The 144179-nt window shown below is 35.8% G+C and overlaps 3 protein-coding genes across 3 annotated transcripts in view; 2 read left to right on the forward strand and 1 right to left on the reverse strand.

Moving 5' to 3' along the window:
• Positions 1-17721: 17721 nt before the first annotated feature.
• Positions 17722-113773, forward strand: LOC134853082 (uncharacterized). The gene is made up of 3 exons (XM_063869016.1): positions 17722-17955; positions 81769-82385; positions 112404-113773. The coding sequence occupies exons 2-3, from the start codon at positions 81802-81804 to the stop codon at positions 113122-113124; spliced, it is 1305 nt and encodes a 434-aa protein (XP_063725086.1). The 5' UTR covers positions 17722-17955; positions 81769-81801; the 3' UTR covers positions 113125-113773.
• An 11391-nt stretch (positions 113774-125164) lies between these two features.
• Positions 125165-131936, reverse strand: LOC134852950 (mitochondrial amidoxime-reducing component 1-like). Its single transcript, XM_063868832.1, has 7 exons — positions 131845-131936; positions 131421-131542; positions 127700-127892; positions 126979-127155; positions 126284-126447; positions 125651-125987; positions 125165-125524 (listed from the first exon to the last, which is right to left on the reverse strand). Exons 2-7 carry the CDS (start codon positions 131536-131538, stop codon positions 125395-125397), a joined length of 1119 nt encoding a protein of 372 aa, XP_063724902.1. The 5' UTR covers positions 131539-131542; positions 131845-131936; the 3' UTR covers positions 125165-125394.
• A 3266-nt stretch (positions 131937-135202) lies between these two features.
• The window catches only part of LOC134853489 (uncharacterized), a 60407-nt gene continuing 51430 nt past the window's right edge, over positions 135203-144179 (forward strand). The window contains exons 1-2 of the mRNA XM_063869490.1: positions 135203-135243; positions 135742-135968. Of these exons, the coding sequence (XP_063725560.1) occupies positions 135203-135243; positions 135742-135968 (268 nt within the window). The remainder of the gene's footprint in view (positions 135244-135741; positions 135969-144179) is intronic.

Here is a 144179-nt window from a genome sequence, read left to right on the forward strand (position 1 = left end):
GCCGTTATCGCTATGGCACATGTACGTTCCGTAAGTATGAAATCGCTGTCCGTTATAACGAGGTTGCTTGAATAATGGTTTGGTAAGTCAAAATAAGATTCAAAAATTCGTCCGAATGGTGGTTTTTTTTTTAGCTTTTTCGCCTTCCGTTTCCAGTTCTCCGGTTTCTCTTGCCGATTTCAATTTTTTTATTATGAGATTTTTGGTGTGGGTGAGTCCTACCCCCACTCCCCGGACAATAATATCCATCGACGTCCCCGTCGATCGCCCAAAGTCTAGGAGATCGAGGTTGGATTGTGGAACACGTAGAGGACCATCTGGGGCGACCCAGTTGGACTCGGTATTGTCATGACTGATGTATTTGACGCCGTCTCTATCGACGTCCTGAATCGTCAGGATCGTCTCTTTTGGATCTGTCGGCAGATCATGGAGCCATTCGAGCACGCGCAAGTTTGTTAGTTCTTGCTCATGAGTCTGTTCCGCTTCTGGTTCGAACTCCACTTCCGGTTCTGATCGATCGTCGATCCAATCTTGATCCATATCGTTCACGAGGTCGATTTCTTCTAGCATCGCTACTTCGTCCAGTCCCACCAGCGAGTCTATGACATCACTCACTACTATCCTGTCTACAACGAAGTCCTCGCCGTACGGATTGTATTTCTTCTGGTTTTTTCCTCTCTTGCTTTGGCGTGTTTCCATAGTGAGAGGAAAGTCAGGCTGTATTCCTTTGTCAATTTCGGTTTGTTCCGGGCAGTCCCAGTCTTCTTCGGCATAGGGTAGAGTTTCATCGTCCACCTCTACTCGCTCGGTCAACTCGAGATCCAGTGGTAGATCGCAATCGTCCACCACCTCATTCCCGTCGTTCTTGTCGCGAGTACCCCCATTCACTTCACAAGCAGGATCCACTATCAAATAGTCTCCCTATTGCATGTCCGCTGGGATGCACCAATCCTCTGACGAGGCATTGCGTGGTTTGATATTCTCGTAATGAGCTGCTCTTCCAGTGCTCAATCGATAAAAACGACCTCCCTGGTGCACCTCTGTTATCTGAAATGGACCACGCCATTTCTTTAATAATTTCTTGGTTCCTTTTGGTGGAACCACTTCCTGGAACACCCAGACGTACTCGCCAACTGAGTAGGCCTTCGCATCAGCTGCCCTTTTATCAAACCTCCTTTTTTGTCTAATTTGCGCCTGTTGCGTATTCCTCCTGCATAAGTCATTGAGGTCCTGCTGTCTTCTAATGACATCCCGCACGTACGTTTGCGGTGCTGTCCTCTTCCCCTCATATTCAGGGTAGAAAAACGTCAACGGGAGCGCTTTTTCATGACCCGTTAACATCATGTGTGGACTTATTCCCGTGGAGGAATGCTCCCTGCTGTTGTAAGCACCCATCACTTGCGGCAGGTGCTTGTCCCAGTCATCCATGTAACGCGAGCAATAGACTCTCAGCATGGATACCAGTGTGCGATTTTGCCTCTCGACTAGGCCATTCGTTTGCGGGTGATAAGTGGTCGAGTGGGCCTGCGCTACCTGCGACCTTTTCATCAACTCCTTCGTGAGATCGCCCACGAATGCTTTGCCATTGTCCGATTGGAACGTGATGGGGCAGCCATGCCTTGCTATCCACACATTTATCAAATGGTCGCAAGTTTCTTCCGCCGATGCTGTCATGCAGGGTGCTGCCTCCGCATACTTCGTAAAATGGTCAATCATTACCAGCACCTGATTATAGCCCGTTGCTGTCATGCAGATTTTCTGATGATCAATTTGCACCACTTCGTTGAAACCCGACGACTCTATTGACTGTAGGGGGAACCTTAGTTTCCTGGGATCCTTTGCCTGTTGACAAGACAGGCATGCGGCTATCCATTTCTCACAAGCCTTCTTCAATCCCGGCCATTCGAATCGTTTCTGTATCCTGTTGTATATTTTGTCCACGCCTTGATGACCCATCTGATCATGTGAACGAAAGAGCAATTCGGTCTGGTACAACTGTGGTAACACTATTGAATTGTATTTATAAAGGACCTTGTCCTCCTCCTTGCGCTTACAGGCTACGATTCCGTCCTTGTTCACGTACAACAAGTCTTTCCTCTTCAGGTAAAATTGCTTTAAGATCTTATAGCTGTCTTCTTCCAAGTCCCCTTTGTCAGGTGCTCCATTCTCGATCCATCTCTTCAGACTGCTCGTTGAGTACCTGGCTTTCAAATACGTCTTTACCACGTTCATTTGTCCGCTCATTATCTCCGGAGCATGAGCATCGTCCATCACCTTGACACACCATATCTTTTTCAAAGGCGTCGCTTCCTGCACAGATGGTCCCAGATTGGTACGGACGACCGTACAATGTGGCAGCAATCTGGTTGGGCGTTTCGAAACTGCTATCAGCTCGAGCTCGTCCGCGGCATTATCTACCACAGTGCCCTCTTCATCTGAGGTGTATCTGTCCCTGTCTGGATCCTGATGTGTTTCTCGGTCCAGCCCACGCTGCTTCTAGTCTACCAATAAGGAGTGGATTGCGATTTCTGACATATCGGAATTGGAAGTTGTTTCAGACGTGTTGTCCCAGGACTGGGGTCCCGAGTCAACACTTGAGTCGACTGATTCTCCAACATCATATTCCAAGTTGTTTGAGATGTTTCTCGACTCCCCGGACAAAACTCTGTCCATCGGTCGCTTTGAACCCGACTCCCCGGACAAAATTCTGCCCCTAGGTGGTCTAGTCAACCTCTCCCCGGACAAGTCGTCCTGCACGGGCTCAAAGGTGTCTGACTCCTCAGACGAGTCGTCCTTGACTGGCTCGAAGGTATCAGACTCCCCGGACATTGTCTCGTCCACGGACGAACAATCCGGGTTCGGCTCGTATTCCTCTCTTGCATCCGTGAAGTGCACTCTCCTCGTGAAGCTAGATTTCGACCTGATCCTGACTTCCTCAGTAGTTTGGTTCTGAGTCAGTGTTCCATATTCAGTGAACGAAGTTCTCAACAAGACTTCCTTCGGCATCGAGCTCACCAGCTGGTTGACAATCGACCTGCAATCCCGTTCAACGCCTCGGCTGCGAATGGACACTGGCCTCTTCTCTGTTCTCTCGGTGACAGTCAACCGCTGCATGGTCTCCATCCATTCACGATCATGCCTATCCACTTCCCTGTCCAACAAGTCACGGAGTTTTCCCATGACGTCCGGCGCCACGTTCACCGTCTTGTTCAATAGAGCCATGCTGTTTATACCCAGCCTGGTTAGTTCTTGCTGTACCAAGTTGGATCGGACTAGCAGATCCATCGGAACGGGCTCGCCTCTGGCTAAAAGCTTTATCTCAGCGGCCGTCTCCACTGGAAGGTCAGGGTGTCCAGGTATAGGATGTCCTGACTTGTCTAACCACCTAGTAAGTGGCAGCTTGTCGTAGGTTTCTTTGTCCAGAAAGGAAAACCCATTTTTGATCTCTGATTGGTTAGCCTGTTTCTCCTCGAGGCGCTCATAAAATTCTGTCTTTTTACTGAGGCTATCTGCGTTCTGGTGCTTGTCACGAGTACGGTGCTCTATGATCATGTGGTATCCATCCAGGCGCACGATCCAACGACCAATATAGCTTTGGTCCATCGAATAGGTTTTCAGCCAGGCAAGGGCACGGTTATCGACACAAAACTTGAAGGGAGCACTCCCCAAGTAGGCCCTGTATTTTTCCACGAAAGTGATCACCGCAAACATCTCCGCTTTTGGCGCGCCGTACTTCATTTCAGTATCACTCAGGACTTTACTCCCGTAGGCTATCGGACGAAGAACCGTTCTCCCGTTCCACTCCTGCTCCTGGTGAAGTATGCCCGATATCGCAACCACTGATGCATCCGTTTCCAGCACGAACATCCCCTTCTCTGTTGGCATGCCGAGGACCGGTGCCTCGCAAAGTTCACGCTTGATGTTTTCAAATGAAACTTGTGCCTCATCAGTCCAGGTGAACTTTTTGCCCTTGTTTCTCATCAACCTCTGCATGGGGTATATCTTGTCAGCATACCCCTTGATGAACTCTCGATAATAATTTGCGAATCCCAGAAAACTCATCAGCTGTGTATCTGTTTTAGGTGCCTTCCAGGTCAGCACCGCTTCAACCGCTTCGGGATCTGGTCTCACTCCATGTTTGTCGACCAGGCGGCCCAGATACTTTATGGAATCCCTGAGGATTTCACACTTAGAGGGTTTACATTTCAGACCCGCCTGCTTCATGCAAGAAAACACCTCCTCCAACCTCTCTAGGTGGTCTTCCAAGGTTGGTGTTGCAATCACGACATCATCGACATAACACATAATGAGATTCCCGTATTTCTTAGTGACGCTCGTGAGTGCCTGGGCCATCAGTCGCTGGAATGTGGCCGTCGCGTTGCACAATCCGAATGGCATCCTCTTCCACTGGAACAGTCCCAGCTCACACGCGAAGCCTGTTTTCTCTCGATCTTGCTTTCTGAGTGGCACCTGCCAAAATGCAGAGCCCAAATCCAACGTCGTGAAGAACTTCGCGTCTCCCAGCTTGGATAGCCTCTCATCGATGCGGGGAATCGGGTATGCGTCCTTTATAGTCACTGCGTTCAGATAACGGAAGTCACAACAAAATCTGAGTTGTCCCCCTTTCTTTTTCGCCATGACCACGCCACAAGCCCATGGGGACTTCGACGGCTCGATCATGTCGTACTCCATTAACATCTCGATTTCCTTCCTACACGCTTCTGACTTGTTTGGGGTCATTCTTCTCGCCCCTTCCCTATGAGGTACCGAGCCCTCTTCTATCTCAATCTCGTGCTCTACAAAATTACAACAACCTATGTCGGCCTTATGTTTCGAAAAAACGTCTGCGTTCCGATTTAGCACCGCCCTGAGCGAATCTAGTTCCTTGTCTGATATTTTACCCTTCAGATGTTCTATCTCAGGTAGGACAGGTTTATTCACTGCTAACTCTGCCTCCGTCGGTCTCTCAGGGAAGTTGGAACAACTAGACAACCCATCATCTGTTTCCGACTTCATTGAAAACAATTTCCTAGAAAATTTCAATTCATTCACTCTTTTCATTATACATTCTTGGTTCGCATGCAATGGACATTTAGTTACATCAAACTTTTTCAAGTTCTCCACATTCTGAAAGTCTGTGTTCAGAGGCAAAACGTAGCCAAGTTTCTTTCCCCTCTGTATTGTCACTGTTGTTGCTTCTGTGTTCAATAACACACTCACACACAGTCCGCTTTGAGTGAATGAGAAGCTTCTTCCTAAAATAGCCGAGCTTTTACTGTTTGGATTTGGTACCAGACACACCTGTCTGTCATTGCTGAGCTCATTCAAGTTCCTCATCCTAAACGTCGCTACTACGGCTTGGTTCGGTTTTAATCTAACTTTTCGATCCAGGAAAGTCGGCACCTTGGCCTGATTAATTAAGATCTTATTAAGGGGTCTTTTCTCATACTTTCTCTCAGGATCCTTGATCCTAATCAATCCGTCATTGAGATCGATCGTGACGTCAAAGTTGCGAACGAAATCCCTTCCTAGGATGAACTGGTCGGATTCGTCCAAATTCTCTACTACTAGGAAGCTCATCCAAAGATGTCTTCCTCCGAGCTGCAGTGAAATGATCGGGGTTTGTCCGGCGACATAGATCGCTCCCTGATTGGCAGCTGCCAACCTGATGTTTGTCGGTATGAGATCCGACCTTTCGAAACCCATGTCGGTCCAAGTTTTGACTGGCATGACACTAACCACTGCTCCCGTGTCTAGCAGTCCCTTTACTGAAAGTTGTCTGCCTTGCACGTCCAGAACGTGTGCGGCCAGATCGGCCTCGCAACCAATATGCACTGCGTCTTGTTCGAGCATCGCGTTGTGTCCGATTCGTCTGACCTTCAGCTCCTCTTGACCAATGTATATCCGGCCAACCTGATCGTTCGCATCAGTTATGTGAGCTTTCGTGTAGATATTGATGCCATCTACATTCATCAGGATCGGGTAAGGGCCATGGACATCGATATAATGTCCGTCCACTTTCATCAGCCTCGGACCTCCCGTTGTGAGCAGCGCTCGCACTGCCCTGGAGTCCAGTTTGGGATCTTTCTCCTTCAAGTAGTCGGCATAGATGTCCAGGTGGACTAGTGTAATCTCGGATGGTTCACTCAAGTTCTTGACCACCTGGTGCCCTGCGACTGAGATGATGGACCTTATTTTGGTCCCCGCCTTCGTCATGCCGAAAGTCTTACCAGATATAACGTTCAGTTTTAGTCCCTGTTTCTTGGGTTCCTCTTTGTTTCCTGCTTTTGTCGTTTTACCCAGAACATTAAAACTTTCCCGAAGATCTGTGCTCTCCAGCTCCGACCTTACCCATTGCTCCACTTCTTTCGTGGCTAGGTCCTGTTTGACATTCTGCAGCGCTGTCCTTGCCGCCAGGCCGTAATCCACCTTGAGTGGGCTAGACGACTCTGCTTCGAGGTTCGAGGCTACCACCTCGTCAGGCCATGTCTTAACCTTTTTGGTCGTGAAGGTGCTCGGTGTCGTCTCCTTTCTCCGAGATTCAGCCTCGTTCATCAGACGTGCTCGACTGGCCTTGACACCCGAAAGCGCCTCTTCGTGGCGGGGATGTTTCGCGTCCGCTACTGCGTCCCAAAATTGAGTACAATCCGACTTGAAGTGTCCCTCCAAATTACAGAAGAAACACCTCGGACCATATTTCATGATGAGCCCTCTGACGTACTCTTCATGATCCTCGTCGGTCGCGTCGGCGTCCTCGAGAAAGTAGCCTATGGCCTTCATGTTCTGTTTGTATGCAGAACACGCAGAAACGTGATGGTCCATCGAACCACAATTCGCACACGACCTCCTCTTGTCCATGTCATCGCGAGGTTTGTACCAACTGGAATTCGCACCAGTGTTTGTCCCGCTATAGTTGCCATAATTGCTGTAACGGTTTTGCGCCCTCGGTTTTATGAGTAAATACTCGCGTGACTTCATACGCAAGTCGTCAGGCGTGGGTACCTGGTCAAGCGACAGGGTGAAGTGAGTGGCCAACATCGCCTTCAACTCCTCACTCCTTACTCCATCCATGAACTTCGAAGCAATCGCCAAGTTTCGCTCGGATATTCTCTCATCCGGGTTGCTTCTCCTCCTGAGCAATTCAAGGTCGTCCAAGAATTTATCTATTGATTCTTCATCTCTCTGACGCCTCTTCTTGAACTTCACCATAACCTGGTGCCCTTGTACTCCAGTGCCGAAACTATTCAGCAGGATGTCGAATATCTTGCGAGCGCTGTCTCTCTCATTGGCTCTTTTCGCCATTACACAACTTAATGCAGTACCCTCCAGGTTGCTCGTCAGCGCGCTGCACTCTTGTTTCTTGGAGAGATTCTCTTCCTCAAAGTGTAACTTCATCACCTCTACCCAAGTATCAATGCAGCCGTCTGACTCGTCTTTATATGACTTCGGCTTTTTCAGTGTTCTTCTTGACCTCTCTCCTCTCTCGGTTGACTTCGAGAGCTTGGTGATGAATGTTTCAAGAGATCTGTTCAGAGGCTCAAACATCGAGGCATACATCATTGTGTCTTGTGAGACTGTAGTCAGATCTGGTACTGAACTGACTTGTGGCACGGTTGGCAATCTTGTCTCCGGGGTGGCATCTGCCTCCGGCGGGACTGGATTCGTCCAGCCAGGCCTCTGCGGGGCTGCCCTTGGCCGCTCCTTGTTTCTATGTTCGTAGTTCGTTCTCGAGCCTTGCTGGGCTCTGGCACTGTTGCCCGTACCATCTCCAACATTCGCATGGCGTGAGCGCTCCCTTGAGTTGGAATGCTCCTGCCAACTACTCTCATTCAGGATTGCGTGAAGCTTCCGCATCATTAAGTCAGATTTGGCGTCCAACCTCTTTTCCAGGCCAGTCATCGTTTGGGCGTAGGTATTATCATGATCATTCAATAATCGCTCGATCTCTCTTGTCATCCTAGCCTCTCTTTCATCTGACTTTTTGTTTGCGTGTGCCAGGCTCTCAGCCAGGCATTGATCGGTATTACAAACCTCGCCTGCGACTTCACGTGCGTTAGCTCATCTTTCAAACTCTCTCGACCATGGTGAGCTCTCTCGTCAACTTGATCTATCCTCTTAGTCATGTCCCGCCTCAATTCATCCAGGCCATTCATCACACCAGCGAACATGTCACTTATGTCACCAGCTGCCCCCAATGGCGGGGTTAGCCCCAGAGAAGACGAGGTAAACTGCGGCTGTAGCCTAGTACTCGATGACGCACCGCCCTTTTGCTTGTGCATTGACGTCATCAGTCTGTCAAACGTTGATGATGCTCCCATCGTTATCCCATCCGACATAGGCCTGGTCGGCGAGGCAGAAGACGCCTCCCTGCTCATGTCGTTCCTTGGGCACGGTGTGAAGTTCACATCCGGATGGGTTATTTCCGGTTGGTCGTAACTAGAGGATAGACCTCCGGCTTGTAGCGACGTCATGCGCTCATCGTACAAAGACTTCCAACTTTTCTTTGCCTTCGAGAACGTCTGCTCTTCACCCGGACTCATACTCGACATCATCGCGTTGTTGCTCTGTTTGGCCAAAGATGAGTGTGTACTTGTCGGATGTGAAGGTTCCTTTCTCCATTTATAGCTCTTATACTCTGATTTGGACATTCCCCTGTACAACACTTCCTCCCGAGGTTCGACCTCGGGACGCTCCGAGGTCTCTTCTGTCCTCTCGACTTCCTCCCGTTCGAGGACCTCGTCTGGCTCAAAGTCGGGTCGAATGAGCGTTCGCTCCCCTTCGTCAAAGGGATCCACCAGCGTTTCGCTCGCAGGCCCGGCCTCGGCGCTCCGCCCTTGATTGCCATCGAGGTTTTTCTCGCTCCTTAGTTTCATTTCGCTCACTGAAAGATCAGATTGACCTTTAGTCGATTCGTCTTCAGCAAACGCGTCGGAAGCGCTGCTAAACGAGGTTTGGCTACGCCTAGTTTTAAATTTCCGCGTGCTTCCCTTGCTTAGCCTGGGAATTTTAGTAGTCGATCCTAGCGAGTCCCTGCGCTGCATAGTTTTTAACAAAATGAAAATATTCGTAATTTGATGGCAATGCAAACGTACCACAAACAAGATCTAGTTAAATCACTTAACGCTGCCTACTCGATTCCGTCAGTATCAAAATGTCTCTTAGATCTCTCACGACTAAACTAGTGACTCAGCTAAAGTTACACACAGGGTCTACCCAGTATTGATATAATACTAACTCAACCCTGTTGTATAGTATAACAGTATCACAAAGTTTCCACAAGATATAATCGACACACAAAACACAATCGATAATCAGATAAGAATATCCTACAGGTGACAGCGACCTTTCATCAGTATCAATTTACGGCCACTTTCTTATCAAGTCACTGCGTTGTTAAAATCAAACAATCTTTGGTAAAAAGCAGTGATGATTCAGAAATAGATAAATAAAACTTAGTCTTAAAGAAAAAGACTTCCCCCAATCGGAACGATCCGAAAGAACGAAGCCCAGGACACAGTCTTCTCGAGTGGATGTGTATCTGCCTAATACACCCACCGAGGTCTTCTTTTAGGTGTCCTGCGATTGCCCGAGCTGTCCTACTAAGTAGCTCAAGGCAACCTCTGATCGAAAATTCGTCAAGTCTATGAAAAAGCTCTCCCACACTCGGACTGTTCCAAGTGCACGAGTGTAGGGAACAATTTTTCTTCTCAAGTGGGTGTGTATTTGCCTAATACACCCACCGAGGTCTTCCTTTATTTGTTCCCGGATTGCCCGAACTTTTCTATTAGGTAGCTCAAGGCAACCACACGACCAAAATCACAATCAAAAAAAATTTCTTTGTTCGGGTACTTCTGATACACCCAATGTAGAATCCAAAGTTGATCACAAATTTCCGGGTCAAAATGTGTTCTTATGATCCTGATAAGCACGCCTAATATCCTAATATGATCCTAATTAAATGAATATTTTCCGTTTCCCAAATTGCCACAGAAGGTTTACTCAAGTCTCTAACAAGGAGATCGTTAGAAGGTTTAAGACACTCCGGAGGGTTACCTCGGAGGGTACCTTGATCACCCAAGTTACTTCGGAGGGTACCTTAATCACCCAAGTTACTTCGGAGGGTCCCCCTAAATTTACTAAGGAGGGTCAATAAGATGCTTAATATGCTCCGGAGGGTTACTTCGGAGGGTACCTCCAAAATTTTCAAATTTTTGATCTCGCTTAGAAGGTTCTCCCACTAGCTTCAAAAAGCGTCAAAACAAGCTAGGAGTTCTAAAGGGAGCTGTTTTAACTTCTTTGGGTGATCTCGTGGAGATTTTTCACTAAGGAGGGTTGCTAAGGGGTTTAGCTGACTCCGGAGGGTCACTTCGGAGGGTTCCCCCCAAATCAAGAAAAAGGGCTATATCACAGCAGTAAAGCCTCTGAGAGCGGTCTACCTGGCTTAAAACTAGGTTGGCTGACTCGGTCAACCTTCCCAGTAGGATAAAAGGTGATTTTATCAAAATCTTATGCCGCTCGGAGGGTTCCTCGTGATTTGGACCCTCCGAACCAACAAACTGAAAAAATTTTCTTTTCCGAAATAATCAATCCCAAAAACGGTTGCGATTCGGAAAAGTGGTCAAAAACGTCGACTTATGGTACCAAAATTATCCCAATCGGATAACTAGTCTTTGAGAAATCGCCAAAAACGCGTTCGTCAAAATGGCCTTTTTTCACCACCTATATAGGTTCTGAAAGACTTTTTCCGCAATTCCGGTCGAAAGTGCCTAAAAATACTCAAAATGAGCGTAGTAGCCCTGTACGGCACTGGAATATTGCAAAAAACCGGACCAAAAATTGGTTTAGAAACAAAAATTTGGCCAAAAACTATCAAATTTGGACCCTCCGATTCCTTCCTTTTCCAACCCTTAAGTCGTTAGCTCTATCCACGGAGCTACTCGGAGGTTTACCCAAAAATTTCTCTAGTAACCGAGCACTTTATGCTAGCACGCTCCTAACACAAAAAAGTTTATTGCTCTAACTCTAAAAACTCAAAAACTCGATCCCCAAAACAGATTGACAAAATCCGGAAAATTATCGAAAGTTTGACCGAAAAATTTTGGTTTTTTCCAACTTCTACTGAGTCTTTTTTCACGCGGTTTCTTTAGTTAGGGGGATCGAACTACGTAGCTACTCCCTATATAAAAGCTTTTTGTTGTTCGGAAAAGCTCGGATATCCGAAAATTTGGGGGTCTATAATTTGATCGAAAATCGATGATTTTCGACAAAATTGGGTGTTTTTTGGGTCTAATTTAGGAGATAAGTAATATGTAATAAGGATAATAACCTATTATTAGTCGTTAATGGATAATACTATACCCTCCTTTGCACCAAAATACCCGAATTAAGACCCTTAACTCGGAAATTTGTAATCGATGGAGGGTACAATCGGTCCGCGCCAATCGTGCCCCCCACCACTTAAGTTTTAATGAAATAGTACCCGAACGATACCAAAATTGCTTCAACGATACCCAACAGTCGTTGCAGATGTTGTCCTTGATGTCCCTGTTGAGTGTGGAACACGTTGATCAGCTTGCCACTCTACCCTCCGGCCACCGGCAAAATCACCATTAACGTGCTTAAACACTCAAATTACACTCGAGGGAGGGTATCCAACCCTTCACCAAAACACACAATCTTTCTATCAGAAACGATATAAATCAATCTGAAACAACAACAAATAGGAAGGTCAGATCACATCTCGTCCGGAAATAATATATTAACTGTCACTTTATGTTTTTTACTGTTTTTGGTCTTTTTTGGATTTTTTACTGTTTTTTGTACTTTTTTGTTTTCAAATAAATTTAATTTTGGCTTTTGCTTGGTTATACACTATTTTTGTTTGGTTTTACGCTTTCTCTTTAATTGTTTTTGGTCCCGGGACCTCGGGACAAGCGGGTTCATGACTTCCCACCTAACCCTCCGGCCCCCGGAATTTTCGGTGTTAACTAAGTTAAAAAGCTAAATTGTACTGGACGGAGGGTACGCACCTTCCCCCTAGTACCATAACGGTCATTAAGGCCTCTAACTCGGGCATATGCCCGGAGCGGAGGGTTCGTCGCTGAAACGCTTGCTGATCATGATGGTCTTATGCCTTTGACAGGCCCACCCAGGAGCGCCATAAAAACGTCTATGTAACATTCGCCCAAATACTACACAGCGACGGAGCGTAGGAAAAGTACCTATTAACGACTGGCAGGCGTCAGTTACCTTAATCCTACTCGCTTTTCACCGTCTCGACCTTGCCAGTTGATTTTCTGGTCTGTCTAGGGCAAAGTAAAAAGTTACCATTTTTAGGCCCTCAGTCAAACGACTTTTGATCAGCTTTCATTTACATGCGAACACAACCACATAGCTGAGTCTCGGATCCTCAGACTACGTGATTGTCATTAAAAACACGGCTCGAACAACCTATTTTAACATATTTTTGGGTGACAGTTTTATATTAAATCCATTGGAGATGGATTGACCCTTTCCTTTTTCTAGCTACTCATATTCTGAATTATTAAACAATAACGGTGTTAATTAAGATCTATGACATTAAGGCAGCTATACAGTCAGTCTACACAGTCCCTTCACATAGAACAGTCTCTGGGGGACCAAGCCTCCGCTCCCGTAATATTCTTGAGATAACGCTCTTATCTCTTATAATTCGTGTCCCGGGAGGGTCCCGTGGTAGATTTCTTCCCCCACTGAAGCCTCTTTCTCCACAAATATCCGTCGCTAAGGTTCTTATAGTGTGTTATTGCCACTATAAGAGGCTTCGTAATTTTCTGTCTCTTGTAGGACTGTTCTTCACAATATTTTGCGTCGTTCTCATTTCCCGTCTTTTTTAGTCAAAATGGCCGTCTTTTTCTATTTCTCAGAAATATTCACTCTTCAATCGAAATTTTAAAAATAAAAATTCTAGAATATTCTGACCCTCCTTCCCAACACTTTTTCGTTCATAAGGCCTTTAGTCGTTCTTTTTTACTTCGCCGGAAGGTTGTGCTGTGTCATCTGGCAGAATGGCACACTCAAACCCCTTTTTAAAGACGCAGAATTAACAGAAATTTTTCAAATAGCTAACCATTCTAATTAGGATAAACAGTGAAGAACTTCGGTTACTCATCCTTCACTTGATCCCCTTCCTTTTAAATGACCCAGGCTAAAACACTTTAGCCTAGTAAGTTTTAAAATAGTATCTAACGAACTACTTGCGTTCTAATTAGATCTGAACCTTGTGAATCAAATTACTATTCTCCAACCGTTGATCAAAAATCACAGCCCCTAAGTAAGATTATGTAAGTCTATCTTAACTAGAAATATACACGAGAAAATCATTCGAAATCATTCTCACGAATCGATATATGCTTTTCTCTCCAACCCGACAAATACGGCCCAAGTTAAGCTAACCACAAAAAGTCGTGTGAACTAACAGTTTAAGACAGTAGAAATCACTAACAACTATATTGCATCCATCATTCTAAACCTAATGTCAAGAGACACATTAGGAAACAAAAAAAAACATTTTACACAACTGTTTAATTAACGACGAAAGAAACGATCTCGTAACCACACCACACAGACAAACAATACGATACATAAGAACAAAAAGACAAACACTAAGAAAGAAAATTATTAACAAGTAAAAACAAATTATTAGAAAACGATTTTCAAAACGAAGAAACGCAGTCTCAGAGTCAGAAACAAGTGCAATACAAGAACTTCACAATTTAAAATACTCAATGAAAAAAACCATTAAATTGACGATCAAATATATTTTTCTGACTCAGAAACCACGTCACCAGTATCAATAAAAGGAAAAATTAGAAAAAAAAATTGTTGCACAAACAAACCAATACGTCTGTACAACTGGAATCAACCAATAGGACACATTGAAAATTACACGCTAACAGTGATACAAAACAAAAACGATTCGAAATGAAGAAAACCTAGAAGATTCGGCACTCCCATTTTTAGCTGAAGCTCGAGGACGAATACATTTAACCAAAATTTAACTGCAAGTTTACTCGAAAAAGGAGATAGTCCATGTACAAAAGAATTTCCCGATGTAAAAATGAGAAGACAACATCTTGACCCCTATCTCAAAAGCATATGTAGTCTTACATCACAATGTGGAATCTACGCAAAAGAATTCAGTTCGCCAAACGCCTTTCATGACAAAAATCTCATTCAAACTGACGAGGTAGATATTAAATTTTGAAATTTTTTTACAGGATACACAAAAAATATACAACATCAACGTTCTTTAGTTTGCAATTTATTTTCCGCGGTTTAGTTTCTGCATTGGAAATGTTTAGACTGTCTTTCAAGAAAAATAGCCTAATAGGTTTTCCACTAGAAGTTGAATGCCACTGGTATGTGGGTTCACTTTGTCGTCAAAAATGTTAGTAGCGGTTAGATTAGTACTCACACACTCAACTTTTGACCAAGCAAATGTACCACTGATTTGCAATCATAAACTTTCCAGAACACTATTGAAAATGTTTATTTCAGTGTTGTTTTGATCTCTGCCAAAAAAAAACTTTTTTCACAGGAGTTATTTTGAAACTGAAACTCTATGAGGCTTGAATTTTAAAACGGATTTCTCAATAGCCTCACGAGGTTGTTCACAAGGTTTCTTTCCGGTTGGTTTTCAATCAATAGACTTATGTCCCACATGCATAACAAGCGTTTCAATGCTTGTCCCATAAATTTCTTTGTCAACAATTTTTTAACGTCCTTCATAGCAGCCAATGAATGTGAATGTTTTGCGGTTAGTGGCCCAAATCGAGTTTGTTTTGCAAATCGAGGGATGATTTTATGCTGAAATTGGTCATTGAACTGTTGAAAGGTTGGGACTAATCTTCTTGGTTTTGTCCTAGTAAGTTATCAATTATTTTTTCAGTTTGTTTTTTGGAAAGTTTCTACATCTATTTTCAATTTTGTGATAGTTTCCCTGTTGATGTTGTAGCTTCTTTTGTTGTAAACGAGACTCTTGTAATTCTATTTGCCTTTACAGAATGGTTCCTTCTCTAGCCTCTGATATTTTTCTTCCTCTAGAAATGTCTGCAGTTCTTTAGCCTCTAGAATCAGATCTGCTTTGTTCATGTCTGCTAGGCAAGCCGTTTTTTTTTTGAATTAAAGTTTTTGTTGCTTCAAATTTTGATCAATTTGAAAATAACAGTCAGCTTTTTTTCACGTGCTTGAGCCCCATTAAAATTTAGAGCCTTACGTGGCCACTGTGTACTGGATAGGAGCACAATTTTGTGCCTGTATGTTCCTGGATTCCAGAGACAAGTCTCAAAATTTGTTCCAAGTTATAAGTGGATTCCACAAACAAATTTTCAGTAGATTCCGCATTCATATACTTTAACGTAATTTTTGTCGGCACATTTGTTTTGTTGCGGATTCCGCAACAAGCAAATATAGCTAGTTGTTCTGGATTCCGCATTTGTAAGTGAATTCCGCAAAATGTAAGCGGAATCCGCAATTGTAAGTGGTTTTCGCAAACTGTAAGTGAATTCCCAATTTTTTTTCAATACTGAAATTGCATATGAACAATCAAAAGCTGAGCTAGAATTCTTATCTCTAGCAATGCGGAAGTTAAAAGCAAAGACTTAATCATTGTCAGCGGAATCCAAGAACAATTCTTAAAACATTGGTTGCCTAAATTGGTGGATGTCATCTTTAAGTATTTTGGAAACACAACACCGAACAATTTCAATAATTGGAGTCATTAAGTTGAGAGTATGTAGAACACACAGCATATCGACAAATTAGCTCAGTATTTGGGATTGCGTCAATCCCAAATACTGGTTTTGAACGCGAAGAAATGCAGTAATTGTAGTCATTGGGTTCAGAGTGTATGGAAACACAACACACAGCATATCGCCAAAATAGGTCAGTACTTGTGATTCCATCGATCCTTAATACTTGTCAGTGTTTGGGATTGATGAACTCCCAAAAACTGGAATAATGTGGAATAAATATGGAAATTATCCATTATTTGGAGTCATTAGGTTGAGAGTGATTAGAAACCTAACGCATAGAAAATCGTCAAATTATTTCATTATTTGGGATTTCATCGATCCCAAAATTTGGTCAGTATTTGGGATTGATGGAATCCCAAAAACTGGAATAATGTGGAAAAAAACATGGAACATATCGATTATTTGGAGTCATTAGGTTGAGAGTAATTAGAAACCCAACGCATAGCAAATCGTCGAATTAGTTCAGTGTTTGGGATTTCATTGATCCCAAATACTGCTCATCAGTAATTGGGATTCCATTAATCCCCAACACTGATCTTTTCTAGTAAATTTCTATTCTAGTAAATTTCTGTTCTAGTGAAATCAAATCATGTGTTTGAAAGATATAAGTTTAAAGGCTACTACTTATATAAATATATGTAAAGGGAATCCGCAAACAAATTGCGGATTCCACTTACAATTGGCGGATTCCACTTAAAGTTGCGGATTCCGCAACAGCTCAACTTAAAGATACAAATTTTTTATCATTTGTTTGTGGATTCCGCAAACTGTTCCGGATTCCGCAAATACAGTTGCGGATTCCGCAAACTGGCCTATTTTTCGAGCCAGTTTTAGCGGTACAATGATTTAGGTTTTTGTTTTTGGAATCCAAAACAGCATAGAAGATCGAAAAAAAGTAGCAATGTTGCGGACCCACGACAAATCTGATTCTGGCCTGTTGCGGATTCAGCTACAATGCAGAGAATGTACAGTTTGGCCGCGTAATGAGGGATGATCACTCTTGTAGCCCTGCAAAAACTTTGGGGCTAGAAGATACGAGAGTAACTACGAAGGACATCTTACTACTGTTTAACGCAACATTTTCACAGTAGAAACCTTGGGTTTATTCTTTGTGAATCATTCGTGTACACTTTCTGCAGAAACGCAATTTGATGCCATGCTGAAAACGGTTGTTAGCCTTGGTCAAGTTTGATTAATCGAAATGGGGAACAAGAGATCTGCAAACAAGTAAATGAGAATGTGTTACTAGACCATGGAATTTAATTGTTTCCAAAAAGTGGTGACGATATAGCCTAAAAATTACTTCAAAATGATATTTCCGAAAATTATAATGTAAAATGCTAAATTATTCCATCTTGGTTTTGCTAAAAAATAGGCATACAAAACCAAATTAAACGAAAGTAGGAAAAGAAGACAACGAAAAACAAAAAAAGTTTACAGGTTCTTATTATTTCTGAAGGTAGACGCGATTGATCGCAACAAAATTGGGAAAAATGTTAGCAAAATAAGTTACGACAAACTTTTTTGAAAGTTCATGGGCTATTGATTAACAATTAATTGTAAGAAGCTTCACACTGGAATTTTGCTGTATTTCAATTTTTTTCCCGCTGTTTAGAGACTATTATCTTTGCATTCAGTGTAACTTCGTCTCACTGTCGTTAGTAACCGTACGAAAAACATGCGACCAACTGTTTGGAGCGTTCTGTACAGCTAGTAAAGTATTGCAAACAATTAACATCAGAAAAAAGTGACGTGGCTCGTAAAACTACCGCAGTAGATAGGTACTATTGCGCTTAGTAGATACGGTGCATATGTATATTTTAGCCAAACCAAGCAAAAAAAGAAATTTTGCATGAATAGTCGTCGATTATCAAAACGTGCTTTCAAAACGACTCTAATGAAAAAAACGTTTTTTCTTCGACGGTTTTCAAAAAGAGAAAAACAAAATTAAACACTTGCCATCAAAATAACTACAAGTCAGATGTACCTACTGTTACAGAAATAAGCTTTTTGAACGCAAATGTTTATTCATGAATTGAAAAAAATGTCGAGTTTCCGTTCATTAACATTTACACAAATTTCAATTGCCTGGAAAAATTAACTTCAGCGTTTCACTGCGGATCAGTCAACCCCTTGAGTCAGTTACATCAGTTACTTTACGGTAAGTTTGAAAAACAATAACGGCGATATGCTAACTGTTATTTCTGTTTTTGAGTTCACTCAATCTGTAACAAATGCTTGGTTACAATTGATATATCACATAAAAAACATCTTCCCGAATCGAGGTGCTCACTTTATGTTTCTACTTTCAAAGTCAAGCACTGTCAGTTTGCGACCGAAAACGAATAGACGCGACAGGGAGCTTTGGGTCAAGCAAAAAATCGAAATTTTATTCGAGCACGGTCGTAACATACCTCGAGCACGGTTAAAACATACTTGGAGCACTGTTGAAACTTATCTCGAGCAGGGTCGAGCACGGTCGAAGCATACCGATTGTATGATTTAATTCAGAGTCAGAAAGAAAATTTCCTTTCAAATATCAACATAGTTGTGAAAATAGTTTTAACCTACTCGTAACAACATAAGTAAGGGAAAGAAAAGACTCAAGAGAATCAGCTATAATTTCGTACGCTCACACTCGCTACTGGCAACACGCTCCCGCAACGCTCTCTAGTTCGTTGACATTGGTAACTTTATTTTATTGGCGTAAGTATGTCCTTTAACATAAGTTACATAATAGTCATACAGTCTCCATAACACTCCATCTTCAACTAAATCTACTGCACTAAATTTGTTCTAGTTTGAAAATTAGTTCAAAAGCTCAACAAACCAGACTAGCGACCCTTTTACCCTCTCGGGCTATCTTTTCAGTCATTCTTTTTATATCTCAGAGGTTCTCTAGTTCCTCCTGAGTTTGTCGATGATCCTGCTCCATCATATTGATCGCCGACATTTCATCCGCTATGCCTAAATCGTCTGTGGCCATTGCACAGCTAGAGTTGCCGCTGATATCTGCAATTCTCATGAGCATCTGCCCCGATCCTACTTCCTGAATTGCCGGTACAGCTTCTTCTATAGCTGACGGCAGATTTTGTTTCAACTCATCTGATGGCAGTGGTGAATTTGCTTCTTAAGTAATTCCTTTTTCTTCATCGGTTGTTATTGTATCAGATGCTTGCGACTTCTGCAACTGAATTTCGTCTCTCCGAACAGCTTCACCGGTCGTCGTTCACCAAGGGGTGTCGTGTCATGATGGGCTACTAGTCCCTGGATCTGGCCCGAAAAATCCCCTGGCGTATTGGCTGATGTCATAGCTTTCGCTTTAATTGCTCAAATAACCATTGTCAGTTCAACCTCTTTTTTGTGCGACGCTTTCCCCTCCATATCCACGGTGTCACCTCTGTCCAGTATCCACTTTCACCACGCTATTTTCCGCCGAGCCCGAGAAGGAGACAATTTGTCCAGTTTGTGGGATTCTGAGTTTCTTATCCTTCTTCACCTGAAAAAAATGTTGAGTTGCTCCACTTAGCGGCAGTTTATTTTCGTTGAAGACGCTAAAACGTGTCCTGATCTCACGTTAAGGGCGTTGCGGGGATCCCCGGGTTGCAATCAAAATGTGGTCTAGCTAAAAATGAATCCACATGTCTCTCAAACCATAAAATCTCGTTTTTAAATGATAAATTAATTTAAAGCGATAAAATTTAAGGTTTGAAACTGCTTATTTCACGTCAATGTTGTAGACCCAGATTGGGTCGGTAGCATTACTGCTGATTGAAAAAGTCACAAAGTCAACTGGCATGGTAGTAACAGCCAATTAATAATTGTTCCGATAAATTTTTAGTTCATCAGTTTCGAAAAATTTAGTGACGATTTTGCTATAAATCCCGCCCCTTGTTTTGTGCGCATTGCCAATAAAGCATATAAAGCAGTATAATTTTTCGAAAATTTTATAGTCATAGTAACATTTTTTTTAAATTTGTATCGTCGTGAATTTGGAAACTTAACAAATACTTCTTGGCGCCCCATAACAGGCGGTAATGATGCTAGAAAACCAAAATGCTATTCATTTGTTTGATCTTCCAGCATAAGACCAACTCCGAAATTAGCTTATTTTAAGTTCTTGACCAGTTTAACGCAATCATTGCTGTTCGCAGCTCTTAACTAATGTTGGTGTTTCAAATGTGGCCACCAAAGATAGAGATTCGGCACGTCAAGCATCTTGTGCATTACTCCATGTCCTTTATGTGGCCGCATCATGATTGGGGCCCTTAAGTTGTGGTGACATAACCATTCTGTCTTCAAGATTTATAATCCCGTTTGACGCGCGGAACTTATCAAAGTAATGATTGAAGTGATTGCCCAAATTTTGAATCCTCTTTTTGTCAACTAACTCCCCCACTATACAAATAAGGACCTCGTCCGCCTCAGTAATGCTGGCCTTGAACTAAGATCAAGTAATTAAGGCCAGTCGAAACGGATAGTCAGGAGCGTCTCTGTGAGAACAAATTTTGTGTGTCAGCACTTGGCTGTCAATTAGCAATTGTCCCATAAGCATTTATTGGATGTAGCTCCCGGGTCTCTTACATTTGGCCAATTTGTTTGTTTTTCTTTGTGTTTTGTCATTGCCAAAGGCTTAACATTTTACAGTTTTTGTAGTCTTCTGTATGAAAGTGGTTCCATGTTTAAACTTTGATCTAATGACAGTTTCTAAACTCGTCGATCAGTTTCTTCGCTGCACGTTCTTTCCGATGACGTAGTACCTGTTCCGATTTTGTTTTGCACATTACGTCATTTGTTCTGTCCTCATCTCCGGTTCTATTCAAGCAGACTGTTTTAATAGCCTATTCATTCTGTCAATTTGTGCCACAACAATAGTAATATCTAACTCCGATATTTGAGAGGCCATCCCCAAAGCAGTTCTAGGTTAATAAATTACCTACCCTTGTGTTTCCCTGGATTATGGTCGATTTTGCAACGGAACGACATCTGTCAACCGACCCACCACACCGCCGCGTTTGCCTTGTTCTTGTGTTTCTCCTCTGACAAGCAGGACAAGAGCCCCTTTTGATCGGTCATAATCTGGAATGGTGCCTTAACAAAAATTCTGGTAATGAGTCACCGCCCAAACTACGGTTAACTAAGTTCTAACTCAAAAACACTATACTTTAGTTCCACTGCACTCAAGAATCTAGAAACTTATGAGATGGGTGTTCAACGGTTGCTCTAGGCGGCTCCAGGCCCTATTTGGAAGCGTCTCACTTCGCCCTATTTTGTTTACCGACATTGAAATGATGTATGTTTCCTTTTGACAATTGTTAATTTGTGCGCCGCGCATTGAATGATTTTTTTTTTCCATTTTTTTTCCAATTTTTTTTCTAGTGGCTGATATGAAGAAGAGTTGGATAATTGTGTTAAGTATGGAAGCTTATCTCATAGATTAATTTCGGATAGGGTACACCGTCTGCTCGTCACGCTATCTTTTTTTCGGCCGGATAGATTCGTGCAACTTCTTAGTCTAATACCGATCCTAATCTTACTCTTATAACTACTAGTCTCTGCTAGGCTCAATAGATCTAGAGTATACTGGTATTATTGCGGCTGCTGAAGTACTCGGGAGAGGCAACTATTTTCTAAGTTAAATTCAAATCTCTCTGGTGCTGAAATAAAAAGTAATTTCAGCACCTACAAATAAGTGGGTAGTTAGTTGGATGGATTGTGATTGGTTAGTATTAAATATTTTACATTGGTAAAATATCTAATTTATAAATAATAAAACGTAGCTTAGATCAGGTTCCACCCATCCGGGGTTTACAGAGTTTTTGAGTTTTATCTCTTTTATTCTGCAACTGAAGGATGGATGATGAACGCTGGTATGTGGCGAACATCGTTTTCTTTTTCTTGTTCCCTGGAGAAGAGAGGTCCAGGAGACTAGAATTTTATACATAATTTCTCTTCAAGAGAAACGTTCCAGAACGCTGGAGTTAGAGATATCAAACTGTCTTCTTGTCGTTTGTCAACGATTTTGATCCTTAACGAAATCGTTTAGATTTCAGAATCCAAAATGCTTTGCTATGTCAGTTTTGTTTGCATTTGTGGAGAACTGTTTTGTGATCAGCCTCGTCTGGGAATGGCGTGAAACTCGTGTTTGGAAGGGATGCCTTGTTACTCGGATCTGTGCGTATACTTGAACATCGAGATGGTCATTGGTCTGATTCAATGAGGTCCTTTGCTGCGAAGTCAAGTCGTACTCTAAATTCTTTGAGTCGTGGTTGTGGGCGCATGTCGGTTGTGGTTGATAGTCATTCTTTTTGTTCAAGCTGTGATGGGATCGTCTAGTCTTTGGATATTCGTCCTTGTTGTCGTGTGTGATCTATATACTGCATATTATGAATTACATTTTATAGATTTTAGTTAATTGTTTTTTTTTGTTATGATCTTGGTTAATTGTTTTCACAAAAGCGTTTTTATTTTAATTCAGTTATTTTGAAGAGTTACTCACCCTTGAGTACCTCTTATTGAAAACAGAAGTGTGGTCACAAAGCGTGGACGTAGCGCGGTGGGTTAGGCCGGCTATAGAGCATGCTCAGGACGTCCTCTCTGGTGGGTTAGGCCAGGAGTGGGAGTTTGATTTCGTGCTGGTTCTTTGAGGGTTCATGTTTTGTGGTAACATTATATGGTGGTTTTTCTGGGTTTTCTTATGTTACTTATGGTTGTGTCCTTTTTTCATAATTGAATTGTTTTTGGTTTGGGTTTGTCTCTCGACTTTTTTGTGTTTAAATATTTCTTTCGTTGGCTTTATAATAGTCTTCAAAAGAATAAATAATCCAGTGTTAAGCTGGGTTAATCCGGTTTGGGTACCGTTGGTGCTCTTTTCTTACTCATGCTGTTATTTTATGAATTGTGGTGTTTAGTCATTTGCATTGGTTAGTTTAGTATAGAGTATAACTCCATTCCAACCGGGTTAAAGAAAAGTTGGAAACTTGTTATCGTTAGTTAGAGTTGTTGTTATTGAAAGCTTGAAACATAAAATCATTCTTTTAAACAATTATTCTTAGGCGAGCTGTGCGAGTATGGATAGAATTCTTGTGCGAATGAATAAAAAGGCTAGTACTGCTTTCTCAATTTATAAATTTACTGCTTGAATTTGAATTTTTACTACATTTTGGGGAAATTTGAAATTATAAATTTTCATTGTATGTAATTTTACTGCTGTTAGGGGGGATTTATAAATTAATTTACTACGTTTAGTATAAATTTTACGACATTATTTAGTGCAAAAAGTTTCATTATATCGAAATTGTTTTAGCAAATTAATTTTAGATTAATTGTAGTTTGATCTAACAAGTTTATATTTTTATTGTCTTTTTTCGTTTTTGCAAATGATGGTGATGAGAAGACTAGAAAAAGAAATCTAACATTATAAAGAATGGTTAGTAGATTTTGTATTTATTAGTGAAGGTAATTTAATTATACTTACTTTAATCTTCGGGGAAAAAACCGTGTGGGATAAGTTCTTGGATTAATTCAGATGATGTTAATAATTTAACTAATATACGGATGATGTTTTTAGTTTGTATCAGTGGCCAAAGCAAATCAAGTGCTTTGATGATAGTTAGTTTTTCGGTGCCTACTGCAAATTCATGAGATGTGTGTTGGATTAGATTATAAATTTTATGATTGTGTTTGGTGTTATGGATGAACTCTAGAATAGGAATTTCGATTGATTGTAGGAATTCATGCGGGATGAGGAAGGGTCTGGATTCTTAGTCCTGGAAGGTCTTCGTGATGGGGCAAAATATATACATTTGGTGAACGGGATCGTAGTTACGGAGGATGCCGTGGAGGTTAGTATTTTTTATACAATAAGTGAAATTAAGAAAAAATGGTGATGTGTACTTTGAGTTAATAAATTGAAAACGGTGGTGGGGTTGTCTTGAGGGTGGATGTAAGTCAAAGTGATTTTGTATGAAACGGTAGTATGTATAATTGTGTGTCTGTTTAGTGCCTAACATAATATCGTGGGAGCAGTGCAAATCACGTTCCTGTGATGTACGGAAGTGGAAAGTTAGTGTAAATAATTGAAATTTATCTTGAAAATTTTCGTAAGCTTGTGTGTTGATGAGGGCTTGAGAGAGTACGTGGTCGTTCTTTTTATCAAAAATGTTAAGTGTGAATAGATATGGTTTTTTGATGAAAAATTTTTCAGTTAGTTGCGGGTTAGCAAAACGGTCGTCGTCTAAAAATTGATCGTGGTTAGGGCGGATGATTTTATGATCATAATATTCGATGGTGAAATCGTTAGCTCGGGGTGCGGTAAATGATTTGAGCAATTTTTTTTAAAACCAACGTATGTTAATTGTCGTGGTGTTAGGGCTGTTGTTAGTCTGTATAACATATTTTTGCATTTTTCGTTTTCGGGTAATGTGTTATAAAGTGGTAGAAAAAGAGGGTTAGTGTAGTGGTAGTATGATTTTCAGTGTAGTGTTGGCATTAAGAAGGGCTCGTCTACAAAATTTCTAATGTCATCGTTAGTGGTGGGGGTATTTAAGGTGTATTGAGGAAATAATGGTAAATTTGGTTGGAGAAAAGCTTTGGTATTTTGATGTTGTGGGTGGTTAACATATTCATTAGCTGTGCCGGGTTTAGTTGTGAATGGGTGAATTGGGAATTTGCGTTTAAATGTGCGGTAAGCTCGGTTAGTGCTAGTGGATGTTTCTGTGGATGTTGATGATTGAGCTAATGAGGGGGTATAGTCCGATAGCGGTGTAGGTGTTGGTGGGCCAGATGACGTGGTTACGGATAATAGATGATGGATGGTAACGGTATGGGGGTGGACAATTTGTTGTTGAAGGGTAATATAACGATCTAATTCAGGGAGATTTATGGGATATTTGGGGAATTGTTGGTTGATCTGTCAGAAAGGGATGGAGTATAGGTTGGGGTGACTTGGGATGCATGAGAGGGAGTGGAAAGGGATGGTAGTGGTTGACTGGCATTGATGGGTTGAAAAGGGGGTTTTGAAAAATTGGAAGGGTTGGTTTGGGAATAGATGGAAGGAGAGGGTTCAGAGTTGGCAAATTCATCGGGGTTTCGAGGTCTGAGTTATTAAATTGTGAAATAGGAGGAAAAACTGAAATGTCTGAGTTAGTGTTTGAACTCGTGCTAGATGGTATATTAATAATTGGGAAATCAGGTTGGGGAAAAGCGAAAAGCGGGATAATTGGGATTGGGTTTTGGAGATTGGCTGGGTGGGAATTTGAGCGGTGGAGGGCTCCAATTTGTCGGCTCATCGTGGGCTAAAAAAAATGATTATGTTGAGATTGAAAAGTGGTAGTGTGGGGTTGTTCTATAATTTGTTCGTATGTATTATCATTTTGTGAATGATTTGTCGTTTAATGCTGAATAGGGCTGTGTATTGAATTTGGTCGAAATTTTGGGTCATTTGTGATGGCTTAATGTCGTGAATTTCTGGGAACTAAAGATAAGGGATGATTTTGTGGTAAGGCTGGGATTTGTGGTGCTGTAGGTGCTGTATCTACATTGTTGTGTTCTCCGTCGTACGTATTTGGTCTTGCGGCTAGTTTTGTGTTATATTCTTTGATTTGTGCGTCTAAAAGTATTTTATTTATGGATGAGGAGAATATTCCAAAAAATCCTGCAAATAATATGCGTGCTACAATGGCTTGACGGTTGACTTGTATGTGTATAGCGCATTTATTGTAGATTTCTTTTAGTAGTGAGAAAAGAAATCCAATAAAATTAAACATAGCGTATAAAATAGTCAATCTTTCTAAGATATAGTAGGATCATCCTAGAAAAGCGAGTATCTCGTTTTTTAAGGTTACAAAACTGAAAATATTAATGGGTGAAATATTCTGTGGTCTGTATTTTTCACCGTTTAAATATATATAATCTTTAATGTCTTTAAAATATCCGCTGTAGTCGTGTGTATAAATGTCTGCAAATCCTGCGGTTTCTGCAAGTTTTCTTAAATTTTGATCAATTGATTGTCGTTGTATAGTATCCATTTGTGTGAGTAATTCTTGGAATTGTTGTGTTCAAATATGGTGTTGTAAATCAGCTTTAGAATATGTTCCAATTGATTGTAAGTCTATATTTGGGTCTCGAGCAATGGCTCTTATGCTCTCTGGTGAAAACTTTTTGATTGATTGCATTAATGTGGGATATGGTGTTCGTAGGTAGTATTTATCTTCGTCAGGGTTTAATTGTACGACATTGTGGCTATTTTCTGATCCACATGGTACTGCGGTGTCCCAAAAATATGTTCGTCTTGAAAGTGTATCAACAAAAATTACTTAATTTTTGTAGAATATGGGTATTCTTTTGTAACATCTTTTATCTTCAAAAACGTATAATGGTGATACTTTTTTGGTGCAAGTATAAAAATATAAAATGTTTCCTTCGTAGTCAAGAAAATTTGATCTATTTCCTGATAATAAATATCTTGCGTAGGGTATTTTTAATACTGCTAATGCGAGTGATTGTAAGATTTGTGTTCTTTCTAATTCGCATAGTTGATGTAGTGTTTCTAATTCAGAAAGTGACATTTAATGAAAAATTCTACTAATTGTGTAGTCTAATTTCATGTCTAAATGAATGTCATAGTGTATGTTTCCAAAGTATGTGGTGTTCATAAGAGATAATTCTTGTAATCTTGTGTTTTTTCTGTCAATTGGTGTTAGTTTTCCACCAGGTTGACCAGTAGATTCACGAAAATTAACGGAGGTATAGGGTTTTCCGTCGTTTTTATAATGGGCTATTGAGTATGGATCAGTTTTGATTTTTCCAGTTGTCATGTCGAAACCTTGTTCGTATTCGACAAGTACTTCGGAGTATTGTGTTTTGTAGAGTGGGTTTGCATACTTACATGGTTTCTTGGTAGATTTGAAAACGTGTTAGTTTGTTTTCTATGTCGTGTGAATTTTTGAAATCATTGCTTCGTTTGTGAGATGGGTTCACTTGTTCATATGGGATTGATTCGATAAAGTATTTATTATGAAATTTTATCATTCGGGCTTGCATTTTTGCTACTTGAAATGTTGTGCATGTATCTTCGGGAAACCAAACGATTGTTGCTTGGGTTCTCGTTGTAGGGTCACAATATCCTTGATCATTTTGACAAGATAAACGAATTCCTTGATAGATCATTGCGTTATCTGATAAATCTGGTGTGAGTTGTATTTTTTCAAGTTGTATTTTCCAATCAAAAAACATTATTTCTTGATAGCCTTTATTTTTGGAAATTTACAATTTTTCTGTCTGAGTGTTTGTTTTTTGTCAGATTTAATCTGTATAATTCGGTTTTACAATCATCGGGATTGAGATGTAAAAGTCTTTCTATATTGCTTTGGTAAAATGATTCGTGATCATGTCTGTTTTTATTTCCGTTATAAACTTGTGAGCAATGTACTTTTTTTTCGGAAAATGTTGCTGTAAATTCATATCCTGTGACTGTCGTTGCTCGGGCTTTTGAATATAATGTTGCTATTACGTTTGTAGTTTCTATGGCTTGTGGTTCTGTTTTGCATTGTGTTTCTTGATTTATTGCATATTTGTGTAATGTTTTTTGTTCATTTTCTTCACAATCATAGTGTGTTACTAATAAATCTTGAGGTCCTGTGCGAGGAGATGGATTTGTATTTTGTTTGAAAATTATAAGAAAAAAGATGTGTTGAAACGTCGATATCTTTAAAATATACATGTGTATGATAGTCCAGAGTATGGGTTATAAAAAGTTATATATCCAATTGTATTTTTTGTATATCTATCGTATTTATATATTACTTCCGTTGTTATAAATGGTGGTGGTAATGTCTGAGCTGTTATATCTGGGGGGCTTACTGGATAAGGATATTGTACAATATTATTAAGTCTAACTGTTATTTTGAACTTTAGTTGAAGACTCTTTTGATGTAATATTTGAACGTTGTGTTCTCGGATATCCTCGTGGATATCTTGTCTATATTGTAATCAATTTAGTGCCCAACTGTGCAGTCGGTGGCTTTCGTTATGTTGTCCGAATAATGGAGGAGGTGCTACAAATGTATTCCAATCTAATCTTAGGGGTATATTTGTAGATTGTTCACTGTATCGAGTGTCAATGTCGTGTGAAATGTTTAAAGGGAAAAATGATGGTGAAATTCGACTTATCGATGGTGTCGATGGAAGTGATGGTGTTTCTGGTAAAGATGATAATGTTGTATCTGATGATCTATCTATTGGGTTGTTTACTAAGTTTGATTCTCCCTGTGGGTAGGATTGTGTTGTCCAATAGGGTAATCGTTCGTTTGGATTAGGTGGGTTAAAGGGATTTTCACGTATTTGTGCTGATGTTGGTGTTGATCCTAATTCTGAGGGAATATTAGGTGTATTTTGTTGTGGAGTTAGCGTTGGGGTATCTGGTAGTGTTATACTAGAATTGTTTCTGAATTTGATGGAGTTGGAGATTGAGGTATACTAAAAGTGATTCTAGGAGTTTGAAAATTTCTATTTCTTCTTGGATGTATTATTTGTCTATTTACTTCAATTGTATTTTGATTTTGACTGATGTGTCGAATTCGATTTAAGTCTTGTTGTAGTGTGGGGTATAAGTTATATGTTGGTTCACTTAGTGATGCTTGTCTCTGAACTGGTTCGTTCAAAAGTGTACGGTTTATCTTGAAATGAAATTCGTGTGGGTGTTTGGGGGTTTTGGGTAGTTGTAGATACTTTTGGGTTTTCTTGGGGAGATGTCGGTGAAGACCGATTTTGTGGTGGTTGGTTAGCAATTTTGGAAATGTTTTTTGGAAAAAGTAAGAATTTTAGTGAGAAGGTTTATGTTTGTTATAATATTCTTCAATGGATAAAATCAAAAGGATTGTAGCTAGGGCGAATGTGACTATTGCCTTTTTCACCCATTTGCATATTGTCATGATCAGGGATGATAAAAATGTGAGAAAAATTATGAAGATTAGAAAAATATCTGTTCTACTAAAAATTGTTCGTATCATTTAAATAGGTTGTAAATTATCGTACCTGTAGATGTGGTCAATGTTTAGGGAAAGATGGGAATATAGTGAGAATGGGGTGTAAAAAATTAAAGTTAGGTTACAAAAAAATTATTAAGCTTACTATAAAAACTTCAAAAACGTCAAGGAAAAATATTATCAAAAGTTTAGAAATTAGAAAAAGTTTTATGAGAAAGTTTAAGATTAATTTTTTTATAATTGTGACTGTAGAGAAGAGAAGCATTCAAGAAATTGATTCGTTCGTCGAATATTTTTTGAATTTCTGGGGCTAAATTCAAGTGTGGTCGGATTACTTATTGATTTTGTGACAAGTGGGTCGAGTTTCTTGAAAAATTGTTGGGGGCTTATTTTATGGTGCTCGGGAGGTCTTCTTTACTTTATTTTTTTTGGTGGGTAAACTGGGGTATTTTTGAGATATTTGTACTTTAGGCCAAATGATCATGGTTCTTTTTTACTTTAGGCTAATTTGCCATTTTTGGTTGGGGGGTTTTTGAGGGCAAATTTGGGAAAATATTGTTGATCTTTGGGTTATTAGATAGGAGAGGCTTGGAATATTATTGTGGTATTTATTTTACTTGTCAAGTTTTAGGTAGTTGCTTATTTTTGACCTGGAGGTTGTAAAGTTATAGTTATAAATATGCCTGGAAATTAATGTCTGTCGGCTAAGAGGTTGGTGTTAGAGATATGGAAGGCGGTTGAGTTTGAGCGAATCTTATTGGTTCAATTTGAACTAGAATTACTGCGTCTGTTGCAGCATGTTATTTTGAAAATATGGAAGTTCAAATTGTTTGAGATGTGTTTGAAGTATGAATTCTGTGAAGAGGAAAAATGGTTCATTTTTGAAATTCAACTTTCTTTAATATTTTAGATTGTGGGATGAATGTTTTATAAATCTTACGTGGTTGATTTCTAAGTCTTGATGATTCCCTATGTGTAGATTTTTCTTTTTGTTCTTGTGGCAAGATTTTTTCTATCACTTTTCTATTTTTTTTCTTTCTTTTCCTAAATTATCTGAATTTAGTGTTTTTGCGTCTTTGTGATTTTTGTCTTGTTTTTGAATTTGTGTATGTTGATTTTTCTTAGTTTCATTTATTTCTGGTTCTATTTGTGTATTATTTTGAGTAAATTTTAAACCGGTAAAAGAATTTAATTGGGTTAATTCGCGTAACGCGTGTTCTTTCGGATAATAGGGTAGTAAATTGTTTCTATGTTAAACAATTTCCTTTTCTGTGGTGTCTATGAGTTTATATGTTACTTCAGTGGGTCTAGCAATTTTTTGGTAGGGTCCTTTTCGGAGTGGTTGTATTATTTTGGATATTCCTTTTTGTGTTTGGAAATTTGGTATCAAAACAAATGTTCCAATTTTTAAATCGGTGGCTGGTTTAAATCGTAGATTAATTTGGTTATTGATGTTTTGCCGTTGTAACAATTTCTTTGTTACTTTTTGGTATATTTCATTATGCATTTTGTCTCTGTTTAAAATCCATTCGGTGTGTGTACCGGAGGCTAGTTTGAGAATTTGTGGTTGATGAAAATGGTCTTCATCATGTGTGTGTAATGGTATATTATAGCATATCGAATCTTTATTTGGTTTGCAGTGTCCTTGTGCATTTTTATGTGCATTTGCTGTGAACATAATTGGTTTTCGAGGCTTTTGGTTAAAAACCATTTCATAAAATGACATTCCTACAGTTGTCGTTATTTGAGAATTGTATGATAATGGGAATAACTTTACATCTGTTGACCATTCTGTGTATCGTGTGTCATTTCCATTTATGATACATCTAAGATATTCCTGTAATGAACGGTTCATACCTTCGACTAATCCGTTTGTCCAAGGTGCATGAGATGTACGTGGTTTATGTTTGATATTGTAAAGGTGACATAATGTGACGATTTCATTGTTAATGAATTCTGTACCATTATCTGTTACTAGAGTTTCTGGTAGTCCAAATTTAGCTATCCAGTGTTCGTAGAGTGTTGTGTAAGCGTAAAAGGCGTTACAATGTGGTACTGGGTTGATGGCTACATAATGCGTAATTGCATGAACAATTACCATAATGTAGGAGTTTCCTTCTGAGGATGGGGAAATTGGTCCTTCTGTGTCGAATGATATTCTGTGATTGAAATATAGATTTGTCCTTTAAAATCTTGTTTTTGTGCTAATTGTTTCTGATTTGGAAAAGATTTGTTTAATTGACATTTTATACAATCGTTGCATAATACTTTTATCCAAATTGGGGCATTCGGAAAAAAAATTTTGTGTAAATTTTGAATATGTTTTTTTCTGATCCGGAGTGTTCTTTTGTGTTTTGTGTATGAGAAATGTTAAATGCTATTCATATCATACTTAAAGGAAGACAGGGGACTTTAGAATCATCTAATTGATATTCTAAAAGATCTGTATTTTCGTTGATCGTTGTGTTGTTAAATTTTCGAAAATATCGGAGAAGTGTTTTATTTCCTAAAATTGTGGTATCAGTTTTTGTTGGTTTTGTTTTATATTTGTGCCATAATTTGAGTTGTCGTATTACTGGGTCTAAATTTTGATATTGTTTTAAAAGTTCAAGTGTGATTTTCTCTGTTGGTGGGAGAAAAACATTGTCAACTTCTAGTTTTGATAGGTGAATCGTGTCAAGTGGGTCATGAAGGTTAAAATCTTGGTTCATCTTGGTTTATCGTATATTTTGTGTCTTTTGTTTGTGGTCCTGATAAATTTATTTTATCGGTTAATTTTTTTTTTCAATGAGTGGAAAAAGGTTGTTTTTCTGTGATTGTTGTTTGACTTTCTTTTGTTGAGTGTTATTTTTTATCCATTGTGAGTGTCGAATTACTTTAAATGTTGATGTTCCTAATAAATCAACTTCATAGTGATTATTTTGACAATCTAGGTAGAGTGGGAAATGTTGTAAATTATTTATTTGTGATTGATCAATATCGGTTTTTACTGCGTATTTACATTCTTGTCGGGGTGATGTTTTGTCTTTTGCGAGGTAAAACTTAATATTTTTTGGTATTTCGACTGTAGTTTTTCGTGTAAGTAGATCTGGTGGTGTATTTCTACCTAATGTGTCCAGTAATGCAAGATTTTTTCCTGCTGTCCGAACTATGTGTAAATTTGGGAATTTCAGTAGAATTAATTGAAATCGATAAACTCTTTGATTTGGATTAGACTTTTGTGTAAAAAGAAATATAATTGGTACATGATCTGTGAATAAAATTGTTGGATGTTTTGATCCAAGTATCAGAAATTCGTATTCTGTGAGTGTGTAAATTATAGCTGTACACTCTCTCAAATAGTCGTGAATTTGCTGATATTAGATTCATTTTATTTGTTCCACTATGTGATTGTAATAATGCTGCCCAAAAATTGAAGCATCGCACATTGCGTAAAATGGTTGATTTGGGTCTGGAATTGTGTTTGATATTTGTTCTGTTAAGAGTTTTTTTTAATTTCTTCAAACTGTGTTTGATGTTCAGTGGTCCATTCACAATTATTTTGTTGTCTGAAGATGTTATAAAAGGGTCTTAAGTATAATTGCATTTTGTCAACATATTTACCTAAGAAATTTAACTTTCCGGGGAATTCTTGAATTTTCTTTTTATTTGTTGGTGCTTGAAGTTTTTGAATTGCGTCAATGAGGGATTTTAATGGAGTAATAGCGTTTCGTTCGATGTTATGTCCTAAAAATTTTACTCGTGTCAAGAAGAAAGGTGATTTGTCTCGGGCTGCTTTCAGATTTTCGTTTTGAAGAATTTTATGATATTGTTCTAAAACTGTAAACATTTCGTCTTTGGTTTGTGATTGCATAAATACATCGTCTAAATACGTGATTGCGTTTTTCTTTAGTATTAGCGGTCTAAAAAATTTACTCATGAAAGCTGAAAAAGCTGCTGGTCCTATGGATGTTCCATAGAATAATCGACTAAACTCGTATTGTTGGTTTCCAAGAACGAATTGCGTTAAACGTCGTGACTGTTCGTCTAATGGCATTTAGTTATAAGCACTGTTCATATCTGCGGTTTTGAAGTATTTTCCATAAATTTTTGTCAAGATTACTTGTATTGGTTCAATAGGCCAGTTACATTTAGATTCATTAATTAGTGAATTGAGATATCTAGCGTCTAGAACTATTTTTAGTGATTCGCCTTTTGCTAGAATGATAACAGGGTTGATAAATGTGTTGCCTTTTGGTTCTTCTTTTTTATTAACTGGTGATAAAATTTCGTATTGTTCTAAAATGTTTAGAAATTTGTTGACTTTATCATGTAAGTGAATTGGTACTTTGCTTGCTCTTTGCTTTTTGAAAACTGCGTCTGGTTTTAATGGAAGGTGTAACGATGAACTGACTTTTCCAACGTCAAATTTTGATGTTGCATAGACTGATGAATATTTTATTTGCTGTGTGGCTAACTTATCAAATTCATTTTGTGTTATTTGTGAATGTTGCAAATTAAACATGGTCAAAAATTTCTGTTGGTCTGCTGTATAACTTGTTATATTAAAAGTGGGTTTGAAATATGGAGTTTTTGTGAAATCGTCTGTATTTCTCTTTTCGTTGCTTATAATATTATTTTTAGATAATTCTTCATCAAGAATTTTGGATTGACAAATATCTAGTAATTGTATTATATTATTGACTCTGTATGCTATTTCTTTGATAGGTGGAGTTGTAGCGTTTGTTTCACAGTATCCTAATAATCCTAGGGGTAGTGTTACTTTATTTGGTGTATCATTATACACGTGTAGTGAAAAAATATCAGAATTAGTTTTTCTTTCATATTTTATTGATGAAATTGTGGTTTTGAAAAATTTGTGAATTGGTCTTAATTCGAAATCTGACATAAAGAGTTGTTGTATATTTTGACCTTTGTTGTATTGATGAACTTGCTTTATGGAGAAATTATAGATGGATCCTGATAGTGGTTTCAGGGATTTTCGTTCCTGATTGTAACTTGGGTAAAATTTGGAGAAAATGGTGGATGTTTGTTTAACCTTTAAAAAAATGTTAAAGCTGTGTTTTTCATTTTTGTATTTTTATCTTTTATGTGTAATTTACTATTTAATATATTTATTGTCGGTATATATTTAGTGATAAATGGTATGCCAATAATATTGTGTTTAATATCGGTAATGTGAAATGTTTGTTTGAATGGTTCGTTCAAAATTTTGTTTTGTTCCATTGTTCTTGTGGGAACAAGGAATGATTGAATTTTTCCATAATTTTTTAATGATGATCCTTGTGCTGTTGCTAATCTACTAGATGTCTCTAGAGGTTTTAAATTTGGGTGTAGTATTCTGATTTCATTCCATGAAGGGATATTAATGATATTCGATACTGCGCCTGAGTCGATTAAAAAATCAATTTCAAGATCTGGTGGTTGAAATTCTTTGTTTTTCGGGCTTTCTAAGAGAAAGGGAATTGTCCAAATTTTTTTTCGTGGTTGTTCTTTTTGTATATTTTGGTATATGTGATTTGTGGTTGAACTTTGTTCTTTGTTAGGTGAAATTTTCGTGTTAATTTTGTTTACTTCTTGAGTATTTTGTGTATCATTATTAATTGGTTCCATGTAGTAACTATTTAGGAGTTCTAATTGATTTTCTTAAATATGTGAACTAAAGGGTTGTTCATATGTGATGGATTCATAATCGTTTTTGACAGATATCATTTTAATTAAAATATTGTTATCTGTATCACTTTCACTGTCTGTTGATTCGCAATTTATGTGATTTACTTGTAATTCGATATTTTCTGTGTTGTCGATACCTGGGGGGTCTGAAGTTATTTCGTCATTTGTTTGTACTTGGTTTATTTGTCTTTGATGTTTTGGTGTATTACTTCTTTATCGATGTTGAGAATCGGGGTAACGATTATTATTCCTATGAGGTGATTGGGAATAATTTCTATATCTATTGTTGTAACTTGAGTGTCGATTTTGTGAATTATTTCTTGACCTGTTTTACTAATTATCATGTGATCTTTGATAATTTGATTTATTATATGATTTATTCCGTGATCTATTTGGATAATTTATATTTCGATTGTTTGAGTAACTTCTAATCCTATTGTTTGAATAGTTTCTGTTTCGATTGTACGATGAGTTTCGTGATCGGTTGTTGGAATAGTGTCTATTTCTTGAGTTTGAATGGGAACTGGATGCTGAAACAAATTGTGTTGAGTTTGAATTCGATCGTGGATAGTTGTTTTGACTATTCGATCCGCTATATCTATTTTGTGAGAAAATTCGTGAATTTCTTTGTTCGGGTGATCTACCTCTATAACTAGAGTTATATGGTGATTGATTTCTAGAATAGTTTTGATTGCCTGGAAGGGTGTTCCAGAGCTATTATTGCTGTATACATTTTTGTTTGGTAGATTTTGATCTTTTTTCACGTATTGATAAAATGACTTGCTTGGTTCTTTTTGCTTTGGAGGTTTATTTTGATTGTCTTGCTGTTTTTGTCTACATTCGGAAATACTGTGTCCGTATCGTCGGCAATAATTACACTTTTTTTTGAAAGATGGTTTGCCTTGGTAATTTGGGTTCTTTTCATAAATGTTTCATATTTCAGTGATTTTTTCAGATAGGTCTATATCTGATTCTTGTATTTTGTTAATGTGTTTAGTTTTTGTTTCAATACGATTAACATACGGTAATTTTAAATTCTCGGTTTCTTCGAGTTTCATTGTGATTTCTGCTTGTTCTCGTTTATCGACTAGTTTTCTGAAATCTAGATCTGGTTCTCGAATTGAGGAAGGATGAGATGCTCTTTTCTTTATAGCAATTTTTCTTAATTGTGGTGTTAAAGTCATCATTAAGATTTCTGTCATTTTTGTATTCTTATAGTCATGTGCATTAAGTGAATATGGTTTTTGAACTAGTGTTTCGATTCTAACTGCTAATTGTTTTATTGTTTCATTTGGTAATCTGCGAATTTCATTGCATAAAACTCTTTGATGATGTTTGTTTCTTTCAGAATCAAACATTTTTGAAAATTCTTGTGTGAATCTTTTCCAATCTGATTTTATTTCTATAGGTAATACTGAAAACCAATTTCTGTGCTGCGCCATCTAATGTTGTTTGTATCAACGCGGTGCGGCGATGTAGCCAATTTTGATGGAGCGGTGTATTTATTGGTTCAGGTCCCCAATTCAAAATTAAATTTGCTGTAACTGCGTTCAGGTAATCTTCTACTGAATATTCAGGTGTTGTTTCTGTAAATACCATGAGTGGTTTATTTGATGTTATTGATGATCTTCCCATGAGATATGGGTTCATCGTCACTTGTAATGACTCTGAAGCATTTGGTATCTGCGAAAAATTTGTCAATTGATTTTTTGTAATTTCATGTTATTGTAGATAATATGGTAATGGTATTTCATTTTGCATTTAATTTGGTTGATGAGAGTGCATAGTCATTGGGTTTTGTGGTTGCATCGGTTGAAAAGATTGTGTATTAGTTGGATTTGGCATGGGTATTGGTTGTTGATTTCGTGTATCTGTTGGGTTTGGAGAAAAAATTCTATTATATGTATGAGGTCGTCGCGATCCTTGTGTGCGATATTCCTGGGTATATGGTGCAAAAATTTCTGGTTGTAAATAATCATCATCAGATGGTAAATAATCCGTATGATGAGGTGCTTGCTTTTTATTTTTATTTTGTTGAAAGAATGGGTAATTTTCACTATGATCCTGTGGAGGATGTGAATTAGTTTGAAAATTTACTGAGTTGGTTGTTGTCATTGGGTTATCCCAATAGTGAGAACATACATGATTATGATTTTTTCGAGGGGGGTAGTTTGCTTTTGACGAATGTGCATAATTTTAATTGTGTTCTGCAAAATTATTTCTTGTGAATGTTTTTTGTGGTTTTGATGGTTTTGTCATTGGTCTAAATGTTCGATAATCCATATGTGAATATTTAGGAGCAAGAGTAGCCGAGGGTTTTACGGTTGATTGTAATGTTACTTGTGGTGATGTTGCATTTTTATTCCTTGGTGTTGTAAGGTTCGGACGTATTGGTGAGATACTTTGTTGCGTAGTTGTTACTGTTGTGTGGACTATTTCTTCATTTATGAAGTGCGATGGTGTATTGAATATCATGTTGTGTAAGATTTCTAGTTCCATTGAGATTTTCATGATGTATAACGGTTGAATTTAAACTATTTTTTTGTAAGTCGGGTAAAAATGTATTATAATTTAAGGCTGTTGCATCAATTGTTAATGGTATTATTTTTATATAGTCTGGGTGAATAGATATTGTATCTATTGCTTGAATTGAGATGTCGACTGGGATGTTGATAAATAATGGGTGAGACCAATCAGGGATCAAACATAATCTGATTGTTCTGCAATGAGAGTGTCGTCATTGTTACTTCGGAGTCTAAATTTTTTTCTTGCTTGGCTAAATAAATCTAAATTATGTGTGAAATAATCGATTGGAAACCATGTTAGTATTTTTTGTAAATCATGTTTGGTATTTTGTGAAACATCATTGCTGTAAAAATTTTCACGAATTGCGTTTAAAAATGTAGAAAATGCACTGATTTCATTTCTGACTTTTGTGTGTTTAGAAGTCTGGATTGGTGATGTACTTTGAGCTTCTGTTGTTTCTAATATAGTTAAATATGATATATTATAGCAAAAACTTCATTTGTGAATATTGAGTTTGCTCTTTGTGAATTATGGTATTGTATGTTTTTGATGTATTCAATGAATACCTTTGAAAATTCTAGATCAAGATCGTCTGTTTGAATAACATATTTATTATACCCTATTCATGGTGTACTGATTCCTATCGTGTAGATACCGTATTGTTGTGTTATTTTAGAGATATCTTTGAGATAATGATCTATTATTTGTCTTTTGACTTTTACATCTGGGAATTCTGTCTTACAGGGACTGATTCCTGGTTCAAATAAATTTATGAGTAAATTTTTGCAAAATTTTATTTGTCCTCTATCATTTTCTGAATCTATAATAAAGGGGAAAGCGTGCTTTTTATCGAGACTTTCTTCACTTTGAGTGTTGCTCATCTTTTCGTTTGATGACTGTTAATATATAATTATTAATGCGTCTAATTGGTTGACTCCAATTGTATAGATGTACTGGTTTGTGTTTGTGCTTCTTTTTTATTCTGTTTTTTTTTTTCCTTTTTTTGATGAAATTGTATTTGTTTCTGAGTCGGAAAAACATACTGGGTCCTGGATTGGATAAGTTTGATTTATCGAGTCGTCTACTTTGTATAGTGCATCGAGACTTCTGATTCGGAGAATGCATTTCTGTATTTTGAAAATCTTTTTCGTGTTATTTGTCTTTGCTTTTTTAGAATTGTTCTTTTTAGTGTTTGCCGTTTTGTGTGAATGTATTCAACTGTTTGTGTATGCGGGGTTATGACAAGATCGTATTTTTTATTTTGAATTTCACAATTTTGTATGACGACTGTTTGTTTATTTCCTAGGTTCTTTAATGACATAAGGTTTAGGATGACGGATGCAAAGTTGGTTGTGAGTGATTTTATTTTCTTACACTGTTAGTCCTTACGATTTTTTGGTTAGCTTAGCCTGGGTTTTTTTATTCAGTATTGGAGAGAAAGGTATATCGATTCCGAAGAACGATTTTTACTTTCTCGTGGCTAATATAAGCTAAGGTGTTAACTTACTTAATCTTACTTAGGGGTAGTGATTGTGTTCACAAGGGTTGGAGAATAGTAAACCGATCCACAAGGTTCAGGTATAATTAGAGCGCAAGTAGTTTGTTAGGTACTATTTTAAACTTACCAAGTCTAAGATTAGCCTGGGTCGTATAAGAGGAGGGGTCAAGTGAAGGATGAATAACCGAAGTTCTTCACTGTTTAGCCTAATTTAAATGGTTAATATTTGGAGAATTTCTATTAGTCCTGGGTTTTTTGAAAAGGTTGGGTAGTGAATCGACGTTTGAGTTCGTTAGACATTTGATAAGGGGGTGGGGGAGAAAAAAATGGTTCTGTTTGATCCAAGGATAAGCCTTGATGATCAGAATTAAAATTAAGAATAGAAAATTAAATTAGATCCAAGGATAAGCCTTGATGATCTGGTTTAAGTTTAGAAAATTTAGGTTTAGAGAATATAAAGTTTAAAATTTAAAAGAACACATTGTGAATTTTAGTTTTGATGAAGTTAGTTGATTTATGATTGCTGTTATGTTTGGTTGATGAAGCTGGAAAAACAAGATGATTTTTTATGTTTACTAACAATTATTGTCATGCTACTAATTTTTATTTTTATTTTTGATAAAACTATTTTTCAAAAATCTTTTATATAATACTGCAGAGGAAGAAACGATAAGAGATGTTTTTATCAATCGATATTGAACAATAGTAATTTATTTAGCGCCTGGTAGATGCATTGAAGATTTTACTTCAAAAACTTTATGTTTAGGAATGAAAATCTAAATTCATTGCCATTAAAATTCTAAATATGAAAGTTTGTGTAGGTTTTTGCCGTACAACCATGAAACTATTTGGTAAGTTTCTCCGTAGTCGTATGTCGTCTCTTGTCCGAGGTCTATTTCCAATGCGTGGTTGTTCTCGTATTGTACGGAATAGTGGCTTCGATCTATTGAGTCGTAGAGACCATTCAATTAAATTATTGTCGTATAACATTTTGAAAATTTTTTTGTCTATTTCTAACCTTTATTTTGTTAGTTCTAAGCTAATTTGTTTTTTAAGGTCTTGTTCGAGACTTATGGTCGCACCAGATGAGTTAAGTATGGAAGCTTATCTCATAGAGTAATTTCGGATAGGGTACACCGTCTGCTCGTCACGCTATCTTATTTTCGGCCGGATAGATTCGTGCAACTTCTTAGTCTAATACCGATACTAATCTTACTCTTATAACTACTAGTCTCAGGGTGCTTAACTAGTCTCTGCTAGGCTCAATAGATCTAGAGTATACTGGTATTATTGCGGCTGCTGAAGTACTCGGGAGAGGCAACTATTTTCTAAGTTAAATTCAAATCTCTCTGGTGCTGAAATTACAAGTAATTTCAGCACTTACAAATAAGTGCGTAGTTAGTTGGATGGATTGTGATTGGTTAGTATTAAATATTTCACATTGGTAAATATCTAATTTATAAATAATAAAACGTAGTTTAGATCAGGTTCCATAATTGACTAAAGGAATAAAATAACGAATGTATATCTGCATCGTTTTCAGGTGGTTTCATTTTGTATAGAGTCATTTCCTTTCTTTCGAACGAGACAGTTTCCTTATTATAAAAACGAAACGTAACCACCCTATTTATTTGACGAAAAAGTTAAATTTGCTCCACTTAGCGGCAGGTTATTATCGTTCAAGACCCTAAAACATGTCTTGATCTCACGTTAAGGGTTGCAACCAAAATGTCGTCTAGATACACATGAATCCACATGTCTCTCAAAATATAAAATTTTGTTTAAAAGCAATAATTTATTCTAAAGCGATCAATTTAAAGCGCTAAATAGCATATTTCAAGTCATTGTGCCAGAACCAGATCAGGTCGGTAGTATTACAGCTGATTGAAAAAGCCACAAAGTCAACTAGCTTGTTCATAAGAAGCTCTTGATAATTGTTCCGATAAATAAATTGTATATCAGTTTCGAGTTCAACGCTACTTGTACAGACCCGTCGCGTTAGGCCATCAGGAGTGTACACAAAATGAAACAAAAATCCGTAAAAGTCCCCAACTCTTTTATCCCTCTTTTAACACGTTCTCGATAATTTCCTCAGTCGTAAGTGATTGGGGACCCGCTTACCTTTTAATTGTATCAAGCGTAATGGTTGATGAAATTGAGTTGTAACCCAATAATTACTTAGTAACACTTTTTGTCACAAACAACTCTTTGAGTTTGTTCAAAATAAGTTTATTGTCTTATGCTGAATTGGCGAGTACTGTAATTGCGTTTTTTTAATCGCTCCCCCCATTTTCCCTCATTGCTTTTGCCTTTTAATAAGGCGTACTTCAGTTTCTAACCATTAAATAGGTTGTTTTTTTGATCATATCTCTCTGCCTCCCTCGGATATATCATGGGTATTATTGTTCCCTAACCTAAAGTAGATAATAGTGGTGGATATGCTTTATCATTAATTCCTTTTTCTTCCTCGGTTGTTATTCTGTCAGATGCTTGCGTCTTCTGCAACTGAATCTCGTCTTCCCGAATTTGGCCACTTGCGACGTCTTTGCTGTTTTTTTTTTGCCCTGACACTTCGCTACTGTCTCTCCAGATTCGGGTATGAACCGACTCCAGTAACTTTCTATTTTTGTTATTTGCCCGGTCCCATACTGTCCGTATCAAAATACTCCAAATTTGTTCTCATCTTCCTCTGTTTCCAAACCTTTAGTTTCACACTGGTTGAAATCGTGCGAAAAGTCATACTGATTTACTGTCGTCTTTCTGAAATAAATTGCGAAGTGATGTTTCCCGCTACAGCTATTACAAATTATGTTTTTTTTTGCGGACAATTCTCTTTGGGTACAACCAACTACCTCAGTTATGACTTTCATCTTCCTCGATTGATCTGTGTTACCGCCTAAAGAGATTGAGCCTGCGGCTTGTAACTTTGGGCTCACAAAAAAGAACTCGACAGATGACAGCTTCCATAGCTCCGCGAAGTTAATCTGAAAAATATCGTTGAATTTACTGATGAGATAGTTTTGCAAAAACTATCGTTGACTATGTTTCCCCACATTAAGTATATTTTGGATTTCATTCTTTTATTAGCTTTTCCTCTGATACTTCTTTTAAGAAACCGTTTCTCTTCGTCTGTTCGACGGTTCTCTTCTTGCCTTCATACCCGGATCGCTTTGGTATTATGAAACTCTCTCAGTCCTCTCTGCCTCATCCTCCGCAGTTCCATCGTTTCTCGCTGTGTCCTCTTCTGTAACCGCTCTGTAATCTAACGTAGAATAGATATTCACCGGTCGAAGATTCCTCGATGTGTACTTTCTCCTTAGCAGTTACCTCTAACTGAAATTTCCGTGCCCATCCTGACAGGGAACCGGCGGTTCTAGCGATGAAGCATGCCAGAATATATCTAACCAACGGTAGCTCGATTACGTTTGTGACTGCGTCATGTGGAAGTAACCTTAAGGTACTTGAAACAGCATAAGTAAAAAAACGAAAACACTCATTAGAATCAACTTCAATTCTGTACGCTCACGATCGCCTTTGGCAGCACGCTACCACAACGCTTACTATTTCAATTAGTTTGGTAACACTTACTTATAACATGGGTAACAATGACCCCTAACATAAGGTATATAACAGCAATTTGGTCTCCACTAAAATAATTTTAAACTTTTTGACTCCAATTGCGAACCAGTATTCAAAAGTAATTCAACCCCACAAAGCATTGAAAATGTCAATCACTCTAATCAATTCATTCTGATAAAAAAGCAACAAAAGATGTTACCCGAAATATAAAAATTATAACCTAAAATATAACGTATGCTATGACATTAAAACTTGGATGACTCATAAACCGAAAAAAAAACGGATTCGGTCGAGCATGGTCGAAACATTTCTTGCTTGGGCGGAGAACGGTCGAGCACACGTTTCCGGTCGAAAACGGTCGCAACACATCTTGTGTTTTTTAGTTTCGCTTTAAATGCTTAAATAGCCAATGTCAGTTCGCCCTCATTTTTGTGCGACGCATTCGCCGCCATATCTGTAGAGCCATGTGTTAGTGTCACCGCTGTCCAGTATCCATTCTCATCACGCTATTTTCCTCCTAGCCCGAGTAGGAGACGATTTGTCCAGTATGCGGGTTTTCGGAGTTTGCTGTCCTTCTTCACCATAGATTTTCCCGACGGCGACGGAGCTTCTGACTTATCCTGCAGTCTCCGGATTGCATCGCGATTCACTATCGGACTGTCTGTAGACATTTGCCCACCCGACGAACTGTCTATGATGATCGGGTTGTAAGCTGAGCCTGTTACATCAACTAAAATTCTGCGCCATCACGTAACCGTTGGGGACTCCACGCTAGCCTGTGGGCTGCCTCTTTGCGGGGGTCCACCAAAAATTATCAAAAATATCAGACATATGTACTTTTTTGCCCGAGTCCAAGTTTGAGGGTGTCCACCAAAACTTTTTGAATTATTCGACATATGCACTACTTTTCCGAGCCCAAAGTAACACTATGATTAGATTCGCCTGCCATTCTCTGCTTTAAAAACTCAGAATATAATTGTGACTTTAGCCGATTAATGTTTTTCCAAAAAAAACTAAGATAACTTTTTCGCAGTGAAACTAGAACGGCCGCTTGGTTTGTTTCTCGGCATGTATATTTTTCGTGAGCCTGGAGCATGTGAAGTTCTTGCCAATTAGTGCTCGATCCTTTCATGAATGCCCATCATTGTCTCGTCGTCTGCGCTGGTGTAGTTCTTCACGCTCCGCGCGGGAAAGATCTTCTTGTTTCGATCTAAACAACAAAAACCGTTGTCCCAAGATAAAAAATGTGATGAGGCATTTTTTGCAAGCGTGTGCTTAACACTAATCGGCCGAAAAAGGTATTAAATGGAGAGCGTCCCATCGACAGGTGTTTAATTATACTTATCGTGCAATAATTTTGTTTAGAGCTGATTTCAGAGCAGGTCTAGGCAATAAAACTGGTACACCATGAAGAATTCGCGCATTTTACGCATACTATTTTCCATTAGCCCGGTCGCTCGAGTGTTTTCCTCCGTTGCGAACAATATTTAAATCTTTTCCTTGTGCAAAAATGCAGTGACGGTTTTGCTTTAAATCCCGTCCCTTGTTTTGTGCGCATTTCCACAGTAATTGCATGTGGAGCAGTATTATTTTTAGAATATTTTGTAATCACGGTAACTGTTACTTTTTTGTATTTTGTATCGTCGTGAATTTGGAAACTTAACAAATACTTCTTCGCGACCATTACATGCGGTAATGGTACTAGAAAATCATTTTACTTTTCATTTATTGGCTCTTCCAACATAACACCAACCTCCAAAAATAGCTAGTTCAATTTAGCTATTCCTATTCAATTAAGTTCTAACACAAAAAATGCACTCCAGAATCTAGACACGTATGAGATGGATTTTCAACAATCGGTATGGTGTCGCTCTAAGTTACCACAAGCCCTTTTTGGAACGTCTCACTTCGCCCTAGTTTGTTTATCGATATTGAAATGATGTTTGTTTCGTTTTGACAAATGCTATTTCGTGCGCCGCGCCTTGAATGTTTTTTTTTTCTTCAATTTTCCCAAAAAGTTTTCTTGTCTAGCGGCTGATTTGAAGAAGAATCGGATAAACTCTGATCTCACGTTAAAGGTGTTCCTGGGATTCTCGGGTTGCAATAAATGTGTCGTCTAGATACACGTGAAGCAACATGTCTCTCGAACCAAAAAAATCTCGTTTTAAAGAGACAAATTATTTTAAAGCGATCAGTTTTAAAGCGATAAATAGCATACTTCACGTCAATGTTGGAGAACCAGATCGGGTCGGTAAAGTTACTGCTGATTGAAAAAGCCACAAAGTCGACTAGCTCGTTAATAATAGGCATTTAAAAATTGTTCCGATAATTTTTTTAATCAGTTTCAATTTTAACGCTAACTTTACAGACCAGCTTACCTTTTAATTGTACCAAGCGTAATGATTGATGAAATTGAGTTGTAACTTAAGGATGATTTAGGATAACTTTTTCCAACAAACAACTTTTTGAGTTCGTTCAAAATTAGTTTAATGTACATATGTTGAATTTGTGAATACTGTAAATGCGTTTTTTCATCGCTCCCCACATTTTTACACACCGCTTTTGCCATTTGTCAAGGGAGTAGTAGATGTTGGAGGTTAAGTGGGGGGGAGGGGGGGTTGGTTTATTTGACACCCCCCCATGTATTAAGATAGGGAAAAGAGCATCCGGTCTGCCAGCTATGTATTAACATTGACTATAGAGTCTACAATGAATTAAGATAGGGAATACAAATGATAAGGTTTCAGTGTGATGTTAAGAGAAAGAAAAAACCTAATTTTTTTTTTGGTTTTTGAGTGGAAAAACTTCGGCGCCCGTTACCTAGTTGTTAAATATCAAAGGTTAATTACGAGTAGGTTGTGTAATGAAGGACTTTTAATTAGTTTTTTGATATATGGTAGGTCGATGGTAAGAGTTTTTTGGGTAAAAACTTGGAATTTTCTTGAAAAAGTTTTCAAAAAAACTTCAAAACACGATAAGGTTGGCTATTCTTTGACCTAATTTATTAGATAATCTTACTTTCCATCTAAATGAAACAATAATCTTACTTTCTATTTAAATGAAACAATGCAGAAACCAACAGAGACTTCGAAAAAATTCAAGCTTTTTGGAAAAAATTGCAAAAATTTCAAGTTTTCAAATTGCAAAAAAATCGTATACATTGGTTAATTTTTTCCTTGCTTCTGATCTATATACGTACGAAACAATATACGTACGTCCAGAGTTTGAAATTGAGTTCATATTGTATTTTGAACGGCATCATATTGAAACAATGATACAAAAACGTGATTAAAATTTTCGATTTTTCCAAAATTTTTTAAGCAAAATATTGAAATCCGATAAAATTTAGCATTGTTTGAGCTAGAAAGTGGTTATTTAATGCTCTCATCATTAACAAGAAAGCTCATAACAGCTGAATCAATATCAAAACTTCTCGTATTTCAAATATATTTTTGGGAAAACTGAAATTATTCGTAATTTTTTAGAAAATTTTGAAAAAATTAATGAAATCTGTCCAAAATTTTCCATTTTTGACCTTTTTTTGGTAGTTAAATGATTTTTCATCCATTTCAGGGTAAATTGAAATAGGAATCTCAAATTTAAATGAACATTAAGTGCAATATTCTAGGAAATTTAATAATCCATGCTACAAAAGACTCCATGATTTAACTCCTCCTCAGTTTTTTCTCAAAGATTAACCCAATTTTGTACAAAAATTACAAATTCTGAGCATTTTTTCACGTTAAAGAAAACGCATTCCAGATCAATGATGGAAATTGAACATTTAACTGCTAAAATTGACTAAAAATGGGACAATTTTTTAAAAAGTTTGAGCTCAAACTCAAGAAAATCTTCTTCATAACTGATGATTATCTCTCTGTTGCTTTTGCAACATAATTTTCATAATTTTCCGTAGAAATGTACTATGTTTAAAGAGTATTCATTCTGCTTAATGCATGTTTCCGCTATTGAACACACTTTGCAAGAATATTAAGTCAGAACTGGAGAATTTAGGAGGAAAATAGCATCAATTGACTGAACAATTTGCTGGCAGAGATGATATTAGAACTCTTACCGTCTGGTTATTACAATAAAATTTGTAAATATCTTCCTCATGGTTCCCTTGTTTAGTTGCTACAGTAAACTATTCAAGCAAAAATACAATTTTTCAGATCAATGACTATCATTTTCCTTGAAAAATAGTTACTTTTAATGATTTTCCGAAGAAACGTATTATGTTTTTTTATGGTTATTCTTGCTCACTGCTTAATGCATGTTTTCGCTATTAAACACACTTTGCCAGAAAAATTATTCAGAACTGGAGAATTGACGAGGAAAATAGTATCAATTGAACGAACAATTTGCTTGCAGAGATGAAATTGGAACTGATACCGTCTGATTAATTTAGATAAAAATTGTAAATGTCTTCCTCAAGGTTCCCTTGTTTAGTTGCTACAAAAAACTATTTAAGCAAAAATACAACTTTTCAGATCAAGAACTATCAATTTCCTTGAAAAATAGTTACTTTTAATGATTTTCCGAACAAACGTTCTATAATTTTATGGTTATTCTTGCTTTCTGATTAAGGCATGTTTTCGTTACTGAAAACACTTTGCAAGAAAGTTTAGTCAAAACTTGAGAATTTAGGCGAAAATAGAAACAATTGAACGAACAATATGCTGGCAGAGATGAAATTAGAACTGATATTGTCTGATTATTTTTGATAAAAATTGTAAATGTCTTCCTCAAGTTTCCCTTGTTTAGTTGCTACAGTAAACTATTTAAGCAAAAATACAAATTTTCAGATCAATAACTATCATTTTCCTTGAAAAATAGTTAGATTTAATGATTTCCGAAGAAACGTTCTATGATTTTATGGTTATTCTTGCTTTCTGTTTAATGCATGTTTTCGCTATTGAACACAGTTTGCAAGAAAATTTAATCAGAACTGAAGAATTTAGGAGGAAAATAGTATCAATTGAACGAACAAGTTGCTGGCAGAGATGAAATTAGAACTGCGACCGTCTGATTATTTTCGATGAAATTTGTAAAGGTTTTCTTCAAGGTTCCCTTGTTTAGTTGCTGCAGTAAACTTTTAAAGCAAAAATACAACTTTTCAGATAAATAATTATCACTTTTCTTGCAAAATATTTTTTAACAAATGTTTTTTATTCTTAATTGATAACGGAAGTTATCTCAAAAACACCCAAGTGAGAAAAAACTGGTACTAGTTAAAAAATGTAAAAAAATGAGAATAAAAAATTGTATTTTTACGATTTGAGAACAAATTAGGAGCAGCTCCATAGTTATAATCTCCGGAAATACGCAAGGGAACCTAGTTCCTAGCATCTACAATCTAAAAACTTCTAAGAGAGCGCGTCTCAAAAAATTGATTTAGCAAAGCAAATCAAGGTGCAAACTGGAGTAATTGTGTAATTTTCCGATTTTTAAGAGGAAAAAAACTCTATATAGTAAAAATGTAGTAATATTTTGTATATAGTGTTGTAAATTGTATGTAGTATTGTGTATGTTTGTAGTATCGTGTAATGTTTATAGCCAGGAAGTGTAGATATTCAAAGAAAGTATTTGATTTATGTTCCATGTATCTACTTCCAAAAGATGTTGGATTGGATTTACTTTACAAAAACTAACCTCGAATCATCTGATTTTTCATACAGACTTACCTATTATATCAAATGATAGCAAACTTTTCAAATGAATTACACATAAATACAAATTTGTGATGCTTTTTATAACGGAATTTTTTTCTCAAGATATACTTTATAAGCTAAATTTTCGTAAAATTATCTCAAAACTCCTAAAGATTTAATTTGAGTTTCAATCTCAAATCAGCTTTTTCTCAGTTTCTGCTTCATCTACTATTTACTAAATTAATCCAATTTGAAAAAAATTTTTCTTGAAAATTGAACTTTGGATGGAACAAGGTATCGTTTCAACGAACGTTCAATAATCCGAAGCTGAATGAATACCATAAATCCTTTGCTAAAAGCCTTTAAATGATTTTCTCTAGCTGATAACTGTATATTCACGTTTAAAATCAGCATTTTCATTTTAGAGTGAATTTTTACTTAAAAATGATGTATATCCTTGTCTTGAAATTTTCAAAGTTTAGCAAAAACATACATTTTTTTAATTTTTCCAGGTCATTTATCAATTTATTTTCTGAAATCATCATAAGTCAAACACCATTATCTGCTTAAAAACGCTCTACTCTACGAACACTTTTAGAAACACTAAACAGGGAAAACTTTAAAATAATAACTAATAAAAACCTAACAATAAGTCGATGCTTTACAAATATCCAAGTTTCACAATTTTTAAGCAAATACTCAACTACTCATTAGCAAATGTTATGCACTTTTACAACAAATTCATCGCAACAAAGTCTCCGCAAGCTTGCAACCAAGGAAGTTTTTACTGTTGATTAGAGGGGTTTTTGGATCGAGTTCCATGGACAGTTTCACGACAATTTGAACTCGATTTTTGCTGTCTTTATCATCAATCAAAACCTTTGAATAAAAAAATAAATGACAGTTCAGATATTGTGATGAAAACACTGAATAATTTCTGACTAAATTTATCACAATCGTTTGGACTTTTCAGATTCAGTAAAAACTAATTTTCATGGTAATTTCTATGTTTTTAAGAAAAATTCTTACTTTAACCTTTTCTTGAAGTGTGTTTGGAGACTGCTGAGCACATAATTTAACATTGTGTTGACAATGCTTCTTCTTGAAATGATTAGTGAGTTCCTCGCTCCTATAAGTATAAAAGTTACAATTGAAACACTTCAAAGCACCACAGGTTCTACGATGTCCTGATGCGTGTAAGCGAGTGTATTATTTGCCACATTCAGGACATGCAATTTTTTCGTTTCTATTCAGTGACGGCATCTCACGAAAGAACTTGAGAATAAATGAGAGATGTAGAATGTCCCGATATTTTAGATAAGAAATGTTGAATAGCCTCAAAATTGAAAAAAAAATAAGAGAAAATTGCAAATTTTTCAACCAATTCTTTTTAACATGAAAGAAATCAGAATGGATAACATTCTAATTGGTCAAGTTGAAAAAATCATCCAATCTAACCAGGGAATTTTCAAAAGTTTTGCTATCAACCAATCAGAATCGAGCATTTCTTGAAAAAAAATTTTTATCTTTTTTGATATCAACTAATCAGAGTCGAGCATTATTTATTAGGAAATTTTTATCTTTTTTGATATCAACCAATCAGAATCGAGCATTCCTTCACAGGTAATCTTTGTAGTATTAAGCAATCAGAATGGAGTATTCACGGATTTTAAAGTATTTTATACGTCAGAACAAAGCTATGTTTATGATTCTTCCCATTCAATCATTTTTACTGAAAAATTTTCCAACATAGCTAACATATACATTTGACGCCCAAATGAGATTTTTTGTCTGATTTATACTGTTTTTTCGATACTCAATTCAAATTTTAAAATTTCTATCAAAATTTCATCGATTTGTTCTATTTCTAATCAGTGAAAAAAGAAATTACCAAAGTATACGTTTTTATTGTTTTCTTTTTGGTATATTGTAGTATATACAACCGGAAGTCTATTAAATTTGGATCAACGATCAAAAGATATTCTGACAAATCTGGATTTTGTATTTGTATCAAATTCAAAACAGTAATCGAATTGATGTTCCTCATCTCCAATTTTTGTTTTATAGGCTCTTCCGTTGTTTTGTTTTTTATCGATCGACCACTCAATCTGATTTTACTCTTCTAATTAAAAGCAGTACTCTTCTTTTTTGTAATCTCCTCTCCATCTTTTAAACAAAATTATTGAACTTTCTGAGTTTCTAGACAAAACAAAAACTAATACAATCTCCCTCAACGTCATCTGTACACCACTCTTTTATTTTTTTGTAGTAGTTCAGCCTTAAACTTTGATAAATATTCATTTCAGTTATTGAAAACGCTTTTGAAAGAAACATATTTCTTACTGAAATAAACAAAGAAACTTTGAAAACTCCAATTGTTTTATCAATTTTAACGTTGAAAACTCCAATTGTTTTATGAATTTTATCAATAACATCCAGCATAAAAACGTTTTCCATCCTTAAGAAAAATGTTGTAGCCAATCAAAAACTCAAATTATGGTGAAAAAAATTGAAACCAACCAAATAATAAAAAAAAATTTTAAAAACATTGATAAGGTTTTCAACTATATTTTTGTTTGTAAGTTTGTTCATATCAGACCAAATTTACTTAAGTTTAGATGAAACAGCAAATGCTGGAAAAAAATTCTGTAAATTCTTACGCAGTAACTTCACAATTAACTGATAATTGGTTTTTATTTTATGTCATTTTGGAGTAAATTGTATGTTTTGTCTGAATTTTTTTCGGATCTCACACCTCTAAATATACACTTCAGAGAGAAAAAATAGTTTTGAACCAATAATATTTTAATTATCAAGCATAAAAAAACATCACAAAGCTTTACTGAGGCTTACAATTATCAACAAACATAAAATCTCCCAATATTTGGGACAGTTCTTTGAGTTCATCCAAAGTATAGTTGACATATGCAATTTGCTTCAAGTCTTCATTTTCCTTTGTAGTGAAGAGTCGAATCTGAATGTAGGGGGGCTTGCATACGTTGTACTTCTTGATTGTGACACACACATTCCTCATGTGGTATGTTGCTATTTCATATACTCTATTACAGATGTCGAGCTCCTGATCCATAGTTGATTCTTTACCAGATTTGGCTTCATATATAGGTACGAGTCCAGGTTTTTCAGCCTTGTGAATAATGGTATTCCGTATTGCGGATATTGCTTCTCTTTCTTTTTCACTAAGATAGAATTGTTGAGACTTTTCAAATTGTCCCAAATCATTTATTTTATTAGATGAAAGCACGGTTCCAAGTATATTTTCCCCTTGTAGGATTTTTGGAACCAAACAAATCTCCCAACTGTTTTTTGATTTTTTGAAAATTCAATATAGTTGGAACTATCAGCTTTCTTCGAGTATATTTTGAAGAACAAATTGATCAGATGAGGAGAAATGAGAGAAATAATTTTGAGTTTAAGTGAAAATGGAAGTAAGCGGTATGAGTCATCGCGATTTCCATACATGGAAGTAGTACCAATTATGGAAGGATTTCCCTATATGGAAGCTGCTTAGGCGTTACTACTACTATATAAGTCTACAATTTTCTGCAAAAATCATTTATCCCAATGGCAGCTGCTTTGTGTCAAGCTCTTCCCAGTTTTTATTCATATTATAATAGTAAATCCTTGCTTATTTCTGTTTCCAACAAATTTTACGAAAAATACATAGTAGGCCAAGGTTATTGCAGGTCTATTCATGATTCTTTCTGTTCCTTGGGAAATTGCAAATTTCATACAATTTGAATTGGAACACATCTTAGCCAAGTTCTTCAGAGATTAGACAAATATCAATACATATATCAAGAAATTGGTTGTCTATACAGTTTTTACAAACACAGAGTCTTTTCGAGTATTGTCATATCAAGTGGGGAAGTCTCCAATCAGCTTAGTTTCGGAGTTCACCATTATTTACGATGGAAAGGAGCAGAAAAAAAACACCAAGCGTATCAAGGAAACGACTTGTTCGGAAAAAGTTCAAAAAACATTATCTAAATTCTAATCAAAACCTTGCATCTACGCAAAATCTTGGCTCAGCATTTCTAGACAGAAAATCAAAAAGTTCAAAATTCAAAAAATAAATCTGATTTGTTCAAAATAATTGATTGTTTTATTGATAGTTATGGTTCTGTAATTAGTGAGCGTGTCGATTTTTCTATTATTATTTAGAATAAAATCTAAGCAAAATTATTTAAATTTCAATTCAAATGTTTTTCAACGATTAAATTTAGGTTACTTTTTTTACAAGATGCAAAAAAACTTAATCACCTTATAACAATTTTGCGTTTTTTACAGAAAATTTGGTGCAGAACGCAACTTTTTTCATCTTTTAAAAAATATATACATTTGCAAAACCTAACTTCTTTTTTCTTATTGTTTAGAAATTATCAGTACTGATGACTTCGAGTGCTTTTCCGTATCTTAATAAACTGTTTTCTGATAATTATTGTTTAGATATGTGCAAAAACAGATTTTTTACTGATCAAATTTAAAACAAAGAATTTCTTAAATTTAAATTTTTAACATTGCAAGAAAATCTTGTTACAGTTTTCTTTAGAATGTGAAAAAAATTAATAAAAATTTTCTTCGAATGCGAAATTTTTTGGTTTTTAAAAAAGTATGCAAAAAAAATTATGAAATATTTTGCATGTTGCAAAATTTTTCAAGAAAATTTTCTGCACGATGCAAGTTTTTTCTTAATTTTTCAAAAAATATTTGCAAAAGACAAACTTCTTTTTTCTTATGCAAATGCAAAAATGCAAAATTTTATTGTAAAAAACTTGTTAAATTAATGCTAAAAGTTTTTCATAATCGATGACTTTGGGTGCCATTCCCTATCTTAATACATTGTTTTTCCGAATTTTTTGATCAATATAAATGCAAAAGAGAGATTTCTTTATGATCAAACTTAAAACAAAGATTTTCCTTTACTTTAGTTATTAACAGTGCAAGAAAATCCTCTTTCAGTTTTTTTCAAAATGCGAAAACTTTTAATGAAATTTTTATAAACTTGCGAGATTTTCTTTGATTTTTTATTAAGTATGCAAACAAATTAGGAAATTTTTTGCATGGTGCAAAAACTAAGGTAAAGTTTTTAACAGTTTGCAAAAAATGGTTTAGTTTTTTTGCCATCTTTCTAACAAAATTCTATAAAAATATTTTCCAGATGCATAATTAGTTTAATTTTAACAAAGTTTTACCTTTGAAATTTCCTAATAAATTTTTCTAAGATCTCTTCGTTCCTATCTCCTTAAAATAAAAATACTAGATGCAAAGAAAAGAAATTACAAAACACAAGACAATAACCATTTTATTTACAAATCAAAGAGTTGTTGGTCAGCTGAGTTCTCAAAAATTTCGCAAGTTCTCAATGGAGCGCAAAGCTGGTCTTGCATCCATCACTGGTGGTTCGCTGACTGGATGTCTTGGCTCAGTGAACCCCCATCCTCTTCGATGGTAATTGGGTTGTCCATAGATCACTCTTCCCAAGGAAAGAGGAAATCGTCGAATGGTTGAACCACATATCTAGAGTCAGGAGTTTCGAGGTAGTTCATTCCCACATGCTCGGCCACTTCCTCCATCATTTGCATTTCTCCAAGTTGGTTCTCTGTAGGGGTACCTGCGTTAAATGAAGTTCGTTGAAATCGCTGCGCATCACTTCCACCATGTGCCAGACTTGGATTGGGATGTCCATTCGTGCCAGAAAAACTCCAAAAACTGTTTCTCGCACTGGGATTTGTACTAAATCAGCTGAAAATTCCACCGAGAACATACGGTTGTTGTTTTTGACTGAAAATATCATTCTGAGCAACAAGTTGGATTAACGATACAGAGTAAAAACAAGATTTACAGTTGAGAGGGAGAAAATTGACGGTGGTTAAGTTGAAATTATTGTATTTAGAGCTGAGAGAGGAGGTAGTTGACGATAGTTAAGTTGAAAATAAAATGAATTTTTGTTAAGAGAGAGGGGTACCTTCAACTGGAATGTGTGGGTTTAACCAATCAGAATGGATTTTCCTTATTTGGGTTGTAGTCGTGTTCTTGTGTGAATCTTTTCCAATCTGATTTTATTTCTATAGGTAATACTGAAAACCAATTTCTGTGCTGCGCCATCTAATGTTGTTTGTATCAACGCGGTGCGGCGATGTAGCCAATTTTGATGGAGCGGTGTATTTATTGGTTCAGGTCCCCAATTCAAAATTAAATTAGCTGTAACTGCGTTCAGGTAATCTTCTACTGAATATTCAGGTGCTGTTTCTGTAAATACCATGAGTGGTTTATTTGATGTTATTGATGATCTTCCCATGAGATATGGGTTCATCGTCACTTGTAATGACTCTGAAGCATTTGGTATCTGCGAAAAATTTGTCAATTGATTTTTTGTAATTTCATGTTATTGTAGATAATATGGTAATGGTATTTCATTTTGCATTTAATTTGGTTGATGAGAGTGCATAGTCATTGGGTTTTGTGGTTGCATCGGTTGAAAAGATTGTGTATTAGTTGGATTTGGCATGGGTATTGGTTGTTGATTTCGTGTATCTGTTGGGTTTGGAGAAAAAATTCTATTATATGTATGAGGTCGTCGCGATCCTTGTGTGCGATATTCCTGGGTATATGGTGCAAAAATTTCTGGTTGTAAATAATCATCATCAGATGGTAAATAATCCGTATGATGAGGTGCTTGCTTTTTATTTTTATTTTGTTGAAAGAATGGGTAATTTTCACTATGATCCTGTGGAGGATGTGAATTAGTTTGAAAATTTACTGAGTTGGTTGTTGTCATTGGGTTATCCCAATAGTGAGAACATACATGATTATGATTTTTTCGAGGGGGGTAGTTTGCTTTTGACGAATGTGCATAATTTTAATTGTGTTCTGCAAAATTATTTCTTGTGAATGTTTTTTGTGGTTTTGATGGTTTTGTCATTGGTCTAAATGTTCGATAATCCATATGTGAATATTTAGGAGCAAGAGTAGCCGAGGGTTTTACGGTTGATTGTAATGTTACTTGTGGTGATGTTGCATTTTTATTCCTTGGTGTTGTAAGGTTCGGACGTATTGGTGAGATACTTTGTTGCGTAGTTGTTACTGTTGTGTGGACTATTTCTTCATTTATGAAGTGCGATGGTGTATTGAATATCATGTTGTGTAAGATTTCTAGTTCCATTGAGATTTTCATGATGTATAACGGTTGAATTTAAACTGTTTTTTTGTAAGTCGGGTAAAAATGTATTATAATTTAAGGCTGTTGCATCAATTGTTAATGGTATGATTTTTATATAGTCTGGGTGAATAGATATTGTATCTATTGCTTGAATTGAGATGTCGACTGGGATGTTGATAAATAATGGGTGAGACCAATCAGGGATCAAACATAATCTGATTGTTCTGCAATGAGAGTGTCGTCATTGTTACTTCGGAGTCTAAATTTTTTTCTTGCTTGGCTAAATAAATCTAAATTATGTGTGAAATAATCGATTGGAAACCATGTTAGTATTTTTTGTAAATCATGTTTGGTATTTTGTGAAACATCATTGCTGTAAAAATTTTCACGAATTGCGTTTAAAAATGTAGAAAATGCACTGATTTCATTTCTGACTTTTGTGTGTTTAGAAGTCTGGATTGGTGATGTACTTTGAGCTTCTGTTGTTTCTAATATAGTTAAATATGATATATTATAGCAAAAACTTCATTTGTGAATATTGAGTTTGCTCTTTGTGAATTATGGTATTGTATGTTTTTGATGTATTCAATGAATACCTTTGAAAATTCTAGATCAAGATCGTCTGTTTGAATAACATATTTATTATACCCTATTCATGGTGTACTGATTCCTATCGTGTAGATACCGTATTGTTGTGTTATTTTAGAGATATCTTTGAGATAATGATCTATTATTTGTCTTTTGACTTTTACATCTGGGAATTCTGTCTTACAGGGACTGATTCCTGGTTCAAATAAATTTATGAGTAAATTTTTGCAAAATTTTATTTGTCCTCTATCATTTTCTGAATCTATAATAAAGGGGAAAGCGTGCTTTTTATCGAGACTTTCTTCACTTTGAGTGTTGCTCATCTTTTCGTTTGATGACTGTTAATATATAATTATTAATGCGTCTAATTGGTTGACTCCAATTGTATAGATGTACTGGTTTGTGTTTGTGCTTCTTTTTTATTCTGTTTTTTTTTTCCTTTTTTTGATGAAATTGTATTTGTTTCTGAGTCGGAAAAACATACTGGGTCCTGGATTGGATAAGTTTGATTTATCGAGTCGTCTACTTTGTATAGTGCATCGAGACTTCTGATTCGGAGAATGCATTTCTGTATTTTGAAAATCTTTTTCGTGTTATTTGTCTTTGCTTTTTTAGAATTGTTCTTTTTAGTGTTTGCCGTTTTGTGTGAATGTATTCAACTGTTTGTGTATGCGGGGTTATGACAAGATCGTATTTTTTATTTTGAATTTCACAATTTTGTATGACGACTGTTTGTTTATTTCCTAGGTTCTTTAATGACATAAGGTTTAGGATGACGGATGCAAAGTTGGTTGTGAGTGATTTTATTTTCTTACACTGTTAGTCCTTACGATTTTTTGGTTAGCTTAGCCTGGGTTTTTTTATTCAGTATTGGAGAGAAAGGTATATCGATTCCGAAGAACGATTTTTACTTTCTCGTGGCTAATATAAGCTAAGGTGTTAACTTACTTAATCTTACTTAGGGGTAGTGATTGTGTTCACAAGGGTTGGAGAATAGTAAACCGATCCACAAGGTTGAGGTATAATTAGAGCGCAAGTTGTTTGTTAGGTACTATTTTAAACTTACCAAGTCTAAGATTAGCCTGGGTCGTATAAGAGGAGGGGTCAAGTGAAGGATGAATAACCGAAGTTCTTCACTGTTTACCCTAATTTAAATGGTTAATATTTGGAGAATTTCTATTAGTCCTGGGTTTTTTGAAAAGGTTGGGTAGTGAATCGACGTTTGAGTTCGTTAGACATTTGATAAGGGGGTGGGGGAGAAAAAAATGGTTCTGTTTGATCCAAGGATAAGCCTTGATGATCAGAATTAAAATTAAGAATAGAAAATTAAATTAGATCCAAGGATAAGCCTTGATGATCTGGTTTAAGTTTAGAAAATTTAGGTTTAGAGAATATAAAGTTTAAAATTTAAAAGAACACATTGTGAATTTTAGTTTTGATGAAGTTAGTTGATTTATGATTGCTGTTATGTTTGGTTGATGAAGCTGGAAAAACAAGATGATTTTTTATGTTTACTAACAATTATTGTCATGCTACTAATTTTTATTTTTATTTTTGATAAAACTATTTTTCAAAAATCTTTTATATAATACTGCAGAGGAAGAAACGATAAGAGATGTTTTTATCAATCGATATTGAACAATAGTAATTTATTTAGCGCCTGGTAGATGCATTGAAGATTTTACTTCAAAAACTTTATGTTTAGGAATGAAAATCTAAATTCATTGCCATTAAAATTCTAAATATGAAAGTTTGTGTAGGTTTTTGCCGTACAACCATGAAACTATTTGGTAAGTTTCTCCGTAGTCGTATGTCGTCTCTTGTCCGAGGTCTATTTCCAATGCGTGGTTGTTCTCGTATTGTACGGAATAGTGGCTTCGATCTATTGAGTCGTAGAGACCATTCAATTAAATTATTGTCGTATAACATTTTGAAAATTTTTTTGTCTATTTCTAACCTTTATTTTGTTAGTTCTAAGCTAATTTGTTTTTTAAGGTCTTGTTCGAGACTTATGGTCGCACCAGATGAGTTAAGTATGGAAGCTTATCTCATAGAGTAATTTCGGATAGGGTACACCGTCTGCTCGTCACGCTATCTTATTTTCGGCCGGATAGATTCGTGCAACTTCTTAGTCTAATACCGATACTAATCTTACTCTTATAACTACTAGTCTCAGGGTGCTTAACTAGTCTCTGCTAGGCTCAATAGATCTAGAGTATACTGGTATTATTGCGGCTGCTGAAGTACTCGGGAGAGGCAACTATTTTCTAAGTTAAATTCAAATCTCTCTGGTGCTGAAATTACAAGTAATTTCAGCACTTACAAATAAGTGCGTAGTTAGTTGGATGGATTGTGATTGGTTAGTATTAAATATTTCACATTGGTAAATATCTAATTTATAAATAATAAAACGTAGTTTAGATCAGGTTCCATAATTGACTAAAGGAATAAAATAACGAATGTATATCTGCATCGTTTTCAGGTGGTTTCATTTTGTATAGAGTCATTTCCTTTCTTTCGAACGAGACAGTTTCCTTATTATAAAAACGAAACGTAACCACCCTATTTATTTGACGAAAAAGTTAAATTTGCTCCACTTAGCGGCAGGTTATTATCGTTCAAGACCCTAAAACATGTCTTGATCTCACGTTAAGGGTTGCAACCAAAATGTCGTCTAGATACACATGAATCCACATGTCTCTCAAAATATAAAATTTTGTTTAAAAGCAATAATTTATTCTAAAGCGATCAATTTAAAGCGCTAAATAGCATATTTCAAGTCATTGTGCCAGAACCAGATCAGGTCGGTAGTATTACAGCTGATTGAAAAAGCCACAAAGTCAACTAGCTTGTTCATAAGAAGCTCTTGATAATTGTTCCGATAAATAAATTGTATATCAGTTTCGAGTTCAACGCTACTTGTACAGACCCGTCGCGTTAGGCCATCAGGAGTGTACACAAAATGAAACAAAAATCCGTAAAAGTCCCCAACTCTTTTATCCCTCTTTTAACACGTTCTCGATAATTTCCTCAGTCGTAAGTGATTGGGGACCCGCTTACCTTTTAATTGTATCAAGCGTAATGGTTGATGAAATTGAGTTGTAACCCAATAATTACTTAGTAACACTTTTTGTCACAAACAACTCTTTGAGTTTGTTCAAAATAAGTTTATTGTCTTATGCTGAATTGGCGAGTACTGTAATTGCGTTTTTTTAATCGCTCCCCCCATTTTCCCTCATTGCTTTTGCCTTTTAATAAGGCGTACTTCAGTTTCTAACCATTAAATAGGTTGTTTTTTTGATCATATCTCTCTGCCTCCCTCGGATATATCATGGGTATTATTGTTCCCTAACCTAAAGTAGATAATAGTGGTGGATATGCTTTATCATTAATTCCTTTTTCTTCCTCGGTTGTTATTCTGTCAGATGCTTGCGTCTTCTGCAACTGAATCTCGTCTTCCCGAATTTGGCCACTTGCGACGTCTTTGCTGTTTTTTTTTTGCCCTGACACTTCGCTACTGTCTCTCCAGATTCGGGTATGAACCGACTCCAGTAACTTTCTATTTTTGTTATTTGCCCGGTCCCATACTGTCCGTATCAAAATACTCCAAATTTGTTCTCATCTTCCTCTGTTTCCAAACCTTTAGTTTCACACTGGTTGAAATCGTGCGAAAAGTCATACTGATTTACTGTCGTCTTTCTGAAATAAATTGCGAAGTGATGTTTCCCGCTACAGCTATTACAAATTATGTTTTTTTTGCGGACAATTCTCTTTGGGTACAACCAACTACCTCAGTTATGACTTTCATCTTCCTCGATTGATCTGTGTTACCGCCTAAAGAGATTGAGCCTGCGGCTTGTAACTTTGGGCTCACAAAAAAGAACTCGACAGATGACAGCTTCCATAGCTCCGCGAAGTTAATCTGAAAAATATCGTTGAATTTACTGATGAGATAGTTTTGCAAAAACTATCGTTGACTATGTTTCCCCACATTAAGTATATTTTGGATTTCATTCTTTTATTAGCTTTTCCTCTGATACTTCTTTTAAGAAACCGTTTCTCTTCGTCTGTTCGACGGTTCTCTTCTTGCCTTCATACCCGGATCGCTTTGGTATTATGAAACTCTCTCAGTCCTCTCTGCCTCATCCTCCGCAGTTCCATCGTTTCTCGCTGTGTCCTCTTCTGTAACCGCTCTGTAATCTAACGTAGAATAGATATTCACCGGTCGAAGATTCCTCGATGTGTACTTTCTCCTTAGCAGTTACCTCTAACTGAAATTTCCGTGCCCATCCTGACAGGGAACCGGCGGTTCTAGCGATGAAGCATGCCAGAATATATCTAACCAACGGTAGCTCGATTACGTTTGTGACTGCGTCATGTGGAAGTAACCTTAAGGTACTTGAAACAGCATAAGTAAAAAAACGAAAACACTCATTAGAATCAACTTCAATTCTGTACGCTCACGATCGCCTTTGGCAGCACGCTACCACAACGCTTACTATTTCAATTAGTTTGGTAACACTTACTTATAACATGGGTAACAATGACCCCTAACATAAGGTATATAACAGCAATTTGGTCTCCACTAAAATAATTTTAAACTTTTTGACTCCAATTGCGAACCAGTATTCAAAAGTAATTCAACCCCACAAAGCATTGAAAATGTCAATCACTCTAATCAATTCATTCTGATAAAAAAGCAACAAAAGATGTTACCCGAAATATAAAAATTATAACCTAAAATATAACGTATGCTATGACATTAAAACTTGGATGACTCATAAACCGAAAAAAAAACGGATTCGGTCGAGCATGGTCGAAACATTTCTTGCTTGGGCGGAGAACGGTCGAGCACACGTTTCCGGTCGAAAACGGTCGCAACACATCTTGTGTTTTTTAGTTTCGCTTTAAATGCTTAAATAGCCAATGTCAGTTCGCCCTCATTTTTGTGCGACGCATTCGCCGCCATATCTGTAGAGCCATGTGTTAGTGTCACCGCTGTCCAGTATCCATTCTCATCACGCTATTTTCCTCCTAGCCCGAGTAGGAGACGATTTGTCCAGTATGCGGGTTTTCGGAGTTTGCTGTCCTTCTTCACCATAGATTTTCCCGACGGCGACGGAGCTTCTGACTTATCCTGCAGTCTCCGGATTGCATCGCGATTCACTATCGGACTGTCTGTAGACATTTGCCCACCCGACGAACTGTCTATGATGATCGGGTTGTAAGCTGAGCCTGTTACATCAACTAAAATTCTGCGCCATCACGTAACCGTTGGGGACTCCACGCTAGCCTGTGGGCTGCCTCTTTGCGGGGGTCCACCAAAAATTATCAAAAATATCAGACATATGTACTTTTTTGCCCGAGTCCAAGTTTGAGGGTGTCCACCAAAACTTTTTGAATTATTCGACATATGCACTACTTTTCCGAGCCCAAAGTAACACTATGATTAGATTCGCCTGCCATTCTCTGCTTTAAAAACTCAGAATATAATTGTGACTTTAGCCGATTAATGTTTTTCCAAAAAAAACTAAGATAACTTTTTCGCAGTGAAACTAGAACGGCCGCTTGGTTTGTTTCTCGGCATGTATATTTTTCGTGAGCCTGGAGCATGTGAAGTTCTTGCCAATTAGTGCTCGATCCTTTCATGAATGCCCATCATTGTCTCGTCGTCTGCGCTGGTGTAGTTCTTCACGCTCCGCGCGGGAAAGATCTTCTTGTTTCGATCTAAACAACAAAAACCGTTGTCCCAAGATAAAAAATGTGATGAGGCATTTTTTGCAAGCGTGTGCTTAACACTAATCGGCCGAAAAAGGTATTAAATGGAGAGCGTCCCATCGACAGGTGTTTAATTATACTTATCGTGCAATAATTTTGTTTAGAGCTGATTTCAGAGCAGGTCTAGGCAATAAAACTGGTACACCATGAAGAATTCGCGCATTTTACGCATACTATTTTCCATTAGCCCGGTCGCTCGAGTGTTTTCCTCCGTTGCGAACAATATTTAAATCTTTTCCTTGTGCAAAAATGCAGTGACGGTTTTGCTTTAAATCCCGTCCCTTGTTTTGTGCGCATTTCCACAGTAATTGCATGTGGAGCAGTATTATTTTTAGAATATTTTGTAATCACGGTAACTGTTACTTTTTTGTATTTTGTATCGTCGTGAATTTGGAAACTTAACAAATACTTCTTCGCGACCATTACATGCGGTAATGGTACTAGAAAATCATTTTACTCTTCATTTATTGGCTCTTCCAACATAACACCAACCTCCAAAAATAGCTAGTTCAATTTAGCTATTCCTATTCAATTAAGTTCTAACACAAAAAATGCACTCCAGAATCTAGACACGTATGAGATGGATTTTCAACAATCGGTATGGTGTCGCTCTAAGTTACCACAAGCCCTTTTTGGAACGTCTCACTTCGCCCTAGTTTGTTTATCGATATTGAAATGATGTTTGTTTCGTTTTGACAAATGCTATTTCGTGCGCCGCGCCTTGAATGTTTTTTTTTCTTCAATTTTCCCAAAAAGTTTTCTTTTCTAGCGGCTGATTTGAAGAAGACTCGGATAAACTCTGATCTCACGTTAAAGGTGTTCCTGGGATTCTCGGGTTGCAATAAATGTGTCGTCTAGATACACGTGAAGCAACATGTCTCTCGAACCAAAAAAATCTCGTTTTAAAGAGACAAATTATTTTAAAGCGATCAGTTTTAAAGCGATAAATAGCATACTTCACGTCAATGTTGGAGAACCAGATCGGGTCGGTAAAGTTACTGCTGATTGAAAAAGCCACAAAGTCGACTAGCTCGTTAATAATAGGCATTTAAAAATTGTTCCGATAATTTTTTTAATCAGTTTCAATTTTAACGCTAACTTTACAGACCAGCTTACCTTTTAATTGTACCAAGCGTAATGATTGATGAAATTGAGTTGTAACTTAAGGATGATTTAGGATAACTTTTTCCAACAAACAACTTTTTGAGTTCGTTCAAAATTAGTTTAATGTACATATGTTGAATTTGTGAATACTGTAAATGCGTTTTTTCATCGCTCCCCACATTTTTACACACCGCTTTTGCCATTTGTCAAGGGAGTAGTAGATGTTGGAGGTTAAGTGGGGGGGAGGGGGGGGGGGGGGTTTATTTGACACCCCCCCATGTATTAAGATAGGGAAAAGAGCATCCGGTCTGCCAGCTATGTATTAACATTGACTATAGAGTCTACAATGAATTAAGATAGGGAATACAAATGATAAGGTTTCAGTGTGATGTTAAGAGAAAGAAAAAACCTAATTTTTTTTTTGGTTTTTGAGTGGAAAAACTTCGGCGCCCGTTACCTAGTTGTTAAATATCAAAGGTTAATTACGAGTAGGTTGTGTAATGAAGGACTTTTAATTAGTTTTTTGATATATGGTAGGTCGATGGTAAGAGTTTTTTGGGTAAAAACTTGGAATTTTCTTGAAAAAGTTTTCAAAAAAACTTCAAAACACGATAAGGTTGGCTATTCTTTGACCTAATTTATTAGATAATCTTACTTTCCATCTAAATGAAACAATAATCTTACTTTCTATTTAAATGAAACAATGCAGAAACCAACAGAGACTTCGAAAAAATTCAAGCTTTTTGGAAAAAATTGCAAAAATTTCAAGTTTTCAAATTGCAAAAAAATCGTATACATTGGTTAATTTTTTCCTTGCTTCTGATCTATATACGTACGAAACAATATACGTACGTCCAGAGTTTGAAATTGAGTTCATATTGTATTTTGAACGGCATCATATTGAAACAATGATACAAAAACGTGATTAAAATTTTCGATTTTTCCAAAATTTTTTAAGCAAAATATTGAAATCCGATAAAATTTAGCATTGTTTGAGCTAGAAAGTGGTTATTTAATGCTCTCATCATTAACAAGAAAGCTCATAACAGCTGAATCAATATCAAAACTTCTCGTATTTCAAATATATTTTTGGGAAAACTGAAATTATTCGTAATTTTTTAGAAAATTTTGAAAAAATTAATGAAATCTGTCCAAAATTTTCCATTTTTGACCTTTTTTTGGTAGTTAAATGATTTTTCATCCATTTCAGGGTAAATTGAAATAGGAATCTCAAATTTAAATGAACATTAAGTGCAATATTCTAGGAAATTTAATAATCCATGCTACAAAAGACTCCATGATTTAACTCCTCCTCAGTTTTTTCTCAAAGATTAACCCAATTTTGTACAAAAATTACAAATTCTGAGCATTTTTTCACGTTAAAGAAAACGCATTCCAGATCAATGATGGAAATTGAACATTTAACTGCTAAAATTGACTAAAAATGGGACAATTTTTTAAAAAGTTTGAGCTCAAACTCAAGAAAATCTTCTTCATAACTGATGATTATCTCTCTGTTGCTTTTGCAACATAATTTTCATAATTTTCCGTAGAAATGTACTATGTTTAAAGAGTATTCATTCTGCTTAATGCATGTTTCCGCTATTGAACACACTTTGCAAGAATATTAAGTCAGAACTGGAGAATTTAGGAGGAAAATAGCATCAATTGACTGAACAATTTGCTGGCAGAGATGATATTAGAACTCTTACCGTCTGGTTATTACAATAAAATTTGTAAATATCTTCCTCATGGTTCCCTTGTTTAGTTGCTACAGTAAACTATTCAAGCAAAAATACAATTTTTCAGATCAATGACTATCATTTTCCTTGAAAAATAGTTACTTTTAATGATTTTCCGAAGAAACGTATTATGTTTTTTTATGGTTATTCTTGCTCACTGCTTAATGCATGTTTTCGCTATTAAACACACTTTGCCAGAAAAATTATTCAGAACTGGAGAATTGACGAGGAAAATAGTATCAATTGAACGAACAATTTGCTTGCAGAGATGAAATTGGAACTGATACCGTCTGATTAATTTAGATAAAAATTGTAAATGTCTTCCTCAAGGTTCCCTTGTTTAGTTGCTACAAAAAACTATTTAAGCAAAAATACAACTTTTCAGATCAAGAACTATCAATTTCCTTGAAAAATAGTTACTTTTAATGATTTTCCGAACAAACGTTCTATAATTTTATGGTTATTCTTGCTTTCTGATTAAGGCATGTTTTCGTTACTGAAAACACTTTGCAAGAAAGTTTAGTCAAAACTTGAGAATTTAGGCGAAAATAGAAACAATTGAACGAACAATATGCTGGCAGAGATGAAATTAGAACTGATATTGTCTGATTATTTTTGATAAAAATTGTAAATGTCTTCCTCAAGTTTCCCTTGTTTAGTTGCTACAGTAAACTATTTAAGCAAAAATACAAATTTTCAGATCAATAACTATCATTTTCCTTGAAAAATAGTTAGATTTAATGATTTCCGAAGAAACGTTCTATGATTTTATGGTTATTCTTGCTTTCTGTTTAATGCATGTTTTCGCTATTGAACACAGTTTGCAAGAAAATTTAATCAGAACTGAAGAATTTAGGAGGAAAATAGTATCAATTGAACGAACAAGTTGCTGGCAGAGATGAAATTAGAACTGCGACCGTCTGATTATTTTCGATGAAATTTGTAAAGGTTTTCTTCAAGGTTCCCTTGTTTAGTTGCTGCAGTAAACTTTTAAAGCAAAAATACAACTTTTCAGATAAATAATTATCAATTTTCTTGCAAAATATTTTTTAACAAATGTTTTTTATTCTTAATTGATAACGGAAGTTATCTCAAAAACACCCAAGTGAGAAAAAACTGGTACTAGTTAAAAAATGTAAAAAAATGAGAATAAAAAATTGTATTTTTACGATTTGAGAACAAATTAGGAGCAGCTCCATAGTTATAATCTCCGGAAATACGCAAGGGAACCTAGTTCCTAGCATCTACAATCTAAAAACTTCTAAGAGAGCGCGTCTCAAAAAATTGATTTAGCAAAGCAAATCAAGGTGCAAACTGGAGTAATTGTGTAATTTTCCGATTTTTAAGAGGAAAAAAACTCTATATAGTAAAAATGTAGTAATATTTTGTATATAGTGTTGTAAATTGTATGTAGTATTGTGTATGTTTGTAGTATGGTGTAATGTTTATAGCCAGGAAGTGTAGATATTCAAAGAAAGTATTTGATTTATGTTCCATGTATCTACTTCCAAAAGATGTTGGATTGGATTTACTTTACAAAAACTAACCTCGAATCATCTGATTTTTCATACAGACTTACCTATTATATCAAATGATAGCAAACTTTTCAAATGAATTACACATAAATACAAATTTGTGATGCTTTTTATAACGGAATTTTTTTCTCAAGATATACTTTATAAGCTAAATTTTCGTAAAATTATCTCAAAACTCCTAAAGATTTAATTTGAGTTTCAATCTCAAATCAGCTTTTTCTCAGTTTCTGCTTCATCTACTATTTACTAAATTAATCCAATTTGAACAAAATTTTTCTTGAAAATTGAACTTTGGATGGAACAAGGTATCGTTTCAACGAACGTTCAATAATCCGAAGCTGAATGAATACCATAAATCCTTTGCTAAAAGCCTTTAAATGATTTTCTCTAGCTGATAACTGTATATTCACGTTTAAAATCAGCATTTTCATTTTAGAGTGAATTTTTACTTAAAAATGATGTATATCCTTGTCTTGAAATTTTCAAAGTTTAGCAAAAACATACATTTTTTTAATTTTTCCAGGTCATTTATCAATTTATTTTCTGAAATCATCATAAGTCAAACACCATTATCTGCTTAAAAACGCTCTACTCTACGAACACTTTTAGAAACACTAAACAGGGAAAACTTTAAAATAATAACTAATAAAAACCTAACAATAAGTCGATGCTTTACAAATATCCAAGTTTCACAATTTTTAAGCAAATACTTAACTACTCATTAGCAAATGTTATGCACTTTTACAACAAATTCATCGCAACAAAGTCTCCGCAAGCTTGCAACCAAGGAAGTTTTTACTGTTGATTAGAGGGGTTTTTGGATCGAGTTCCATGGACAGTTTCACGACAATTTGAACTCGATTTTTGCTGTCTTTATCATCAATCAAAACCTTTGAATAAAAAAATAAATGACAGTTCAGATATTGTGATGAAAACACTGAATAATTTCTGACTAAATTTATCACAATCGTTTGGACTTTTCAGATTCAGTAAAAACTAATTTTCATGGTAATTTCTATGTTTTTAAGAAAAATTCTTACTTTAACCTTTTCTTGAAGTGTGTTTGGAGACTGCTGAGCACATAATTTAAAATTGTGTTGAGAATGCTTCTTCTTGAAATGATTAATGAGTTCCTCGCTCCTATAAGTATAAAAGTTACAATTGAAACACTTCAAAGCACCACAGGTTCTACGATGTCCTGATGCGTGTAAGCGAGTGTATTATTTGCCACATTCAGGACATGCAATTTTTTCGTTTCTATTCAGTGACGGCATCTCACGAAAGAACTTGAGAATAAATGAGAGATGTAGAATGTCCCGATATTTTAGATAAGAAATGTTGAATAGCCTCAAAATTGAAAAAAATAAGAGAAAATTGCACATTTTTCAACCAATTCTTTTTAACATGAAAGAAATCAGAATGGATAACATTCTAATTGGTCAAGTTGAAAAAATCATCCAATCTAACCAGGGAATTTTCAAAAGTTTTGCTATCAACCAATCAGAATCGAGCATTTCTTGAAAAAAAATTTTTATCTTTTTTGATATCAACTAATCAGAGTCGAGCATTATTTATTAGGAAATTTTTATCTTTTTTGATATCAACCAATCAGAATCGAGCATTCCTTCACAGGTAATCTTTGTAGTATTAAGCAATCAGAATGGAGTATTCACGGATTTTAAAGTATTTTATACGTCAGAACAAAGCTATGTTTATGATTCTTCCCATTCAATCATTTTTACTGAAAAATTTTCCAACATAGCTAACATATACATTTGACGCCCAAATGAGATTTTTTGTCTGATTTATACTGTTTTTTCGATACTCAATTCAAATTTTAAAATTTCTATCAAAATTTCATCGATTTGTTCTATTTCTAATCAGTGAAAAAAGAAATTACCAAAGTATACGTTTTTATTGTTTTCTTTTTGGTATATTGTAGTATATACAACCGGAAGTCTATTAAATTTGGATCAACGATCAAAAGATATTCTGACAAATCTGGATATTGTATTTGTATCAAATTCAAAACAGTAATCGAATTGATGTTCCTCATCTCCAATTTTTGTTTTATAGGCTCTTCCGTTGTTTTGTTTTTTATCGATCGACCACTTAATCTGATTTTACTCTTCTAATTAAAAGCAGTACTCTTCTTTTTTGTAATCTCCTCTCCATCTTTTAAACAAAATTATTGAACTTTCTGAGTTTCTAGACAAAACAAAAACTAATACAATCTCCCTCAACGTCATCTGTACACCACTCTTTTATTTTTTTGTAGTAGTTCAGCCTTAAACTTTGATAAATATTCATTTCAGTTATTGAAAACGCTTTTGAAAGAAACATATTTCTTACTGAAATAAACAAAGAAACTTTGAAAACTCCAATTGTTTTATCAATTTTAACGTTGAAAACTCCAATTGTTTTATGAATTTTATCAATAACATCCAGCATAAAAACGTTTTCCATCCTTAAGAAAAATGTTGTAGCCAATCAAAAACTCAAATTATGGTGAAAAAAATTGAAACCAACCAAATAATAAAAAAAAATTTTAAAAACATTGATAAGGTTTTCAACTATATTTTTGTTTGTAAGTTTGTTCATATCAGACCAAATTTACTTAAGTTTAGATGAAACAGCAAATGCTGGAAAAAAATTCTGTAAATTCTTACGCAGTAACTTCACAATTAACTGATAATTGGTTTTTATTTTATGTCATTTTGGAGTAAATTGTATGTTTTGTCTGAATTTTTTTCGGATCTCACACCTCTAAATATACACTTCAGAGAGAAAAAATAGTTTTGAACCAATAATATTTTAATTATCAAGCATAAAAAAACATCACAAAGCTTTACTGAGGCTTACAATTATCAACAAACATAAAATCTCCCAATATTTGGGACAGTTCTTTGAGTTCATCCAAAGTATAGTTGACATATGCAATTTGCTTCAAGTCTTCATTTTCCTTTGTAGTGAAGAGTCGAATCTGAATGTAGGGGGGCTTGCATACGTTGTACTTCTTGATTGTGACACACACATTCCTCATGTGGTATGTTGCTATTTCATATACTCTATTACAGATGTCGAGCTCCTGATCCATAGTTGATTCTTTACCAGATTTGGCTTCATATATAGGTACGAGTCCAGGTTTTTCAGCCTTGTGAATAATGGTATTCCGTATTGCGGATATTGCTTCTCTTTCTTTTTCACTAAGATAGAATTGTTGAGACTTTTCAAATTGTCCCAAATCATTTATTTTATTAGATGAAAGCACGGTTCCAAGTATATTTTCCCCTTGTAGGATTTTTGGAACCAAACAAATCTCCCAACTGTTTTTTGATTTTTTGAAAATTCAATATAGTTGGAACTATCAGCTTTCTTCGAGTATATTTTGAAGAACAAATTGATCAGATGAGGAGAAATGAGAGAAATAATTTTGAGTTTAAGTGAAAATGGAAGTAAGCGGTATGAGTCATCGCGATTTCCATATATGGAAGTAGTACCAATTATGGAAGGATTTCCCTATATGGAAGCTGCTTAGGCGTTACTACTACTATATAAGTCTACAATTTTCTGCAAAAATCATTTATCCCAATGGCAGCTGCTATGTGTCAAGCTCTTCCCAGTTTTTATTCATATTATAATAGTAAATCCTTGCTTATTTCTGTTTCCAACAAATTTTACGAAAAATACATAGTAGGCCAAGGTTATTGCAGGTCTATTCATGATTCTTTCTGTTCCTTGGGAAATTGCAAATTTCATACAATTTGAATTGGAACACATCTTAGCCAAGTTCTTCAGAGATTAGACAAATATCAATACATATATCAAGAAATTGGTTGTCTATACAGTTTTTACAAACACAGAGTCTTTTCGAGTATTGTCATATCAAGTGGGGAAGTCTCCAATCAGCTTAGTTTCGGAGTTCACCATTATTTACGATGGAAAGGAGCAGAAAAAAAACACCAAGCGTATCAAGGAAACGACTTGTTCGGAAAAAGTTCAAAAAACATTATCTAAATTCTAATCAAAACCTTGCATCTACGCAAAATCTTGGCTCAGCATTTCTAGACAGAAAATCAAAAAGTTCAAAATTCAAAAAATAAATCTGATTTGTTCAAAATAATTGATTGTTTTATTGATAGTTATGGTTCTGTAATTAGTGAGCGTGTCGATTTTTCTATTATTATTTAGAATAAAATCTAAGCAAAATTATTTAAATTTCAATTCAAATGTTTTTCAACGATTAAATTTAGGTTACTTTTTTTACAAGATGCAAAAAAACTTAATCACCTTATAACAATTTTGCGTTTTTTACAGAAAATTTGGTGCAGAACGCAACTTTTTTCATCTTTTAAAAAATATATACATTTGCAAAACCTAACTTCTTTTTTCTTATTGTTTAGAAATTATCAGTACTGATGACTTCGAGTGCTTTTCCGTATCTTAATAAACTGTTTTCTGATAATTATTGTTTAGATATGTGCAAAAACAGATTTTTTACTGATCAAATTTAAAACAAAGAATTTCTTAAATTTAAATTTTTAACATTGCAAGAAAATCTTGTTACAGTTTTCTTTAGAATGTGAAAAAAATTAATAAAAATTTTCTTCGAATGCGAAATTTTTTGGTTTTTAAAAAAGTATGCAAAAAAAATTATGAAATATTTTGCATGTTGCAAAATTTTTCAAGAAAATTTTCTGCACGATGCAAGTTTTTTCTTAATTTTTCAAAAAATATTTGCAAAAGACAAACTTCTTTTTTCTTATGCAAATGCAAAAATGCAAAATTTTATTGTAAAAAACTTGTTAAATTAATGCTAAAAGTTTTTCATAATCGATGACTTTGGGTGCCATTCCCTATCTTAATACATTGTTTTTCCGAATTTTTTGATCAATATAAATGCAAAAGAGAGATTTCTTTATGATCAAACTTAAAACAAAGATTTTCCTTTACTTTAGTTATTAACAGTGCAAGAAAATCCTCTTTCAGTTTTTTTCAAAATGCGAAAACTTTTAATGAAATTTTTATAAACTTGCGAGATTTTCTTTGATTTTTTATTAAGTATGCAAACAAATTAGGAAATTTTTTGCATGGTGCAAAAACTAAGGTAAAGTTTTTAACAGTTTGCAAAAAATGGTTTAGTTTTTTTGCCATCTTTCTAACAAAATTCTATAAAAATATTTTCCAGATGCATAATTAGTTTAATTTTAACAAAGTTTTACCTTTGAAATTTCCTAATAAATTTTTCTAAGATCTCTTCGTTCCTATCTCCTTAAAATAAAAATACTAGATGCAAAGAAAAGAAATTACAAAACACAAGACAATAACCATTTTATTTACAAATCAAAGAGTTGTTGGTCAGCTGAGTTCTCAAAAATTTCGCAAGTTCTCAATGGAGCGCAAAGCTGGTCTTGCATCCATCACTGGTGGTTCGCTGACTGGAGGTCTTGGCTCAGTGAACCCCCATCCTCTTCGATGGTAATTGGGTTGTCCATAGATCACTCTTCCCAAGGAAAGAGGAAATCGTCGAATGGTTGAACCACATATCTAGAGTCAGGAGTTTTGAGGTAGTTCATTCCCACATGCTCGGCCACTTCCTCCATCATTTGCATTTCTCCAAGTTGGTTCTCTGTAGGGGTACCTGCGTTAAATGAAGTTCGTTGAAATCGCTGCGCATCACTTCCACCATGTGCCAGACTTGGATTGGGATGTCCATTCGTGCCAGAAAAACTCCAAAAACTGTTTCTCGCACTGGGATTTGTACTAAATCAGCTGAAAATTCCACCGAGAACATACGGTTGTTGTTTTTGACTGAAAATATCATTCTGAGCAACAAGTTGGATTAACGATACAGAGTAAAAACAAGATTTACAGTTGAGAGGGAGAAAATTGACGGTGGTTAAGTTGAAATTATTGTATTTAGAGCTGAGAGAGGAGGTAGTTGACGATAGTTAAGTTGAAAATAAAATGAATTTTTGTTAAGAGAGAGGGGTACCTTCAACTGGAATGTGTGGGTTTAACCAATCAGAATGGATTTTCCTTATTTGGGTTGTAGTCGTGTTCAATCAGATTTTAGTTTCCTTTCTATGGAATTCTTATAGAAAACTCGTGTCCCATTGGAAATAGAGCTCCATTTTACACATTGTCGTTTCCAATCACAAAAATGTTCATTTTTGTTCAAGTTGTTGTATCTAATTAGACAATGATTTACATTTTAAGGACTTCAGTCTTCCAAAGAAGTATAATATACACAAAAGCAATCGCAAAAAGAAATGACCAAAAGTTGTTTGCTGTAAAAATAAAAAATTTTGCCGATATAAGTAACAAAAGAAGAAAAATTAATTAAAGTAGCATCACTACAAGTCTTCTCTTCAAGTTAATTGAATTTTCTGTAAATAATCGATGAAAATTTGCTGATTTTTCAGCAGATATTCAAGTTTTTTGATTTTGATGTAGATTTGAGAGGATAACTCAGAGTTGATGAATTTTTCAATGCAAATCTCTGGAAATCTGATACCAAACCTGATCATGCAAGATTTTGAACTTTGCAAGTCTTTGAAAAAATGGAGGAATAAAGAACTTTGCTGGGGAGTTTTGACAAATTTGGGAGTTGGTTATGGACTAAAAAGAGTCTTTGAAATATTATCGTACGACTTTTTTATTAACTTCAATTTTTCTAAAATAAATAAAAAAAATTTTCTAGTCAAGTGTAACTCAGCAGTAAATTTATAGCTTTGATACGCAATATGGGGATCAAAAACAAACTCTTTGATTGAGTAAGTTTCCCTGAAGAGACCTTTACTTAGTCGAAGAACTCTATTTTGGACAACATAAACGTCCAAAAAAATGTGAAAAAAGTAAGAGTCTACATCTATTCCACCAATATGGAAATCAGACGGAATATTTTCTTTTTTCTTTTAGAGTAATTCGAGGAAGTTCAAATGTTTTTTAATTGACATTTTTCGAAAATCAAAATTTTGGATCCAAAGTTATGTCTAGAAACTGCCTAGTTCTGATTGTTGAAAATTTTTCTGGAAAACTCTAGAATTTTCGAAGGAATGACGTAGGCGATGACGTCATTGCCGAAAAAGGAATATTGCGTGGGTAGTGACTTCACATCTAATTATAGAATGACGTCCTTACCATAAAAAGAAAATTGCGTAGGCGGTGACGTCACTTCTATTCAAAGAATGACGGCATTACCGTAAAAGGATAATTGCGTAGGCGATGACGTCATTGTTAGTATATTTTTGCTTGTTTTTATGGCACAAATCATTCATTTTGTTTGCCAATCAGAAACAGTTAATTGAACTTTACTTCAAATTGTACAGTTCGTTACTTCGCAAAAAGAAAAAGTATGTATTTTCATTCAATTGGTACTTTAAACTTTTAAATTTGGAACATTTCTAGAGTCCCAATTGTTTAGACAAGGCCTACCCGAATCGAGAAAAAAAAGTGCGGAGACTGTGGAAATATGTATAAACGTCAAAACGCAGCTCGACATCGAAAAATATCTGCTAAATGAGTTTTTTCTTGTGCTGTCTGTAAGTATTTCACTTACAATCAACAAGAAATGAACTATCATATGGCTAAAAAGCATGCACCTTCAAGTTCGAAGCAGTCAACAGTTTGTACTTCTTGTGAACAAGAAATCTCATGTTACTACTCTCTCCAACAACATCGGAGAAAAGAATATGGAGCAAAACAACGGAAACCCAGTGATACTGTAGCGGACTTGAATAAGATTGTGGAGGAAGAAGGGGGTGATGGTGAAAAGTTGAAGGAGGATCTTAGTGCTTGTCAGCATTTTTTGGTGGATACGGAGATGGAAAAAGGGAGACATAAGGTATTTAACTTTCAAATGTCCAAGTTAGATACTAAAATTATAAACGAGAAACTAGAGGAAGTCTTCAATAAGCTCTGGGTTTTGTACTTCGAAACATTGAGACTGGTGAATATCGATAATTCTACGCCCATGAAAACAATACTCTGTTCGAAAAATTCCACTTACTTTGTACGAAAGCAGATTTGATAAAAATCCAAGGAAAAGTAGAAAAATATGATATTGTGGAGCAATGTACCCAAAAACGCCAGAACACAAAGTGGCTATTCAAGCTGATTACTAACGTTACAATTTTTGCTGCGTTGCTGAAAAACATCCCCATGGGATGTCCGGACTCTGTCTTACCCGAAACTTTACTACGACATACACAAGTGAATTGTCTTTTATCTAACAAAGACAAGGAACCCTACAAAGATCATTTGTGTCTTTTCCGTGCATTGGCCATGTACATGAACGGACATATTGATCTGGACTCTCACACTTCTAGATACTTTACAGAATTTGTATCAAAGTCTGGTTATGATCCTAAAAATTTCTTTCTGTAGAAGAGTTTATGTAGAAGACTTAACTGCTGTCGAGGAAATTGTTCAAAGGAACATCTTTATATACAATTTCGATATCCAAGAAGCAGAATATGTAGGAGAACTAGCTCGACGAAGTATTGGAAGATTTGACAAAACAGTCAAATTACTGAGATTTAACAATAATATCATTCATACAAATGATATTGATTCTTTCTTCAAGTGTTTCCGGTGTCCTAGTTGTGATACTTTCCTCAAGAGATCTGAGTTTCTCAACAAACATCTTCTGAGATGCAAGGACCGAGTGAAACATATTTACCCAAACAACATCTATGAGCTTTGCGAAACCTTGTTTGAAAAGCTAGAAGAATTCAACCTTCTAGTTTCTGAAGATAACAAACTATTTAATAATCTAGCACTTTTCGATTTTCAGTCGATTTGTGTTCCTAGAGAGGAACTAAAAGAGACGCAAACTACTACCTGGATTGGAAAACATGCTCCAATTTCAGTTTTTATATCATCGAATCTGATTGATGAACCCATCTTTTTGTACAACAAGGATCCACAGAACTTGATTATTGATTTTGTAAGCAAGCTCGAGCTCTTGGCTGAGAAAAGTAAGCTGGGGATGAGAATAAAATTTCAAGATATTGAAGTACCTGTCAATGAAAGAATGAAAAAGATCTTTGATCAGCTGATCGAACGTGGTAAAAATTATTAAAGTAATAAATTTCAGTACGAAGGCGAATGCATCGAATATTCGGAAGAAGCAGATATGTCAACACAATTCTTGCGAATTCAGGATAATCAACTCATTGATTTGAAGCAACATCTGGAGATATGTAAATACTTTACCTGTTTTTGGGTTTAACAGCGGTAGATATGATTTAAATTTGATCAAGTCCTACCTAATCCCCTATTTGATTCGCGATAAAGAACAAGAAACATGCGTCATCAAAAATGCAAATGACTTCATATCTTTCAAGTTTGGAGACGTACACTTTCTCGACATAATGAAGTTAAAGCCTATAAAACTAGCGAAACAAAAGGGTTTTTTCCCTATGAGTGGTTTGATAACCCAGACAAACTTGACTTTCCTGAATTGCCACCGAATGAAGCCTTTTTCAGTAAACTTAGAAACAACAATCCTCTGAACAAAGACTTCACTGATTATGAGAAGCTTAGAAAGAGTGGAATTGAGGAGCAACAGGTACTGGAAAAGCTACAAATCAAGACTGTTCCTCCATCTGGTTTGGATAGTTACAATTACTTACAAGAGACTTGGAAGAAAAAACGGAATGACAGTGTTCAAAGACTTTTTGAAGTGGTACAACAACAGGGTTGTAGTTCCAACCCTGGAGGCAATGCAAAAAATTATTCAGTTTTATCATAACAAGTGAATAGATACGTTGAAACTTGGATGCACACTTCCAAATCTCGCAAACATATGTCTACACAAATCTACAAATTACAAGTTTTATCCATTTTGCGAAAGTGATAAAGAATTGTGTGAAAAAATTAGAGAGGACATGACTGGTGGACTTTCCATTGTTTTCACTCGAAAAGCTGTAGTTGATGAAACATACATCAGAAATTCATCAATGTGTGTAAATCAATCGTTGGAATTGATGCAAGCCAGCTTTACCCTTTCTCAATGTGTCAAGAGATGCAAACAGGACTGTACAAGAGATGGGAGTTTGTCACTGAAATGCAGAAAGCTAAGGCTAGACATAATCAAACTCGCAACTTTGAGAATATGGTCATGTCTTTTTATCAAGAAAAGAGAACAGAATGTGAAATTGAGAGCTTTTTTACATCTGGAAAACAGAAAAAAATCGACTGTTTTAATGTTGACGGTTACTGCGAGCACTGTAAAACAGTATTCGAAGCAATGGGATGTTACTGCCACTTCTGTTCCTGTCAAGAAGTTCGTCCCTCCTTAACAGAACAGGATATTGAGCGAGGAAACAAGAAGAGAGAGATGGATGATATGCGATGAGAATACATTAAAGAGAAAGGAGACAGAGTGGAAGAAATGTGGGAGTGTGACTGATGGGAAAGTTTTAAAACCAATGACAAGATCAGAAATCACGTCAGAACCCACTTTCCCTATAAAAAAACCTCTTTCTAAAGACTCCCTTCATGCAAAAATAAAAGATGGATCTCTTTTTGGCTACGTGCAGTGCGACTTAGTTGTTCCAGATGAGCTAAAATCAAAGTTTGCCAGTTTTCCTCCAAATTTCAAGAAGACTAAGGTTGGAAGAAACGATTTGGAGACTACATAAAAAACTATGCAATCGAGAAGGAAATGTTAAAACAGCCTCAGAGAATGCTGATATCTAGTTTCAAGCTAGAAAATGGAACAGTTATAACTCGACTGTTCAACTTTTATTTGGAACTTGGCTTGCAGTGCACCAAAAATTACCGATTTGTTTATTATTCTTCTCGGAAGTGTTTCAATATTTTCGTTCAATCAGTGGTTGATGCGAGAAGAGAAGGAGATGAAAACCCATTGTCAGGAGTTGTAGCAGAAACGATGAAACTTTTGGGTAATTCCTCGTATGGATATCAGATTATGGATAGATCGTCGAGACATACAATCACAAAATATCTGAACGATGAAAAAACTCATAAGGCAATCAATGAACCACTGTTTAAGAGAATTAACACAGTTGAGAAGGACTTATATGAGGTGGAGTTATTGAAATCAACCATTGAGCACCGAGAACCCATCATTGTTGGTTTCTTCATACTTCAGTATGCAAAACTGAGAATGATGGAGCACTACTATAACTTCTTCGACAAATTTTGTGATGTAAACAAATTTGAGGAGCTAGAGATGGACACAGACTCCCTTTTTTTAGCTCTTGCTGAAGAAAGTTTATACGACTGTATCAAACCAGATAAGAGAGCTGCTTGGGAAAAAATGAGGGAAACTGACTGCAGAGACTCTTTCAAGGCGGATGCAAAATCTAATTCAATCCCTCGAACGTGTTACAGTACGCATAAAAAGTATGATAAACGGGAGCCGGACTTTTTAAAGAAGAATTTAGATGTAAAGAAATGTATGTTTGTGTTGCAAGACATATTGCTGCTATGACAACAAGTCCGATAAGTTCAAATTTCGCGGTAAAGGACTAAATAAACGGGTTCTAGAAGATTCTGGAGACGGTCCCATGTCAAAATACAGGAGAGTGCTTGTTGAAGCAATATATCTTACATCTACTAACAGAGGATTCAGAACTATAAATCATATGGTGGCCACATATGAACAGACAAAGAAAGGACAAAGTACAAGATGATGGAATTCATACAAAACCATTGAACTTATAAGAATTGATCTGGTGTAGTAAAATTATTCATGATGTCGTGTTATATTGGTTTATGATAATAGAATAAAAAATGTTGCAGTAAACTTGTTATACAATGCAGTGATTTATATACTTTTGTAATTGATTTTTTTTTCTTCAAATATTTGTTTTTTTTCGAAGTCTCTGTATATTTCAGCATTGTTTCAATTAGATAGAAAGTAAGATTTTCGTTTCAATTGGATAGAAGGTAAGATTATCTAATAAATTAGGTTAAAAAAAATAGCTAATCTTATCGTTGATTTTTTTTGAAAATTTTTTCATAAAAATTTCAAGTTTTTACCCAAAAAACTCCTACCATCGACTTGCGATTTATCAAAAAACTAATTAAAATTCCTTCATTACACAAGCTACTCGTAATTAATCTTTGATAATTAACAATTAGGCAACGGGCGCCGAAATTTTTGCGAATAAAATACAATTTTCCACTCAAAAACCAAAAAAATTACTTTTTTCTATCTCTTACTTTTTCTACCTCTTACACTGAAACCTTACCATTCGTATTCCCTATCTTAATACATTGTAGACTCTATACCCAATGTTAACACACAGATGGCAGACCGGATCCTCTATTCCCTATCTTAATACGTAGGGGTCTAAAGTAGGTAATAGAGGTGGACCATACCAGAACCTATCTAACCTTCGGTAGCTCGATTCCGTTGGTGACTGCGCCATTTGGAATTAATCTTAACGTACTTGTAACAGCATAAGTAAAAAAAATAAAAAGCCTGAATATAATTGACTTCAATTATGTACAGTCACGATCGCCTTTGGCAACACGCTGACACAACGCTTTCTATTACAACTACTTTGGTAACATTAACTTATAACATGGGTAACAATGTCCCCTAACATAAGGTATATAACAGCCACTTGGTTTTCACTAAAATAATTTTAAACATTTTTGACTACAATCGCGAACCAGCATTCCAAACAAAATGCGAAAAAATTACTCAAAATAGTTAAACCCTCCAAAGCATTGAAAATGTCATTCACTCCAATCAATTCATTATGATAAAAAGGCATCAAAAGATGTTACTCCAAAAAAATAAGTTATAACCTAAATTATAACGTAAACTACGACATGAAAATTTGGATGCTCATAAGTCGAAACAAACCCGGATTTGGTCTAGCATGGTCAAGGCATATCTTGCTTGGGTGGATCACGGTTGAGCACACGTTGCTCGATCGAGCACGGTCGAAACTCATCTTCTGTTTATTTTTTGGTCGATACTTACCTCGTGCACGGTTAAACTTTTCTCGAGCACGGTGGAAACATACCTCGAACACGGTTGAACATACCGATTGTGCCGTGGTAACTCGGAGTCACATTTTTCAAGTTTTGACTGAAATCGGAAACCAAGATTCAAGAAAAGTGAAAAAAAAGTAGTTCAAAAGTAGCTCAAAAGCTCAAAAGTAGTTCATCCCTTAAAAGCGTTTATTTTGCAAATAACTCTAATCATTTCATTCTGATAAAAAAGTATCATAAGATGTTACTCGAAAAGCATAAATTATAACGTTTAAAATGGGATAGCTAAAGTTGCTTGGAGTTCATAACATAAAGGAACTTGATCGAGGCATATCTTATTTGGTCGAAACATACCAAATTTTGGTGGAGTTTGACGGACGATACTGATTTTTGATTGAGACGGTGGAAGCATGAAGTGAGATTCTCGACCCGCGTCACCTACTAAGTTTTTGTAATCATACGCCCATAATGGTCTGGTGAATGATTTAACTTTTCATCAAATTCCTGATAAAACTGGTAGCATCATCGCCAAACCGAGTGGACCAAAAACCATTCATGACGACTGACTACACGAAAACTAACTTTCTCGACAAGACAAAGCCTAACTCAACGAAATTTTTCTGAAGTAAATATTCTGAAAGAAAACCAATCGATCGTTGTGTAACCAAAAACAGTTGTTTGGCACAAAATAGATCCGATTTCGAACTAAATCAAAATAAGTTCATCCATTTAAAGACAAGGTTCGATCAAATTTGATTCCTTTTTAGCCCAAAAACAACTAAGTTTTTCCAGTAGGCAACTGAAAAATAAACATTACAATTAAAATATATTCACGGCATTTTAACATTTTTATCACGGGTTATCGTCGTGTGGCATCGTTTAGACGTTTTTGAATAAAAAAACTGATGCGTTTTGAGCTTAAGCACTGATGGGTGTTCTCCATAAATGGTGTTTGAAAATGCTCTAATCGAAAAAATCTGGACTGTTGAAATCGAATCGATTCACTTAACCAAAAACGTTGTTAATCAAGTTGCGGCATACAAGTTTTGATTTTTCAGCAAGTTTTTTGAAAAGTTGCATCTCAACTACTCATAGTCTGGCTTCAAGTAATTCGTATTTTTTTGTTTTTTTTTCGAGTGCCTCTTATAGTTGGACTCATTTTTCGTGTCTAAAATTGACGTGTAATCAAGCAGACAACTTAAATTAGAAATAACAGACAAGGAAACTTAACTTCAGAATTAGAGGAAAAAAAGTAATTTTGAAGAAACAAACTTCTTTACCCAGTTTACGAAAAAAGTGTAGAGCTAAGAGATAGGATACAGCATTTGGTCATGGCATCATAGATATATAAATAACTCGTTTATTTGTCTTTTTTCATTTGTTTGTCAAAAGTATTGAGGCTCTTCATATAGCTCGTTTGTAAATTATACCTTGAAGATTAGCTTAAAATTGATCAGCTGGCTAAAGTTTGTTTCCATAATTTAACTAGTATGAAATACAAAATTCAGGTAAATTGAGTTGAGGCAAAAAATGGTTGAGCTGGTAGGAAGGTTAGAAAAATAAACAAACATGCGCAAGATTGGTTAAATGTCTAAAAGTTTAAGTGAAAACTAACCCTTTTTTCATTATCGAGCGAGAAATGATATGGTAAGTTCGATAACGTAGATGACCCTTTTGAAAGTTTATATTCATATTGCTAAAATATAATCAAAAACAATCCAAAAACTGACTCTCGAAAGCAAAATTTTTATTTTTGCTAATTTTTTTCTCTACGTTTTCCAACGAAAAAATTACTGAGAAATTAATTGAAACATATCCTGAGCTGACAAGAAATTGTTTACGAGCTGGCAAGTTGCAAAAACCTAAAATGTTGTGCCATATTGATGGACTATTGATTTAGTTTGATACAAAATGTAGCCAAAAAAATTACTTTAAGCCCATGTTTTGGCAAATTTTTGGTTCCATTTTCATACTGATTTTAGTAACAAAAAACTATTTTAAAATCAGCGGTATCCAAATTTCTCTTTTTTTTCTGTGTTTTCAACTTGTAGAGCTTAAACTCAGTTATTCTAGACTATCAAACAGAAGACAAAAACGGAAATCAAGTGAAACGTACGCTTTTCAACTGTCTTTCGTGTCAATGTTTTGCCTGAACAAAAACCAGTAGCGCTAATAGGTAAAATTTTTTCAACAAAAATGAATTGTTCTAAATTTCCATAATATGTAAATAACTACAAAATTGCGCGTTCAAGGATAATTATGAAAATGAAATAGAGAGAAATTTTGCGTAACTTTAATTTTAATTACCGACTAAACCCTTGGACTCGCAAAACTCAAAAATGATTCCCCTAAGCTCAAAATTTGCGGCGAAAACTGTCCAACCAATTGAATCTTGCTTTCCGTAGCTCTGAGCGAGATTTTTCTTGAGTACAAAGTTTTGCTTAAGTTTCAATACAAAAGGTTCAAAACAAGAGTTAAATTGAAGCAATTTTGGTGAACTTTTGACAAATTTAACTACTTTGCGAAAATCAGTTTTTAATAGTAACGTTTTTCAAGCATCTAAATGGGCTTCTGCAACTCAACGTAGTTTTTCACCTCAAGTTTTTCACAGCGAGTTGATTTCACGCTTCAGCTGGACTGTAAAGTTACACCAAAAAAACTTTTTCAAAACTTGCATGCTATCAAAGAGCTGTTTCCCACGATATCCTTCTCTCACTTCGATACGATGCATTGATTGACTTTAAAATTTGGGCTTTTTGCTGTTTGCTCTTCATAAGAAAAAAAAAACAAAAAAAATACTTAGGAGTAAAAAAAGTGCAAAAAATGGATAATTTCGGTCGTATTTGAAACTTACCTTACAAAATAAGCGATACCTTTAATAGCTAATTATAGGCCCAAAAAATCCGCACACTAGGTGATTCTTGCTGTTTAAAAATGTTTCTCGGGTGTTCGACAACCGCTCACAGTCTTATGTTTGAAAAATGTTTACAAACTTACCAAGCAAAATAATTGATAGCTTTATTAAACAAATTGAAGGCCAAAAATTAAAAAAAAAACGCTCCTTAGGTGATGCAAAAAAGTGTTTTCTCGGATGTTTGAAAAATGTTTACACGGTGGCTTGAGAATTTTTTTGGAAATTTCAACTTTTTTTAGAATTCTAGTCTCAATTTGTGGCCACAAAATACAATGTCGGAGCTGCGACCTGTTCTTATTGGAGTGATGATAGACCCATTGGTGTCCTTCGAAGAGGCAATGGGCTGTCGGAGTGTAGATGAGATTGATCTATGGGCCGAAACGGTTTTGAAATTCCTCAAACAAGTACTCAGCAAGGATATAAATAACAGCAACATAAAGGTTGTGACCGAATTTGGTGAAAACCCCGAAACCTACTGGTTCGATCAAGTACACAATTTCCGAGAACTAAACGAATCAAGAAAACGAAGGGGACCGAGAGCGGACGGAAGGCAAGTCTATCGAATAAAAATTTGTGACGATATCATTGATTGTCTTGAAAGAACCGGTGCCCCAAGAATTCGAACTTGGGTGAATGCTGATAAAATGAGCCAAGTTTTAGAAGAAGTCGAAGCAATTCGTATTAAAGATCTGCTGCAGAATGACTATAAGCTGAGAAGAAAAACGGCTAGAGAATTCTTACCTCAAGAATGCCGTGGGCACGGTTTCTTCAAAGCTATAGTTAGCTGGTTCAAGCAAGCATCAGAAAGTGACATTATATATGTGCATGACTTGATAATTGACGAAGAAACGAAACGGTGAGTTGATCTCAACCATTGGTTTTTGTAACTTGAAAGGTGAAGATAACTAACAAGCCACAGCCACAGCCATTTGACCTTAAATGAAAAATAGGCTATTCAATTTCTGACACTTAACCAGTCTGAAACACAAAATCAGACCGAATCTTTGAAGGAACAATTAAAACTTAGCAAAAAAAACGTATTTCAAAATCCAAATGGTCAAGGAGCACCGAGTTTAAGTCAGGGGTGGCTCACTCATCGAAAATTTGCAGATAAGAAACACTGTCTGTTCGTCACGCCATCTTATTTTCAGCCGGAGAGATTCGTGCAACTTCGTAGTCTAATAACAAACTTAATCTTACTCTTAAATCTCCTAGTCTCAATAGATCTAGTGTAAACTGGTATTTGCGAAGCTAGATATCAAAAAGGGTTCTGAAGAAGAGCAACTAGTTTCAGCCATACAAGTTTCAGCCATACAAACCATTGTAAGTGCTAGTTATGGATTATGATTGGTTAGTTCTAAGTATTTTACAAAAATAACTTATCAAGAACCTAATATGATAAAATAAAAACTTGTTTTGAACTGATTCCACCCATCCGGGGATTACAGAGTTTTTAAGTTTGTAATTTAAGTTCAATTTGCTTTGGTGAAGGATAGATGGAGAAGTGTTTTGATTCTTTTGAGTAGATTCTTTTGAAGCTGTGGTTGCGTGAAGGAAGAAGAAGAAACGGCTGCTCGTGTTGTAGAGTAGTTGTCTTCATAGAGAGAAAATGATTACAGTTGCTCGTATTTCAGAAGTGGGTTTCGTGTATCAAGATTGGGTTGAGTAGTCGTGTCAAGATTGCAGTATTATGGCGCGTCGATTTCGTTAAGTAGAGCAAGACTACGTGAATTCTCAACTGTTCATCGAAAAGTGAGGTAGGGTTTTGACTTCTCTGGGTGGAAGGCCCAGTGACTAGGACTCGCAATGAGCTCAACATCGACTTGGCCATTGTGTTTGCTCACTGGGCACCTTTGCTGAAATGTTGGTTCCATAGTTTAAATACTGTGAGGGCTGTAGCTACGGCAACAAAGCAATAGATTTGTCTTTTCAGAGTCGGAATGTCATCGTTTTTCATCACCCTTTGTTGCTTGCTCGTTCTTGTTGCTCGAAGAACTTTTTAAATTTGTATATTTACATCTGCATCTTATTAGTGAGAAAAGCTTTAGATGTGATTATTATTAATTGTTTTTGCAAAAGGTTTTTTTCGTCTTCGGTAATTTAAGGAGTTGCACACCCTAGAGCTAATCTGGTTTAAAAAATGGAAGTAAAAACAGTGCGTCATAAGCGTGGATAAGCGTGGTGGATGAGGCCGGCTTTGGAGCAGGCTCTGGACGTCCTTTACTGGTGGGTAAGGCCAGTTGTTGGACTATAAATTTACCGTCTCTTTTCGTGTTCAACTTTTTGTTCTTTTTTCTCAGGTATTTTTTTCATTGTTTTTCGGCTTTTGTCAAAAACAGACTGTTGTGTTTTGTGTGTTTCTTTTGGTTTTTGTGTTTTTGTGTTTCAAATAGTTTTAATAAAACGTTTACGCAAGTTTCGAAAGAATAATTAATCCAGATTTGGTCTGGGCTTAATCTGGTTTCGGTACCATGAGACTTTCTCATTCGGTTGGTTTTGTGAACATTAGTAAGATGCATTGATTAGTTTAATTGTCTTTCTAATTCCTTCCAACCGGGTTAAAGGGAAGTTGGAAGTTAGTTTGTAAAACTGGAAATTCATTTTTGAAACAATTCTACGGCGGCGAGTTACTCAATTTGTGTGGCAAGAGTGCGTTAAATGTGGGCGAAAGAAGTGAGAAAATTAAGTTTTATAAAGAGAAGCACACATAAAAAGGTTGGAAACAATAAATTTTTTTCCATAAATTATTTACTATTTTGTAATTTGAGATTACACCATTTCTATTATTTTATTGCTGTTTACTTGATTTCAATTTATTTCACATAATTAGATTATAAATTTGAGAGCTTAAATAGAGTTTGATTTTTATTTTTGTTTTTGTTTTAATCTTTAGACGAATGTTAGGTGGTGAACTCTGAAAAAAAAGGCGAAACACAAGTGTAAACATAGTGAGTGTCCCATTTGTTTCTATTAGTGTTAATTTAAATTCATATTGCGATGGTTCGCAGTGAAACAATAATCCATGGGGAAGATAGTTTTGATAGTGTCGGAGGTTATTAAAAGCTTGGCAAGCATTCCGACTACGTTTTTACAAAGTCAAAGCAGTTCAAGCGCGCTGATGACATTGACTTTTTTGGTGACAGCTGAAAAATCGTGGTTACGAATTTGTATGAGATTGTAGAGTTTTCGTTTAAATTCAAAATTATGACTATTTTCTAAGAGGGCAATTTCTACGGGTTGTATGTTTTCACTCAGGATAATGATGAGGTGGGAGTCTTCAAACAGGAAGTCGTCAGTCAGGGGTCAAAAGATGTACAATTGTCCCACAGGGTCGTAGTTACGGAGGATGCCGTGGAAGTTGGTGAATTTTAAACAATATGTGAAATTTAGGAAGTAATGTGATATTTCTTCAGAGTTAATGAACATAAAGCGATGTTGCGGATTGCGAGATGGTGAACTGCTAAGTGTCATTGGATGAATTTTAAGAAAAAGTAAGTGTGTGTTAGGTCAATTTTCGCATATCTTCATGAGAGTACATAAAATCTCGTTCCTTTGTGCTAGAAAAAAAATATGTGTGCAAAATGGTCCAATTTACTGAAAAATTGTTCATAAGCTTTTGTGTTTAAGAGTGCGTGTTCAATGATGTGGTAGATTTTTTTTTTAGTACCTACGAGGTGAAAACGTTTTCTGACTTGATGAAACACTTTTCGTTATTTGTGCATTTACGTTAGAGTCAGTGTCATTTGGTTAATCTTCCATAAATTGGACGACATTATGATCATAGTGAATGATAGAATATCTGTTAGTTTTTTGCGCAATGAATTGATTAAGTTTCTGATTTAAGACTGAAAAGGTAAATTGATTAAGGTGAAGTGCGTCAGTTAATCGGTGAATGATTGAGTCAAAAACTTCATCTCTTGAGGTTATTTTTAGTGGGTTAGTGAAGTTCTAATTTGATATCTCTGAAACAGTTGGGAGTAGGGAAGGTTCATCAACATATTGTACTCATTGGGTCGAGTTTTCTCCGTTGTATTAGGTGTATTGGGGTACAAAGGGAAGGTTTTCTACTAAAAAGGGGGCGTTACTATGACATGGGTGATGATAAAGGAGTCGAGTTGATAAGGGGCGGATAATGAGTAACTGTGGTGTAATATTTGGGTCTTAGTGTTTCATAAATTAATTTCGTGCGCGTGTGGGCAATGTGGACAGATGGGATAGAATATTCCGAGGTTGGAGCAGAGTGGGTTAGTTAATGAATGGGAATGGACTATTGGTGTTATGAATTTGTTGCTGGTGGGTAATGAAATCGTCTAAATCATGCTTTAGCTGTTCATCTATGATGGGGCTTGGTACATCGGGTACATTACTTGAAAGAGGGGAAAGTATGGGGGTAGCGTCAGTTTTTGAGGAGGTGAAGGTAGAGTTTTCAACAGGGGTAGGCGGATTTATGGGTTGAAAAGTTGCTTGATAAATATTAGTGGGACTGAGCTCGGAATCTAGGAATTCATCTGGTTGTTCTAGTTCTGAGTTATTAAAATTAGATATAGTATTAAAAATAACATGGTTTGAATCATCAGAGGCAATATCAATGCTTGGTGAGTTAGAGATCAACTGGGTACGGGGAAAAGTGAGGTCTGAAATTGTAATGAAAGAATCGTGGACTTGGAGGTTAGATCGGAAGGAAAGGGCACAGTTCAGGGATCCAATTTGGAGGCTCATCACTGGCTAAAAAGATGGTGTTTTGAGAACGAAAACGTAAGGGGTTCGGTTCTTTAACAATTTCGATATTGGGTTGTTCAGGTGCTATATGAGATATAGGGCTACGCTGAAGGTAACTTTTATATACCATTCGTTTGGTGGTCGAACCGTAATTCGATAGCTTTATAAAATTAATGATAGAAGGTGGTTGTCTTGTAAACTTTGTAGACGTGATGGTGCTGTAGGTGTAGTATTTGCATTGTCTTGACGAGTATCGTATGTAATTGGTTTTGTTGATAGTTTTTCATTGTATTCGCTAATTCGAGCGTCAAGAAGACTTCTGTTAATAGAGGTGGAATTTTTCTTAAAAAGCTTGCGAATAAAATTTGTGCAACGCTATCATGTCTAATTATTTTTGTATGTTTTGCGCATATAAGATAGGTTGGTTACAGTAATTAAAAGAGAATATCTAAGATATTGTAGGGCCAATTTTTCTAAGATATAGTAAGGCCATTCTAGAAAATCTACGAGTTCGTTTTTGATTTTTAAAAAACTAAAAAATATTGTGAAAGATTGGTGAAACATCTCGTGAGCGATTTTTTTACTCAGTATAGGCATATAAACTCTAATATATTTGAAATATCAGCTCTAGTCTTGTCGGTAGATGTCAAAAAACCCTGCCGTTTCAGCCTGTTTGTGATGGTTTTGATAATTTTTTTTTCTTCGGAGTGTACCCATTGTATCCTGAATTTTCTGTGTCCGCTTTACAGTTTGATGGGTTAATTCTTCCAATGTGAAATATCCAAATTTGATCATTTATGTCATAGTTTAAACGTCCATTTGCACCATCATAAGGGAATTTATTGTCTAGTTGGATATGAACTTGGTGCTAAATCTGGTGGTTGAAAAGCTTGAAAATTTACTCATTTACAATTTTCGCCCTTATTTGTAACTACTTTTAAACGTTTGATTTAGTGTTTACGATCTTTGGGTTCAAGAAGTAGTCGTCTTTCTATGTTGTTTTCAGGACAGGGTTCATGATTGAGTCAATTGTTTTTTCCATTCAAAACTTGTGAATAATAAACCTTTCTCCGCAGTGAATTTTCCTGTGAAATTATTAACTGTTAGTGTTATGACTCGGGCTTTGGTGTACAGTAAGGATTATTTTCATCATTTATGGGTTCAAGGTGTACTAAAAGCGAATAGAATTCAATTGAAGAAATAATTAAAAGACACATGTGAACCCGAAACTTGAAAAAACGCTTATAAATATATAAAACGTTATTAGCATGTGGTGTGTTTTGTAATTGAGTCGTATTTATAAATGAGTTCTGTTGTGATAAACTGAAGGGGGTAAGTATTGAGCGGTGATATCTAGTCGTGATAATGGTAATGGATGATGTACTAATTTGTTAATTTCGACCATTAATTCATATTTGAGAGTTAAGCTTCGCTGTGAAAGTATCTGAATATTATATTGTGTCTATATTGTAGTCTGTTTAGTGCCTAATTATGGAGTCAACTACTATCTAGGTGTCGGCAAAAAAGTGGAGGGGTGCTGCAAAAGTGTTCCAGTCTAAGCGTAAAGGTTTACTTGTGCCTTGTAGTTCACGGCATCTGTCGTACAATTGACTTAGAAAATTTGTGGCAAAAGTAGTTGATGGCGTTTGACCTGTAACTGAAAGTGTTGATGGAAGGAATAGAGTTTCTGGTAATAATAAGGTGGTATCAGAAGAAATTTCTATCGGGTCAATTGCAAGATTTGGTTCGCCTTGTCAAAAGGTTTGGGTCATCGGATGTGGGAGTCTTAGTGATGAAGTGGGGGGGGGGGGGGGGGGGTTGAAGGGATTTTCACGATTTTACTCAGAAGTAGTGAACCTTAAATAAGCTGATGGACGATTTGGTTTATTTTTTTGAGAAGTGAATGGGAGTGGTGAGAATGGGTACTTTTTAAGTACTATGAGAAAAATCTGGGGGTTTTGATGATGGTGATGAGAGGACATTAAATTGAACTATTGATGTTTTCGGATTTATATTACGCCGGGGATGAAGAATTTGTCTGTCAATTGTAGTTTTTAGATTTTGGTTTTGTTTCAAATGTCTTATTCAAGGTTCTGTTTTGGCCTTATTGTAGTGAGGGATATTTTTATATGTTGATTCGTAATATGGTTCGCTTAGGGGTGCGTAGCAATGTGCTGGTATTAATGGTTCTGATAATGATGCGTGTCTTTCTTCAAAAGTGTAGAGTTTTTCTACATATGGTATAAGAGTATATGATTGGCGTTGATTCGTTTGAGTAGATATAGGTGATGGTTGGGGGCCTTGGGTGGTGCTGGTAGGTGGAATCCGTAAAAGGGTTTGGGTTGGAAATTTTGAAATTTACTGAATATACTGTTTTATATTACTGTGGTTTGTGTTTTTGGTAACAATCTTCAGCAAAAACGATGATTAAAACAGTTGATAGTACCAAATCTTTTTTTGCTATTCTCATACCTTTATAGGGTGTCAAATTTTGGAAATCTATCAGGAAATTTCGAATAGAAACAAAATGTTTTTCCTACTTAGTAAGCTTTTTATCATCTAGGAAAATTGATCAGTACCGTACCTGGGTAGGTGGTCAAAAATTTTGGAGAAAGAATTATAGGTTCGAATGATGGATTAAAAAATTATGAATTGGGTAATAAAAATTAGAAAAATGAGGATCATGACTTCTTAAATCAGTTATGAAAAAAGACAAAAATGAAAGAACAAAATTTGGAACAATTGTTTTGAGAACTGTTGAACTGAGTCTAAAAGAAGCATTTGAAAAGTGATTTGTTTTCACAAATTTTTGTTTGAAGTTACGGAGATTTGAATTGTTTATTGATTTTTGACAAATGGTTTGGGCGTGAAGACTTGTTGTTGAAGGAAATTCTCGGTGTTTATATATGAAACTTTCTGATTCCTGTTTTCATTTGTGAAATGGCTGGGGAGTTTTGGGAAGTAGAACGTCTTTAGGCTAAGGAATCATGTTGAATTTTGTCCTCAGACTTATTCAAAATTTTTCTCTTGGGAAAATGTGGGGTACACATTGAGGCAATTTTGTTGCTTTTTGCATTGACTGGTACAAGGGAGTTCCAACTATTATATGATATTTATTTAAGTTGTCAAATATGAGGAATATACACTTTTTTGACCTGGAGGTCTTTCAGTAAAATTATATATTTGGTTCAAATTTGAGTTATGTCGGCTATTAATAGCGGTTTGGTTGAATGAAAAATTAGATGATTTCATGTGCTTTGATAGGCTAATTTTGAATTATATCCTTCTGATTAATAGAAAAAGGATAAAGTGTTGTAACATTTCTTTTGTGATAAGTATAAAAAATGTTTTGATTATTAATGTTATTGATGTTGTTAATTAATCAGATAGTTGCTGAAAATCTACTTTCCTAGTATTTCAAAATGGGGGATGAAAATTGTAATCTATCTCTTTTGATTTCTAAATCGAGATTGGCATTGTTGTGTTTTTTCTTTTGTTTCGGTTATTAGAAATGTTTCCATGTAGTTTGCAATTAATTCTTTGTTCGTGAACAGTTTGTTTTTTCAGATTTTAGTGAAGTTTATTTTGGAGTTTTCTGGGTTGACTATGGCAAGCCATTGACTTTTGCTGATATTTTTGGTTCATCAAAAAGTAGTCCTGTAAAGGAATAGAATTGGGTTAGTACGAAGTGCGTATTCGGATAGTATGCTAAAAGATTGTTTCTCTGATGTACTATTTCTTGTTTTTATTGTGGTCGATTACTTTATAGGTAAGGTCTTTAGGTTTTTTTGTGATCTGATATGGACAATTTTGAACAGGTCGTAGCTTTTTTTTAGGATTTTCTATTGTATCGTAAATTTTGGTTTTAAACAATTGTTTCTTTGTTTTAGGTTTGATGCTGGCGTAAAGCGTGAATTTATTTGGGATTGGATATTTCGTCTTTGTAAGAGTTTCTTTGCAATTGTTTGATTTATTTAAAAATGTTTTTTATCTCTGTTCAAATTCCATTCTGCTTGGGTTCTAGAGGCTGGTTTTAAAAAATTGTGGAAGGCGAAAATGATCTTCATCATGAGTGTGAAATGGTAGGTTGTAACAAACTGAACCTTTGGTTGGTTGACAATAAACTTGTGGTTTTTTGATGAGTTTGCTGAGAACATTTTAGGTTGGAGTGATTTTTTTTGTTTAAAACAAATTTTCTTAAGGTAATAGTCCAAACGTTGTTGTGATCTGAGAACTATATGCTAATGCGAACAATTTTACGTCCGTATATTTTTGATCGTTTCCATATATCATACATCAAAGGTGTTCTTGATTTGAGCGGTTCATGCCTCCGAATATTCGACTTGTCCATGGGGCATGTGATGTTTTAGATTTACGTTTGATAATATAAAGTTGAAAGTATGTAACTATTTTTTGTTTTAGAATTCTGTTCCATTATCTGTAACAACGATTTTGCGTAGTCCACATTTTGCTATGCAGTTTTCTTATAGCGTTGTATGTGCATAACAAGCGTTACAATTAGGTACAGAGTTGAGTGATACATATTGTGTAAATGCATCTACAATTACCAATATATACGAATTTGTTTCTGACGATGGGGATATAGCGCTTTTTGTATCTTATGAGACTCTATGCTTAAAAAGCTAATTTTGTCCCTTAGAGTCTTGATTTTTTGCTTTTTGCTTTTCGTGTGGAAAATGTATGTTTTACTGGCATGTGATACAGTCAATACAAAGTACTTCTCTCCCAGTTAGTGCATTTAAAGTAAAAAATTTTTAGTGAAACTCAAATGTTTTTTTTTCTGATCCTAAATGTCCTTTTGTATTCAAAGAATGTGATATATTAATTGCTATTAACACCACACTTAATGGTGAGCAAGGTTCTTTCCTTTCTGGGTAGTGGTATTCTTATATGTCAGTGTTTCCATTTATTGTAGTATTTTCAAATTTTCAGAAGTATCGGAGTAAGGTTCCATCTCCTAAAATTCTGACCTCGGCTTTAACGGTTTTGTTTTTTCTTTGTGCAACGATTTCAGTTGTCTGATAACAGGGTGAGGATTTTGATGTTTTTGTAGGAGTTGAGATTCAATTTTTCTGTGCTAAGTAGAAAGATATGTTGAAATTCCTTCTTTGATAGTGGTATGTTGTCTAAAGGGTCTTGTAAATCAAATGTATTTTTTTATTCGAGTTGAGAGGGTCTGCCAAATTTATTTTTTCACAAAGCTCTTATTTTTTTGTTTTTTGGGAATGATATTTTGTCATTGTGGTTTTTGTTGATGTATTTTAATTGTGTGTTAATTTTTTCCCGTTTTGGATATAGAGTGGAAATTGTTTTAAAGTATTTTTCTGTTTGGTATCAGAGTCAAATTTGACTTTGAGTTTACATTCTAGTCGTGTTTTTTTTGTTGTCGTTTGCGGAAAAGAATGTGTTTTTGTGGTGTTTCTACAGTTGTTTTTCGTGTAAGTAGTTCGGGTGATGTATTTCAACTAAGTGTATTTGGTAAAGCAATGTTTTTGCCCTCTGTCCAAACCATATGTAGGTTTGGAACTTTCATTAAAGTTAGTTGAAATTTATATACTCTATGGTTAGGATTAGATTTTTTGTGTAAAGAGAAAAACGATGAGTTTATGATCTGACAAAAAAAACTTTGGTCCGAAAATTAAGAATTCTTATGCTGTTGATGTATAAATTGTAGCTGTGCTCTTTCTGATGAGTGTGGAGAGTCTCAATGCTGCTAGTAAAAAGTCTTGATTTTGTTGATATTAGTTTAAATTTTCTGAAAATAGATACTTCTTTTTGTTTCATTTTCATGATAAATAGCATAAAATGGCTGGTTTGAGTCTGAAATTGTATTCAAAATTTGTTCCGTGAGAAAGATTTTGAATTCAATGAAATTTTTTTTAATGCTCCAAGGTCCGTTCAAAACTGTTTTGTTGTCTAAGAATGTTTAAGAATGAGATATAATTGCATTTTCTAAACCTATTTACTTAACAAAATTACCATTACAAGGAGTTCTTGGTTTTTTTGGATGGAGCTTGGAGCTTTAAAGGTGCATTTGATGATTGTGATGGTAGAATTTCATTAATAAAATGCCGTAATGTGAAGTGATATTACTGATACCTTGTAGGTGGTGAACAAGTGTTTTTCTTTTGAGTTTTGCTTCAGGTGACTCTTGGGTACATGGACTATTTCTTTTTTGAAAAAATTTTTTTTGATTAGATTGTGGCAAAATTGTACTTGTCCTCCAGCGCGATTGCTTTGTGGACTCGTGAAAAAAAGGTTAGAGTCATCATCAAAGTTATCGTTGTATTGACTCAATTTTGGTGCGGGATTACAGTTGGTACCTAATTTTCGGTAAGTCGTGTTGGTGGATTCCAATTGTAGAGTCTTACTGGTTTGCGAATTCAAGTTTTTTTTAATTCTGCGTTTACTTTCTATAGATGTTGCTGTTGTGGATTCTGATACTGAAAAATATCTTTGATTGTCTACTGGTTTACTTTTACTTTTGTCGTGGATTAAACCTCGAAAGTTTTGAAGTTTTTGTATTGTTGTTGATTCAGATTCTGATACTGTTTCCGTGTTCTGGAAAATGTTGACTCCATCAATTGTTTCTGTTTTGTGATTTTTGCCTTTAATTTTTTTTTTCGAGTTAATGAAACCAATCTGTTGTTTATGCGGTGTAATTACAAGAACTTATCTTTCTTCAATAAATTAACATTTATGAATTATGACTTTTGTTTGTTTCCTAAACAATCTTTGACATAAGTGTCAGAACGATGGGTGCAAAAACCAAGGGTTAGGATTTTTGTTTCCTAAACTGTCAATTCTTACAATTTTTTCGAGGTCATCTTATTCCTGGGGAATAGGTTTTCGTGTATAGACGGATGAGAGAGAGAGATTATATCAATTCAATGAAAAATGAGATGATTTCATATGATTTGATAGGCTAATTTTGAATTAGTTCTTTCTGATTATTAGAAAAAGAATAAAGTGTTGTAACATTTCTTTTGTGATAAGTATAAAAAATGTTTTGATTATTAATGTTATTGATGTTGTTAATTAATCAGATAGTTGCTGAAAATCTACTTTCCTAGTATTTCAAAATGGGGGATGAAAATTGTAATCTATCTCTTTTGATTTCTAAATCGAGATTGGCATTGTTGTGTTTTTTCTTTTGTTTCGGTTATTAGAAATGTTTCCATGTAGTTTGCAATTAATTCTTTGTTCGTGAAAAGTTTGTTTTTTAAGATTTATTGTTTTTAGGTGGTATTTATTTTGAAGTTTTCTGGGTTGACTATGGTAAGCGATTGAGTTTTGCTGATATTTTTGGATCATCAATGTGTAGTCCTGAAAATGAACAGATTTTGTTGGTACGAAGAACGTATTCGAATAGAATGCTAAAAGATTGTTTCTGTGATGAACTATTTCTTTTTTTTACTGCGGTCGATTGTTTTATAGGTAAGGGCTAAGTAGAAAGACATGTTGAATTTCCTTCTTCTTTGATAGTGGTATGTTGTCTAAAGGGTCTTGTAAATCAATTGTAATTTTTTTATTCGAGTTGAGAGGGTCTGCCAAATTTATTTTTTCAATTAGCTCTTATTTTTTATTTTTTGGCATTGATATTTTGTCATTGTGGTTTTTGTTGATGTGTTTTTAATTGTGTGTTAATTTTTTCCTGTTTTGGGTATAGAGTGGAAAATTGTTTCAAAGTATTTTTTTGTTTGGTATCAGAGTCCAATTTGACTTTGATTTCACTTTCTATTTGTGGTTATTTTGTTGTCTTTTGCGAGAAAGAATGTTTATTTTGTGATGTTTCTACAGTTGTTTTTCGTGTAAGTAGTTCGAGTGGTGTATTTTGACTAAGTGTATATGGTAGAGCAAGGTTTTTGCCCGCTGTCCAAATCATATGTAGGTTTGGACGTTTCATTAAAGTTAGTTGAAATCTATATACTCCATGGTTAGGATTAGATTTTTTGTGTAAATAGAAAAACTATGGGTTTATGAAGTGTCAAAAAAACTTTGGTCCAAAAAATACGAATTCATATGCTGTTGTTGTATAAATGGTAGCTGTACACTTTCTCATGAGTGTGGAGAGTCTCAATGCTGCTTGTAAAACGTTTTGTTTTCGTTGATATTAGTTTCAATTTTCTGATAATAGATACTTCTCTTTGTTTCAATTCCATCATAAATAGCGTAAAATAGCTGGTTTGAGTCTGAAACTGTATTCAAAATTTGTTCCGTGAGAAAGATTTTGATTTCAGTGAAACTTTTTTTAATGCTCCAAGTTCCGTTCAAAACTGTTTTGTTGTCTAAAAATGTTTAAGAATGAGATATAATTGCATTTTCTAAACCTATTTACCTAACAAAATTACCATTACAAGGAGTTCCTGGTTTGTTTGGATGGTGCTTGGAGTTTTAAAGGTGCATTTGATGATTGTGGTGGTAGAATTTTAATCAAAAAAACGCCGTAATGTGAAATGATATTACTGATACCTGGTAGGTAGTGAACAAGTGTTTTTCTTTTGAATTTTGCTTCGGGAGACTATTAGGTACATGGACTGTTTCTTTTTTTAAATTTTTTTTGATTAGATTGTGGCAAAATTGTACTTGTCCTCCAGCGGGATTGCTTTGTGGATTCGTGAAAAAAAGATAAGAGTGATCATCAAAGTTATCGTTGTATTGAATCAATTTTGGTGCGGGATTACAGTTGGTACCTAATTTTCAGTATGTCGTGTTGGTGGATTCCAATTGTAAAGTCTTACTGGTTTGCGAATTCAAGTTTTTTTTTAATTCTGCGTTTACTTTCTATAGATGTTGCTGTTGTGGATTCTGATACTGAAAAATATCTTTGATTGTCTACTGGTTTACTTTTACGTTTGTCGTGGATTAAATCTCGAAAGTTTTGAAGTTTTTGTATTGTTGTTGAGTCAGATTCTGATTTTGTTTCCGTGTATGGAAAATGTTGACTCCATCAATTGTTTCTGTTTTGTGATTTTTGCCTTTAATTTTTTTTTTCGAGTTAATGAATCCAATCTGTTGTTTATGCTGTGTAATTACAAGAACTTATCTTTCTTCTACAATTAAAAATTTATGAATTCTGACTTTTGTTTGTTTCCTAAACATTCTTTGACATAAGTGTCGGAAAGACGGGTGCAAAAACCAAGGGTTAGGTTTTTTGTTTCCTAAACTGTCAATTCTTACAAAATTTTTGATGTTATCTTAGTCCTGGGGAATAGGTTTTCATGTATTGACGGATTGGAGAGAGAGATTATATCAATTCAATGAAAAATGAGATGATTTCATGTAATTTGATAGGCTAATTTTGAATTAGTCTTTTCTGATTATTAGAAAAAGGATAAAGCATTGAAACATTTCTTTTTAGATAAGTATAAAAAATGTTTTGATTAATAATGTTATTGATGTTGTTAATTAATCAGATAGTTGCTGGAAATCTACTTTCCTAGTTTTTCAAAATGGCGGATGAAATTTGTAATCTATCTCATTTGATTTCTAAATCGAGATTGCCATTGTTGTGTTTTTTCTTTTGTTTCCGGTATTAGAATTGTTTCCATGTAGCTTGCAATTAATTCTTTGTTCTTGAACAAATTGTTTTTTAAGATTTTGGTGATATTTATTTTGAAGTTTTCTGGATTGACTATGGTAAGCGACTGACTTTTGCTGTTATTCAGGGCTAAGTAGAAAGATTTGTTAAATTTCCTTCTTTGATATTGGTGTGTTGTCTAAAGGGTCTTGTAAATCAATTGTGAATTTTTTATTCGAGTTGAGAGGGTCTGCCAAACTTATTTTTTCAAATAGCTCTTAGTTTTTATTTTTTGAGATTGATATTTTGTCATTGTGGTTTTTGTTGATGTGTTTTTAATTGTGTGTTAATTGTTTCCCGTTTTGGGTATAGAGTGGAAATTGTTTCAAAGTATTTTTTTGTTTGGTATCAGTGTCAAATTTGACTTTGATTTTTTTTCTAGTCGTGGTTATTTTGTTGTCTTTTGCGAGAAAGAATGTATATTTTGTGGTGTTTCTAGAGTTGTTTTTCTTGTAAGTAGTTCGAGTGGTGTATTTTGACTAAATGTATATGGTAAAGCACGGTTTTTGCCCGCTGTCCAAATCATATGTAGGTTAGGAAGTTTCATTTAAGTTAGTTGAAATCTATGGTTAGGATTAGATTTTTTTGTATGAATAGAAAAACTATGGGTTTTTGAAAGTTCAAAAAAACTTTGGTCCAAAAAATACGAATTCACATGCTGTTGATGCATAAATGGTAGCTGTACACTTTCTCATGAGTGTGGAGCGTCTTAATGCTGCTTGTAAAAAAGTCTTGATTTTGTTGTTATTAGTTTCAATTTTCTGATCATAGATACTTCTCTTTGTTTCGTTTTTATCATAAATAGCGTAAAATGGCTGGTTTGAGTCTGGAATTGTATTCAAAATTTGTTCCGTGAGAAAGATTTTGATTTCAATAAACGTTTTTAATGTTTTTAAAGTTATCGTTGTATTGAATCAATTTTGGTGCGGGATTACAGTTGGTGTGTAATTTTCAGTATGTCGTACTGGTGGATTCCAATTGTAGAGTCTTGCTGGTTTGCGAATTCATGCTTTTTTTTTATTTTTGCGTTTACCTTCAATAGATGTTGCTGTTGTGGATTCTGATTCTGAAAAATATCTTTGATTGTCTACTGGTTTTCTTTTACTTTTGTCCTGGATTAAATCTCGAAAGTTTTGAAGTTTTTGTATTGTTGTTGAGTCAGATTCTAATACTGTTTCCGTGTTCTGGAAAATTTTGACTCCATCAATTGTTTCTGTTGTGTGATTTTTGCCTTTAATTTTGTTTTTTGTTTAGATAATGAATCCAATCTGTTGTTTATGCGGTGTAATTACAAGAACTTATCTTTCTTCTGTAATATAACATTTATGAAGTATGACTTTTTGTTTCCTAAACTGTTAATTCGTAAGATTTTTTTGAGGTTATCTTATCCTGGGGAATAGATTTTCGTGTAGAGACGAATTGGAGAGAGGGTATATAAATTCATTGAAAAATGAGATGATTTCAAGTGATTTGATAGGCTAATTTTGAATTAGTTCTTTCGGATTATTAAAAAGGATAAAGTGTTGTAACATTTCTTTTTAGATAAGTATAATAAATGTTTTGTTTATTAATGTTATTGATGTTGTTAATTAATCGGATAGTTGCTGGAAATCTACTCTCCTAGTATGTATTTCCAAATAGGAGATGAAAATTGTAAATTATCTTGTTTGATTTCGAAATCGAGATTGTCATTGTTGTGATTTTTCTTTTGTTTCGGGTATTAGAATTGTTTCCATGTAGTTTGCATATAACTCTTTTTTCGTGAACAGTTTGTTTTTTAAGATTTTAGTAATATTTATTTTGGAGTTTTCTGGGTTGACTCTGGTAAGCGATTGACTTTTCTGATATCTTTGGATCATCAATAAGTAGTCTTGAAAATGAATAGATTGTGTTAGTATTAAGAGAGTATTCGGATAGTATGCTAAAAGATTGTTTATGTGATCAACTGTTTCTTTTTTTATTGTGGTCGATTGTTTTATAGGTAAGGTCTGTAAATTTTTCTGTGATCTGATATGGACTTTTTCGATTTAATTTTGGCTTTTTTAGGATTTTCTATTGTATTGCAAATTTTGGGATTAAGCAATTGTTCCTACTTTTAGGTGTGATGCTGGCGTAAGGTGTGATTTTATTTGGTATAGGACTTTTCGTCTTTGTAATAATTTCCTTGCAAATTTCTGATAGATTTAAGAATTCTGTTCTGGTTCCAGAGGCTGGTTTTAAAATTTGTCGATGGTGAAAATGATCTTCATCATGAGTGTGAAATGGTAGTATGTAGCAAACTGAATTTTTGGTTAGTTGACAGTAACCTTATGCTTTTTTGATGATTTTGCTGTGAACATTATAATTTGGAGTAGTTTTTTTTGTTTAAAACAAATTTTCATTTTGTAATACTCCGAACGTTATTGTTATCTGAGAATTATATGCTAAGGGGAACAATTTTACTTCTGTTGACCACTCGGCATATGTTGATCGTTTCCGTTTATCATACATCAAAGGTGTTCTGGTATTGAGGGGTTCATGTCTTCGAATAGTCGACTTGTCCATGGTACAGAGTTGAGTGATACATATTGTGTAAATGCATCTACAGTTACCAATATATGCGAATTTGTTTCTGACGATGGGGATATAGCGCTTTTTGTATCTTATGAGACTCTATGCTTAAAAAGCTAATTTTGTACCTTAGATTCTTGATTTTTTGCTTTTTGCTTTTCGTGTGGAAAATGCTTGTTTAACTGGCATGTGATACAGTCAATACAAAGTACTTCTCACCCAGTTAGTGCTTTTAAAAGTCAGAAATTTTTAGTGAAACCAAACTGTAATTTTTTTCTGATCCTATATGTCCTTTTGCATTCAAAGAATGTGATATTTTAATTGCTATTAACAACAAACTTAATGTTAAGCAAGGTTCTTTCCTTTCTGTGTAAAGGTTTTCTAAGATGTCAATGTTTTCTTTTATTGTGGTTTTTCAAATGATCAGAAGTATCGGCGTAAGGTTCCATCTCCTAAAATTGTAATATCGGCTTCTACGGTTTTGTTTTTTCTTTGTGCAGCAATTTCAGTTGTCTAATAATAGAGTGAGGTTTTTGATGTTTTTGTAGAAAATGAGATTTAATTTTTCTGTGCTAAGTAGTAAGATATGTTGAATTTCCTTCTTTGATAGTGGCATATTGTCTAAAAGGTCTTGTAAATCAAATGTATTTTTTAATTCGATTTGAGAGGGTCTGCCAAATTTATTTTATCAAATAGCTGTTCTTTTCTGTTTTTTGGGAATGATTTTTTATCATTGTGGTTTTTAATGATGAGTTTTTAATTTTGTGTTAATTTTTCCCGTTTTGGTTATAGAGTTGAAATTGTTTTAAAGTGTTTATCTGTTTGGTATCAGAGTCATTGCGATGGAGAACAGTTGTTTTTTGTGTAAGTAGTTAGGGTGGTGTATTTCGACTTAGTGTATCTGGTAAAGCAAGTTTTTTGCCCGCTGTCCGAACCATATAAAGGTTTGGAAGTTTTAATAAAGTTAGTTGAAATCTATATACTCTAAGGTTAGATTTTTGTGTGAAGAGAAAAACTATGGGTTTATGATCTGTAAAAAAAACGTTGGTCCAGAAATTAAGAAGTCATATGCTGTTGATGTATAAATGGTAGCTATACACTTTCTCATGAGTGTGAAGAGTCTCAATGCTGCTTGTAAAAAAAGTCTTGATTTTGTTGACATTAGTTTCAATTTTCTGATAAAAGATACTTCTCTTTGTTTCATTTTCATTATAAATAGCGTAAAATGGCTGGTTTGAGTCTGGAATTGTATTCAAAATTTGTTCCGTGAGAAAGTTTTTGATTTTAATGAAACGTTTTTAATGTTTTTAATGTTGTACTTGTCCTCCAGCGGGATTCCAATTGTATAGTCTTACTGGTTTGCGAATTCATGTTTTTTTTAATTCTGCGTTTTTCTTCTATAGATGTTGCTGTTGTAGAATCTGATACTGAAAATTTTTGATTGTCTACTGGTTTACTTTTATTTTTGTCGTGGCTTAAATTTCGAAAGTTTTGAAGTTTTTGTATTGTTGTTGGGTCAGATTCTGATACTGCTTCCGTGTTCTGCAAAATTTTGACTCAATCAATTGTTTCTGTTTTGTGATTTTTGCCTTCAATTTTTTTTTTCGAATTAAGGAATCCAATCTGTTGTCTATGCGGTTTGATTACAAGATCTTATCTTCTTCTATAATTCTACTTTTCTGAAGTATGATGTTTTGTTTTTTTTTCTAAACATTCCTTGACATAACAGTCCGAAGGATGGGTGCAAAATCCATGTGTTAGGTTTTTTGTTTCCCAAATTGTTAAATCTTACGACCTTTTTGAGGTTATCTTAGTCCTGGGGAATAGGTTTTCGTGTATCGGCGGATTAGAGAGAGAGTACATCAATTCCTTATATATATTTTAGTTTTTCTCGAGTGGTTAAGTTTTATAAGAAAACTTAGTTTTACTCAGGGTTTTGATTTGTGATCAATTGTTGTGGAATAGTAAATCAATCCACAAGGTTCAGTTATAAATAGAGCACAAGTAGATCGTCAGATTATGTTGTAAGTCTTATTAATTTTAAGGTATGTTCAGCCTGGGTCGATTAAGAGAAGGGGCTCAAGTGAAGGATGAGTAATCGATGTTTTTCACTGTTTATCTTAATTAAAATTGTTGATTATTGAAAAAACTATAAATAGTCTGGGGTCGTTTGTGAAGGTTGGAGAATGAATCGACGTTTGAGTTCGTTAGACACTAGCATTAGATGAAGGGGAGCGAAATTTTTCTGCTTGATCCAATGAAAGCCTTGATGATCAAGTACTCATAATGTTTTAAAATTGAAATTAGGTTAACTTTTTAATGATTCGAGGATAGCGTTGATAAATCTGGTTTTCAAAAAACATTAGGGTGAATTAATACAAGGTTAGACTTTGGGAAGATTTAAATTAAAAAGCAAAAATTTAAGAAAAGATTAGAATTGAAAGTTTAAATGATATTCCTTGTTTTGAGTGATCATGTGCTTTGTTTTGATAAAGAAACTTAAAGGAAGGTTAATGATGACAGGAGTCCTTGAGAAGCAAAGAACTTTTTGTTTTTTTGATGAATTAACTTAATTTAAATTAAAACTAAATTTTTGTATTTTTTATTCACCTAATTTTTAATTTGCAAAAGTTTTAGAGTTACTGCAAAATTTCGAAAACTGATTTGAATCGGCTTGTTATTATATTACTAATAGTTATACATCGTTGAGAGATATATTTCCTGGAAAAGAACCTTAATGCTCCAATTATTTTATTTCATTTTAGTGAATGAAAATGTTTGTGCATTGATATTTTTGAAGAGAAATAATCATTGCAGTCTGCTTTTTCTTTTCACGACGTAGAAGCTCAGTCCGCTAATTGGGTTTTGACCTGGTTTAAGCTTGAATACTCGTTGGTATTGATTAGACTGATTGAGACGTGGAGATAAGTTTTCATTACATCTTAACAATCTGTGTTGTGTTTTTGGATCTTATTCCTCTTTTTATTTTGCTGAATCTAAACATGTGGAGGTCTGTTGGAGACTCTTGGTCGCATCAGATGAGTTTAACTCCGGGGTGGCTCACCCATAGAGTAATTTCAGATAAGGTATTTTCGGCCGGATAGATTCGTGCAAATTCTTAGTCTACTACTAATTTTTATCTTACTCTTATATCTCTCAGTCTCAATAGATCTAGTATATACTGGTATTTGCGAAGCTAGATACCTAGAGGCAGAGCAGGCGCCCCACCCAACCTATGTGCTTGACCCACCCACCCAATCAGTCATGCTTTGTCCAACTCTCTTTTTTTTAATTCGATTAATTCTGTAGATGGAATCGAGTCATGATGTGCCCTGAGACATGAAAATTTGACAAACTCTTGTCCGACTATTTAAAAGATTAATTTTTTAATCAGTTTTTTGTAATCGATTTGCAAAAACATTGGTTGGAAAGCAACATTTTGCTTCATCAAGATGTCAATAAACCAAAATGCACCGTGCATGTTCCATTTTTGTATCCCAGTTTTGACATTGGGAAGAAGCAGCAAAAATGTGAATAACTTTTTTATTAAATTTTATCAAAATTTCTCACCATTGAAACAAAAACACTCCCCTCAAGTGCAAGTTTTCCAGGAAACTGTAAAAACTAAAAAGTAACAACGCAACACGTCGGCTGCTCTTTATTATCTACTCTTCATTCGAGGTCCCGGATGCACCGAACTGGGACCACAAGGGTCCCAGGGAGCATCCTATATGAATATAGGCATAAAATATACAATCATGAAAACCAAAACTCTATCAGTATTTTATTTTTCTTCTCTATACAAACGGTATACAATTGCTTTTTGTTTTAAAGAGCCTGTTATGCTATCAAACAAAACATTACAGTTAAATTATAAGTTCAATACTTTTCCGTTTTTGAAACAAAATAGTTTATTTTGAACCGCAATTAAACCCTGAAGCGCAGTACAGTAACAAGGTGAAGTGCACTCTAGCTACATTAGTCAACGCAGTAATTTCTGTGAAAGAATACAACTGAATCTGATTTTTTTTCTAAAAAAAGTTTCCGTTGTTTTTCGTTTCGTTTATAATTACGATTGGATACTTTATTAGTTGAAATCGAACAGAAACAACTATTAAAAATTTTACCCTCTTTCATCAGTTTTGACACAAAAATACCAGACCTCATTAGTCAAACTATGGCAAGCTCAAATAATGCATCAAAAACACTTTTGTTCAGATTTATTTTTCGTTTTTCGACCAAAAAAAGTTGGAGTTAAAAATGAAAAAAAGTGTCAAAAAAGAACAAAAAACGATTCTTTCATAATATCAAAACAATACGTGACAAACAATTTTACCCATAGACACACACTGTAGAAACCTTATTAGAACGGTCTTCAGGAGCAAAGCCTGAAAAATGACCCGTTTCGAGAAAAAGGCAAAAAATATATATTTTTGGCTTTCTACGAAAAAACTAAAACCGAGAAAAATGATCTTGAAAGAGAAACCAATTAAAATTAGTAACAAACTGTCAATACTCTATCAATTCAAGGTCTCGTGGAAAAAATTAGAGAAACTCTACGGGGAGTTTTTGAAAACAGATCAGTTTCTCCGAATCTTTGTAGTACTATTTTATTACTGTAGTATTAAATAAAGTCAAATCTAAAAGTGGCAAAAACTACAATTTTTATTCAATTTTGACAAACAAATGGTCAAAACCCACTAAATTGACTATGGCCAGCTAAAATATGTCATCAGAAATCATTTTTTCTCACTTTTGAAATTATATAATTTTTGAAAATGAATGTTTAGTCACGAACGGGAAGAACCGATTTTTTTCAAAAAGTCAAAAAAAAAACTTTTTCAATTGTTGTAATTTTCTAGGTCACAATTTTTGAACCAGTTTCGAAAGGTCTTGATGTTCAAAGCCGTTAAAATTACCTATTTTGAGAAAAGTTCAAAAAACAAACTTTTGGTCAACCAAAAAAAAGGAAAAATGGGAATACGGGTCTCCAAAAAGATACCATCCAAAAGTGGCAGTAACAAACTGCCACCATCTTGTCAATTCAGACCTGCATGCGAACAATTAGAAAACTCTGACGGGAAGTTTTTGAGAACAGACTAGTTTTCCCGAAATTTTCGTAGTACTAAATTGTTTACTATAGTAAAAATTAAAGTCAAATCTAAAAACCCTAAAAACTACAATTTTTATTCAATTTTGACAATTTAATGATCAAAACCCATTAAGTTGACTACGGCAAGGTGAAATACACTATCAGAGAGCATTTTTTTTCATTTTGAAGTTTTTTATTTTTTTGAGGAAAAATGTTGAGTCAGAAAAGGGAAAAATCAAATTTTTTAAAAAAGTCAAAAAAATTGTTCCCTTCAAACTAATTCATTAGGCCACACTTTAGGAACCTGTTTAAAATGGTTTTCAAGTCCAAAGCCGTAAAATTTACCCATTTAGCCCCTACCCCTCCCTAATTGCTTTTTGCGCCGTCGCGCGACCATCAAGAAAGAATCTGAAGAAAAACAACTATTTGCTACTTTGAGTTTATTCTGGCGTGGCTCAAACTATAACAAGTTTCAGCGTCACAAGTTATTGTAATTGTTATTTATGGATCATGATTGCTTAGTTCTAAGTATTTTACAGAGATGTTTCATCAAGAAAAAATTGTATAAAATGAATACTTGCTTTGAACTGATTCCAGTAAGCATACTGTTTGCAACAACGTCTGTTTAAATTGCTTAATGATAAAAATTATCAAACGTCTTCCGATAACTATTAGCCACACTGTGCACATCCTGCATTGTCATACCGTTATTACTGTACTGGTACCGTTGTAGTGTTGTTGTTGCACTAAATTGATATCTAGAACAGAAAATCCGCCGGACTCCGTGTCCTCATTCGTACAGGTTCTAGTAACCAAAATTATGTTTACCCTCATGGTCTAGGTTGACGGAAGGTAGCTATCAGAGAAACTAGCTGCAGAACTAGAAATGGATGATTTGGAATTTTTTTCTTATGAGCTAAACATCTAACAGTCAGCAGCCTTAGTTTTAATATTTTTACAATTACTTCAACAATTATTTCAAAAACGAAAATCAAACCTTTTTCTACCATATTACATGGTCTGGTCAGGGTATTGGAAAACTCGCTCAGTTTTATCCCGTTTGACAAAAGGCCATTAAAAGAATCAGATTTGGAAATTGGGCATCAGTATTTGAAATGAATCCGTTTGCAAAGGAAGCGATTCACAACGGGGGAACAGTGCAAAATGCAAAGAACTGAAATACCGACCAGAGCCGATTGTTGCTTCAGACCATGAAACAATAGCCACGGAAATGAACACGTGGAGAAACAGTGAGCTACGAAACAACAAATGAACAGTTAGTTAGGAGAGCGAATGAAAGAAAGGCTTCTGAAAACTTTCTATGACGCAGCAAACGGAAAGCTCCGGTTGACCAGAACTTCTTATCATACACTTTCCATATGCGAAAAATTTCTTCGCATACAATTCCATAAGTACAGAAAATTGTACGAAATCTCTGTGATTAGGTTTTTTCCCTATATGAAAACTGTATCAGAAGTATTTTTCCATGAACCGAAATGATGAATTTTTCCTTAATTTAATTTCTGAAAAGCTTTGAGTTGTGTTCGTAACCGAACGCAAGTTATAAAGACCTTCGTTTACTTAAAGCACCAAAAGCTGCGCGGTCGTACATTTAGAATGCATATGAAACTACCTGAATTGTCTTAGAGATGTCTTTCACAAATCATATAAAGAAAGTAACAAACTTTTAATATTTGGCAATACGATTTGCACTGACTTTACATACTGACTGAGCTTAAAATAGTCCCTAATGACGACTAGTCACCTTAATCCCACTTGTTGGCAATCGCCTTCAATTTTATCACCTTGAAAATCACGGCCTTGTTGCCGGTCGTTTTTTTTCAGCCTCTGCGGCCCTTTCTTGGCTCGTTGAACGGGTTGTTTCTTAGTGATCGGGTAGTCATCGGCGCTCTCTTCCGTGACTTACTCGGTCAGACCGTCAGATTCATCAATTTCTCTAGACGTTCACGCATGTTGGGTTGATTCAATTCCACTTTCATCACGAATTGCACGCCGTACCTGCGTATCAGAAACCAAGTCCTCTCCATAGGGGCTACTCGGGTCAATGTCGTTTGGTTTGTCGCTCATGTTAATTCTGATCTTTTTCTCATTCCTCCTCCGGCAACGTGCCCAGAAAAGATTTTTCATGGCTCATCAAAACGAAGGGTCCATTGACTTCTCCACTGTCATTGTCCTCACTGAACGCGTACTCCAGTAAACATCTCTCCAATGCTCCCAAATGGGATCCGCTCGTTTCCCCCTTTTTCTTTTCACGCAGTCGTCCTCTTGATATTTAGCGTCGTCTTTGTTGGTGTTGTCTGGTTTCGGTCCGGATCCAGAGGGACTCTTGCGCATATCCATGTTTGAGTCCGATCGAGCCGGTACAGTCAGGTATACCCGCATGGTAGAAAACTTCGTCATTCACATGTGTTGCCGATAACCGATCTCTGAGCTGTTTGAAGTTTCCAGGCAACGAAACAAATGTGTTTTACTGATTTTGAAGTTTCTTTGATGTTTTAACTTTCTTTTTTTTTTAAAGTCTTTTTCTTTTTTGTGTTTTTTTTTTCATTTTTCTATCTTTTACGAAATGAAACTTTCTATCTTATACTATCTGTTGCATTTTTGGGTTCTATTCTGGGTAATCATCTGATTTGGGGTCTCTGTAAAATAGCCTTTAGTTTTTTGCCAGTATACACAATTTCACGTGTTCTTTGACTGAATTCCTTTTCTTTTTCTAACTGAGAAATTAAATTAGCTATCCTTTGTCTGCAGTTAAAAACTTCCTACTGCTCACGAAATCAAACACTGGTGAATCGGTTATAAGTACAAAAAAAACTATCAAAAAAATTGGTGTTTTTTCTTAATACGAGAATTACATAAAGTTATTAGTGCATGAAAATCAGAACGATTTGGAAAAAACGTTGAAGAACATGTGGTAGTTTGAAGCTTGTCTGTTTTCATATGAATAAAGTTGGTAAGTTCTTTCGTTGTCGTAGTAGTAAAATCAGTTTCCGTGAAAGTTTCTTTCATCGTTTCAATCGGTGGATGAAAGGACAACCAAGCTCAAAGTCAAGCAAGTCGCCGTCATTGGTAGTAATTGGTATGTTTGCTATCCTCACCGTTTAGTTTTAGATTAGACAGGATTTGCTGGGCGATTTTATTATTAATTTTAGTTCAAAGAACAAAGTTGAGCAATTATACTATCTTTTATTTCAAGTTGCTTCTAAAGAGGAGCTTGATAGATGTGTTCGCAATGCTTTTAGAATAATAGTAGAAGTCACTTTTGAAGTAAAAGGTAAACTTAAGATGAATCCAGGGCTTTTTTTTAAACGAAGTAATGAACACAAAGACATTTATCACAAATTTTTTGAATAGAAAGGATGCAAAATTTACCCCGCGTTTTTCTATATAGAAATGATTTTTTTTTCGAAAGATAGACTAATTTTCATTTCTCCAGAGCTCGAGCCTAACGAAATGATTTAAAAAATCATTTTACTGGAGCCGAAGCAACTTTGCTGTCCGGAAACAAATTAAAACTTTTTGCATCAAGATTTGATTTCGATCAGAAACAGACCAAACCCTTGTACTCTAGTTGTCCCAATTGTCATCAAAGCAATCAAACTTTGTCACCAACTCAGTAGGATTCGATGAATCTCAGTATTTAAATTTGTTTCAATAAATGCTTCTTTGTAAAGAATCGAAAACCAACACTGCCGTAGATCAAATGAACCCGAGCAGAGACGCGTAGGAAGCATTTAAAAAACTAGTCTAACAGCAAATTGACTTTCAAACAGAACTCAGACGGCCCAAACCTTTTCAAGTTTCCCGGTAAGAATTTTATTATGTTTCCCTTTTTCAATCTGTGTCAATCAAGAATTTTTACGGACACTCAATTTTTAACGAGTTTTTTGTAGCCTCCCCTTCCAACTCCACATGGCTAATCAGTTTTGCTGACACATCGAGTGGTCTCAGTGGTTTTGCCCATTACTTCTACCGTCGATATTTTTTCAATAATTTTTTATTGGTTCCAATATGGCATTCAAAAAGCGCAGATGAAAAAATTCGATCAAAAAACCACAAATCCCCTGTTCGAGTCCCTGACTCCGCATTACAAACGTATTGCAGATAACCGAGCTGCTATCGCTCTAGGCTCTATGAAGCTTACAGGAAACAAAACTAATGGGCTTTGCTGGTTTTTTTTCGCATGTTTTTCAGTTTCAGGCTCTAATTTCGGGTTACGCTATGAAAATTGAGTACATTAGCGCTTCCACTGCCAACAAAATTTGATGTTTTAACAAGTGTTTTTCTTTTGTGTTTACTTTGCTTCTTCTATCCTTTACGAAACCAAAAGTTGTTGCATTTTTCGCGATTGAATCTGTGTAATCATCTGATTTGAGGGTCTCTGTAAAATAGCCTTAGGAGTTTTGCCAGTATACACAATTTATCGTGTTCAAGGACTGAATTCTTTTTTTTTCCAACTGGATATTTAATTTAGCTATCAATTCGTCTGCAGTTGAAAACTTTTTCTTGCTGACAAGTTTTTGAAGGGAATCAAAAATTGGTGAGCCGGTTATAAGAACATTACACTCTCGAAAAAATTGGCGTTTTTCTCAATACAAAAGCAATATAAAACTTTTAGTCTACGAAAATCAGATTGACTCGAAAAAACGTTGAAGAAGCTGTGGTGGTCTGAAGTTTGTCTGTTTTCATGTGAATAAAATCGGTAAGTATTTTCGTTGCCGTAATAGTAAAGTTAGTTTCAGTGAAAGTTTCTTTCATCGTTTAATGCGGAGGATGAACGGACAGCAAAGCCTCAAAGCCAAGCAAGTCGTTTCAATAGAAAGGCTGCAAAAATTACTTTATAAAACCTTCTTTTTTCCCAAGATAAGCTAATTTTCGTTTCTCCAGAGCTCGAGCTTATTAAAAAATTCAAAAAAAATCTTTTAGTGTAGCCGAAGCAATTTTTGCAGCCCGGAAACAAAGTTAATTTTTGCATCAAGAAACAGTTTCTGAGAGTTTTTGTATTGAAACATTCATTTCTGTTTAATAAGAAATCATGCTCCAGAGATGCTGCGTTCGAGGAAAAGTACAGATAGAGGTATCTTGGCCGAATGCAAAAAATTTGAATTTGGCGAAATGATTCTTCCTGTTTTAAAAAAATTTGGACAAGTTACCCTTTTAATAGCGGGTGTTAATCATCATAATCAACATCGAATTGAAAAAACCTTAAAAAAATGATGTTGCAGTCCTGTGGATCTGCCGAGTAATTGGATCGACAATTGAAACTGATTTTTATACATAACCGACATTACGAGGCCAAACTGTGCATTTTGTGCATTATAAGCTGATTCCGCAACAAGGACGCTCCCTTTGCTCTTCTTGTGTTCTTTCCTTCTCTTTGATCGTTCCGACAAAACTTTAACATGTTTAAAGACTTGTCTCTGGAATCCAGGAACATACAGACACAAAATTGGGCTCCTATCCAGTGCACAGTTTGGCCTCGTAATGGATATCCAAATAAAATATTTTTTCTTTATATTTACAGGAGAACCAAAAATTGGTTATAGGTAGAGCCAGTTGCGATTGCCATTGGCATCTAGAAAAAATGAACCTGTTATTAGTCAAACTATAGCGGGCTAATTGATGGTTTTCAAGTGAGGGCTTAAAAGATATGGAAATGAGTGTTTTTGCTCTCATTGTTCAATGATTCTCTAAAACGCCATTTTGACAGCCCAGAGTAATAGAAGATGTTGAAAAAAAGGTAATCTATTTTCGTTCCCAGGTAGATTCGTAGTCAATTTAACTCTCTGAAAATCAAGGTGGAATTTAGAAAAATACATGACAGTGCTTTTTAGCTGTCTAAATTTATAATTTGAAGCCGTAGTTGGTGATGGAGTTAAATATAGGCCAGTATAATTAGGAGTCGAATGGTGTCAAAATACTAGATTTGGGTAAACTCTTGAAGAATTTGTTGTTCCTTTAGATTTTGTACCATAAAAGCTCGAGGATGTTGAAAGGAGAAGTTTTGACAATATACTAACTGTTATAAATACTCTGACGTTTTTTAGCACTGAAGAAATCTAATTTTTGGTTCTTCCCAAGTAAATGCAAAAGAACCCATTTGGGCAGTTTCACGTCCTTTAATTGAGACTGAACAAGACAAGAGAAAACATGATAGAACTTTCTTTGAGATTGACTGTTATAATGATATTTTGAACAAAATTATCAAAATGTCCAAGTTTATCCTAGAACGGCCATCACTCTCTTTGTGAAGTTTGCTGTCAACTTTGCTTGCATGGGCTTTAGTAAAGACTTTTTCATCAAATCAGAAAGGACTATTCCTAAGCTGGAATAAATCAAGTTTTGTGGAAGCATTTGGCTGAGAAATAACAATATTTTAAAAGTATCAGCAATTAAGTGGAATTCAGTCAGATAAAGGTATGGCGAGCGTCGATGCTGATTGAAATGAAGCTTCTCCAATTCCGACGCATTGGATTGTTTTCAATACCACTTTTAATTATCTTTGTCTTACGCGATAGGGTTTTTGATATACATGGTCTTTTCAAAACGCCTTTTTCAATAATTCTTCTATGGTTTCAGAATAATTGGTTGTTTGGCAGCCTTCATTTGCCGAAATATGTCGATATAACTTAATGGATTTTTAACACTTTTTCTTTTTGTACTGAACGAACTTCTATACCACTGAATGAAAATAAAACGTAAAAAGTCTGTAGATTTCAAATGTCCTTTCAAATGATCGGGACGAAAATTGCTTGGAACTTACCTTTGTTTGGCCGAAAGCTGATGAGGACAAAAACTGCAATGAGTTTTTATCTTTTTTTGTGTTGCATCTTTTTTTGCTACATTTTAAACAAATTTACACCCTCAAAAAGATGGGGATAAACATGGACAATTTTCGTAATAATGTTGAATTGATTTTGTTTACCTACTAAACTTTGGACCAAATAAAATGAACCATTTTACGGGACTATTTTTGGCAAAAAATTGCACCAAAACAAAGATGGTTAGACTCTAAATAATGTTTGTCCTGATCAATTTTGGCCTGGCAGATACAACGGAAAAGAGAAAAACCAGTTTCAAAGTTCTGTTTCAGTTTATTTACCCGGTTGCTTTAGTTCATTACTATTATAGCTTTTTCAGCACATCTTCTTCATTTTTTGCAACAAGTATCTGTATAGCATATGCTGCCGTAAAACATTTGGTTTTGTTAGTTAAAACCAAATGTTTTACGGCATTAGAAATACACTGAAAATTACAAAAGTGTTTGTTTCTGCCTTCGAGCTACAAAGAAAGAAATAATTGATTTGGAATTGCTTAGTGAGGATAATCATTATAGCAGCAGTAGGTTATATCAGGACTTTCACAATACTAATATCGTGATGAATCCGTTAGAATTTCTATTATTAAAAGTTTTTTTTGTGTCTAACCCGTTCTGCAGAAAAAAAATTGGGCAAAGGTGTCCATGAAGAACTGTCTCGATCGCATACAAAATGTTTTGTTTTGTGTTTATTTTTTAAAGTAATTATGCAAACAGAGATTTTTATATCTTATCATAGCTGGCCCTTGGTTGAGCATTGGTGGTGATTTGCCCTAGTCAGAAGCAGATTTTATTCTCGATTGAACGCTAAAACTCCAAAGTGCATTTGCAATTTGATTTGAATCAGTTCCCAAAATTTTATCTATGACAAAACAGGATTGGTCGGTAGTGCATCAGCCTTCTGCAAAAATTAACACACCACAACGTAGATGATACTAAAAAATAAAAAAAAACATAGTATGAGCCGCAACTAAGACAATTACAGCCAATTATGTTTTTGACAACTAAGTCAATCATAGAATCAACTATTTGAGAGATATGTTCTTTTTGATTTGTTAACTTTTTACTTTGAAAAAAAAAGATCTCCTTTTGCACAGTTTTGTTTTGACTTTTACAAGGAAGTTTGAAACTTATTTTGAAGCAATTTTTGGAAGAATATGTTTTCTTCACTCGTGGACAAAATTGAGCGCAGAAACAAGTTTTCACTTTCTAAAAAGCTTCTGTTCAAGAATGACTTTGAACAAGATTCACTGAGGATTTGGATAAACATTTTAAAAAGACCAAGAAAAATTGTTGAGAGCTTCTCTCAATGAGACAATCAATTTTGACTTTTAGGGACTGACTAGTTTTATCTATGTGTGAAAGTTACACTTTTGGCCATCTGTACTAAGTTTTGCATCGAAGTGACTTTTTTCTCGAACAAGCTGAGAAAAAAGTTTTGTTCTGCAATGTGGACTTTTTTCAGCGATAAAAATTAATTGTTCAGTGTGAGACAACTTTCTAAACTCATCTGTTTCTTTCAAATTCGCGCCATCTGAAACAGAGCCCAGATGTTGAAATTTTTCCAGAATCATCCACAAAAAGAGGCAGTTTAAAGATTGAAAACCTGAGTAACCCTAATATTGTCCACTAGTGTGTTACACTAGCTATGCCTTATGAACTCCGGACAAAACGCTAGCTATGAATGCAGGGTCTTTCCAACTTTCTCTCATAGGTTTTACACTGAAACTTGCATAAAGATTTCATTACAAATGGGTATGCTTGGCTTAAAAATTTTTGATCTTTCAAAATTTACAAAAAAAAAATTCTCGCCTGCATATATAGAAAACCACGCAAAAATTTCAATTTCAGCAAATCGTACCAACCAAAAGCCATCTTTTCAAACTTCTAATGTTTTCCGTTAAAAAGATTAGAAAAAGTGCTTAATGAATTATTGCAGTCGAATTATTGAAATTTTTTGATGAAATCTGCCAGTATTTGACTGATAGTTTCATGAAAAACCTTTATTAGTACATCAAATAATAATTAATAATGAGACATTGCTTTGTATGCCGCTCATTTTTTTGTGTTTTAGAGCCGTATCAAGGGCCTCCTATAGTGAACTTCCAAAGAGTAACTCAATGACTTATTACTGGTGGTGTTACGAAAAGAGGTCGTATAATGGTGATTCAGGCAAAAAAAGGCTCGTGTTTTTCGGAAGTTTCAAGAATATAGTACAGGTTATGGCTAGCACTGAAAATGATCTTCACGAAAAAATCTTGGTAATAGTTTCTGAGGGGGTTAAAAAGAACGAAATTGGAGAAAAAGAAATTGATGAAATGAAAGAGTTGACAAACTCCAAAGCCATCAAAGTTGTCTCATGCTACATCGCTAAAAACACCTCAGTGGAAAGTTTAACGATCTATACACCGAAAAATGCACGTTACCCGTATTGGGAAGATCAAGCAAAGTTTCTTTTCGATATCAGTAGTGCCGTTTCCAGCGCAAACATCCCTCTGCACATCCTGAACGATTACAATTGGCAAATCGACGACTCTGGGAACATGGAAAACGATAAAATAAAATTGTTTTTTTCATGCAAACAGTCCTACAAACTTAGATGCGGTTTACACGTTTGCGAAAGAACTGATAACGCGAAAAGATTGTCTGCTCCCTTTTCTGAGCCATATATCCCTGATAGGATGCATCAATCTCAATCAGAGAAAAGAGTTCAAGCCAAGAAACCAAGGCAACACAGACGATTGCTTGCTATATGCAGCATCCACGGCTATATACATGACAACAAGGTTAATTGAAGGTCGAAGTGGTGGTTATCCTAATATCAAAGAAGTGCTGCGGGGTCTCAAGGAAAAATGGAAGGTCGACGAACTCTCTAATCAACAATTGGAACTTATCCTCAAAGAATATGTGGAAGAATATAGACTTTGCTACAGTCAAATAGAAACCCGAGAAGCTTTGGATCCCTGGTTCTCAAAGCAAGTTGTAATTGGATCTTTTGAATTGACCAAAAATCAATGGGAACGTTTCGACGAATTCTTCGAACGCACTCCGAAAGGTATCTTAACAAAGGTGGACTTGGGCCAGCCGAGCGGAGAAATAGAAGGTCACGCCGTTGTACTGGCCAGCTATGACTCCAGTAGTTTGCGATTTATGAACTCTTGGGGCAAAAAGATGGACAAAGGTTTTTTTAGAATCCAAAATCCAGAGGTACTGAACATGAAATTCATGCGAGTGTATGTTGATACTGAAGCTCTTTCGGATGACGAAAAACTTTACTACAGAACACACGGACTGAAAAATCTGGCTAAAAAACTTATGAATCTAAAGGGTCTCAGATATACCAGGTACGCTTGTCCGAAATGCCATACTTCTTCTCGTCTATCTGAGTTTCGTTGTAGGATGGGTGAACCGGAGTGCCCACATTGCCAGAAAACCTTTCGTTTTGACGAGGAAGGGAGCACACTCGTGTGGTATCAGTATCTGCAAAGTGGCAGTGGAGAACTCGAATGACAAGATAGCTGCTATGATTTCTATGTAAATAAAAAAATTTGTGACTGGAAAAAAAACAGGCTATAGCCTTCTAAAAATAAAAAAAATTACAAAGCATATAGTTGGTGTTTTAGATTATTAAGAATCAGTATTAACATATTTTGCTCTATTTTATTATACATCTGCTTTCAAAATAATCTAATTTTGCCCTAGTCTTCGAAATTAAAATTGAAGCTGTTCTATCGCCTTCGTGTAAATATATCTTCCTGCACCAAGAGTTATTTGTAAATATATCATGAGAAATATTCAATTTTTTCTTTTAGTCAGTGTTTTTTCTTGATGCATAAACTGCACGATGTTATGAAAAGGTTGATAAACTAGATAACAGTTGATTTGTACCAGTGGAAAGTCAATTCTGAGAGATAAAAAAGGAGAGAAGCCTGTTTTACAGTGGAATGTAGCTGTAGCACCCCACCTCATTACGTTCTGAACGAAGAAAGATTTTGTCAAAGAACAACTCAGTTTAAATTACTTTTTAAAAAAAGACTGAGACAAGGGTTTATGGTCTAATAACTGAGCATGTGATGATCGAAATAATTATAACATTATATGAGGTTACGGCTTTTCTAGTTGCTCTTAATTTTTTTCTATCTTTTATCCAAGCAGTAAAAAATAGGTATACGAAAAGTCTGAGATTGAAAGAAAGGGTTTAAAACATGATTTCGAAATCGAATTTGGTCTTGAAACAAAAAAGATGTATTGAAAACGAAACCAGACTGCTCGTATCAGGGCGAAGCCCTGAATGTTCCGACTGCCTTTTAAGATTTATGGAGCAGTAAGAACATAAAAAAATTTAAACGTAATAAATCAAAAAGAAACTTTTTTTTCTAAAATTTGAAATTTTTTATGAAAATCACCCCCCCACACGCCATATTAAGTACAAAAATATAGATTTCGCTACTTGTAACAAATCAAATATGGCGAATAAACTTCTTTCAACCAATTTGGAATGATTTCTAAGACGGATTAAATCTCGGCTTACGCGTTAATAGCGCGAAATGTATCGCTCGTTAATTGTCCCAAATTGGCCAAAATGGCAATCTTTAAACCCCCATAAGTTTACAAATAATAATCATAGGTAAAATATCTTTCAAATTTGAGCTCATGACAACAATAATTTTCGAATGATATAAAAAAGTTTTGTCAAAATTGGCTCGTTATTAAGCCGAAATTTGTCTGAAGAAAAAAATCCCACCCCGAGCACAAATATTCCGTTACTTTCGTATCGAAAGTCGGAACAAAAAGAGCTTTTTTCTCTGGTGAATTTCAAGATCTACGCTAGGCTATCATTATATGAAACTCCCGTGTAGTTGACTAAGCCAAAAAGTGTTCGTATATGCTACCTTTTTGGTCAAAACTGGATACATTTTAGCAAAAATACAACCTGTACAAAAATTTTTTATATTCTCACTTCAATCATCTACAAACATAATTATTAGAACAAAAAAAGGTTCTACGAGCGAATTTTAAACAAAAACTACTGCTTTTATGTTTTTGTAAAGCTTGATTAATTTACTGACCAGAGACCAATTAGATAAATTAGAACACAAAGAAATCTCTATAACATCCCCTTTTTTCAATTGTCCCGAAGAGCTTTCTATTCGAGCGTGTTTTAGTTTTTTTCTTTTTGTTTTCGACGCAAAAAGATACCACAAGTTCATATTGGACTGGGTTCAGTTATATATCAGCCCTTCCAGTCGCAATTCGAATCATTTTTTAAAATTTTCAAAAAATTTCCCCGTTGTTGAGAAAAACGTGTTTGAAAATTTTGATTTTTGTCTTAATTCGAGCAAATTGAGCCAGCGAGCTGGCTTACAACAGCTGAATTATGTCTAATTTAGGACCTTATCGCTTAATTTTAAGCAAGTAAAACTAGTTTTTTGAGTTTTTTAGCTTCATTTTAGGAACCAAAAATTTTTTTCCAGAAAGTGCTATCAACTACTTAATGTGATCTGAAAACACCACCACAAATTATTTTTTTACGTTTTTTGCTGGACCCCCCTCTCTACGAAAATGTTTTAGTTCCAATTTGATTGTCCCTATATCACGATGACTGTCTATTATACCTCAATTATATTTTTTTACGTCAGATCCTTTTATCAAACCAAGCAGAAAAACTACACTAACTTGGAAAAAAAAACTTCCTAAACCGTATTTTTCCAAAGACTCTAGTGCTTGCACAATAACCGGCTATCCTTGTTCCTCAATATCTACGCAAGGAAGGAAATTTTATTCGGAAACTTCCACGTTTCAAAATATATACATGAAATAAAAAAAAGATTAATTTGTAATTGTTTTTTTTTTAAATAATAGCACACAAAAAATGTGCAAAAACTAGATTGACTTAGTTTTGAGCATTAAAATTCAACCAAATATTTAAAAAATCCCATCATCAAGTGCAAACAATGCAAAATATATTTTCGCACTTGCATTATTTTCCAGATTGGAGTAGTAGGGTCTGCTTCTTATGTTAATTTTATCATGTACTTCCATGTTTCTTGGCGAATAAAAACTGCCGGAATTTTTTGTGCTTGACTACTTACACTCTTAGAATAGTTTTTGTCCCAAAACTTGTAACGTGCTTACGTTTGAACCTCAACCCTAAGTACTTTATTTTCTTCTCAGTTTTTTTTCTCAAATACTAATTTTCGAAGCAATAAAATCCAATAAAATCCAATAAATTATAATCGATTTTTTTTGAATTTTTCTCCACAAGTTGAGTTATGATCCGTAATGATCGATTAAAATCCCTAGACGCTCGGTGCGGGCACCACTTGAAATTTTAGCTGGTTTTACAATGTTAGTTGGTTGTTGTTAGTTCAGATTACCTTTTTTCTCATTTTTCTTTTGGTTTATTTTTGTCGATTTTTTTCACAAAAAAAAACTTTTATTTTGTGCGACCCGACCTCGAAAATCAACTCTGTCTACCTTAATTGAAAATGGTTTGTTAAATTCATTTCTACATTTTTCATTTTATTATCCAGTATTCAACCTATCTTGAACTTAAAATCCTATAACATGTCCTAGAAAAACTTACGGAACAACCAGTTTAGGACTGAAAAGGAACTAATAGAACAAAACAAACATAATTAGGAGAAAAAAAAAACGCGACTTACTCAAAAGTTGAAAAAAAAACATTGACGAGAACCACCCCATCAAACAACCCTTCAATCGCTTTCAGATAAAACATGATTCCCCAATCAGAAAAATCACAATGAACGCCGATTTTTAAAAGTAAAACTTCATTAAAAACTCGGAAAGTAACGAAAACTGCCAGTCAATCAAACAGGTAAGAGTTACAATAACGGTTTTAACACTAGGACAAATAACTGACACGGTTGAAGATGCTCTATAACAACTCCGGTATAATGAAACACGAGTTACCACCAGCTCCCTAAATAAAAGAAATCGACCAAGCCCCGAGGATTGAGCGTTGTGATAAATTTAAAATTGAACCTTTGTAGATTGATTCAAAACCTTTCAATCAAACCTTTCAGCTCTAAGAATGCACAAAGGTAATATCTTATTTCAAAACTAGTTACTTGAACTTGAGTCTGCGACAAGGTCTGTTCATTGAAATTGAATACGCAGGAAGGCTAGCCTTGGAACTAACCATTGCGCGTTGAAACGGAGTTGTTTCTCGGACCACAAAACTTTTGACTAAAAGATCACTAAAATGTCAAAACAAAAACTATCAAGTAAAATAATGAAACAACAAATCCATAAAAACGTCAGGCCATAATCATTTGTCACCGATGTGTAGGGAGCGGAAAAAACGAAAGTAAATACTTTTTTTATACTTTTTAAATTTTTTGTTGGCTCCTAATAGGAAAAAAATGAGCGAAAACGTATAACTTTGGGTTAATTTTCCCTAAAAACTGCATTTTTTTTTACAATTGAGCCACACACTGGAGTTTCAGTAGAGAAAAAAGTTCGGAGGATTTCACTTAGGATTGAGTGAAGTTCAGTTGTGTACTTGCTGAAACATCTACTTTGACTCACCCTTGTTCCACTGTTCTGCTGTCTCTTTATTAAAATAAGGGTAATCCATTTTCTTTTCATGTCAAACAATCTTCTTTAAAAATTGACTCTGGGCTTCCGACGCCGGATTTCATAGAAGACTCGCACTTCCCAGAATTTTTGTTTAAAAATCATTCTGTCTCAAGTCGCTCTCACCGTTAGCATTAACCCTAAAAGAATTGTTTTCTCCCTGATTAATTATTTTCTCTCCGTATAATGAGTTCCTGCAACCAACGGATTCATTTACATTTATTGCATTATTCCTTTTCTTTAGTCTGAGGGAGTTTTTCAAGGCGATCTTTGTTTTTGTCTACTTTGGCAGGTCGTATCTTTGACACTAGAGGCGATAAGATGTCACCAGGGGCGAATTAGAGGGGGGTGGCGTGGGTGCGGACGCCTCTCCACCCCTTAAGGATTCGACCCCCTGCCGACTCAAAAGGTCCAATGTTGTGACGTACCCTAAAAATTTTCTTTGGCGCCAATATATATTAATTTTGAGGGGGGGGGGGGGGGAGCGTGCCAAAAAACGCAACTTTTTGGCCAAAATTTTCCAAAAAAAGCCTAAAAACGCATTTTTTGGCCTGTTTTTTTTTCAAATTTTATCTGTGGCGCAAAAAATTTGGCCAAAACAGGGCCGGTTTGGTGCTTTGGCAGAGCTCGATTTTTTTTTTTGAAAATCCCCCCCCCCCCCGAGAGAAAATCCTAGATCCGCGCCTGGATGTCACTCCAAGCAAAAGTTTAAGCGCTAATTCTTTTAGTTGTTGCTATGTTGTTGCCGATGTATAGACTCGAAGGTTTTAGAAGGTCCATTGGATGACTTTTAAATATATTGATTAGCTTGAGATGATTTAAAAAAGTATACATGTTGTCATCGAGAGGTTCCATGCTTCCAGTAGGTCGATTTTTGCTGATGTTAAAACATTCTCTGCAAAGCAGGTTTTCGCATGATGAAAAAGAAAATCACCAGCCCTTTTCTGCTTTTGTTGTGCTACATTATCTCGTTAGGTCCGTAAAAGCCCTTAAAAAGCGTCTGTAGTCTCTCTATCTCTCTCTCTCTCTCTCTCTCTCTCTCTCTCTCTCTCTCTTTCTCTTAGCTTTCAATTCAGGAGATCTTTCAAAAAGATATTCTCTGGTCCTGTGGTACCGCAACTGCTACTGCATTTGCAGTAACCATATTGTGGCCTTGGATCAGTTGTTCATATTGTTATTTATAAATTATAATATCTTATTATGAAAATCAAGGTCAATAAAGCGTGATCTTTATTGAGAGAAAAAAGAGAGATTGACTCTCAGATCTGTGGCTCGGTGCACAGTCGAACTCAGATAACAAAACTATTTAAAAAAAACAATACGGTTTCAACCAGTAAATTTACTCTTAGAAACCAAGTCTATTTTCATTATAAACCTCAGAGGTTCTGTTAGTTATCACATGGCGCAGCCAGCAGGATCCGGTTTTACAGCTCAAGACAATAGGACAGATATGGGCATCCCAGTATTCTGGGCCTCTGCAAATTCAGATCCACCCTGGAATTTCGAAACATGGTTTGATCAGTTCCTATTAGCTGTTACGGTCAAAGAGAATGTGGATCCAGAATTAATGTTAGAAGAACCCAAAGTTGTCCTGGAAGAACCTCTACCAGTTCCTGAACCACCAGTGCCGAACGAGGATGCGCCTGCAGTAGCAGAGAGAGAAGCCCGGAACAGATTGGCACGGGATAGAGTGGTTCTAGAAAACGAAGAGCGGGCCTAAATTGGGACACAACTTATTTTATCATGAGCTTGGAAAACGTTTGACATCAAGATTATTTCTCGCTTTGGGCGCAGAAGGGAAGAAAAAGCTTATTCAAAAGAATCCTCACACGGAGATATCAAAACTGAATTTTTGGGACATAGTGCGTTGAGCCAAAATCTCATTTGAAAAGACGAAATGTATTATTTATGAGAGATATAAATTGTTCACACGATCTCATGAAACGAATGAAACTCTCGAATCCTTTCATGCGGCATTGACTGCACAAGCAGCAAAGGCGGAGTTGGGAGGAATGGAAGAAGAGTTGGTGAGAGATTTATTTATTTCCCAGATGAGAAATGTTGTTCTTCAAGACACATTAACTTTTGAAACATTTTCTCCCGAAGAAGTTCTAAAGCGCGCAATAAAATTCGAACAAAGTAAACAAACTACTCAAGCATTTCAAAAGTATTCAACGAGTACTACCAACTCAGGATGGTTTTTGAACTCACAAATGAAAATAAATCAAGAACCGGTTATGACATTTGGAAACAAGAACTCTAAACGACAAGGTCAAAATCAGAATAGAAGAAAGCAGTACGAAAACAAGAATACTCAAAGATCTACAGGAGATCAAAAACAATGCACGAGATGTGGTAGAGTGTTTGGAGAAGGCCATTTGAAAAATTGCCCGGCAATGGGTAAATCGTGTAAGAACTGTAACAAACCCAATCATTTTGCAAAATCTGCAGATCACAGCAAGTTAACGAAATCGTAAATGAAGATTCTAGTTCGGAAGAGGAATGCAATTTAATACAAAATTTTGATTCTTGCGACGAATTTGAAATAATGGCTGAAGAGGATGTTTTCACTTCCATTAAAAAAATTGAAAAATACATCAACAAACAAGTATTAGCGAATGTGTCCGAAGAGAAAAACAATGAGAAAAAAAGTGCTGACGGAAAAACTTGACAATATTGAGAAAATCGAGATTCGAAGGAATCCATAATCTTATCAAGTTAAAGCATTGAAGGCTTTAGTGAAAATTGATAGTCTTATTTTGAATATGACTATAGACACGGGTAGTCCAGTATCACTTCTGATTTGGGCGACAACAAAATAAATTCTGGAAGGACCTACGAATTCAAAATTTATTCCAGCAGAGAAGCTGAACCGGTCAGAGAAGCAGTTTGTGTATTACAATAAACGACCTATTTTGATATTAGGAGCGCTGAAAGCGAATCTGCGTTCGGCGGGCTGAGAAGGGTTGGGAGCCATGCTGCTAGTCACAGAAAGACGTATGCGATGTATACTAGGTCTGGATCTTCAAAGTAAACTGGGAATTCAGACCACTCAAAAATCAGCTCCAACCTGAAGATCCAGGTTTGACGTGCTACTGTGCGATCAGTCAGAAGGTTGGAAGCAAAAATTTTATAATAAATTTAAAAATCTTTTTGATAGACAAGGGGAGTCAAAGAATCATACTATGAATACAAAATTTAAATATCCTTTATGTCCGATCAAAGAAAAAGGTAGGACAATCCCTATACACATTCAGGATAAAGTACAAGCAGAGTTAGATAAACTACTTGCAGAAGGACACATTGAAAAATTGGATAAGTGCACAAGCGATTGTTTTATTGCTCCAATTGTTATCACAGTTAAGAAAGACAACTCTATTAAGTTAGCCTTGGACGCAAAACCTATCAATAGACAACTGTATAAAAATAAATATCAGATGCCAAACGTGGATGAATTGATAGATGGTGTTAGCCAAATAATCACGGCAACATCAGAAGGCTCACTGTATTTCATTGTGTTGGATATAGAGTATGCCTACAGTCAAATAAGACTAACTGCGGAAACAGCAAAACAATGCAATTTTAACATCGTAGGAGGCCAAGCATCGGGAACATATAGATTTCTGACAGGTTTCTACGGGCTGGCAGACATGCCCGCTGAATTCCAGAAAGCGATGGATAGAACACTGAATTACTCCAAAAATGCCTTTTGCTTCCTGGATGATATTTTAATCGTCTCAAAGGGGGACGCTAGGGATCATGATAAAATGGTCCGTGATGTGTTGCAAAAGTTGGATAACAAAAATCTTGCATTAAAAAGTACCAAAATGTGAATTTTTTCAGCCCTCAGTAAATTGGTTAGGCCATAATTTGTCGGCAGAAGGTCTCATACCGAAAATTACAAAAACTGAGGCTATTGCAAATCTCCAACCCCCCAAGTCACTAAAACAACTTAGATCGTTCATGGGTAGTATTAATTATATATCTAAATTCATTCCAAATTATTCTAAATTCATTCACCGTTAGCATTAGCCCTAACAGAATTGTTTTCTCCCTGATTAATTATTTTCTCTCCGTGAAATGAGTTCCTGCAATCAACGGATTCATTTACATATATTGTGTTATTCCTTTTCTTTAGTCTGAGGGAGTTTTTCAAGGTGATCTTTGTTTTTGTCTACTTTGGCAGGTCGTATCTTTGACACTAGAGGCGATAAGAGGTCACCAGGGGCGAATTAGAGGGTGGGGGGTGGCGTGGGTGCGACGCCTCTTCACCCTTTAGGGTATCGACCCCCTGCCCACTCAAAAGGTCCAATTTTGTGACGTACCCTAAAAAGTTTCTTTGGCGCCACTATATACTAATTTTGCGGGGGGATTTGGGGGGGAGGGGGGGAGGCGAGCGCGCGCTGAAAAACGCAATTTTTTGGCCAAAATTTTCCAAAAAAAAAGAGCTTAAAAACGCATTTATTGGATCAATTTAGTCGACCTAAAAAAATTTTTGTTAAAATTTTCGAATTTTTTGAATATCCACCCCCCACCCCCCTGAGAGAAAATCCTAAGCCCGCGCCTGGATGTCACTCCATGCAAAAGTTTCCGCGCTAATTTTTTTAGTTGTTGCTATGTTGTTGCCGATGTTTAGACTCGAAGGTTTTGGAAGGTGCATTGGATGACTTTTAAAAACATTGATTACCTTGAGATGATTTAAAAAAATATACATGTTGTCATCGAGAAGGTCGATTTTTGCTGGTGTTAAAACTTTCTCTGCGAAGCAGGTTTTCGCATGACGAAAAAGAAAATCACCAGCCCTTTTCTGCTTTTTTTGTGCTACATTATCTCATTAGATCCGTAAACGCCCTTAAAAAGCGTCTGTAGTCTCTCTCTCTCTCTCTCCTTCTCTTAGCCTTCGACTCAGGAGATCTTTCAAAAAGATATTCTGGGGTCCTGTGAAGGATTATGTTAAAGCCCCCCAGATTTAACCAAAAGGAAAACCCAAAACACAGCCCTCGTTTGCTTTTACTTGAGCAATCGTTTGCACCATGCTCCCAAGTGCGAATATAGGACTGTCATTGTTTAGTGTTTTCAGCTTTCAGCTTCGTTGAAACTTTTTGTCTCCTTTAGGTTGTTTTTCTCCTCGTATATGCTTCAAGGGTTTTGTATCTGTACCTGTTTTCATTGGTCGTCCGCGATGTGGTTCTTCTTCGCTGCCTGTTCGAGTATCGAGTAGCTACTTAATTACAAGATGGTTATAAGCATAAAATAAAAATAGTTGACATTGATAAAAACCTTATTATCCATTCAAAATGGAGAAATGAAAAATAGGCGCGACAGACAGACTTTATCACATATGTGACAGGTAACTAATTAGTTCACAGAGTAAAAAAGTTCTACCATACTTGACTGTGAGGAGATTTTGAGTAGCATTTTTATACGCTGCCAATTTTGGTCATATTAAAAGACAAAATAGGGGCTCTTTTCCAATTCCCCTTTTAGTTTTTGTCTGAATTCTATTTGATTTGACTTTTAATGGCCCGGGTTGACCAAAACTTCTGATCATACAATTTCCATATATGAGAAACTATAATCATACAATTTCATACAATTCCATGCGTACAGAAAACTGTATGAAAACTCTATGATAAGCACTTTCCATATTTGAAATTTGTATGATAGGTGCTTTTTTGGGTTTTCCTTTTGTAACTAAGTAGCTACTCGATACTCGAACAGGCGGCGGAGAAGAACCACAGCGCGGACGATCAATGAAAACAGGTACAGATACAAAACCCTTGAAGCATATACGAGGAGAAAAACAACCTAGAGGAGACAAACGAAGCTGAAAGCTGAAAACTTTAAATAATGACAGTCCTATATTCGCACTTGGGAGCATGGTGCAAACGATTGCTCATGTAAAAGCAAACGAGGGATGTGTTTTTGGTTTTCTTTTTGGTTAAATCTGGGGGGCTTTAACATAATCCTCCACAAGACCCGAGAATACCTTTGCGAAAGATCTCCTGAGTCGAAGACTAAGAGAAAGAAAGAGAGAGAGAGAGAGAGACTACAGACGATTTTGAATGGATTTTATGGACCTAATAATAAAAAAGGACAAAAAGGACAAAAGTTTAAAATAGTCATCATTGAAAAGATTTGCCAAAAATTAAAAGTTTGTTTCTATTGTTATATCATTTGTGAAAGACAGCTCAAAGACAATTCACGTCGTTTTCTATGCATTGTGAATGCAAGGCCGTCCAGCCTTTGTTGCTTTGAGTAACCAAGGTCTTTGTCACTTGTGTTTGGTTGAAAACACATTTATCACTGATATAGATAAATCGACCTAGGCGAACCTTTAATTTACTTGGCTGAAATTTTCTTTGATCGCTTGATTTTCCAAAAAGGACAAAACTTCGCGTCCTTACCGCATTTGCATTCCACGAACAAAACAGAGTTTCTGGTTTTAATCCATTATAATAATTTTTTTTTTTCACTTTTGTGACACTGACGAGGAACCTTAATTATATTCGACTTTTTTTGCTGGTTCAAGTGATTCAATTTGATCTTAGGTTTATAATTGGAGTCGGCTGTAAACTCGCTTTCCATATTTCTCGCATTACTGATTTGATAAAAGCAGAAGTTGTCGCAAAATTTTGCACGATGCGAAACAAAAAAAATGGAAAAAAATCCATTTCAATTTGATTTTCTACTAATTATATAATCCATTAAAATGTATTACAAATGATTATAATGCATTACATTTTTACCAGAAAAAAAGGATATAAATTCATTTTTATTCTATTTTTTTGTCAGAGCGTATTAGGGGAATTGATTATTGTGACATTATTTTAGACCACGAAAATCCATTATAATCGATTTTTTTTTTTCACTTTTCTTCAATTCGGGATCAAAAAATCTGACAAAAATATGGTTTTCCAGTAAATTGAGCGAGCTTAAGAAACTAAATTTGTCGGCTTCAAAATACTATTCCATCTGTGTGAATCACTTTCGTTGCTCAACCTTAACAAAGAAAGAATAAACTTGTAGCTTTAAAAAAAAAAAAAATCTTCTGTTCTAACTCTGAAAGTCGATTGCGTTTATTTTAGGCGCCCTTTCACAAAATCATCAGATGATTTTGCCAGAAGACACTCCCACATATACAGCATTGTTTAAAACTTTTGCCATACAAGGACTCGATATCTGTGGAGCTGCCTTTTAATACCCGTAAATAAGCCAGACAGTAACTCTGCATGAAGAATGGTTAGAGTAAATAAGTCCTGTTTAAATAGCGCCATCTGAGTATAAAAGTCTAGATGAGCAAAACGGACCAATTATTTCACTCGCAATTCTCAAGATGATTCTGTCTCCAATTTAAGAAAACTGGTATCATCCATTTTGAGTAGTGTGAAAAATAATTTAAAAATAAGCTGAATTGATTAGTTTAGAACTCATTTCTCTAACAACTATATTTAAAAGAGTTTGCTCTAGTCCATTGCTCTGAATTTTTCTTCCACTGCGTAAACTGACATCCCAACCCAGACACGACCAGGAGTTGACACATGCAGCAGAGATCCAAAAATCGGGCTGTTGAATGCTGGAATCATTCTGTACGTTCTGAAGCATGGAAAAAAATTAAATTTTTCTTTCTTTTGGAAAAAAATACCTGATTTGTTTTCAGAAACAATCGGCCTGTTGCCGACGAGTTCACATTACGGAACCCGAAAGCGATGCCGCATTTGCCTCAGAGTCCGAAGCGGCTCCTCGTCCTTGCGATGTGTCCCGGTCTTCGGGTCGACCTTGACAACTGCACAGCGATGACATGGCCTGACCCTTTCCAAGGTCACTTCATCCCCTAATGCAACTTGACCCCAAACGTCTTCGGAAAAAGCCAACGATTCGTTCTCGGTTTTGACTATTAAGTTCGCCTTCCACGAGTCGATTGACATCTGCGGTCGGTTTTTGAGTCGGAGTTTGGAGTTGATGTCGTCGTGGGAAGCCGTAGTGGTGAGCATGACAGGGGTGCTGTCACTGTAGATCACTCGCATGTCGGGAGGCGAGTACTTGCCAATTTTGGGATCTGCAAGAAAAAAATAACAATTTTTTTTAACATTTCAGTTTTTTGTTTAAATTAACACTTTATTTATAATAATTAATATTGCGTCCATATTTTGAGGGGTGTACCCAATGAATACCTGATGAGTATCAAATCTCCAGTCGGAAGATTCAAAAGCTTCGACAAAATTGAATGTTGCAGCGATAGTTTATTTTGAAGCAGAGTTGAATAATCTTTTAGTAGATTCAAAACTCGAGTTTATTGAATTCTCTTTAGGCTTTACCGAACCTCAAAACCTATCAATAATAAGCATATCTCGCCTTTAGATGGATCCCTAGTGCAGACTGACTCCTTCGTGTTGTCCATGGCACACACTAGATAGACATCCTCCCTCTGCAAGTATGACTGGAACCACCTGTTCACACTCTCTTCACACTTGATGCCCACAGAGGGGGACGAATAGAGTTCAAGGTCAACTTTCTCACTAAAAATAACAAAATGTGATTTCAATAAAATTCAGAGTTTTCCTTGAAACTTACAATAAAATTGCTCTTTAAAATTTTAACCGCCAATTTGACTAAAATTTTAACCGAATCGCGAGTATCAATTTGTCAAGAGAAACGGAAGCTTTGAAAACAGAAGCTACTGATTGGCAATGAAGAGAATGTTCCCACGGCAAATTTGACATCCTACGTGAAACGTGAAATTGGCGCTCGTTGGAAAGCTGTTTGACAATCTCTTTTTGACATTCTTTGTTTCAAAAACTAATCAAGGTGTGTTTGCTGAAAGTTTTCGTGGAGTTAAATCATCAGAATTCCAAAATTATAATTATAATAGATTGTTTCCAAACGATATCTAAGTGCAGGGTTATCTAGATAAACTTACAAATGAAAAAAACTTAATCGTAGAACACCATTAGGCAAGCACGCGGCTCGTGTTTAGGTGTCTCATAAAGTAATAATTACGCTTAAAACGAAACTTGAAAACATCAATCCAAACATAAATCAGTCCTCACTTGGTGTGTTTCGGGAAGTGCACAACAATGTCGTCCATGTCAGGTGCCGACAGAGTGACACTGGAGAATGACTCATCGGTGGGGGTGACGTCAATCAGGACTAGTTTAGGAATTGACCTCATAGTCACAAATTCAAACTTGCCCCTCTTGTTACTATTAGAACCCAACACGAAACACCTATAATGAAAACACGTAGTTTTTTATGCTACTCTCTTTTCAGAATCCCGGACCGTCTCGCCCAACAAACATCTTGTTGTAAGAGAATTGAAAAAAAATACTGGAACAAAAATGTGATGTTTTTTGATTTTTGTTTTTGCTTTTGGCTTAATGTGATATGAATAACTGCAACCGCATGGGAAATTTTTGCGTGGGACTGAATAACTGCAACCGCATGCAAAATTATTGCATGGGAAATTTCCGCATGGGACAAGTTTTTGCATGGGAAATTTTTGCATGGGACTCATGGGAAATTTTTGCAAAAAAAAACGATTTTTTTTATCTCATAAGTTCTTTCGACGATCAAAGTAAACGATTAAACGCACAAACTAATAAGCAGCTATAGGGCTGCAATTGTGTTATCATTTCAAACCCCGTTTAGATTTTCTCATTCAAAAATTTTTCATCAAACTTTTTATTGACAGCTATGCATGCTAATCATTTTCGTAGTTTCCTTCGTATCTTTTCGAGTTTTTTGACCTTTAAATTTGACCTCGAATTTCACCTGTCATACAGATCGCCACATTTCAACCCAGCTGGGGTTATCATGACATCAGTGCAGGCAGTGTCTGTTTCGGGGTCTCCTGAGGGTGACTGGCCCCCCACCTGGAAACCCTTGAGACCTTTGATTGGGTAGATTGAGATGCGATCAACTGTGCCAACATACTTCCAAGAATCCTTAACTTTCTTCTGTAGATCTGAATAAGAAAGACAGAAGCCGTCAATACTTTGTCAAAATTATAGGGCCAAAAAAATGGTGGTGAAAGAGTTTATGTTGATTATTCAGTTTCTAACTATTTTTCGTACCATTGTACCATTTTGCTCAGGGGTTGCATAGAATGCTTTTTCAAAGTGTTATTATGTGATTAAATACTTTGAAATGTTCAACTAAAATAAATCAAGAATCGGTGAGCGTGAGATTCGAATGCTCGAAGCCGCCAATAAAATCTAGGGGTTAAAATACAATAGGTAGAAAACTATCTGAGATAAAATTATGACAAAAAATGAGCAGAAAAGCATTTGTGCCCAATATCTTGTTTTTGAAACAAAAAAACTAGATATCGTAGAAGGAAAATAAAATTGGTTTTCAAGTTAAGCCGATGGTTTGTAAATAATTACCTCATTTCAGACTTCAGTGATCCACATGAGGCCATATGCCCGATTATCAAATACCGGCCAGAAAAAATTACTATTAATGAGAAAAGAGAGATTTTCAGTTATTAAAGACCCCCGAAAAAGACAATGGAGCCATATATCTCCCCCACCCACCACTCACCTAAAAATGGAAAGGATACCAAAAAAATATAGGCATCATTTTTGGTGATTTTGGTTCACCCTGATAACATTTTTCAAAGTTTGATATTGTAAATTTTTGTGTTCCACATTCAATAGGGAAACCAGCGCATGATTTCTTTTCTGTTTAACTATTTTCAAACAAGTGTAAACGTCCATCAAGAGTGTAAACACCCATTGAGTTAAACTTCCCACCACGCGGAACTGAAGGTGGGGAGGTTGCTCACTTTATACAAACAAATTGAATTTGTCCTTTTTTTGCTTTAAGACCAGGGTTGACTAAAGCTTCTAATTGTTCAATTTCCATGTATGAAGCAATTATTTTCATGCTATTTTATATCACTAAATCTGTAAAGAAAACTATAAAAATCGTCTTGACAAGCATTCTCCCATTTATGGACAGTTGTATGACTACGAATTTTTGATAAAAACTAAAATGTTGAGACCGAGACAAGTTTTTTGATTTTTGTTGTGATAGAAACCAACATAGCTAGATAGTTTATTAAATAAGAAGCCCCACTGTATAAGTGGCAACATTTTCTATGAAAAACTGCAAGATGGGGATTTGCCACCTATAATTATTGTCAAATTGTTCGCAATGAGGGTGGCCTCGAACCAATCAACCGGTCAAAAAACAGTTTCTTAGGGTAATTAGTTATATTTGGAAACGATTTGTTGTGTAGAAATCAGAGATGAAATAAAATCCGACGTGAATAGGAACATTAATAAGTGATTCGACGTTCAGATTCATTGACCGAAAAATATAGTGCAGGCAATTTGGCATTAACTATTAATTCTTGCTTTTTTTCCCATAAAACTTTAACAAAAAACCAGTTTGCATTCAGTTTTAATAAACACATTAGCTTTCAATTTTAAACAAATTTTGCTCGAAAGCTGCGGCCTGTTTTTTTTTGTCTGATTCGAACTCATCAAATCATGGAAAAAAGGAAATTAGAAAATCTACTTCTGCTAAAAAATTTCACAGTTATTTTTGATATTTTTTGAGTCTGGAAAAGCATTTTGTAATAATTGCATGTTTTATATTGAGCATAAAATGTTTTGAGCGTAGAATAATTTTTTGCGACTAAAAAAGATAAAAGAATTTTTTTCTCAAAGTAGGAACACATCGGCTTTTCTGAAGCCATGTGAATGATGGTCAATGTCATACTTTTCTTTCATATTTGCAATTATGGAAAGTGTATTTTAGGCATTTTTCCGATTACTTTATCAACAATTTAAGGCGTAGAGTTATATAATTAACATTTTACGTCTATGAAAGTCAACGCAGGGGCTTGTTTGCAATATTACAGTCATATTTAAATTCATACGAAATTTGGCAGATCGTGATTTGATATTGCTGTCCTCCAGAAAAAAAGCCTGCTGCAATTTTTTGATTTGATTCATCAGGATTTGTTAAGTTGAATAGACAGCAAAGTAAATTGATTTGTTAATCATAGTCAATTTGAATTTGATCTCCATTTTTAAATGTAAGTTTTTGATTTATCATAGTTCTTCACAACAATGATTATTGTACTTCAGATCCAGACGTGTTTTAGGTCCGATACCATTTGTTCGTTGTGTTTTAATTATGATTTTGTTACTAAGTCCAATACATTTTTTTTGTACAAATCAGGATGTTAAAAGGCAGTCGGAACACGCACTGGTAACTGACAAGTAGACGGGTCTGATCTAGACAGTGAAATTAATAACGAGCAAAACAAACAAAATAAAGACATTTTGAAGGGAAAACATTAATTCTTTCACACCTTGCTTCTCCTCAAATTGAACAAAAACAAAATTGATTGCTGTAATAATAAAAACTCATTATTCGGTAAATCTTTGTCTTCTAATTGGTGACCTTGCTTCTACTTTGTTTGAATTATTGTCCCTCGTGATTGCCTTTTAATTTCACTGTCTGGATCAGACCCGTCTCCTTATAATACACCCATCCACTGATCCAAATAGATTTATTACGTATCAAAGGACATGCTTAATGTGATTTTTGTAAAAGTTTGATTTTTGCCAAAAACTGAACGTGGGGATCAACTTCGTATTCGTGTATTTTTTGATTTTTCAAATTAAAACCAGGTGCTCCAACCAATCATTGGAAAGGATTGAGTTACAAAACGTTTCGAGCTTTTTCAACCTGCGTTGAATTAGCTTAAATTTTTGAAAATGTGCAGAAAAACCGAATTGCATTTTAAATTTTTTTCGAGAATTCATTTTTATAATAAAGCAATAATCTCTAAGTTAAGCCAAAAAAAATTTCTCCAACTTATATTTTTTTGCATTTCATTTCGCTACCTGGGACAAAAAATGGTTATCTTTTTTTATTTATAAGTTTTTTCAGTATGAGGCCGAACTGTGCTTTTTGTGAATTGCAAGCGAGCGAGGCGAAATTGTGATTCCGCAATAAGGACGCTCCCTTTGTTCTTTTATTGTTTTTTTTTCATTTTCTTTTTAACGGTCCGGAAAACTTTTAACATGTTTAAAGACTTGTCTCTGGAATCCATGAACAAACAGACACGAAATAGTGTGCCTATCTAGTGAACAGTTTGGCTCCGTAGTGTTTGATTTTCTTGTTTTTATTTGAACTTTGAAAAGAAACTTTTGTCGAATTAGCTTTTTTTACTTTTGATTATGTCTAAGTCTTAGGCTTGTTTTCGGATTTTAATAATTGCGCTGGTAATTTTTTATGCCACCTTTACAGCAACCGGCTATATTTGTTTTCAGTTTTCAATTTGTCTTTCTATGGAGTAATAAAAAACAATCACTTTTGAATAAATTAAGTGGATGACAAATCAAAATATGTCTTTTTATGACAAAAAATCAAACCGTTCTTTATGCTTTGTTAAATTAGCAGAAATGATTGTTTTGTTTTTTGTCCTAAAATATGAAAAGAAAAACAATGAAATTTTTGTCGCCTAGCTCACAGAAAATGGTGAGTCCAACTGCCCCTATTCCGATCCCAATTGAGACTGAGTAGACGACTGCTACTACACTGCTGCTGCTGCTGTTGGAAGTAGTTTGATATAGATGGAAAAAACCCATGATGCTAAAATAGAAAGAAGGTTTCAAAAATTTGAAATTCTTTTTTGAAAAAAATAGCTGACAGTTTGAAAACAAAATTTTTTTTTCGCGAAACAGGCTTGAAGTATTGCTAATCTGAATTAAAATTTTTCATTTAAAAGAAAGAACAATTTTAGCCCAAAAACAGGTTAAACGTGTCAAAATCTGAAAATTAGAAAAACATTGCAAGAAAACGTTGTGGATGAAAAATAAAAATTCCTAGTTAATGTAAATACTTGTCCGTGACTTCCCGCTGACGAAATTTTTGAAAAATAGTTCGAATTTCACCTCTAATGCCATTCAATTGCACGGCAGGTTCACTTCTTCGGTTATAAGTAGTTAAAGATAATTGAATTGTTTTTAGAACAATAAGGTAATTATTGATGAAACAGACTTCAAAATATGATAATTGAGTTAAAAAAATGTAAGATTTTAGATGAAAAGTAAGATGCGATTCTCTATCGAAATGTCACAGTATTCAGTTAGAATAAAGTATAACAAATATTCGATTTTATTTGAATATCTTTGAAGTTGCATGAACTTAATTTCTGATATCGATTATTATCGATCGGTTTTAGAATTAAAATCAAACCCGCAGTCAAATAACGAATATTTAAGAATTCATCTAAAGATAACCGGAACAAATTTTGACAAAACTTCGGTTGAATATGACTTTGAGTTCAGTGTAATCAAAACTTGCGCTGCACAAATTTCATGCTGATTTATAGAAAATTGTGCTATTTGTATAACCGTGAGAATAGTCAAGTTTTGACCAAAGACTCTAGCAACTTGACTTCTTGAGTAGTCAAAAACAATAAAAACTATTTATTGGTTAGGCAAACTTAGATTTGAGAATATTGAATATCGGGACCGATTTGATATGATTTGATAGAATATGGTTCGATTTTTTTTCTAGCGAGTTACATCTTAAGTTCAAGAGCTCTTTTGCTATATAGTTCTAATAGCGATTCAGAAGTTCATCAACCCCAACAAAGAAACGAGAAAAACTATATCTACTAGAGCAATATGTATAATTTAAAAAATCATCAGCGTACAAGTGCGAGGACTAGTTCAACGCTCGATAGGTAAATAAGCGCATCTCTATACCTATAAATACTAGTAAAAATCTACTTTGCACAGCAGTGAAATAGAATATTTTAGACAAAAAGTTCACGAGAAATTTAAAACTGGATTTGCAGAAAATATCTTCTGATGAAATAAACTGATCTCATAAAACTGATTAAAAAAATGCTTTGACACGGTAAGAATGAAAATTTTGTCATACCAACGTCATTGACATTATCTTTAGAAGCACATCTGCCCATCTGGTGGGTTTTAGTGCCTTATCGTACTGAAGTTTCATGGATAAAAAGTCTAATAAATTGAAAATTTAAAGCCTGTCCTTATTAAATTGACCGCAACCGACTATAATTGATTAGAAACGGATTATATTGATACTTTTTTTTCAAACAAAAATCCTTTCCTAATCATCGATTCTAATGGATTACTTTCAAATTTTTATGAAAAACTTCAATCGTAAGAAACGTAAGCCATTATAATCGATTATAATCAACCGTAGTCAAATATTATATCTGTTTTGTGGGCTATTTTAGTTTTTTAAAGAATTTTAAGCTCAAGTTAGTTTTTTGTCCTCTCACTAATTTTCATTCTCGCACTAGGTACGTATTTTTGTTAATCTTTGACTTCAGTTGTATTCGCCTAGCACACAATCTACCCAGCATCCCCTACTCATGTTTACCCCCTACCTCCCGCTTACCCTTTTGTCCCCTCTCCACATCGAATGGTGGGTGGACTAAAGGCAGATGACGGGGGCTGTCGGCGGCGGACGTGGGGTAGGACGTGAAGGTCTGGTATTCCTGAAATCAACGAGGATCAGCTCTGATTTTGAGAATGTTTCTACTATCTCAAAAAACTAACTCTTTATGGCCTTCGAAACCTCAATAAGCACCTTTCTAGTCATCTACATCAACTTTCATTTTTTGTATCCTGAGAAGCTGATAGTTCACTATATCTTCTCTTCTATAGTAAAAAAAATTGTGCGCGTCAATCTACACGATTATATTAAAAACGGTTTTTTAAACACTTTAATTAAAGAGTATTTTCTCGGCAAAATAACTCCGGAAATTTGAAAATATAAGGATAATTTATAATGTTTAACAAGCTTTATCATCGGTAACATCGGCCACAATAAACTGCATAACTCAAAGCAAGCTGCAAAAACGGCCAGTATTTGTCCTTGAGACAAATTGCTCTTTTTAAAGGTCAGCCTTAACCAAGGCTCAACCAAATTAGAGCGAAAAGACGGTTAAAATGGGTTTTGGGGGGACCGAACCTGGTTACGGAGCATCCCATCAAGTTCGGTGCACATTCGAGTTCTAGAAAGGAAATGACCTAGGCGGGATTCGAACCGGCGCCGAAACCGCCAGGACGCACCATGTATACGCTCGGCTACTCTCCCTATATGCATTTATATTTTGGTTCAGTTTTATGCATTTATACTCTCGCACATTTACATTTGCGCTGCAACATCCTCCGCCCCTAAAGACGGAAGAACAGGTGCGAGTTTTACGGTCGGTCGTATCAGCTCGCTCGTAACAGTTTTGATATCGGCGGATCGGGCGCATCCGTCTTTGCCGTAGTGTAGTTTAGCAATACGGGCGAGTGGGTAATGCCCACGTGGTCTGTCGGGTTCGACTACCCAAACCAAGTCGCCGGTTTTCAGTGTGACATCCGAATCATTATGCCACTTTGCTCTCTTGTTGAGAGATGGTACATATTGACGCAGCCAGCGTGACCAAACTGCGTTAGCGTACGATTGTGCTCTGGCGTAACGCTTTTTATAATCAAAGTTATCTTCGAAACTTAACGACGGGAAGCTAGCTGCGCTGTGACCGAGAATGAAGTGATTTGCGGTGAGTGCCTCTAGGTCGTGCGGATCGGAACTGACCGGAGTGATCGGTCTTGCGTTAAGTAATTGTTCAACTAGGCAGAGCGTTGTTCCTAGAACTTCCTCAGTTAATCTCCTGTTGCCTAATATGTCGTACAACACTCGCTTAACACTTCTCACTAGCCGCTCCCAGGCGCCACCGTGATGAGGGGCACTGGGCGGGTTAAACTTCCATTTAATGCTTTTGTGGACGAAAACGGCCGGGGCGACTTTGTTCCAATTTTGGACACAGGATAGGAGCTCCTTTTGAGCACCAACAAAATTCGTGCCATTGTCAGAAAGAATGGTTTTGGGGGTACCTCGCCTTGCAATAAATCACTCTACGCCCATGACGCAGGAACTAGTATCGAGAGATGGAACCAACTCGATGTGAACTGCTCGAGTCGTGAGGCAGGTAAATAGGAAACCCCATCTCTTTTCGGTACTTCGGCGTATTGGCACTTGAAACGGGCCAAAGTAATCAACACCTGTGTTGGAGAAGGGAGGCTGCTTGTAACCCAGTCTTTCAATCGGTAGGTCAGACATAATGGGCACAACTGTTTTTGCTTTGTGCTTACGGCATGTTATGCAAGTATTTTCGATGTTCCCAAGTAACCAGCGCAACTTCAGAACAATGTATTTCAACTGAACTACAGCACGCATGTAATCCAACCCCTGATGTGCATGTTGAAAGTGCATATGCCTAATCAACATATGAGCAACTCGGTGTCGACCATCCAGTATTATTGGATGTTTGCTATCAAAGTCGGTATCAACAAGACGGCTGATACGTCCAGTTGAACGCAGGATGCCAGCTGGGCCGATGAACGGAGAATATTTAGCAATCCGACTTTTCTTTGTTATCAGTTTATCGGACTGAAGTATTTTCACTTCGGCAGGAAATGATTCGGACTGAGCGAGATAAATGAGCTTCTGCTCGGCAATATCTAACTCGGACGGGTCGGTTATTTCAAGCGTTTTTGTACGGAAGTGTTTATGCGATGGTAGCACACGTAGCATAAACGCTAAAACACGTTTGTACTTTACAATTGAGCTGAATTTATCCCAATTTTTAAACAGACGGATCGACGGCGCTTTCTCAGATGAAGCATCAACAACAAACGTAGATGCAGTCTCAAGGCATGTATCAATGTCACAGAGTGGGCCTTTTAATTGGATTTTTTTGATGACATCAGTGTTCGGCTTGAATGGCCAATCACATGTCCTCAATATATTAGGGCCTCTAACCCAGCTGCTATCCTTGAGGGCTTCCGAAGAAATCCCTCGTGTGCCGGTATCAGCTGGGTTATCACCACAGAGTACATGATTCCATTGATCAATGGTGGTGGACTCCAAGATTTCACCAGTGCGGTTTTCAACAAACACAGGAAGTTTGTTGCAAGAGTTAAGCCACTGGAGAACGGTGGTAGAATCAGTCCACATGAATACATTGCTTACTTTGAAAGTAAGCGCTTTCAAAATTTCTTCTTTGAGTCGAGTCGCAAGCAGAGCAGCCTGAAGCTCTAACATGGGAATGGAGAGCATCTTCATAGGCGCTACACGGGCTTTCCCAAATACAAAAGCTAACTCGGTCTTTTGCGATTTAGCAAGTCGGGCTCGGAGAAACGATACGGCGCAAAAAACGTCCTGCGAACTATCACCGAACGTGTGAAGTTCACAGCGGTCGAACGGTTCGGTAAAGTAGCTACGAGGTATCGTCAGAGTACCTAATAGTGGAAGTCCTGAGTGCCAATCTAGAAATTGTTGTTTAATTTCCTCTGGGAGATCATCATCCCACTTTTGACCACTGATTCTCCATATGTCTTTTAGTAAAAGGCGCGCTTTCACAGTATATGGAGCTACCAGTCCTATTAGATCAAAAACTGAGGAAACAAAACTCAACACGGTGCGTTGAGTAATTGCTTTATCTAGTGGTCGATCAACACCTCTACTTACTACTAGGGTATCTTTACATGATCCCACCTGAGACCAAGAACATGCGACGATTGGTCTGGACTCTTACAAATATCCTTAACTGACGGGTTGGACTCACGGTTGTCCGGATTAAGAGCGGTTGTAACTTCGGGTACATTGCTAACAAACTTTGTCAGGTTAAACCCACCTAATTTGAGCATTGCGACTAAGTCTTTACTTAGGCTAAGAGCGTCAGCGGTATTTTCGAACGAGTCAAGATAGTCGTCCATGTAAAACTTCTGGACAACGGCTGAAGCGGCTTCGGGGTATTCAGCTTGATTATCAGAAGCAGTTTTTTGTAGCGCGAAATTCGCACAAGTTGGCGAATCACGAGCGCCAAAAATATGACGGGTGTATTGGTGAACCACCACACTTGAAGTGGGGTCCTCCCGCCACAAAAAACGGAGAGACGGTTGATCTCGCGCAAGTACTCCAACTTGTAAGAACATACCTTCTATGTCCGCTGAGACGGCGTACTTGTGTTGACGGAACCTCAACAGTACAAAAATAAGATTTTGAAGGAGAACCGGGCCAACTAAGAGAGATCTATTTAAGGAAGTGCCATGAAATTTGGATGCTCCATTGAGCACACGGCCCATCTTGCCGGGTTTGTTCGGGTTCAAAACCGGATGGTGTGGAGGATACCACTCACGTTCGGCTCGTGAGCTGGGATCGTGCGGGTTGACGGTTATGACATATCCTTTACTTATATCTTCTCTGATTGTTTCGGTATACTTCTCGCGAAGTAACGGATCTTTATCTAATCTTTTCTCTAACGACTTTAATTGGGCTAATGAAGAATAATAATTGTTAGGCAAGCTAACATCATTATCACACCACAGCATCGGTACAGTGTAACGCTCACCATAGTGAACGGTTTCAGTTTTTAGGATCGACAAAGCACGCTTGTCTGCGGCTGAACGGGCATCTACTTGCTTGAACGCACCATACGACTCTAACTCATACCAAGTTTTGATTTGGTCGGTCAGAGAAGTATCGTCCGTAACGCAGTTAAAGGAAGAAGAATTTAAGGACGAACGATCAGGAGACGGACCACTAATGACCCAACCTATCGGAAGTCGGACGGCGCACGGTGAGTCAAGTTCATCTCCGAAGTCATGTTCGAGGGGTCTTATCGCATGATAGAAGTCCTGTCCTATAACTATCTCAATCTCTTTGTAATTATACGCAGTCGTCTTTAACGGGGCTAGTTGCAGGGTATTTGATCTGCAATTCGGAAACGTTTATAACATCGGGTCCTATATACATGTTGTGCTTAACGAAAGCGATAAACGAAAACAAAAATTCACTTTCATTGGGCTTTGCGGAAACTTTCAAGTGAACTCGTTGAGTTTTAGATACCTTGGCTGAGTTAAAACCATCGGTCGTAACATTTACGGGCGTGCCAACTAATTTCAGACGTTCAACGAGTGCCGCGGAAACCCAAGAATGAGTGGAACCGGTGTCACAAAGTGCTAGTGCATTCGAATTTTCCGAACCAGAGGACACATCTACCAACGCAACGGGAAGAATACCTTTTGCAGTTCCCTCACAAGGTTTAACACAAGCTGCGTTATTTGCAGAAGTAGTGTTTGTATTAATTTGAGTCGATGGTGATCGGTCGGCCTCTTTGGGCGGGAAAACTTTCTCGGCTCCATGAAGAAGCACATTGTGAGTGCTCTCACAGTCCTGTTTTGGGCATTTTCTTGCCTTTTGGCACTTTCGGAAGGTATGGTTGCCTTGTAAACAAGAAAAACAGAGCTTTTGTTCTGCTACATATTTAGCCCTTTGTGTTGCGTTTTTCTCTTTGAACACGGAACAGTTCCAGAGTGCATGCTGCCCTTTGCATAGCGAGCATGGAGGAAACCTTGTCTTTTCTCTACTTTTCTCATCCTTAGAACTTACCTTAGTATTACCTGCAAGCACTTTTGTAACTACTTTTTGTTTAACTGGTGGTTCTTCAGACTTACCCTTAGAATGGATCGTTTTCAGCCTCTCATGACCCTCCGCTTTTTCTTTGAATCATTCATTGAAATCTAGCAGAGTTGGTCTATGCCATTGGCGTCTTACGGTTTGCATCGACCATGCCTCCTTAAGGTTCGGGGAAGCTTACTCACAGCCTGATTCAGTAAGTTAACACTTTTCAGGTCGTCGTTAAAAGACAGAGACTTGAATACGGCAACAAGTCCAGAAATTGCAGAGGAAAATCCAATTACATTTTCCGAGTTATGCATTTTCAGCGGCGGAAAATTACTCAATTTATCTAGGTGAGCCCCTACTACAGCATGCGGCTGCCCGAATTTTCTTTGAAGAGTTGCTAATGCGTCTTTATATAGTACTCCGCTATAGCTATACTCAGCGATTGCGGATTTTGCTTTACCCACTACGAGCGTTTTCAGATAGGTAAGCTTTTCATCGTCACTGAGTATGGCTGAATCGACCGTCGATGTGAATTGCCCAAACCACTCATGCCAATTAAGTGGGTTGCCATCGAACTGGGTCAGCTTCCACTCAGGGAGATGATCTTTTCGGCTGTGCATGAGTATATTAACCAACTCTCGTGTCGAAAGTGGACGCTCGACGTCTGCACCAGGTGAATTACCGGGAGTTGGCTCTGTGTAATTCGAAGAGTTACCGTGACAATCAGGAACGAACGGTTGATTAGCATGTGAAAAGTTTTCAGGCTGCGCAAAGAACACAGTCCCTCCACTTGTATAAGGAACAAAATTATTCGTAGGAACAATCGGAGTTACTGCGGAAAAAACAGTTGTCGAAGGAACGTAGTGCTGTTGAGTTGACATTAAAGGGGTAGCAACAGCTGGTCTCCACAAATTACTATAAGGATTGTAGTGGTCACTTGAAAAGTTATAACTACTAACGGGAACACCCATATGTTGTTGTGATGGGGCTACAGGTGCTTGGTAGCCAGCTACTACTGATCCTGCAGTGTGATGACTTAAAGAAACATGATTAACTGCTGTTGATGCAGGAACAAACGGTGTTACACCAGAAGGAACTTCTGCAGATGATGGCGGAGCAAAATAGTTTTCAGAAGTTACCGGGACTACTGAACCTGTGTTTGGATTGCCTAGCACCGGATGAGTGGACAAAAAAGTTTGCTGAGGCAAATTATTAGAAACAGGTTGAATGACCTGCTGTAACCCTACTGGATTGTTAACGGAAACCTGCGATCGGACCAAATTCGACAAATTATGATGTTGTCCGTGAATGTGGTTACTGTAATACAATCCCGGATCACTAGAAGCCGCGTGGCCGTTATTCACGCCTGTAAAACTTGATGAGACCAAGTAATTTGTTGATGCAGGATAAGTTGCCTCAGGAGCTGTTGAACGAACGTGCTGCTTTTGATTGGGAACTACAACAGCATCAGGCTGATTGTGGTCGACAGATTCGACCCAGTGACGCGTACGATCCTTTTCGTCTATTGATAGTTAATGATACCTTTGCCTGCCTCTCAAGTTCTTCTTGTTGTTTCTTTAAAATCATTAAATCGCGCTTTTTCTCAGAAAGTGTTTTCGACGGAGCGGCGGTATAACTAGATTTCTGAGAACCCAATTGCTGATGTCGGCTGCTTCGATGCGACAACTTAGAGCGGGTATCTGTTTTATGCGACCGGGGTTTTTCACTTTTTTCAGAATGATGAGAAACTTTTGAGCGGCTATCAATTTTGTCCGGCTCTGTTACTGCCTCAAAACTTGTTTTATATGTGATAGCTTCCTGCAAAACTTTATCGTTGCTTTGAGTCAACTTATGAAGCCACATATCCTGTGCCGGTATCAATTCGTCGGGATTGACACTTTTTGCAGCCATATCAATCAACTCAGTATTTATCTCGACCGCTTGCTCTATATAGTTCCTACATTTTTCAATATAAGTATCAATTTTTGAGCAACGACTCTGACTCTCTATGTATTCTAAAATTATCTCGTGGCATTTATAAAGTTCGTTTTCGAGAGTGCTACGTTTCTCAAACAACTTCTTAATTTTCTTCTGAAACTTAACTTCCATGCTTAATAATTTCAGAAATAAACGACTCTCAGAACATACTGTATTTTCACTCAAGTAAATCCACAAACTTTTACCTGGCGTTAAAGATAAAGCTTAAACTGGGCTTTGTGAAACAAGTCTTTTTCACGCGCTTTTGGGACGGTGCGGATAGTATACGGAGCGCGTGATCCAAGGAACTAGCTCCTAGAATGAATACCACACACTCAAGAGACCTATGCGACGGCTACGTTACGCTAAAGTACCAATGGGGTGGGGAAATTAAGTAGGTCGGTTGAACTCCAACAACGCACACGGAGTAAACCTGAGGATGAAAGAATTCAACTTAACTCACTTAATATCACCGTACCTGACCACTTAACATTAGTGTCGCGCAACGAAGTCAATAATCGGACGGGCTGAAACGGCTTAGATTTACTTGAAGCGTACTGGCTCTCAGTTTCACCAATGTGGGTGGGGGATCAGGCAAATTGGTTAAGTTCCAACAACACATGCGGAAAAAACCTGAGGATGAAAAAACTCAACTTAATTTGCCTGATATTTCGCTACCAGACCACTTACCATAAGGTTGGTGTCATGTTACAGCACAGTTTCGCAAAATTATGGGGACGTTTTGACGATTTTTTTTGGAAATTTCTTATTTTTTTCCCAAAATTTTTCGGAAAATTTTGGTCAGCAGGTTCGAGTCGTAAACCAATCCAAAACTAGTCTAGTACCCCTTGTCTATGATCCGATTTTTTTTTGGATTTTCAATCCGTTCACAATTACCCAAAAATTTGTGGTATCGGGAAAAAATTACCACTTGTAGCTTGCTTTGAGTTGGGATACACAATAGAACATCGTATGTAATTTTATTGCACAAAAAAGTTTATAAAAACTAGATGAGTCTTACAGTTTTTTGACGATTTTTTGGAGATTGGGCGGTCACCGGTTTTCCGATTATCAAACCATCGGCCAGACACAGAGAAATTGTTCCATGATTGCTTCTATCACTTCCACAAAACGTCTGTAGCTGGCTTGCGCTTGACAACTCAATCGACACCTGAATTTCTCGGTAGGCCTCTCTGAATTTCCTTTGTCAGTTCTTGATAAATAAGAAATATGTCGCGTCCGTTTTTCTGCTTTTTTCAGCTCCTCGCTGGGACTGATTGAATCTCGATTTAACAGCCTATATAATCGGCGTTAGCTTAGGCCACTCGGCCAACTGGTACTCTGACGACTTTCGGCCAACTGGTACTCTGACGACTTTCGGCCAACTGGTACTCTGACGACTTTCGGCCAACTGGTACTCTGACGACTTTCGGCCAACTGACGGAAGGATACACTCGGGTCCGCCAAAAACAGTGGTCCCTTGTTGTGTTGCAATAGTAAACTCGAGTCCCTTGTGCTACAGAATCGGGTCCCTTGTGGGGCGCCAAAATGTGCGCGTCAATCTCCACGATTATATAAAAAACGGTTTTTTAAACACTTTAATTAAAGAGTATTTTCTCGGCAAAATAACTCCGGAAATTTGAAAATATAAGGATAATTTATAATGTTTAACAAGCTTTATCATCGGTAACATCGGCCACAATAAACTGCATAACTCAAAGCAAGCTGCAAAAATGGCCAGTATTTGTCCTTTAGACAAATTGCTCTTTTTAAAGGTCATCCTTAACCAAGGCTGAACCAAATTAGAGCGAAAAGACGGTTAAAATGGGTTTTGGGGGGACCGAACCTGGTTACGGAGCATCCCATCAAGTTCGGTGCACTTTCGAGTTCTAGAAAGGAAATGACCTAGGCGGGATTCGAACCGGAGCCGAAACCGCCGGGACGCACCATGTATACGCTCGGCTACTGTCCCTATATGCATTTATCTTTTGGTTCAGTTTTATGCATTTATACTCTCGCACATTTACATTTGCGCTGCAATAAAAATAATTTTGGCTTTATTTGCGTCCAAAGAAGTGTCCCTTTTCGTGCGTAACGTTTTTTCCTGGTTTGAATACGCGCTTTTCGTGGTCCAGTACTCTTGGAATCTTCTCAGTTTGGTTATTAGCTCTATTTTGTCTCACCTTGAAAATCTATTGTGCCTCAATGCCAATGCACTGAGAGATTTGATTTCAGTTTCTTCCGTCTTATTTTTTCCAGTTAAGTCCGCCGACAGTACAGTAACCTGGGTCGCGTTTACCATGGTATCAAAAAAAGTCGTCCATATCGATTTCGTTTTTCGTGATTATCCCGCAATGAAATTTTACTATCCAGTCCCCCTAATAAGTTGGAGGTTCAGTCGTTTTAAGGATTTTTCTTTTTTTTATCTGCTGGCTGCTAAACAGATAGCAGCTAAAGATTCGTTGCAAAGCGTAATTCCAAGTGTATGTCAGGTAAATTTAGGCAGAGCTCCACTCTCCTATATAAGCATTATTAAGTGTATCCAGACTTCTAGAAGATAACATGATTAGAAGTACCGGTGGCGAGAGATTGCTGATCATCATATCAAACTTTACATAAATTTTATAGACATAAATTGCATCCCTACATAAATTGCATCCCTACGGGCACCGATTGCTTTTTTCCAAAAGAGCCTTCTTCTCTCACTTCTAAACTCTCTCGCGTCCACTCGAAGGCAACTTTGCATCAACGAATTGCAGTTTTTGCCATAACATGACATCAGTTCCAATTTCAAATTGAAAGTTTGACTTTGAAATTGACCATATTAACTCGGAATAAACCATTAGAATTGAATCACTTACAGTTTTTTATTGGGAAAATAATCATTTTTTCGCGTTATTTTTTTGCTCATTTGCTCAATTTGCTCATTCTGCTCATTGGTAACCAGGAAAGTAGCTTGTAATCTTTTTTCTAACTGGTACAGAGCAGTTTTTGAGCAAAAATTTTGCAATTAGGGAACATTAGATATAGAAGTAAGTAATCGGCAAAATTCTCTTTGTTTTTTGTAAAGATACACACTTCACCTCAAAAATTTCTTTTAAACAAAAATTATTCTCGTTTTTATCTAAACTCTAACGATCGCAAATTATAAAACACCCGATTTTGAGCACTTTCATATAAGCCCTCTATCTTTTATTCAGAAACATTTGGTCCATATAACTGTTCATGGTAGCAAAAAATATGGAAACAAGTTTCCAAAAAAAAATTGATCCTATCGACATGCCTATTATCTTTTCGGAAATGAATTTTTGATTTTCGATACAATTTTACCGTTCCCAAAAACGTTCTGAATAAAAATCTGGATAAAAAATTCATAGAATCTCAATCTGAACACAAATATAACCTATCCTAATCTTTTCCGTCTTTAAAATTGAAAATATCTATTCATTATCTGAAACTCGGAGAAAAGAAAAATCTCTCCCTAATATCAGTTCAGATATCAACCAAAATTATTTTCTTCTACCATTTTTAGTAGTTTCAGATGGAGACATTTGAGACGCAAGACGTTTCAGCCGGCTTAAAGCTAAAAAAAACTTCAGCCAATTTTAGTTTGAAACAATTAGAACAATCTAGATTGGCGACAAACACTGATTCATGCCCATTATTCCACTTGTGCCAAGTCTAAGCGCAGTGTTCTCTATTTAGCGCCTCATGTTCAATGACTTGCAACATGCCATACCTTGAAGCTAACGAGTATTAATTTGAGTTACACTGACTGCTACAACTATAGTGCTATGACAAATGT

The sequence above is a fragment of the Symsagittifera roscoffensis genome, chromosome 8 (genome assembly GCF_963678635.1).
Source record: "Symsagittifera roscoffensis chromosome 8, txSymRosc1.1, whole genome shotgun sequence".
In the NCBI taxonomy this organism is placed as follows: domain Eukaryota; kingdom Metazoa; phylum Xenacoelomorpha; order Acoela; family Convolutidae; genus Symsagittifera; species Symsagittifera roscoffensis.

Coding starts and splice junctions, on each gene's coding strand:
- LOC134853082 (XM_063869016.1), top strand. CDS start 81,802: ATGTCGGAGCTGCGACCTGTTCTTATTGGAGTGATGATAGACCCATTG. Junction 82,386..112,403: donor ATTGACGAAGAAACGAAACG/GTGAGTTGATCT, acceptor TTTGTGTTTTAG/AGCCGTATCAAGGGCCTCCT.
- LOC134852950 (XM_063868832.1), bottom strand. CDS start 131,538: ATGGGTTTTTTCCATCTATATCAAACTACTTCCAACAGCAGCAGCAGC. Junction 127,156..127,699: donor TGTGGCGATCTGTATGACAG/GTGAAATTCGAG, acceptor TTTTCATTATAG/GTGTTTCGTGTTGGGTTCTA. Junction 125,525..125,650: donor GAGCCGCTTCGGACTCTGAG/GCAAATGCGGCA, acceptor TCCATGCTTCAG/AACGTACAGAATGATTCCAG.